General features: G+C 45.6%; 11 protein-coding genes across 13 annotated transcripts; all 11 read left to right on the top strand.

The window, feature by feature from the left end:
* Positions 1-3,515: 3,515 nt before the first annotated feature.
* On the top strand, positions 3,516-5,598 carry cox6a1 (cytochrome c oxidase subunit 6A1). Its single transcript, XM_083672806.1, has 3 exons — positions 3,516-3,635; positions 4,215-4,360; positions 5,288-5,598. Exons 1-3 carry the CDS (start codon positions 3,539-3,541, stop codon positions 5,378-5,380), a joined length of 336 nt encoding a protein of 111 aa, XP_083528932.1. The 5' UTR covers positions 3,516-3,538; the 3' UTR covers positions 5,381-5,598.
* A 188-nt stretch (positions 5,599-5,786) lies between these two features.
* hps4 (HPS4 biogenesis of lysosomal organelles complex 3 subunit 2) lies at positions 5,787-11,895 on the top strand. Its single transcript, XM_083672773.1, has 13 exons — positions 5,787-5,925; positions 6,266-6,370; positions 6,592-6,682; positions 6,822-6,965; positions 7,589-7,696; positions 7,995-8,111; positions 8,277-8,371; positions 8,482-8,554; positions 8,687-8,826; positions 9,000-9,765; positions 9,977-10,103; positions 10,489-10,600; positions 10,773-11,895. Exons 2-13 carry the CDS (start codon positions 6,339-6,341, stop codon positions 10,942-10,944), a joined length of 1,977 nt encoding a protein of 658 aa, XP_083528899.1. The 5' UTR covers positions 5,787-5,925; positions 6,266-6,338; the 3' UTR covers positions 10,945-11,895.
* A 3,075-nt stretch (positions 11,896-14,970) lies between these two features.
* Positions 14,971-17,434, top strand: pop5 (POP5 homolog, ribonuclease P/MRP subunit). The gene is made up of 5 exons (XM_083672803.1): positions 14,971-15,015; positions 15,110-15,252; positions 15,870-16,019; positions 16,232-16,315; positions 16,939-17,434. The coding sequence occupies exons 1-5, from the start codon at positions 14,996-14,998 to the stop codon at positions 17,049-17,051; spliced, it is 510 nt and encodes a 169-aa protein (XP_083528929.1). The 5' UTR covers positions 14,971-14,995; the 3' UTR covers positions 17,052-17,434.
* Positions 17,435-17,630: 196 nt separating this feature from the next.
* On the top strand, positions 17,631-25,293 carry rnf10 (ring finger protein 10). The gene is made up of 17 exons (XM_083672767.1): positions 17,631-18,149; positions 19,046-19,233; positions 19,963-20,168; positions 20,263-20,353; positions 20,476-20,660; positions 20,773-20,909; positions 21,000-21,154; positions 21,285-21,413; positions 21,505-21,757; positions 22,048-22,181; positions 22,280-22,397; positions 22,531-22,632; positions 22,934-23,071; positions 23,379-23,470; positions 23,586-23,643; positions 23,791-23,955; positions 24,112-25,293. The coding sequence occupies exons 1-17, from the start codon at positions 18,008-18,010 to the stop codon at positions 24,183-24,185; spliced, it is 2,367 nt and encodes a 788-aa protein (XP_083528893.1). The 5' UTR covers positions 17,631-18,007; the 3' UTR covers positions 24,186-25,293.
* A 293-nt stretch (positions 25,294-25,586) lies between these two features.
* On the top strand, positions 25,587-49,163 carry LOC310806599 (uncharacterized protein). Of its 3 annotated transcripts, none has more exons than XM_083672761.1 (13): positions 25,587-25,809; positions 27,772-27,865; positions 28,814-30,174; positions 30,292-30,382; positions 31,699-34,608; positions 34,712-34,837; positions 43,925-44,034; positions 45,158-45,323; positions 45,518-45,689; positions 46,325-46,458; positions 46,601-46,743; positions 46,931-47,017; positions 47,101-49,163. In XM_083672761.1, the coding sequence occupies exons 3-12, from the start codon at positions 28,829-28,831 to the stop codon at positions 47,004-47,006; spliced, it is 5,274 nt and encodes a 1,757-aa protein (XP_083528887.1). In that variant the 5' UTR covers positions 25,587-25,809; positions 27,772-27,865; positions 28,814-28,828; the 3' UTR covers positions 47,007-47,017; positions 47,101-49,163. The 3 variants fall into 3 exon arrangements, with proteins under 3 accessions (XP_083528887.1, XP_083528885.1, XP_083528886.1); XM_083672759.1 differs by having other exon boundaries at positions 43,919-44,034; XM_083672760.1 differs by having other exon boundaries at positions 25,587-25,813; positions 43,919-44,034.
* A 1,364-nt stretch (positions 49,164-50,527) lies between these two features.
* On the top strand, positions 50,528-52,339 carry LOC310806628 (beta-crystallin B3-like; the record flags this gene model as incomplete). Its single annotated transcript, XM_083672797.1, has 5 exons — positions 50,528-50,602; positions 50,866-50,984; positions 51,199-51,331; positions 51,709-51,851; positions 52,096-52,339. The coding sequence occupies 5 exons, from the start codon at positions 50,528-50,530 to the stop codon at positions 52,337-52,339; spliced, it is 714 nt and encodes a 237-aa protein (XP_083528923.1).
* A 4,042-nt stretch (positions 52,340-56,381) lies between these two features.
* crybb2 (crystallin, beta B2) lies at positions 56,382-58,062 on the top strand (the record flags this gene model as incomplete). The annotated part of the gene is made up of 5 exons (XM_083672802.1): positions 56,382-56,444; positions 56,692-56,810; positions 57,200-57,332; positions 57,450-57,592; positions 57,894-58,062. 5 exons carry the CDS (start codon positions 56,382-56,384, stop codon positions 58,060-58,062), a joined length of 627 nt encoding a protein of 208 aa, XP_083528928.1.
* Positions 58,063-58,726: 664 nt separating this feature from the next.
* ctu1 (cytosolic thiouridylase subunit 1 homolog (S. pombe)) lies at positions 58,727-60,893 on the top strand. Its single transcript, XM_083672786.1, has 3 exons — positions 58,727-58,883; positions 59,370-59,870; positions 60,078-60,893. Exons 2-3 carry the CDS (start codon positions 59,375-59,377, stop codon positions 60,611-60,613), a joined length of 1,032 nt encoding a protein of 343 aa, XP_083528912.1. The 5' UTR covers positions 58,727-58,883; positions 59,370-59,374; the 3' UTR covers positions 60,614-60,893.
* Positions 60,894-62,088: 1,195 nt separating this feature from the next.
* pxnb (paxillin b) lies at positions 62,089-78,214 on the top strand. Its single transcript, XM_083672779.1, has 11 exons — positions 62,089-62,216; positions 70,240-70,448; positions 70,537-70,622; positions 70,727-70,866; positions 71,070-71,262; positions 71,417-71,537; positions 74,815-74,976; positions 75,103-75,276; positions 75,382-75,463; positions 75,662-75,810; positions 75,941-78,214. Exons 1-11 carry the CDS (start codon positions 62,204-62,206, stop codon positions 76,205-76,207), a joined length of 1,596 nt encoding a protein of 531 aa, XP_083528905.1. The 5' UTR covers positions 62,089-62,203; the 3' UTR covers positions 76,208-78,214.
* Positions 78,215-78,730: 516 nt separating this feature from the next.
* Positions 78,731-96,972, top strand: gcn1 (GCN1 activator of EIF2AK4; the record flags this gene model as incomplete). Its single annotated transcript, XM_083673282.1, has 58 exons — positions 78,731-78,748; positions 79,436-79,538; positions 79,696-79,759; positions 80,029-80,160; positions 80,352-80,460; positions 80,621-80,719; positions 80,865-80,999; positions 81,099-81,167; positions 81,343-81,451; positions 81,667-81,741; positions 81,828-81,956; positions 82,133-82,183; positions 82,380-82,478; positions 82,578-82,751; positions 82,894-83,046; positions 83,231-83,323; positions 83,430-83,505; positions 83,670-83,829; positions 83,932-84,121; positions 84,272-84,396; positions 84,544-84,722; positions 84,890-84,983; positions 85,076-85,189; positions 85,289-85,487; positions 85,609-85,758; positions 85,881-86,062; positions 86,259-86,339; positions 86,473-86,616; positions 86,706-86,830; positions 87,017-87,206; positions 87,342-87,412; positions 87,610-87,775; positions 87,954-88,148; positions 88,318-88,564; positions 88,678-88,799; positions 88,951-89,065; positions 89,232-89,411; positions 89,555-89,775; positions 89,895-89,963; positions 90,047-90,185; positions 90,356-90,552; positions 90,669-90,811; positions 90,947-91,064; positions 91,211-91,426; positions 91,599-91,763; positions 91,877-92,038; positions 92,209-92,301; positions 92,936-93,079; positions 93,260-93,529; positions 93,668-93,781; positions 93,884-94,114; positions 94,229-94,422; positions 94,520-94,634; positions 94,989-95,085; positions 95,273-95,421; positions 95,575-95,685; positions 95,884-96,105; positions 96,232-96,972. 58 exons carry the CDS (start codon positions 78,731-78,733, stop codon positions 96,355-96,357), a joined length of 8,013 nt encoding a protein of 2,670 aa, XP_083529408.1. The 3' UTR covers positions 96,358-96,972.
* Positions 96,973-97,301: 329 nt separating this feature from the next.
* Positions 97,302-104,638, top strand: rab35b (RAB35, member RAS oncogene family b). The gene is made up of 6 exons (XM_083672798.1): positions 97,302-97,583; positions 100,146-100,196; positions 100,378-100,501; positions 102,944-103,068; positions 103,199-103,323; positions 103,574-104,638. Exons 1-6 carry the CDS (start codon positions 97,532-97,534, stop codon positions 103,700-103,702), a joined length of 606 nt encoding a protein of 201 aa, XP_083528924.1. The 5' UTR covers positions 97,302-97,531; the 3' UTR covers positions 103,703-104,638.
* The last annotated feature ends 406 nt before the right edge of the window (positions 104,639-105,044 follow it).

The following is a 105,044-nucleotide window of genomic DNA, read 5'->3' as shown; positions in this document are numbered from 1 at the left end:
ATCACTGGCATAGTTTTGAGGGCCAGGTTCATGCATCATTAGCAAAAATGGGTGCACTGTTTATCATTTCCCATTTGCCTCACAAACATAATGGAAGGCCAGAGTACAGTCTGCATCATTCCAAAGCTTGCGTCGACGTTCAACACTTGCATGAAGCTGCCCACAGTCCTCTCCATTAACACGGTAGTCCCAGTTATCTGGCTGCCCTTGATCCCAGAAGCTGAGAGGAAGAAGAGGTAGAAGCTATTATATTAACAGGTTTAAGGATTTCATATCCTACATCCCCACATCCCACAATCATCCCAGTATTCCCTTACTCTGGAGTTGAGTTAAAGTCAGTTCCATCCACCCAGGTCCAATGGTCCTCTTTTTCTCTCTCCACAAGCCCAATCCAGTAGCTTTCGGAGGTTAAGAGCAGGTTTGAGATGTAGTCCTAAACAGCCGAAAAATAGGAGCTCTCTTAGCATCAGCCCACAACCCCTCATGTGAGACCAACAATAACTTCTCCTCTGCCTTACCAGCTCCTCCTCACTGTTAAGAACAAGCAAGTGTGCCTTCAGCGCAATACATTTTTCCTCTGCTCTGGTCCAATGGACCTTGTCTTTGGAAATCATATAGCAGCTGCTGTCAAAGAATGTCCAGCCTTCCTCACACGGCCCTGGGGACAGTGGGATCAAAGTGATCAGGCAGTCATGTTGGGCAAAAGTCAGTGCAAGGGATAGTAATGGTCTACTAATCAGTCAATTACCTTTCACTGGAACCTCAAATTCATTAGAATGTCCATAATTGGCATGAGGGGTGGCTGTCAAAAGGTGGGGGGTTGTGTGTGTGTGTGTGTGTGTGTGTGTGTGGGGGGGGGGGGGGCAAGAAGAAAGAGATTATGAAAAAAGCATAAATATGCAATCAGTACTAGACTTTTTTTGTTAAAACTGAATAACTTTTACAACAAACAGTTATTTGCATATATTGGTATCAGGATGTTCGTCATCACACTCCATCAAGATAAGGTTGATGTTGTCTTTCACTGATAATAGCCATAATTACCTGATGCGGCTTGTGCACTTGTCACAAACTTTTGAAGTGACTTAAGGTTAAGCTGCACATCAGCTATCTCTCTGTTTATTTGAGAGACTTGGGAAAAGGAGGACAGAGTTGTAAGAAAAAGTTATGAAATTATGAAGTGGTAACAACCTAAGTGTATAAAGATGAACACTAAAACACAAATTTTGTATTTACTGTATCTGCCGCCTCCAATGAAAAATGATCTGCACAAAATTTTGTGAGCCTTACATTTAAGTCCAGTAACCAGCAGTAGTATCAACAAGACGAACACCAAGACACTATACAGGAGAAAAGCCACCTTGCCCTGCATCACTAAGAGAACACACAAATGGTGAAAATGACAATGTATGGATTGGTTAGATTAATCCGTGTTGTTCCCTAGAATAACCTATGGTATGATTTACCTCTTTGTAGGATCATTTTCCGCCCACTAGGGTTACTTTCAATATCAGAGCCACCGAATTGATTATAGTTTGTGGATTCCATTTCTGGGGGAGAGATATTGATTTGTTTAGTCCCTTTGTTTAATTATAATCTTATTCTTGGGTCAAAAGAAAAATGTCATTCTACCCAACCAGGGTGGTTTGATTATAGCAGGTCAAACGGTTTGAGGACAGGTGCCCATCTGTTTCAAGGTTAAATATGTTAAGTATTAACCTCTCAATCAATAGTCTATGGAAACCTCCATCATATAATCCCCCAAGTTGTTTGAATGCCGCAATTAAGTTATTTTCCTACCAAAAGCCTCAACTAAGATTTTTGAAAATTATATTTAGATAAATGAAGTTACAATATGATTATTCAGTGAATATCCTGATTGAAAGTTGCTTAATAAACTCCAAATTACCCATAACCTAAAGTAAACGGTGGTAATACAGTCCAACAAAAATCGTGTAACTCTGACATCCCATCCTATGTCATCTTACCTCCCTCTCAGCCGATCTCTCAGTGCGTCTAGTGTTCTCTGCCTAATCTTTGATCACAGGTTCAAAGTTGTGTTTTTGTGGAGTCCTCCCATAGGCCTACATGTGACTGGTTAAAAAGAGCAAACAATTTTGCTGCCAAAACAAGGTTGACATAAAGAAAGAACAGAAGTTAATATATCAGAGGTAAAATAAAGCCTAATTAATAACTAATTAAACAAGAATGTATCTTTACAATAGCCATATTCTTCTCAGACTCAGCAATAGGTCCGCATTTGATGATATGTCTGTATAATCAATGGATATCCAGTACAGTGGTCTGGTCTATTAAAGGGGGAATCTGGGATTCAAACAACAACAAAGCGGTCTCTCACTGTTTGTGGTAAACAGCTAAGAGATGGGGCTGGAGAAATGTAACCACTCTCAAATTCATAGACGGAGCTATGGTTGCAATGACTGTCCCATAAATTAGATCAAAATTATAGTTTTAACCATGTTTTGAAGCTATACAGTGTTTATTGTCCTCCACACTGAAACTGGGGAGGGGACTCTTGATCAGTCTCTGTCCAATCGTATGCCCCATGCTTCATCTCCGACATCACTGGGACAATTTTGTTGAAACTTGGGTGAATGATGCGTCTTGCCGTACAGATGCAGCATTTACAAAATTACACTGATTGGTCCAATTTTTACCAAACTTTGGTGAATGATGCTTCTTGGCATCTGTTGTTAGGAGTTTTGAGATGACATCAATTCATCTTGTGGCGTGGCGGCTAAAGTGATGGGTTGTTATCATTAAAAACATCATAATAGGGTGCAAAGAGGAGAGTAGAACACTTTTGGCCAATTGATCATTTTCAAATCCTTGAAAATCAATCAAATAAGCATTACAAGCTCCAGTAACTTTTGAGCCTACCTCAAATCCGTGGACTGCCTTCAATTAAACACAAAGCTGTGAGAAGCAAGACTGATAATGAATCAAATAAGCCCTACACCTTCTGGTAACGTTTTTGAATAATTGTCATCAATTCACGCAATAAGAGGCACTACATCATTCATGGGGGACAACATGTGTAGTGTACACTTGTTTACAATTACATTGTTTACAAACTGGAGTAAAACAAACTTCTATTTGGGGTTCTGATGGGTAAGACAGTTGAACTAAGTTCATGAGGCATGTATAAATTATATTCTTCAGTAATCAATATATCATTCATTTAAAAGTAAATTAAGTAAATGAATTACTGGTTAATCCAGTGGTGACAGATATGCATTAAAAGGGGGGTAGGACATCTTGTACTATAAACGGTTCTTCAAGGTCATTTTCTCCAACCTTGTGGTCATTTGGTGTATGCCTACTGTCTGGATACTAATAGCTATTGATATCTCATGCCTGACTCATGACTGACGGCGGCTGTAGAAAGCTGCTGTAGAAAGATAGTCTGTTGTGTTTACACTTTAGCCCTGTAGGTGGCGTGGCTCTATAAGAGCCGTCTCCGAAGAAAAGTGCGTCACTTCCGTTCATTAGTGAAACGGTCAGAAAGACAACCAAGATGGCGGCGTTCGGAAGTGTTTGTCGTGCCCTCTTACGGTCCCGCCTGACCCAGACCCGTCAACTCTCCGCTACAGCGAGCCATGGGGAGCAAACCGGTAAGATCACATAAACAAGCCTCAGATTAGAAGCTTTGCAGGACAGTTTCTTTTTAACAGAACCCACAATCTTGTTTGTCAGACATAGTTACGCATACAGTGACCTTGCTAGCTACTCTGCTGGCTAAAATGGCTGTTGTTATTAAGTCGCCACCACATAGCTAATGACATGTCTAGTCCTTTGCGTTGGCAGTTGCTTTACAGTACTAACGTCCCTAGCTTACCCCTAACCCAGGCTGACTCTTTTTAATTGAATGCTACCTATGTTATACTATAAATGGTATGCTAGATAGCGACCCAGCTAACCTCGAGACTCATCAATTCCTCCGTCCTATCGGTTCTATGCGTCTCGTTTACAGGGCTAGACTGATCTAGATGTCATCGCCTACACCGGCACTCACCCACCTTAATCACATAAATCACATGTCACATTGCAATGTGTTTGGTAATGGCCCCAGTGATCAAATCTATATCTAGACATATACCACGTCTGAATCTAATGTAATCAAAGCCATGGTGCATTGTCACTCATTAGACAAGAGAGCTAATTCATTTGATCTTTCTTTGTTTCTCTTCCAGCTAAGACATGGAAGATCCTCACCTTCGTGGTTGCCCTTCCTGGGGTTGCAGTGTGCATGTTGAACATGTTCCTGAAAATGCAGCAGCACCACGGCCACCCACCTCCTGAGTTTATCCCCTACAGCCACCTTCGCATTCGCACCAAGGTCTGGTTCAACTGTGAAAGGAGCAAGTTGATGCATATGATACTCTAGCTGGAGAACTTGCTCTGACATGACACTCTGTATCATTTCATTAATGATGGAGTATCGTCTCCATGGCTTGCAGGAGCGTTCAACTTTTTCATCCATGAGTGCCCGTACCTGGTTCTACATCTCACATCCCAGTTTTGAAAGTATCCGCATATGATATCCATCATCTTGAGATTTTCATCGGCACCACGAAATAAACAATCAGAAGCTCAGTATCCATACAAATAAACTTTATACCCTTAGTCACGGTGGAAAACTACAAATATGGCACTCTACATCACAATCGATTTCCACTGCTTTGTTTTCCACTTCTTTGTTTTCAACCCTATGATTTAGCTGCACACGATGCGGAAATGCAATTGTGATGCAGATGGAGACTGTGCATACTTTCAAAACTGGGAACCAGCTCCATATATCTATGTATATGAAGTCTGAGTTGGATAGACTCCAAATTATTGGGGCTTCACTTGTCCGTACTTCTCTTATACCCGGTTTCAATAAATCCACTGCAAGTTATATCAACACCTTCTTGCTTGTGACACTTTGACTGTCCTAAAATGCTCCATGCTTTATGAATATGCTTTTGAGCTCATACCCTGTCACCATCACTTAACTGAGAGCCAAATTCCCAAAGTCTTTCATTCATTCGTATCACAAGCAGACCGGTAAGGTAACAGCAGTTGATTTATTGAATCCAGCAAGAAGAGAAGTATGGACCAGTGAAGCTCAGTAACGCATCTCCCCAACTCTGACTCCATATGCATATATAGAGTTCAGTTCTCCAGCGTTTGATACTCGAGATCTCTGTTGCAGTCTGTCTGATTGTGTGTCCCACTTTTATTTGAATTTGTTTGAATTAACTTGACTCATGTCTCTCAACAGCGTTTCCCTTGGGGAGATGGAACCCACTCCCTGTTCCACAACCCAGAATATAATGCCCTCCCTGATGGCTATGAGGGACATGACGACGAATGAACACCCTCCAGACCTCATCACTGGCACTGGGACCACTCTTCCTTCATTGCCTCGTTCTGTTACCGGACCACACTCCCTCATACAGTTTACTCTCCTCATTTCCATTATGTTTACCTCTGTGCTCTTGATACAAGGCACCCAAAATGTTAGCCGCAATTTTCTGGACCATTTAACACATGTCTGCTTAACTTAACAGAAATAAAGAACTATTACCGTAATTACGTTGTTATTTGTTTCATGTGTTTCTTGGATTTAATTATTTTGCAGTTGTGTTAGTACCAATAACATAATTAAAGGGTATGGATCTGTGGTGAGTGCATTTAGAAATGGCGTTTGAAATTCGTTATAACGGCGCACTGTTTGACCCTATTTGCTATCCTTACTTTGAAGAAAGTTTCACATGACCAACTTCTTGTGACTCGCATTCTTCTATTGAGCTAAATCGAGTCGTCAACTAAAAAGATGATTTAAGTTAGTTTGGTTTTATCCATAGAACCCAACAATAACGAAGACAATGGAATTAATCAAAGTTGCTAATACTGTCGGTATGGTGTCATGATTGTCAACTTTTTAGCCATGTCACAAGTGTATTTCCTTGACCGATACAGGACTAACTAGTAGTATTACGCTGGTTAGCTACATAATAGCAGTAACATGTTATTATGTTTTGCAAAACATATTACTAGCGAGCTACATTCTCAATAATAGTCAACCTGAAAGTCAAATAACTTTGAATTGTGGCAATTTGTTCGCCAGGTTTATTATAAGAAATATGAACATACTATTGATTGCACGTTCATATTACAATTATAGCTATGATAGTTTTACAGTCTGGTAGCATGTTTATTGTGAATATATGTCAATATATCTATTGACCTTTCGAAGCAACTGGATTACTGGGACAGTGAGAGAGCGAGCGCTGCCCCCGGAAGAACCAAAAGCAACCTGTGTGACAGAGATGGCAGAGATCACGCTGCTTGAGTCAAGACGGTAAAACCACATTGTTGGTCTTCTGACAGCATGCATGATTATGCAGATTTCTTCCTTCACTGGTTATGCCATTGTTTTCCGTGCTCTTGTTTTCTTCATTTCATGTGTATGATCTCAGCTAGGCTATGCACCGATGACATTAAGTGGTTTTATGTTAATTAATTCCATCGAAAATGAATTGCCCTACTAGTATGTTCCACTCCACTTATTGGGATTCACAGGTGCAATTACTTCTTCCTGTATGATGGATCAAAGGTCAGGGGGGAGGGTGACCCTACAAGAGCTGGCGTCTGCTACTTTTATCCTGAAGAGGTAGGGCCTTCAGAGAAGAAGTCGTCATGATTATTGATGAAAAGTTTTGAATTAATAATGTATTTTTGTTATTGTTGATCCTTGTCCAATTGGATGAGGAGACCCTTTTGGCTTACTTTAGCCCTTTTATTTCATCCAGACACCTTTGGATAAGCAAGAGCTCCTGTGTGGACAGCTGGCAGGTGTGAGCCGCTGTGTCTCTGAGCTCTCCTCCTCCCCTGTGCGTCTGCTCAGGCTGCGCCGGAGCAAGTTTGCCATCCGCATGAAGGATGACTTTTTGTGGGTGAGTTCCTCAAGGCCTAGAACTGAACCACATGCACTTGCCATTATCAAGTTCTATATCATACAACAAAGGTCCATGAGACATTATCAAGTTCTATATCATACAACAAAGGTCCATGAGACATTATCAAGTTCTATATCATACAACAAAGGTCCATGAGACATTATCAAGTTCTATATCATACAACAAAGGTCCATGAGACATTATCAAGTTCTATATCATACCACAAAGGTCCATGAGACATTATCAAGTTCTATATCATACCACAAAGGTCCATGAGACATTGTCAAGTTCTGTATCATACCACAAAGGTCTATGAGACATTGCTCACTTAACTGTGTTGTTTTCTAGTGGGTGTTGTTTGAGTCAATTGTCACATTAATATGTAACATCTAATCTCACTCTTTCACATTAATTGTTGTGATGTGAATGTATATCATATAAAGCATTACAAATACAAGTTGTCTAGGTTTAAGAGAAAATTAATTGCTTCGTGAATCCACCGGCTTGTAAACAACACTTTCTAGGTAAATGCATTAGCATCACCCTGAAGATGCTTTTTCTCTTTGTCCCCCAATTGTTTTTCTCAGCTTGTCTCGTTGATCTCTCTCCCTTTCTCTCAGGCCTTAGGCTGTTCAGTGGATATCCCAGATGTCAGCATCTCTGACTTTCTTGATCAGATGATAAATCTCTTCAGTTTCTACAACGGCCCCATCCGCCAAAGCTATCAGGTAAAGTCTTCTAAAGCATGCTTTTTTGTTGTTGTTGTGCAGTCATGTTAAATATCACAATACACATGATATCTGAAAATAATTGTTGTTTTTAAGATGGGGGGGGGGGGGGGGGGTATGTTTTCACTGTAGTTATGATAAGCAGTGTTCAGATGTGATTGCTAAAATGTAATAAACTTGTCTTTTCCCTGTGCTGAAGTACTGAATACTGAGTATTGTAAACTCAAGTGATTCTCTTCATTTTGGATAGTGATTTTTGTTTGTCTGACATTTGTTGTTTTGTCTCTGCCATATGTAGATCAACAGTCAGGAAGATTTAGCGGCTCGATGGGCCCAGTACCTCTCTCATTTGCAAGGAGGATCCACAGAGCTTCATCACATCTTTAGCTGCTTGAGCACAATTGACTCTACACATGTATGTATCAGGGTGTATGTACTTGAAAAAGGCACGTTATTGGTCGTGTTCCCAGTTAACCTTTACAATTAACCCTCAATCCAAGTCGTTCACCATTTAAGTTGATTTACTTAACCCACTTACCCAAGTTTCCTTGTCCTAATTGCATCACTTTGTGTTTCTCAGATTGACCCACTTCTCTTACTCAAGGCTGCCCTCATTCTTCAGGCCTGTCAACGCTGCCCCCTAGTGTTAGCCGGTTGCATACTCTACCGTGGCAGGTAAGTTGTCTTGTTTACCTTTGCAGCACCCAAGGACTGTAATGGAAATAAGCTGTGTATAAGCTACTAACTTGTCATGCTCTGTCTCTCAACTTGTGTTTGTTTCACAGGGTTGTCAGCACACAGATGCCCCCTGATCTCACTGTGAAGGTCATGGTTCACGAGACTGAAACGTATAACCAGGTATGAGAATTGGATTGTTTCACAATTGAGAATTTTGAGATTCTGATCATCTTACATTTTCTGTGCTTAAAGTTCGGTATTTATGTATTAATATCAGCTACTTTAAAAATAAATGTTACAAATTTGATTTAGGATCAGAGACCCAATGGACTGAGCTCGTCAAGCTCCTCGGACGCCACTCCTCTATCCACCACAGTGACGACCACCACTGTATTCCTTACCTCTGTCGAGCTACAGTGTCTGCGCTGCTCTCCTGTGGACAGAGCATTCAGGTACTTTCTCCCCTTCGGACAGAGACCCATCGCCTTTCACTGTAGAAATACTGTGTAGAAATACTACCTGATTAAGAGAACAGGAGTACGATGTAGGAGAGTGTGAGGGGGAATTGTTGCAGCCCTGAAGTAGGGGAAAATTGAACTTCTGACACTTTATTTGTCTGCACCAGGCCCCACTCTACACCAAAGGAGGCTGTTCGCCCAAGGAAGACCCGCCTGTCAAGGACCCTGTCTGACACACCCTCTACAGATACTGATCTCTCTGATCCTGACCCTCCAACAGCCTATCAGACTATGCTGTCCACTCCACGGTCATCCATATCAGATGAATTATTGTTTAGACCAAGCCCGTCATTAGACACTGCTGACGCTTTCAGCCCTTCACCTCTCAAGACCCCTCTACAGTCCCCTAAACACACAATTTCAAATGGAAAGCAGTCATGTGAGGTAGAAGAAGGTTCATTATATTACAGTTTTATTAGCAATGACGGTGAGAGCAGTGAGTCAAATATAAAGGATCTTACAGGAGGAGGTTTTATAGAAGGCAGCTCAATGCAAGAGGACGTGTCTCACCTCAATGGACAGACCAGTGGTAATATTGCAATCGGTGGAGAGAAGGTTGGAGAACACGGAGACAAAGGGCAAGTGTCCCGGGAGCTGTTTGGCAAGAGCAAACATGAGCCTGGCAGTCAGAGAATGGGGGATGTGGACAGACAGAGAGACGAGGAGGTGTTGAGTGTGAGGGAAGGCAACATGGATGGAGGTGCAAGCAAAGGTGTCCAGCAGGCTGATGTGGGTGTCCCTTCTCACTGTGAGAAATCTGCAGAGACCTCCCTGCTCCCCATGGCATTGTACCAGCACAGGATCAGAGGGCTGGTACTGGCCCTTTTGGTGGAGCCCCACTTCCACAGTGACACCGCTGCCATGGAGGAAGTGGTGAGAATTATTGGGGAATATTCTCAAATATACTCGTGTGAATGTTCTTTTTTCTTTTTACCCCATTTGGAAAACCTGCTCTGTTAATTAGCAATTAGATAATGAAACTCTATCTGTACTTTTGCTCTAGGCTTAATGTAACTGTAAGTATGAACTGCTTTAAATGTGGTCACGCCATTTTGTCGACTCCCAACGTGTGCTTTATCTCCAGTATCACAGCAGCCTTGCATCTCTGAATGGACTAGAGGCACATCTGAGGACCACCACTCCAGGGGCCCCGGGGCCTCAGGGGCCCTACACCTTTGCACACTATGATTGTATACAGAACACACTCACAAGTGAGGCTCTACTATCGTCAGATCACTCTCTACATGTGCTGCATCTTTTCTTCACCTGGCTGCCTCTGTTTAACGTTCTCTCTCTTTCTCTTTCCCTCTGTTAACCTGTCTGTTGTCTGATGTTTTTGGAACCCCATTTCTCTCACTTTCCCACTGTTCACCTTGCTGCTAGAGTGAGTATTAAGCGCAGTGCTTTTCGGAAGTTAATTGGAGTATCTTGTGGTACTTTGCGATTACTGACTGGGATATTAGGTGCATTTTGTGGTTTCATAGTAGTTTGAGGTAATTAGTAGGAGCGTGTGTTCATCATCTCTTTGTGTTTTGCTAGCATTGTAAATTGTTGTCCATATTTGTGTGGTATTTGTTGTGCTGTGTGTCCCTGTAGCCAACCTGTCTGGCCGGCCAGGGGAACCCCAGGAGCGTTCCTTTGTGAGAGCCACATCACTGCTTCACTCGCATTTCTTTCACACTGACGCCCTGCAGGAGGCTATTGTCAGGTCAGTGTGACAGTGACAGAGGGGGCTCTCTTGCCTTTCATTACTCCTCAGTCAGATGATTGGGGGGGGGGGAGGGGAACGGGGGCCATCATTATGATGTGTCTGTCTGTTATCTTAAATCATTGTCCCTGAGTGTTGGCACTGAGTTGTATGTGTAACATTCCTACCACAGGAACGCGGGTGCAGCTGTGTATGGGATCCGCAGTGTTGCCCAGGAGACTTACTTCCTGCAGCAAGGGGGAGCGATGAGAAACTCTGGCGTCCCCAACCATCAGGACAGTGCTTTCTCCCTGCCAACCAAGGCCCGACACAGGTTACTGAAACACGGGGTCAACCTCCTCTGACTGAGACTGGCGCGGCGAGATCGACCAGCAGCCGCTCTCTGCTCTAAATATGCATGTCTGAATTTGCACTGAACAGATTTTGTAGGTGACGTTGAATGTGGTCCTCTGTGGCCCAGTTGGTAGAGCATGGCGCTAACAACGCTTAGGTTGTGGGTTCGTTTCCCGCAGGGACCACATATACTGAAAAATGTATGCACTCACTGCAATGTAAGTCAGCTAAATGGCATATATATATTATATATATTATTATATATATTTGTTCATTTTATATATATATATATAATGAACAAATAGTGCATAGAAGTACAAGAAGCTGGCCAAATGATTTGTGGTAGTGGTGGTCAAGTTCTGTGAGAGAACTGTGGTCTCGGTCACTGCAAAGCAATTTTGGCGCATAATAAGATACAGACACTTCCCAAATACTACAGTATTAACTTAAATAGACCAATTTTGTAACCAAGTTGTATAGTGTAGTTGGTATTCAGAGTATAAACATTAATATATGTCTCCTGTATTTCTTAATCAGTTTAATCCTCTTCATTTGGATAAAGAAATTCAGTCCTAACTGAAGGCTACTTCACATATTGTATGTAGATAGTTTTATTTGTTTCGAATTACAGCTGTCAATGTCCATGTTATTCTTTTTGTATGTTAAGTGTAATATTCTATTGCTCAGAGAGGTCTCTTTAATATGGTTGATTTTTAGCCCCATGAAGTCAAGTAAAAGCCTAATGTTGACACTGTGATACAGTACTGTCTGTAAGTAAACTAATTTCAATAATATTAGATGGCAGTTTGTAAAAATTTACTGCAGATTGCTGAAATATGTTGTTCTTTCCTCTACCTGTGTCATTTGCAACACTTCTCTTACAAGTAATCACATTGGAAATGCATTTATTCAAATGTGGTTATTTACAACAGATCCATAGATAAATAAAGTAGCCTATCTAATCTTTAAGCTGTGTCTAAATAAGTGACATCGTCCCCGAAACGCATGTTTAAATAGGGGTCACAGAGGTCCTACCGGCCATATTCCATATACAGAAGTAAATAATACAGCCTAACGTAAACAGATGGGGCACCCACAGCAAACTTTTGCAAACACTGAAAAGCACGACCTGACCCCAGGTGTTAGCATGGAAATTGTATCGCTTTGGGTGAAGTGAACAAAGAGCAAGTTTAAGTGAAATTTAAGATAATTTGAAACTGTGGATAGCATAGATCTACAGCTTCTTGCGTACATTCACATAGAGAAAGTTGTATTCACCGTTGGTTTCTGTGCCTCGTGTCTTGCAAATGAGTTCATTCTTGATGGTCCAAATATAGTGTAATTAGGGTCATTAGATACTTAGCTGAATTTGAATGGCTGAAGTCGCCGTTCTTGGGGCGCCTTATTATGCAAGCGCATTTAAAGAGCCGCGGGGTGCAAATGGGTGGTTAAGGACACGAACAAAACAGAGGGGGTGGAGAGTAAGTAGGGACAGAATTCAAATTCTAAGTGGCAGAACGTCCCCATTGTCAGTGGAGGGGTATAGAGCTACCCCTAAAACCACGCAGATAAGCTGTCCATTTCAGGATAATCAGGTCACTGAACGGAGTTGGCACCGTAACCTGTAACAACCATTTTTACCAGTGAAGCTCTCCAGCCAGCCACGGACGCATCACACCATGGCATCTACCTCGTGCTCTTGGATTGCATTATTTTTCCTCACTAGTGTTGTTGGAGTCCATTGTCGCGCAGTGCAGGAGTTACTGTCAAAGTCATCTGCTTTTCAGGATGGACACAAGACTTTACGCACAAATATTTTGAGACGATGGCGACGAGAGAGCGTGGATACGCAACTGGAACATTGCGCAGTATTGGCGGCACCTTGGAAGGAAACCAACGAGCCTCCGAGGGATTTGGCACAGTTACATCGTCTTCGGGTTCTCTCATTGCCCCAAGGAGGCTCACGGCGCGCTGTCTTCCCAGAACAACCGCTTTTCCGTTTTGTCAGACGGGTTTATCGTTGTTGTCAGAAAGGTTTCCACTGCAGGAGCGTCAAAGGAATTCAGGGTCACTTGAGTGGAGGTAAGGGAATGTTTCTTACTGTAATTATAGGCCATGGTCAAGAACATTTGAGACCTCACGTGTACTTTATTCATGTACCTTTTTGGTATCACATTCTTAGAGTTTTGCCTTATGTTTTCCCACTATTCCCCCCCACCCCCCTAGATACAGATGTGGAATTCCTCCTCAGTCAGGATGTGTTGTCAGTTGCAATCATGAGAGCTGAGATACATCTCCAAGTCTTGAATCCTCAACACCTGAACATTGAGCCTGTGCTTCCATACATGGCAAAACGCAAGCTTCCCACACGGTAAGAGCTCAGTCTTCACTATGAACACTGTCTGTCATGATGGTACATTTACCAAGCTAACCAGCCTGTCATGTTTCCTGTTTTTCTTCTTCTTCTGGTAATTCACAACTATACACAAATTGATAACCTGCTGATATCTAATGTGGATTGTGAAAGTTGTGTTTCTGTTGCTGATATACTATACACAGGGTCCTTATAATTCATTTTCTTGTTCTTCTACAGGTACAGTTTGTGGTCAAAGGATAACATATTGGAGCTGCGAGTGGATTTGCTGTTTCTCTTCCAAGGTCTTCAGGAGGCAGCTGGTGGTGCCAGAGGGGGGCCAAGCCTGGTGGACATGCGGAGGGTGGGGGGGCTTTCCAGGGGGGGTCAACGAGATTGGCCAGGAGCTCTACTATCTCTGCAGGACACTGCTACTGATCAGTTGGGGGAGGGGCTGGGCCCCCTGCTGAATGCTGTGGATCTGGGCCTGGCCCTGAACTGCAAGATGGGGGGAGTTGGAGTGTCCTGTGAGCACAATGGAGTCCACCTACTACACACTCCATTCATTGCTCTCTCCTATAGATAAAGACTGCACAAACCAAGATTGTACAGAAAGCGTCACATTTTACTTTAACTTAATCCCAGACACATTTCTCTAAATGTCCACCTGTTGTGTTTAATGCCCTCAAATCTATGAAACTGCATTTATCCTGAGGAGACAACATTTCAACTATTGTATTTGTTATGTATTGGAGTCTACACCACAAAGTTTTGCTGTGACTCTTTGTGAAAACAAAAACAATTGATATACATAACTCAATCTGGGGTTCTGTGCACTTCAGCAAATCTTTTGAATATGTTAACTTATCAGTGTTGTTGTGTTTTGTAAAAATGTATTGATTTGTTAAGATGTAAATAGTGTATATAAACACATATGTTTATTGTTTTTTTCTTTGAAACTCAATTTTATTAAATGTGTGATACTGATGTGATGCCAGAGGTCTTGAATTTCATTAACCAAGAGTGGTTCATCAAACTGGTACACTGGGCTTGGTTTAATCCACAACCCCGTCTTCACCAAGGTGCTGAGAGCTCTTTTTCTGTTGTTTTACAAGTAGCCTACCATGCCCTGGTGCTTTTGTGAGTAACAGTTGTCTGTTCTCTCAGTCAACCTGACATATGTTTTTCAGATCCTAAAGTTATACCCTTTTTTGGCTTTTACACAAGTTTTGACAGTTGGTGTGAAAAAGAAAGGTGGAAAAGACAGCACCCGGACCTCTCAATCCAACTGCTTGTTTTAAACAAAGCTATTGTATGCCTATATTGGATATGATAGTGTTCATGTATAAGATAACATCATGACTTTATTATCCCCTTAGGGACATTTGTTACATTAAATCAATCACAGGACATCGCCAAAGACACAAATATGTGTAGCTAGTGTAAAGTGCAGTGCACTGTTTAGCCTAATGATATAACTGTTTCACAATAGGATTTATGTATTCGGATATTTAGTTGTGCAATAAAAAGTAGCTCATCGATCTCAATCGATCTCTCGTGTCGGACTGAGTGAGATGCAAAGCAGATAACTCGGGCGGGCATCTGCGCAGTAAGTTCCTGTAAACGACAGCGATTGGTTGCCAATCAAGCCCGACTCCACCCACCACGGAAGTGAACAGTAAACGGTTGCATGTGTTGAATGTGTTGAGATGGTGCGAATTAAAAACAGGTGAATAGTTATTGTACCTATTTGAGACATTGAGTATAGGACTGCAAGTATTGGTATCCCACTTGATTGCTTATCCATCACTCTGTGTTCACAGATATCTGCTGTGTGAAGTTTGCGTATCAGATCGAAGCAATCTGCTAATGCTAGATGACCGAGCCATCTACACGGCAGTTAGATCAGCAGTGTGTCGGGCGCACGGTGACTATGGAGCAGCGCTCTGCAGCCTTGGATTCGCAGGTAGTTATGAGAAATCATTGAATAGATATAGTATATTACTGTACCCTATTGGCGATTTTACGGCATATGTTTGGTAAACAAACTGAATTCCGCATGAATTCGTCCACGTTGAAAAGAACTGGATGATTACATGCGCACTGTATAGCCTATGATTTATGGAATGCATTCTGGAAATCCACTAGTCATACTCAGCGGGGCTAATAAGAGTATATCAAAAAAGTAAAATCTATATATTTGATATATTTGATTTGAAAAAACATTGTATTTGCGTATAATTTGGCTACTCTGCTGCATTGTTGAATCCTTGCAGTCTTGTGATGGATAAATTCCACTTAAGTTTAGAAGCCTATCAGAAGGCAAGGTGAAGCAATGGTCAAGAATGCAATACGCTTCACACAAAGATAAAACCAGTTAAAATAAAGCACATATGGCAAAACATAACTCTTATATAGACACACAAATACAGAGTAGATGGTGGACTGAGAGACTAATGATAAAATGGATAGACTATTTGCTGGGACCTTTGCAATTCCTCTCCTCTGCCTATGGGCTAGGGCTGACAGGAACTCTAATTAACTAACCTGTAACATGATTTGCAATTGTGTGTCTCTTCTCAGTGAAGTATCTGAATGCTCACACTGGAATTGTGTTCCTGCGTTGTCGGAAGAGCCACTATCAACTCATCTGGTCTGCTTTACCATTCATCACCAGTCTAGAGAATAGAGGTCAAAAACTGCCATGTTTCCTGAACTGTTTGCATGTTGGAGGTAAGAGAGACCAACTTCCTTTTGGCACTATGTTGCCATCTTAGTAATTGCAATGCAATAATGCTACATAGACACAGACTTGACTATTTGTAACTCTGCTGTATTCCTCTCATTAATATCACCAGATGTAGGCCCATCAATGGCCCTGCATAGATTTAGATGACATGTCTCTATTTAACATGCATATTTAAGCATATTGGGACCTGTTGCAGGAACGATCAGAACATGTCAGAAGTTTCTCGTCCAATACAATACTCAGCAGCTCCATCGGATGCTTCCCAACTGCCAGAGTGAGGGTAAGTGATTTAAAGTGATTTTTTCTTTAAATTAATGCATAGATCATTGAGATGTACAACCCTTGAACAAGCCCATTCAAACTCAAACTTCAAACATGGGTCTTGTTTTAGAGTTCAGTTATTGTCATTGCAGTCAATGTGCCCAGTCATTTTCCCATTTGTCAAGTATCTTTAAAGAAAAAAGGAAATTATATCAGTCAATATTTTGCATTCAGATGGATAGAAAGATGATCTGATTTACTTTATATTAATTGTATTTAGCATTTATGTATCCAGATTAGCCTAATTGAGATACCATCTATTTTTCAAAAGAGACCTGGTTCAAGATAGCAGCAGGGGGACCAATGTTGGAGACAAATGACAAACAAACATACACGCATACATTACAAACAAATTACTGATATAAACACACATACATTACAAACAAATTACTGATATAAACACACACATACATTTAAAACAAATTACAGACATACACTATGAACAAATTACAGACAGACACACATACATTACAATTAATACACATACCTGTGTGGTCTATTGGTAATAGTAACATGATGTTCTGTTGATCAAATCTCTAAGTGTATTAAATGTAGTTTGGTTTCCCTTCTCTCCATGTGTAGCAGAAAGACAAGAGGTCCGCAGAGCAGTACTGAGCTGCACCTTGAATAAAGGAAAAGGTCATGGCTATGAGGATGAAGCAGAGAGTGGGGGAGAGGAAGATGAAGATGAGTGACCTCAACCCAAACTGATTTTGTTGCTGCAATGAAACTCATTTGTGAGCCCCAGGACAGTAGAAGAAGAGCTGTAGATGGAGTTACATCTACTGTAACTAAGGCTCTTAGTAAAAGTACTTCTGTCACAGGACTGAGGGAATTAGTGACAGAAAATAGCCCAGTGCTTAAATGCAACTGTTGAGAGTCTGTTTCCTCTAATCTTACTGCATTCTCAGTTGGTAACTAATTAAAACCATGTTGATTAGAAATATGGCATATGTGATTGTCGAAGTATGACAGATGGTTTACATATTGTACATAAATGTTTTTCTGTTTCTGTTATGTTATTGAACACTTTATTATTTCCTATATTCTTCGAAGATAAATGATTAAAGATATCTACCAGCCAACCATTTTATTGTCAGCTTTTTAATAAAAAAGTATTTAGGGATTTTTAGTGAAAACCTTTACCTCACATCACGTATGGGACTTCTTTCTTTGTCATGTGGTCTCTAAACATAACATGCAAACTACATTTCCCAGAATACCCATTTTTTACAAAACAGTTTGCACGGATTGTTCCATCCGGGTCTGTCAGGTTCCTGTTTGGCGACCCGTCGCCATTAGCACTAGCTCGTACTTACGAACATATTTTTTAGGGAAAAAACCTTGTCAACTGCACGTTTTCCATATTTTGGAGAACGGGCAACGCCTTGTTGAGGCGAAGTGTTTACCACAGCAAGAAAAAGCTAAGATTTTCGGGGTCTTGGCCCCGCGGTGTGAGCATTTGCTCTCCTTTTTTGACAGCCACCCCATTATTTGAGACGCCTGAATTGTGTCTCTATTTTTCTCGGTTTGTTTTGTTGTCAAGATGTCGCCGTGATGGAGTCTCCGTGTTTGACCGAAATGAACCAGGGCCTTCGCTGCCTGACCCGCATTCGCTACAACCCGCTCACTTCACCCTTTTCCCCGTTTGATGCGAGAGAGCTCGGACGCTCTCTCACCGGAGCTTGGCCTCAAAACCTTTCACAGCAAGGAGACAAACATGGAGAAAAATCCAAACAGCAACGCCAACAGCAACAAGGGTCCAACACCCGGCGAATCTAAACCGAAAACAGGTGAAAATACCCCCATGATATGCTATTTAAACCCAATTCTAATCGTGTCATGACAGAACTAATGTAGGTCGAGTTAGACCAGTCCTGCCGAGCACATTTTCTGGGGCCTACTGTACAGGCCTTTCAGTAGGTAGAGCATGTTTTGTTTACTTGATATGGGTGACGTAACTGACTATCGCCTTTTGACACATGCATGGCTTGGATATCAGAGTGCAGTTTGACCTAACGGTTACTTATCTAACGGTTACTTACACCGAAATTAAAAGGAAGGTATTTCATAACTGCAATGTGGCCTTTCCTTGTTGCAGGCATTGCCGAGTGAGTTAGACAATCCCGCCAGTATTTCTAGCCTATATCTTGCTCTTTACGGACCAATTTCGTGTCCTCGGCATTTGACCACCTTTGAGGTCTGAATACATGAGTTTCCTGTCCCTGTTTTGTGCTGATAAGTGTGCGTGGCCCACCCCATGCTAATCATGTGGGTACATCAGTCCAGAGCTGTTCTTCAAAGTGGTGTGACAAAAACAACTTGGCTATTTTTAGAACCAAGATTGCTGAAAAATAGAGAATGGTATGCTTAATTCAAGGAGGATTTACTGTCATCTACTGATTACCTCGATCACTGCATTGTTGTCTTTGAAATAGTCATAGGCCAATAGCACAACAGTTATAGAATAAAGACTCAAATGTTTTAGCAAGATCTTCAGTATCATGTTTTAGGCCTACATGTTGTCTTGCTCTACATTAGTAAGTGACAATGCAAATATGCTGTTTCATGCTGTTTCATCTGATAATCCCACTCAAACATGCATCAACTCTCATTATCTCTCCACTGTGCCCATAATGGCACTAAGATATAAAATGACACTCCTCCTTTTCCTTTCCAATCTCCCCAGATGGAAAGAATAATGGAGGCTCTAAACGCTACAGCCGCAAGCGAGAGCCCGCCATTCCCAAGAGTGACAGCTTCCCAGGTCCTCGTCGCACCAATTCACAGAAAAGCAAGAATTATGACAAGAGACCCCCCCAGAGAGGTGGAGGTGGAAGGCAATATGGGGTTGCAGGAGGAGGAAGACGTGAAGAGGTGTGCATTGTCCAGAGGACGATTTAAATAACGTTGATTATGTTGACTATGGATCTGTCTTCTGTCTGTTCGTATGTCACACAGTTGATCTCCGACACCACTGGACAATGTTTACGAAACTTGGGTGAATAATGTGTCTTGCCATACAGATGCAGCATTTACAAAATTACACTGATTGGCCCAATTCGAATGACGAAGCTTGAATGAATGGTGATGTTGCATGTCTTGCCATCGAGATTGTTTAGGCGTTTCCAGGTGACGGATCTTGTGATGGTGTGGCAAAAGTGATGGGTTGTTAGAATTAGAATAACAGGGTGCAAAGAGGAGAGTGCACGTCAGACCGTACCTTTAGGCCAATTTTTCGAATAATACCATCAGATCCTTGGAAATTAATCAAATAAGCACAACAAGCTCCGGGAACTTTTCAGCCTACCTCCAATCCGGGGACTACCTTCAAATAAAGACAAAGCTGTAAGAAGCAACACTGATAATGAATCAAATAAGCACTACACGATCCAGTAACTTTTCAGTCCTACATTTGAATAATTGTCACTAATTCACACAAGGAGGGGTGCTTCATACTTTGTGCTGGACACAAAGTATGTACACTTGTTTATTTTGCATCACCTGTAGAGTTATGGACTCCTGCAAATTTCTATCTTCTGATTTAGGCTCACAATATTAAGTACATTTATCGTCCCCATTTGATTCTTCTCTCCCTCTCCTTAGGTAGCAGAGACCTGCCGGGCTGAATTCAGCTCGGCTCAGTTCGCTGGACCCAAAAAGATCAGCCTGAACCACCTTCTCAACTTCACCTTTGAACCCCGTGGGGGCCATGGTGGCCAAGGAGGAGAGGGTCACTCTGGCTGGGGTCGCCGCAACAAGTGGGGCCATAAGCACAAGCCCTTCAACAAGGAGCTTTTCCTGCAGGCCAAGTAAGCTCCATTTCAATCGAAGTACTGTGTATTTTTATGAAAAAGCAGCAAAGTAATTGTTGAAAATTCACCGGCTGGTGTCATTTTGCCTTAGCTGCCAGTTCGTGGTGACTGATGACCAGGACTACAAGGCTCACTTCACTGACCCAGACACACTGGTTAACTGGGACTGTGTTCAGCAAGTAGTGAGTATATCAGCCCCGTCTCTGTTGTGTTTCACCTGTACTCAATCTCGTTTGCATGAGCCTCTACCAAGGCGCCCTCAATTTGAATTCTAAGTCTAAGAACAGTGAACTTTCCCCCCCAGCGCATCTACAGCCATGAGGTGCCCTCCTGCCCCATCTGCCTGTACCCTCCGGTGGCGGCCCGCATCACACGCTGTGGCCACATCTTCTGCTGGCCGTGTATGCTGCACTACCTGTCGCTCAGCGACAAGAGTTGGTCCAAGTGCCCAATCTGCTATGAATCTGTGCACTCGGCTGACCTCAAAAGGTTAGAGAGATGTTAAGAGCTGCGTGACAACATGTTGTGTCGCCACATCTAGAAAATCAATTGTGGTTGAATGTGGCGAATAATACACCCTCCCGTTGTCTCTCACTTGCAGTGTGGTTGCCATGGAGACCAGGCAGTATGCAGCCGGTGACCTCATCACCATGTGCTTGATGCGAAGGGAGAAGGGGGCTCTGGTGGCGATGCCAAGCTCCCAGTGGGTGAAGGTGGAGGAGCCTATTCGCTTTGGAGGTGAGACGACGAAGGATGAACATTCCCCAATGTAAACCCAGCGAGTGTGTGTTTGAGTCGATATAACATGGTTCAACCTTTGTCGTCTAGATGTGCGTCTGAGCCCATACTCCAAGCTGCTGCTGGCCTCTCTGGAGCAGGTGCTGGGCCTGGTTGCTGAGGAGAAGGCTGCCCTGCAGGCTCAGCTCACCCAAGAAGAGGATGCCCAATCCTGCTTTGTCGAGAGCGCCCTGTGCCATCTGCAGGTAATGCTGACGATCTGAAACACTGGCATCCTCTTCCATATGAACCATTATGAATGAAGTTGAAATGAAATGTTGACCACCAGTCGTATGAACTAATCCTCCCTTTTTCTTCTGTCATGCTGTGGTCCAGGAGCAAGAGGAGACTCTGCTAAAACACCAGAAGGTGTATGCTGAGGACAACCTTGAACTGTCAAACCTCACCCTGGCAGATCCCCCCTCTCCTGTGGAGGAAGTGGTGACCACCTTCAGCAGTACTAAAGTGAGTGTTGATCCCCCCCCCCCCCCCCCGCCTTGTGCAATCCCCAAAATGTTCTGGCTTTGAGACCATCTCCATGTTTCACTCCTTCCAGCCGGTGATGCAGTACTCCTCTGCATTTGATGATGAGGTGGCAGAGATTACGGAGGAGGTCCCTGAGCAAGCCCCCGATAAGCACCCGGAGCTCCCTGAAGGGGTCCTCGAGGGAGTGCTGGAGGAGTCCCCCGAGGCCTCGATGGACGCACCCCCAGGGACCCAGCCGGCCGAGGGAAACCTTCCCAGCCAGGCTGAAACGGGGCGTCCCCAAAATGCAGCTGAACATGGACCCTACTACTATTTCTACCAAGGTAGGATACACCTCGACAGTCTAGTGACTCCACTACATAAGTAGTCCTACCCTACTCATCAACATTTTCCATTCTACAATCAAAGTTCCTGTCTTGATATATGGTATTAGAAATCTTGTTATGCTTGCCTCCCATCTTAAATCACTGCATACATTATTAGGATAAAAAAAAGACAAACTGGAAAAAAGGTCCTATGAACAGAGGTGTACATTCCATGGTTAAAAGACAGGACATCACAGGATGTCGGAGTAGTGAGATGAGTTTCACTGTATCCCTCTCCCCCTCTCCAGCGGAGGACTGCCAGCAGATGTTCCTGCACCCGGTGAACGTGCGCTGTCTGCAGCGTGAATATGGCAGCCTAGAGACCAGCCCTCACCACATCACTGCCACTGTGGTGGAGATCGAGGGACAGACCGTGACTGAGGTCTGAGATCACACCGCACTTCAGAGATGATTGCTGCTAATGTTTTACATACACCACGAATGTTTATCAATGAATTGTCATGTTTTGCTTGGCTACAGGAGATTCGCCGTCGACACCGCTACCTGGCTCACCTGCCACTCACCTGTGAGTTCAGCATCTGTGAGCTGACCCTGCAGTCCCCCATCCTGTCCAAAGAGACACTGGACAGCTTTGCAGGTTAGGTACCCCAACACACACACGAGCAATCTGTGTGAACTGCGTATGCTTGGTACATGGCCTAACATTCAAATCCTTTTTTGGGGGGGGTTTTAAATCTCTTTTCTCTCCTCCACTGTTCCCCAAATCTTAGATGACCTGGATAAACGAAAGCGCCTTAGACAAAAGAAAGCAAGGGATGAGAAGCGGAGGGAGAAGCGTATTGAGATGGAAGAGAACAAAAAGCAGGGCAAATGTAAGTGATTTTCTTTTGGTGCTTTCTCAGCGTATAGTACGCAACTGAAAACTATCCCCGGGATTGATTCGTTTCCCACCTCTTAATCAAGTTTGCTTGTGATGTTTGCTTTTATCTTGTTGCTAAAACAGAATTAGAATTATATTTCCATGGCTGCTAAGGTTCTGGATTGTGTGCGCTCACTGTGCACCGAGGTAGAGTCACTCTGTAAAGGAGAAAAATCCTATGTGCCTATATCCGATTTGTCATCCAGGGCCTTATTCCACACACAACTCTCATGTGACTGTGTTCTCGCCCTCAGACCCAGAAGTACATATTGGCCTAGAGAATCTGCAGCAGTTTCCGGCATTTGGGTTACTGTCTGATAACGGCAGTCCACCTGTGTACCCAGAGTTCCTGTTGGCTCCCCCTTCACCTCTCAGGAGCAGCCCTGCCTCTGGTGAGACCAGCTCTCCCAACTCTCCTTTGTTCTTTTGTGGATTTCTCATTCTCAAGAGTCATACCTCAATGGGAGGTCGACACAAGCCTTAATGTCAAAACGCGTCATCAAATCACTTTTTTCTTGGAGTAAATATAAGCTTGACTGATGAGAAATATACTTGAAAATGATTTTGGAGGAAAGACTTCCATGAACACTCACTGAAAGGAGGTGCTTCACAACTATAGTCTTATAGTATAGTATTTATGACATACTTTTCTTATCAATTTTGTGTTGTGTGTGACATGGGCCCTTTGTGCGGTTGCAGATGGAATGATGTTTCCCAGTCTGACTGGGCAAAGCCCTGCGCCCAGTGTGGGTAGTGTGGAGGATGACTCTCACTGCATGTCCTTCGCCCAGGTCTGTATGCCAAACTTATTCTGCCTTTGACTTCAGGGAGTTTCATCAAATTTTGCATATTAAAAATACACAAGAGAAGCACCTGACTAATGTCATCCTCCTTCGCTATCCCTAGATGCTGAGAGATGGCAAAGCTAGAAATGATGTTGGGTCCAAAATCACCCCAAAGAAAGGTGAGAACTGGGTCTAAATCCTTTGTTTCTCCCCAGAGTCGGTTAGTGTTTTAAGTCAGACTGAAATGTAAATGACTGATGGTCAGACAAACAAACAAACAGTGTTGGACTATGATTCACTTCATTTCCTCTGTGCTGATTCCTCAGATGTGCTGCTGGTTCCCCCAGTGGCAGACAGCGATGGAGAGAGTGATGGGTCTGACCGGGTCCCAGTGCCCAGCTTCCAGAACTCTTTCAGCCAGGCCTTTGAGGCGGCACTCCTGCAGCTGGACCATGGTCCAACTGCCCCACCACAACCAGTGGTCATCCCTGGTCAGTCTCTGTCTGTCTGTCTGTCTGTCTGTCTGGGAAGCAGTATCAGTGACACTGTGCATGAATTAAATTGCTGATGCCTGTTTTGCAACGTTATAAGAGTTCGTGAATATCGATTGACTGACTGCATACTCATCCCACGCCTCTCTTTTTCAGTGGAGAACGGGGGAAAGAAGAAGAAGAAAAAACAGAAGCTTCTGTTCAGCACCTCCATGGTTCACACAAAGTAGAAAACACTGAATTTGATTATCCTCACCGAACCCCCCCAGCTTTTTGTTAAATGAATATCCTGCTCTCTCACTCTCTAGTTTTAGCAACAGGTTTAGTATGCAGGCAAAGTAAGTGCTGTGCTACCCACTGTCCCTTCAAGGGGATATCATGCAATAGGTTTGTGTTATGCAGACTCCAGTACATCAAGGGGGGCACGGGTTGGTCGGCTTTCCTGTCATACGGAAAAATGATGATAGAAGAAAGAGGAATATCAGTCACGGGACACATACTGGGGTTAGACAGATCAGTCTAACATTAGGATCTACCTAGGGTTAAGTGTAATGGAATAGGTTAAGGGGTGCATTATATTTGAGGTAGCAGTTAGCCAGCTGCAGGTACGTCACACCCTCTGAACCCTTCCTAGATGTTCACTCCCAGGTATCATTTCATTCTTCTCTCCCTTGTTTGTTTTTTTCCATTCAAAAAATATATATATATCTCACGCAATGCAGACTTTTTTTGTTGTTGTTGTTGCAGAAGTCCAATTTGACTGTGGTTTGAATTGAGCAGATATGGTGGTTTTAAAACTCCCTCAACTCCACGACAGACAAAACGGGTGACAGTTTATTTGGGGAGCTTCACTCTGAGGTGTCCTGAACATTATTTTCTAGCACAACCTCTAAGCATGAGCTCAAAATTATCTCATGTATTGAGGACATGCTTATAATACAGTGTAGTATTAAATACTTGTGTTTTGGTGGAAGATGTAACTCAAGTACACTGTAGACCAAGGATATGCAGATCAATGTTCATCTCTTCTATTGTACCATACCACATTCATGTATGTCCCGTCCCCCCCAGAACCAGTTTGCGGTCTCATTTACAACATGGCACTTTACCCCCCAGTTTCAATTCAGTGTTGCAAATATATTGTGTGAAGCTAGAGATTTTGCTGACTGTTGATTGCTTACTATACAAGGTGTGAAAAGGTGAGATGTAAAGATACTATAACATATTTTTTGTTTGAGGGTTCATTGATTCACTTTTAATTTTGAGGAAGTTTATAGTGAACACAAAAGGTGAAAATGGCAATGGCCTGGCATTGGAATGAATAAAGGATTATGCACAAAGTAATTATCTGGTTATTTGTGGTAAGACACAGCACTGAACATGCAACATTAACAGCACTGAACATGCAACATGGATTTCTAACAGGATGAATCTAGAATTAATGATTATGGAATGAAAATGGATATGGCCATTGGAAATTTCCACTAATGTGTGTGTCACCTGACAGCCTATGTAATGATTAAGATTCCCCACATGGGGGCACACCATACCGACATCCCAGCTAGTTACTCACTGACTACGGTACGGATCAAAACAAAACAAATCCCCCACCTCTAGTAGCAATAGCAAGATCAGCTAGTAAGAGCAAAGATGGTGAATGGTTAGGTCAGTGATCCTGGGAAGTGCGAAAGAAAAGTCAACTTTAAGTTAATCTCGTCCGAACAACTCTTGTCTAGCAACAGGTTGGCTTGCTGTTGACTGACACAGAGAGTCCAGTAAATACAACACAACACACCGCGACTGATTCGGATTTGGCTGAACTTAAGGAAAATAATAGATGCAAGGAGGCAGAAGGTAGGTGAGGATAAACACGACACAGCAGGTGGATGGATTTCTCAGTGTGTTAGCTAGCTTAATAGCAACCAGTTGCTATACTAACAAGCTAGCAATTATTTTGTCAACAACTACTGGAATCTGTGAGAAGGTCTAAAAAGCCATTGGCTGTACAGTATTACTTAGCTAGCTAGCTAGTAGTAATGTTGTAATGGCTCAATTCTACTAATGTATCCTGGTGCTCAGCTAGCTAAGTTAGCTCGCTACCAGTGCTGTTTGACGCAGCATGCATTAATACGCAAGACGAACATGATTCCAACTTGATTTGTCAACGAACACGACCAATGTTTTTTAACATATCCCCTCATCTGCTTAAATCAGTCAACTATTGTGATGGTTTCACGTGTTTAAACACTAACTACTATGGCTAGCTAGCTAAGCAGGTGTCAATGGCTAGCTAGTCTTTTTGCGAACTCAGCAGCGTCTTCGAAATCAATACTACTTCGTAACACATTGGTACGCCAACAATATATATTTTTTCTCTGTAGGCGCTATTTTCCTGACTAGTTAGATCCAAGTTAGTTTTAGTTAAATAATTGCTTTTGGTGTTCATGTTTACGGTGAGATTCATTTACATCAAAAACAATTGTTTAAAACTCCGCAACCGTGGTCTGGTGGTAGGTAGTAGGTCAAGATTACTCAAGATGGAATAAGCCGTTTTCTTTACCAGCTAGTATGATCTAGGCCTATTCATACGGATTTGGGGAAGTTTCTACCATTGTACCAGTGCCAGCGAGCTGAAATTGATCAGCCATACCATCATCTAGCCAGTATTGTTTTAGCAGTGCTTTCATCTTTGTTCTCCGGTTTAGGAGTGGGGTAGTTTTCCTCTGCTAAACTGGCTAAACCAGACTGTCATTGACATGACACTTGAGTGTCACCAACACACTCACAAAGCCACAACTTACAGGAAACGAGGTTATGTTTAACCCATTCCAGATGGGTTTTTTCTAGTGTGTGTTGTCACCCATGAATAACTATTTGAGTTGAATGAAGTCTAAAGAATCAAATGTCACACGATACTACAATGTGATAGTGGAAATTGTGGTGTGTGGTTTGTATGCACTCACTGGCATTACACATTCTCTCATGCATTAATCCCTCTTCCTCTGTGCCATTTTATCAGTCCCCTTCAACCTAATCTCTCTCCTTCGTCATTCCTCAAGGACTTTTGCTCTCTAGTTCTTGTGTGCAGTCTAATATCCAAGTTATGTTTTGTGTCTGTTTACATATACATAGTATTGTTGTGAATGTGTGGATTGCTCTCATCTATAGGCACAGTTGGCGGTAGGCAAATATTTGTAGCTAGCAAAATCAAAGGTGGTGTTTGCATGAGGTAGAGTTGCAGTTGAGCAATGCAATCCCAGCTGCTAGTTTCTCCCTCAATCCCTGCTGCTACTTTCTCCCTCAATCCCTGCTGTGTTGCTGGACCTTCCATCTACAGTGAATGTTTAGCATTCCAGCTTTGCAAAGGCGTTTCCTGTCAACAACCACTGCCTCAAGTTATCAAACCCTACTAGAACACACTTTCTCTTCCCTCTCTCATCCAGTTTCCCCCTTCTCATCCAGTTTCTCCCTCTCGTTTAAATTTTACATACCTTTTTATGTGAGGAATTTTATTTTCCATAATGTGTTTCCCTTTTTGTTTGTGCTTCAATATGGATGTTTGAGTGTGTCTCTGTTTGTTCTTTTCTGCCTGTCAATGTAAACATGCTCAATGAGTTTCCTGAGGGAGTACAGTAATGAAGCAGAGGATATAGCCTACACTGTAGGCTATGTCCTCTGCCTATAATGCTGCAAGTAGCATATATCCCAGTGTATTGTAGAGTATGCTACACTGTGATTTAGGCTACATGCAGCCTTAGGCTGTAGGAAGCTGAAAGGAGAGCTCCTTGTGATGACAGAATTGTCCACTTTCCTCAGGCTTTACCAACTCCTTACTCCTGTGTGATATGACATCACTGCATGGTTACCACAGGAACCAGGGCTCCACTGCAGTCGGTTGACAGCCAGTCAGGTGAGTTATGATGGGATTGCCCACAGCAACTTAAAGAAACTGCAGTCAAAGCAGTATTAGATAATTGCACCGACAAGCAGTTCCGTGCACCCCCCTCTTATACTGAGGTAGAGCAGTCAATCTGTTGAAGTGTAGTTGGGCCTATCTCAAGAAGAGAACATGTGGAATACATTATCAAATCTGACGCACAAGCCTCTTAAAGAGCAGACAACCAATGTTGTTGCTCTTCATCATGATAGGAACATCCTTCACTTTCATTATTATATGGTACCTACCCCTTCATACTGTATAGGCCTACAACCACGACATATCATCCAGGTGAACACATGACTCTGTTACCATCACCATTCACACTTATTGGGCTATTAAGATCAGGAAATGTGAAGGGTTTGGTGATGCTTGGTATAGTTAAGTACTGGTAGGAGTTTTCAATGGAATTCCCCTTTAACTGCCGTAGGCCTGAGCTTCCCTGTATTACGACACTATGGAAAAAAAACAATGCACCTCCTAGGACAGGTAGCATTCTCTCAGATCTAGTCATAGCAGAGAGACAGTAGATTCTCTGTTGACCAAGTGAGTATAACTAGAGAACTGAACCCTCCAGAGGGGATGGATATCTCCATCTAGCTTAGGTCATTGATAAATTGCCTTTGTTTAACAGCCTGCTTATAGAGCTGCATTTCTGGAGTTCTTGACACTCCTAAGGCAAAGTCCAGAGTAATGCCCAGATAGAGGAAGTACTGTAAAGCTAGTCTTGATTCTCCCATGTTCCTGATGTAGGCTAATGCAGCTAACCCTATAGTCAGTGCATTGCGTCAGAGATGGGAGTGGCAGAATAGGACCCAGTAAAGTGATTCATATAGATAATTTATTGGATGTAGTTGAGGGTTATATTGGTATCCAGAACAAGGTCAAGGGTGCTGATAATGATTTGTACTTCCTTCCTAGGTGCTACTCAAGGGGATGGCTGCGCAGGTGGAGGTTCAACCTGGGGAGGTTGGAAGGACAAGTGTAGGGGGACGACTGCACCTCAGCCCCCTGGCAGACTCCAGCAACAAGAGCCTCATAGAGGGCTCCTCCAACACCCAGGGGTCCCTCATTATCACTCCAGAACCCAGTAAGCCACTCCCTGGACCCAAACCACGCCTCACTCCCAAACCTTACACTGTGGAGAAAAACCCCACCATCCGGCCCATACTTGCCCCTAAGCCTCACACCAAGCCCCGGCCAGAGCCCACTCGCCCTACTGGCTACAAGCCTGACCCTCCCAGTGCCCCAAAACCACAGCAACCGAATGTGACCAACACCAGCAAACACAGGCCAGTGTCGACCAACCCCAGCCGTCCTGCTCCTACCTCCTACAAGCCCTCCCCGAAACTGAGCACCGGACAAACCACCAAGCCTGTAGTCCAGCCTTTTAAACCAGCTCCTCCCCTAACCCTTGGTGATCCCGGCAAATCAACTCCCTCCCAACCAGTGGGGCGGCAGAATTCTGGTGCAACAGGGTGGTCCCAATCACGAGGCCCCAGGAAACCCCCGGCAGCAGAGTGGTCTGGGAGCACCAACCAGGAGGTAGTGTGGGACAAAACAGCATCCAGTCACAGGACTGGAGGAGCCTCTATGACCAGAGCCAAGTCCATGGGCTTCCTTAGTCAGATAGGACAAGAGGAGGAGAAGGAGGAGGAAGAAAGGCCAGAGGGGACTGTCACACTCCGAGCCCAGTCTAGAGGCTCGAGACCAAGGCCTGTGTCAGCCATTTTCGTGCCCTCTCCGACTCAGGCAGAGTCTCCCACCCTTGCCTCTCGCTGGGCAGGGAGAAGGCCCCTCTCAGCTGACCTCACCTCCAAGTTTGAGTCCATCGGCCTGTCACTGCACCGCCGACCTGCCAAGGCTGACAGCAAAGAAAACACACCAGAGGAGGGGGTTCCGCTGCGGAGGAAAGAGAGGGAGAAAGGCCCAGAGGGGGCCTTAGCAACTCCACAGGATCCAGACAGCAAGCCCTTACTCCCAGCAAGAGGGATTGAGAAGAAAAAGGAGGAGGAGAAAGATGAAGAGAAGGATGAGGAAAAAGGTGGAGGCAGCATTAAGAGACGGATCAGTCTCCTGCTTGATTCCTCCTCCTCTCCTGCCGGGCGTGTCGCTGCTCAAGGGCCAGAGCCTCGCTCTCCAGTGCAGCCAATCCCAGAGACAGATTTGCTGGGTGTTAAACAGCGAATCAAGAAGCTAACCGAAGACACGCCCCCTGCTCAGACCCCATCTGTGAAACAATCATTCAAGCCCCGCCCCTTGCCCCCTGACCTGACCAAAAGGTAAGCACTGTTCACCAGCCTCCATCTGTCCTTGTCTTTGTCTTTGTCCAAGTCCCTTTATGACTCTCATTGTCGTGAATTGTCTTGTCTTGTGTGATGTGTGTTTCTCTTCATCAGGTTTGCACCTGAGGGGTCCACAGACCTCAGCAGTCCCTCCCCCAATGAGGCAACAGACCATCATGAGAGTGACATTGATCCTCAAAGGAGGGTAAGAGAGGTTAGGGCTTTGCTTAAGATTAATGTGGGTGATTAGGTCTTGAATTGCAGAGGACCCGTATGTGAGAATTTTCTCTAGTAACGTAGTCACAACCCATACCTATCAGAAAACCTATATTAAATACTGGTGTCATTTGGCTGGCAAGGGTTTGTGGTTAGTTCTTCTGTCACTGTAGACTAAGATATTTTTGTAAAAACAAAAGGGAATAGAAAAATATGAGCGGCTTTCTAATGTCCATCCAGTTCTTTACTGCCTAGAAAGGAAATTACTGAGATGACATTTTTAACCGATTAAATTGAATAAATTAGAGTTAAGAGGAGGTGCCTCATAACACACAGGGATTGGTGAGTTCTTTTATGTGTCCCCTCTTGTCTTGTTCTGCGATCATTATTTGTTTGGTGAGGTTGTAAGAAGATTGTACTTTTTGTCTTTTTTTTTTATTTATTTTTTTACTTCTTTTTATATTTTTGCATATTCTGAACATACAAGTACAGGGGATGATAATAATTTAGAAAAAGATATTACTAGTTTTGAAAACATCACCATTAACCATGAATGTCGTTATTCACTCTAAGCCCACAAAATAACTGAATCTTAGGGCACAATTGGAACTAGATATTACCTAAGCACTGTATTCATAGGAAAATATGGAGTTGTGTTTCACCAACCAAAACACCCTGCGCACAAAGCATTTGCTCTGAATCATCTCTCAGGCAAACCTCTCCCAGAGGAAATGAGGGCATAGAAGTGAAGGGAACACCACTGACATGCAGTTACAAAGCTCTGAAACCTAAGAGGGGGCATTAAGTCATCTCTGGTGGCTGTGATGGTTATGAAACATTCCCAGTACAGCACTGGGAAAAGGTCAACATGGGGAGGCTTTGATTACCACATCAGCACCACACCCACTTTTATGAGTCCAACAAAGAGGAGTTGGATCTCCTTTCTACGCAGGCACAGTTGTCTCCCTCAGTCACTTTTCTTTGTGTGCTCTCTCTTTTGATCCCATTCAGAAATACTCACACCAGACAAGACTATTTGTTTATAGACACTTACTTGCTGGCCTAGTACTGAGTTTCTTAAACTAGATTTTTCACTTTGTTGTCCCATTCGTTCAATAAAATATACACAGAGTTTATTACAGTATGCACATGTGAGTAAATTAAAGACTATGGTGAAGTTTATAGCTGGGTTTATGAACTTGTCCAAGCTATGATGAGTATTATAGACAGATGTCCTCTGCGTCCATCTGAGTGCCAGTCTCAGAGTTTAAATGAACTTGGTTTTGTTTTATCTATATCTATAAGGTGGAGGAGGACAGCAGAGGCCTCCAAGAGCAGCCCACACAGCCACCCTCTGGCCCTTCAATTGGAAGGACTGAGGCAGGGAGGTTGATGGAGAGTGAGGCCCTGGAGAGCTCCCCCAGCATTGGCGTGCAGACAGTGCGAGCAGCCCTGTTTGAGAATGTGGTGGAGAGGCACAGCGTGCTGGTGATGGAAGACGACCGCGCGCAGGACGTGAGCAAGGCCATGACCAGGAGGAGCCTCTCTCTCAGGCGGGGGGATGGGGAAGATGACGCCAACCTGGTCACTGCCACTTACCATCCGCCTGTGTCCCCTTCCAGTCCACTGCGTGTAGAGCACTCATTCGACACTGTGCAGGCGGTAGGGGAGTGCAGGGCAGTGAGTGAGAGTGTGCCCTCTGCTCAGCTTGAGGACAAGGCCATGACTCTTCGCTCACGACGATCAGACTGGAACAAGCCAGCCAGGATGGAGCCAGTAGAAGGGAGACCCACTCAGGTAGAAGGAGAGTTCCGTTTGGCTCATAGGGAAGCACCAGCCACGCAGCAAGAACATGGACCACGGTACCTGAGGGTTGGGGCACTACAGAAGTGGAATACTACAGACCCGGAGAGGGTGGCAGATGTGGAGAAAGGAAGGCAAAGGGAAATGGAAAAGGAGAGACAGGTGGTGGTGGAGAGAGCGAAGGAAATAAAGGAAGAGGAGAAGGAGAGGCAGAAAGAAGCAGAAAGGAGAATGCAAATGGATGTGGACAGGGAGAAGCATCGAGAGCCAGAGCGGGAGAGAGAGGAAGTGGCAGCACCCAAACGCTTGAAAATGCTAGAGGCAGATGAGCAGCCACCCAAACCCAGGGCCACCTACTTTGCTCTGACTGGTCAGATCCAGGAGCCAACATCCCATGGAGAGGAGGGGGCAGAGAGAGGCAACATGGAAGTCCCATTTGATGATTTCTCTGTGAAGTCTGGACAATGGGGCTCTCAAGGGAAGGTCTTGCCACTACGAAGGAATCCCTCTCTCGATGAAGCTTTTGGAAAACGTCCCCAGGGTCGAGAACAAGGCAACGAAATGATGGAGAGGAGCCAAGTACCAGAAAGGGAGAGAGGTATGGCATGGGGAAAACAGGCAGGGATAGAAGAGATGGAAATTGAAAAACGGAAACAAATGGACTTTGAGAAACTCAGAGGACTGGAGATAGAGAGAGAACAACAGAGAGAGAGAAATAGAGAGTTGGAGAGAGAGAAACAGAGACAGCTTGAATTGGAGAGACATAAACAGTTAGAATTTGCAAGAATGAGAGAAAGGGAGAAGCAGAGAGAGTTAGAAAGAGAGCGACAAAAGGAGTTGGAGAAGGAGAGACTGAGGGAGCTGGAAAGGGAGAGACAGAAAGAGTTGGAAAGAGAGCGACAACGAGAAGTGGAGAGGGAGAGAAAGCAAGAGTTGGAGAGAGAAAGACAGCGAGAGCTGGAGATAAAGCGACAGAGAGAGCTGGAAAGAGCAAGACAGCAAGAGCTGGAGAGGGAGAGACTGCGGGAGCTGGAGATACAGAATGAGGAGAGACTGAGACAGAAGTTGGAACTCCAGAGAGAGAGACAGAGAGTAGAAGAGTTAGAGAGAATCAAGGAGATGGAGAGAAGACAGCTTTATGAGTTTGAAAAACAAAAGCAGATTGAGAGAGAGAGGCAGCAGCGTCTGGAGCATGAGAAACAGAGACTGAGGGAGAAGATGGAGAGAGATGAGCAGGAGAAAATGAGACGAATAGCCATACAACAGGAGGTAGACAGACAGAGAGAGTTGGAGAGGGAGAGAGAAAAACAAAGAGAATTGGAAAAGGAGAGAGTTAAAGAGTTGGAGAGAGAACGACAGTGGGACTTGGAGAGACAGAGGGACTTGGAGAGACAGAGACAAAGAGATCTAGAGAGGGAGAGACAGAAACAGTTAGACTTTGAAAGACAAGAGTTGGAAAACCAGAGGGTGAGGCAAAGGGAGTCAGAGAACGAAAGACAGAGGGCAGAGGAGCTAGACAAGATAAAGGAGATGGAGAGAAGGCAACTCTTTGAGTTTGAAAAACAAAAGCAGGTTGAGCGAGAGAAACAGCAGATTCTGGAGCTTGATAAACATAGACTGATGGAGAAAGATGAGCAGGAGAAAATGAGACAGATAGCCCGACAGCAGGAGCTAGAGAGGCAGAGACTAAAGGAAAAGCAGAGGCGAGAGGACCAGGAAAGGGGAGCGCTGGACTCTTCACCCCTCAGACCAAAAGTGCTCGATCTGGACTCTGTGTCCCGGGGTGACCAGTTCTCCAGAGGCACCCCCCACTCCAGTGCCCGGTGGAAACAGCCATCTCCCAGGGCAGAGGAGCACTACAGGCCTGCCATCCTGGACATAGACTCATTCAGGTCACAGACACAGCCCTCGCCCACTAGGGAGGTGTTTCCCAACGCTGGTATCCAGGGCGTAAATCCAGGGAGTGGGATGAGATCCCACCCTCACACCCCAGAGAGGGAAGGCGGCCGCAGGATGGTGCCTGAGGGACGTCCAAGCCTAGTGTGGGCTTCCTCTCAGCAAGAGCTCTGGGATCAGAGGCAAGGCGAGGCAGCAGTGGAGAGACCCTTGGCTGGACCAGAGCCACCCAGGAAGCCTGCCAATAAACCCAGCTTGGAGCAGCTCCTCTTCAGGATGGAGGAGAGGGCCACAGCCCCTAGCCTGATCCCAGAGAGACGCTGGTCTGGTGTGCCTAATGAACCATCACCCTCTGGCCCCTTACATCGGAGAGAGCCCAATGCCCCTGGTTCTCCAGTCCGAGTCCCCACCACCACCACCACCACTCCTATGGAGCTCACCTGGTTCTCCCAGGACTCGGAGCCTCTGGGCCCCAGGGTAGAGGCCAGAGGACAGAGGAGATCTCAGGGCTCCCAGGTGAGTGAAAGCCCCACAGCCTGTGAGAGTGAGTGGCATCTACAAATCCCAAGATTATGGACTTTTGAACATGGATATTCATTCTATGATCCCTGTGTCTTAGGATCTGAACCGTATGCGGTCCCGCAGTGTGTCCCGTAGATCGACCCCGTCTGAGAGTTCCGTGGATGGGAGCCTCTCTAGGATGAGGAGTCGAAGTGCACATAGAGAGAGGGACCATCAGAGCTGGGTGAGTCATACTGCTCTGTTTTTATGCACAAACGCTGACACAATTTCTTAAACTCACAACTGAACATGTTTAAGAAATTAGCTACTGCAACAGTGTTATTAGACTGCTTCAACATTGTAATGATTTGCATTAAGCCCCTTGATTCTATGTTCCATCACTGTTTGGGCTGTTTCTAACAGAGCACCCTGGTGATATAGAGAAGATGAGGTGTGTGTGTGTGTGTGTGTTACAGTTGGGTGGAGGAGGAATGCAGTTAGTTCACTGGGAGAGGAGAGTTGACTGCAGAGTACTGGGAGTAATGAGTTGATGAGTAATGTGAAAGGCATGGTCTCACTCACTTCACTTACTTCAATCATTATCCACCCATTCTAACGTCACAAAGCAGGGACCTCAACCCAATCTGGTTCTCAGGCCTGTAATTTAGTATTATATAAGCAAAATAGTTTACAAGTACATGTGCTCACTTCGACTGCACCCTGTTTGCATAACTGAACAATGTCTCGTGTGAAATGGCCCATAATGGTATTGGCATTCCTGTAGCCAAGCACCTGTCTAATTATAGTTTGTAATCCTTACACTGGAGAGATCATCCATTTACAGTACCATAGAAGGACGGACCAGTTTATGTAAAAGAAACATGCCAGAGACTAAGAAATTGTATATGTGAGCACTGATAACCAAGTAAATCCACTTACTTGGCCAGGGCTCAAAAGAGATGAACATGTCAATGTGACTTCTCTGGTTAAATAAAGGATAACAACAGAATAAACTTACATTCATGTGTGAGGAAATTGATTGCAGCTTTGAATTGTGGTGATAAAGCATGGCTGTGGGCAGGTCCCCATGGTAATATGTCTCTGTCTCCACCTCTTGGCCAATGTGTTGTAATACATTTCTTGACCTGAGCCCTGTCCTTCTAATGAGGATTCTAGTGAGGCTAAAGGCCTGTTTTAGTCATGCTGAGTCACTGGAGACATCAGTGTAAAATGCCCTGTGTAGGGTGAATTAACAACATTATTCACACCTACACCTTTCCTCAGATTGTGGTCCTCTGTGGCTCAGTTGGTAGAGCATAGCGCAAACAGGTTAGGTTAGGTTGTGGGTTCGATTCCCGCTGGGACCATATATACTGAAAAATGTATGCACTCACTGCAATGTAAGTCGCTTTGGATAAAAGCGTCAGCTAAATGGCGTATATTATCATCTCAAAGTGCTTTATAGATTCATTACAGTTTACAACCATTTGTTTTCTTTTGGTCCATGGTGATGCTGCTTGCTGTTGTTGAACTATGGGAAGTGCTTGTCTATGTTCTCTCTCTCTCTCTCTCGTATGACATCACACTGGTATGACCACATCATTAGTAATGCTATAGTACGAGAAGGCAGAGAAGATCAGGGCCAGAGGTAAAGAAAGACAAAGATGATCGTCTGGCTCAGGGTTATGAAGTCCTACATATGGCTGTGCTGTGTGAGGCAATGGCAGTGGCTGTGGGTAAGTCAGGGAAACAAGGGAGGGGGCAGATGCAACTACAGTCATTATCCCAGTGTGGACACTTTAGAAAGTGACATGATGGCTGATACAGCATGAATGGTTTGCTAGCTATGTGTATGTTTGTTTTTGCTTTGTCACTGCTACTGGTTGTGCTTCAACTGTGACTTCAAGCCCAAGACTTAAGAATTTCATTGCCAGCGACTGCTCTGTAATTGTTGTGCATATGACAATAAAACCATCTTGAATCTTGAATCTTGAATCTTGAATCATTAGAATAGAGTGATGTGTAACAGTTTAGTAGTTTCCCAGTGAACTATAGCTAGAGATGGGTCCCTGAAGATGGATTTACTGCATTTCCTTACCATTAGTATTGTAAGAGGTTTGGTCCCTGTGTACCATGTCTATTGAGACAGCTGGGTGGGATTGCCTGACCGAGGCTTTTAACTTCAGACTGCTTGGTTTTTGTCCCCAAGTTCACAAGGAGACCACCAGGGGGCACCAGTAGTCAGCGTTGCAGTTTTTAGATTCTGTCCCACTTTACTCTAAGAGTGGTTTTCTGTTTTATTAATGCCTCTGAGATGCTATTGTTTGTCTTTTAGAGTAGTCTTTTTTTCTAAGCTCAGTGGGACGTTGGCTCTTGTGAGGCTCAGAAAGGGAAAGGAGAGGGGTTCTTGGTTTGACATGTTGTTTGCATGAGTCAGGGCGACATTTGTTAAGCAAACTCAACTCCGTTGACAGTGTCGTGATTCCTCATTTTAGCTATGTGCTCACCATGCTGACAGACCTGCTGACAGCCACACGATCCTAGCTCTCTCTCTCGAAGCCACACCTGTCTCTTCCTCTCCTCCCTCCCTCTCTCTCGTTCGCACACACTCGTACACCTCTCTCCTCTCACTCAGTCGCTGTTGTATATTCTCTGTCAATTTTACGGTAACACCCAGATTACAAACATTCTCCCATGATCTTACACTCATTCCTATCTCACGACACATCATCCCCCCCCCCCCCATCCCATCCCTCCTGTCCCCCCCACCCTGTGCTGACTATGTCTGTGAGAATCCTCTGTCCCTCACACTGCAAGCAGAAACAGGCAGGAGAGACGGAGCACCGCAGAACATATATCACCCTCCCCTCCTGCACTGCAAACCAGGGCCCTCCCCCTCTCCCTCTCTCTGCCTCCACTCTCCCCTCCCTCACTCCGCTCTGTTTCTCCTTGAGCGTAAGTCCTATAGCGCTGGGGACAAGGATCAGAGGACTGACGCATTTCTCCTCTACCTGCCCCTACCTGCAGGGAAGGAGAGATCGCTGCGCTCCCTCCACCTCATGGGTTTGACCTTACCAACGCGATCTCCTCTTGTTTCTGCGGCGCTGCTCTGCTTTTGATGTGCTTGGTTCTCTTGGGGAATAGGAATGAGTGCAGTTCTCTGTCTGCCACCAGCTGGACTGTTCATTCTTTAAAGTTTTCCTCCAGGGGGACGGCAGCAAAGTGGGCACCATGGAGAGGTAGATTTATTGGATGCTGTTCCTCAGTCATTCTGGAAGTGTTAGAGCGACCGCAGCAGCGACAGCTTTGGAAGCCTGCTGTCAGGTTTGATGTGTGAGGGGGTGTGTGTGTCTGAGGGTGTGTGTGTGTGAGAGCAATTTGGGACAGTCAAACAGACAGACTGGGGAATCAGTTTTGTTACTGTAGCTCAAAAAACAGTAGGGAAACGCCTGGAGACTGAATCTGAGAATGTTGCACTGCATGTCGATGTCGTGACATTGCTTGCCACTTCATCTGTGGATTTATTGCTGGTACTTTGTGTGCTCTGTGTGGTGCCAAGTGTGTAGATCTGAAGAACCTGTTTGCTGTCACATACTGTAGTCTCTTGAATGCTCAACAGTTGTGGCTGTCTGTAGTAGAGCAGCCTCATTGATACCCTTTTGGTCCCCAGGCAGTTCCATATTGCTGAGCGTGTTAAGCATATCCTTGCCCTTGTATGTCTGGGAACAGACATCTCTGAAAGCAACAGAAAGCTTAAATAGAGTTCACCTTAGATCTTGGGCCAGGCTGCCGATGATGGACTGAAATGGAGCCATGATGAAGGCTCCAGTGGGACTGGACTGCAGAAAGCCTCACTGAGAAGCACTGAGAGACCGTGAAGCTGGACAGAGAGCCTGTGGCTGGGGCCTGAGTGCTGCAGTGCTGCATATGTGAGGAGACACCACTGCATCTGAGTGACTGGCCTGTGTTTTCCCTTATATGCTGCTGCATTGACCCAGCAACGCACCTCAGCAATATCCAGGACACAAGCTCTGAACGGCTACCTGCTCAAGCACTCGTTCTAGACCAAGTTATCACTCTGGACTGATAGCGGACTAAAGGCATAATCTGGACAACAGCTTGACTGAGAGCTCTGTCCAGACTCTATTCAGACACTTTGGTTCTTTCTGGGTGCTGAACAGTGATGGAGTACCTTGGGGACAAACTGTCAGTGGCCCAGTCGCAGGTGACTGGGTGGATGGGAAATGTGCGGCGCTCCCTGCAGGGGGCGCTCAGTTTTGTGTCTAATGCGGTGGAGCGCGGGGGCCGGCCCGAGGACGGGGTCGGGGACTTTAAGAGGACAAACTCTCTGCGCTCTATGGCCTCTCGCAGCCGGGATTCTTTCCGCAGGTTCTCCCTGCGCAGCCAGCAGCGCCTGTCTCTGCGCAGACGCCCCGCTGAGCCAAGGACCCCCACCGCTGTAAGACTGATATATATACACACACACACACACACGCACGCACCACACGACTGCCCAACCACCTAAACTTGTCATTGTCAAGGCCTTCTCTATTTGTGTTTGAATGTCTGTCTATTTGTGCTGTTATGTGAGGTCTCTGATGCTGATAGTTGCTGACTCTTCTGCTTTTGTTAGCCTGCTGCGCGTACTCCCCACTGCGTCTCATCTGTCTCTCTCATATCTTCTAGTCCCTCCCTTTTATCTTCTATCCCTCTCATATCATCTTTGACATAACGCTGCCCTTTACTTGTTCTGGCACCATAGCCCCAGCTCCAGCTCCAACGACACTGTCATTGGCTCCTCTTGTCACACTATAGGGCTGGCGTTGGGTTTCTCTCCCCCTGTCCTCCCTCTAAGCTCTGGCATGTTTTAATCTGCCTCTATGTAAAGAACAGTCAACAACAGGATTGGACTCAGTGTATGGATATACAGTGCCTTCGGGAAAGTATTCAGACCCCTTCACTTTTTCCATATTTTGTTGTGTTATAGACTCAATTTAAAATGAATTTAAAAGAATACCCCAGAATGACAAAGCGAAAACAGGATTTTAGAAATGTCAGTAAATTTATTAAAATTGAAATACAGAGATAACCCTAACCCTCATGTACATAAGTATTCTGACCCTTTGCTATGACACATGCAAAAATGCCATCAACAAATCACTCAATAAGTTGAATTGAGTCCATCTTAATGCAAGTATAATAGTTCATGTAATTTTGGAATTAATATCTTTGTTTTGATAGGGTCTCTGATTTGCATAGGAAACAATTACACACTGTGTGGATCAGGTTGTCATTACAAACTGAGCAAATGGAGAGGAACAAAACTGCTCAGGAATGTGACCCTGAGGCCTGGGGAGACTTACAAAAATCTCCAAAGTTGAATGGTGGAGAGGAAAAAGCACAGTCGATGGGACAACATCATCTCAGTCACTCTACAGAATTGTCTATAACCAAGTGGCCAAAAAAAAGTGAGTTGGTCGTGACATCCTAATCTACACAGTGTGTAATTGATTCCTATGCAAATCAGAGATGGACTCAGTTCAACTTATTGAGTGATTTGTTGATGACATGTCATCGCAAAGGGTCTGAATACTTATGTACATGAGGTATTTCTTTATTTCAATTTTAATAAAGTTACTGAAATGTTTAAGCTTTGTCATTCTGGGGTATTGTGTGTGGATTGATGCCAAATTCTTTTAATTTAATCCGTTTTAAATGTAATCTATAACACAACAAAATGTGGAAAAAGTGAAGGGGTCTGAATACTTTCCGAAGGCACTGTATGTGGATACACTGCAGTGGATGTATCTTTAGTTATGCCCTTCATGGTGTGACCTCATGGTGTGACTTTATTTCTGCAACTCAGGGTCACAGTGGGATGGGGACTCTGGGGAGATTTCTTTCTTTAGAGGGTGACTGATACATTGATGGAAGTATATTAGTTTGAACACTGAGGCTAGCAAGGAGGATTCAGTCATAACAGTTGGCCTTGTTTGTTTATATGCTGTTGACCATCAGCATGCTGCGTGCTGTGCTCTCATGAGAGCTGTTTAGTTGATGATGATGTGTTGAATGGTCAGAGTTCTGAGGCCAGTAAGACGGGGGAGAATGAGGTGGACTGGGGCCAGCCAACTAATGGAGCGGTAGAGAGAGAGGAGGGTGGGAAATGGGACCGCTCTCCTCATTGTCTCCGAAAAGGGACATGATGTGTTTCACCTGGTTTCTGTTGTGTTGGTCTCTGTTTTACCGATGTATTTGTGTCCATTTGGGCTATGATAGTACTATTATTTGCTGAGGAATATGTTTTATGGTAAATGGAAGAGGCTGCGTGCGTGCGTGCGTGCGTGCGTGCGTGTGTGTGTGTTGGCTTAGAGCCAGCTGGTGGAGCCTCCCTGTGTTAATCCAGGTGCCTTCTAATGGGCACTTTGCCCCCTCAGGCTGACAGCAGCCTCTCTCTCTGCTAGACCACCTCAGGACTCAGTGGTTCATATCATAGGCAGCTTGTCTCAGGCCCGGTGGTCTTAAGTTCTTAAGCCGAGTCAGGATTTGACTGACTTTCTGTTCTGCTCCACATTCTTAGCAAGCACATTGTACATGGCTGAGCCCTGTCTGGACGCTACTCTTATGTAATGAAAGCAAAATAACAATGTCCTTTTCAGTTTTACGTCAGAGGGTCAGTGTTTTTGTAACCGTTTCACATGTAGCCTAGCTGGAGTGGTTTGTTATTGCAGGGAGATTAATGCAGTGCTCATGGGAACTGGAGTTTGGGTAGAATATCTGCAGGATGGCATCATTGGCCCGGTCTGTTTTATAGCATGCTTTCCCATTAAGAAAGACTCCACTTAGATGGGTCAGAGCAGACGCTAGAGACATACTGGGTGTGATGTTTGTTCCCTTGTTCATTGTACCTGCACTAACACCCTGCTCTGTGTTTTCTGCTTCCAGGCAGATGTGTGTTAAATGTGTTAGAGCAGAGCAGAGCACAGCACTTCCTCATTCACAGAGCTCGTGACAGGCTGGGAACGAAGCAAGGCGGTGATTCACTTTTCAGTAAGGGATTGCTTAGAGCTTCACAGCTATAAAAAGGGGGTGTTGATAGCGGTATGTCCTCTGTAGCGAGTAAACATCTGCGGGCTTGTTCACGTCTGTGATTGTGTCACCGGGCGAGCTCATGTTCAGAGATGGGCCTATCTCTGGGAGAACTTTCCAAGGCTTGGGCTCCTCCACTTCCTCATGCATGTGTCAGTCAATCTCCCCCGGTGATCGGCCCTTTCTCTCCTCCCTCCCTCCTTCCATTCATCCGCTCATTGTTCTGTCGTTTCCCTTGACGCACCCTTCCTGTCCATTAAGGGGGGGGGGGGCCTGCCTGCCTGCCTGCCTAAGTCTAATGTTATTAAGGAAAAGTCTGCCTCACTACGGCTCTGATTCACAATCACAGTGACTGGAAACCTATCGGCTTGATTAGGTGCCGTCTGCATCCATATCCCTGCGCATTGTTGATAGAAGGCCTACACCCTCACATTGTCAACAAAGGCTTCTCAGCACTAATAGTCAGCCCCTGTTATTATGTTTAAGCTCTCTCTGTCTTACTGCTGCTGCTTGTTTGGCAGGTAACATGGTAGCCTCAGGAGTGGCAAACACTCAGGGAGGGTGTGTAGGGGTGTGCTGAAGTTCAACCACGTACACTGGGGAAAGGTGTTGTTCAGGGAATTCAGATTATCAGAGATTTGAAGGGCCTGCTTCTTCAGTCGTACATGCTAAGTCTTGTAAATTAGCTTATTTTTTTGTGCTGTACATTTCTAGCTTCAGGGCTACATTTACAATCCATGAAATTATAGAGGGATTAAGATGAGGGGAGGGAGAGGTCTAGGATCTCGACCAATCAGAAATGCCGTCCCTGCCCTGGACGAGAAATCGCAGTGGACCTGTTGTTCCCTAACTTATTTTCTCAACTTATTGCACTCAGTCAGTCTCACTTTGTTACTGTTGCTAGCCTGCTGCTCTGTGTTTGTAAGTAAAGCTTTCACGTCCATACTTTAAATGTTGCGGTGCTCTCGCACTGACTTTAATCAAATCAAAGTGTATTTATCATGTGCACAAGGCACAGATATAAACAGTACAATGACATCCTTGTTCTGAGCTGCCTCTCTACAGTGCAGAGAAATATAAAGGATAGTAATAAAATCGAGAACAATAACAAGACGCAACAGGCAATAAAGTACTAAAGGCACAGTAAAGCACCTAGCCTAGTGTCTTTGGAAGGCCTATGCATGTAGCTGGCCTGATAGCACGCGTGTTTAATCGACCACCAAGCCCACCAGTTTGCCTGAGGCCTCAGTCATGTGACCAGCACAATAAAGCCCATAGTTTCAACTGTAAGGCTCGATTCACGGCTGAAGCCTGATTTTGGTTCAGATCACAATCTGGATCTGAAAGCAACAAACAAGTTTATGGACCTGTGATGTAAATCACTTGATTAATGTTAGGCTTGGAAAGCCTTGAAAGGAGGATGTACTTTGGGTCAAGTGCTTTCTCGGATGTAGGGGGATTGATTTGAATGCCCTTCAGACTGTTCTTCTTTATTTTATTTTTTTCCTGACAGGAAAGGCATTGATGATGAATGACATCCTGTACTGTTGTTCTCTCTCTCGCCCTCACTCTGTCTTCCTGGCGCACACACACACACACACACACACACACGATCCAAACACGTACTGGAGGCCTATTACATTTCCCTCAGTCATTCCCTCCAATGCATCTGTACCTCACAATATCAACAAAGTCATTAAGAGGTGTGTGTGTGTGTGTGTGTGTGTGGGCGTGGGCGTGCACGCTACCCTTCCGTGCGTGTGTACCCTTGCGTGAGCTTGAATGCAAGCACAGGAGCAGTGTGCGTTTTTTTTTTAGGACAGTGTGCCCTCTGTAGCAGCCTCATTAAAAGAGACACGGTTCAGTAGAGCGCAAACACGCACTCAACTCACCAGTCTCGGTCCCTGTCCCTATGAGCTCATCCCATTACTTCTCATTATCCATCTTGCTATCACTGCTATCCACTCAACCTCCACACAATGCTGCGCTATCAGCAGCTCTCTCTGTTGGCCAACGGTCTGTAGGGAAACACTGTCTCTGGGCGCTGGTTCACTGTTCAGGCGTGGCCGTAGAGAAGATGGATTGAACTGAAAGCCAATAGGAAGCCTTGATATAGTCTGGGCCAGTAAAATATTGGACTGCATTCTCTCTGGCCTTCCAGTGATACCCTCCAATGGCACTTTTACTCCTGTTATGTTTTTTCCCTCATCCCTCTCTCCCTCTCTCTCTCTCCCAGGAGCAGTTGAAGCAGAGTGTCGATGGTGAGGACGAGGGAAGGGACATAGACACACTGGTCCACGAGACAGACAGTCAGTACGGGACCTGGGAGACTGGACTGCGCACAGACGATAGGTGAACATATAAACACACACACATACATATACACACAGACACTCCTGTGAAAAAGGCCATCCTCCTGTTATAGCATTGGTTGAGGTAGGGCTGCACCCTGCTTTCTATAAACCAACCCTATAGACATCCCTGCTGAATGACTCATCCCTGCCTCCTAGTGCTGAATCATCCCTGCCTCCTAAAATATACAATCATCCCTGCAATTTAATACTGGCAGGATCGATAATTGGTGTCGCATGGATGCAGCAAAAGCAAAGAGATGTACTCGGTCATGTCTTTTCCTGGAGCAGCAGTGACCTTTGGACAGAGTCACTGAGCTGCATCAGATCCTGCCTTGTGGAGCGGGTAGATCAGTGAGGTAGCCTCAGGCAGTGATTCTCTGGTCTCCTGCTCAAGAGCTTATAATAGCCATCTCACTAGATTCACCTTAAAGTTAGAGACACAGTACCCGATGTTGAGTTGGGTAAACAGATACAGGATCCCTCAGTGCTTTATGTACTTATGAGCTTCATAGCGCTCCTGACACCTTGTGGCCACAAAGCAGCACAAAGCCCTGCTTATCACAGACACCCTGTGGCCAGGATGGAGTACTACAGCGACAGAAATCTCACACAGTTGGAAAATATGTGCAGTATTTTGTCGATGAAATACAACTTGTCACAAGAGTTGTGAAATGAGATGATATATTTCTTCGAATATTTGTATTTCATGGGTCGTATCATTGTCTTATGGTTCAAATGAATCCATAACTCAACTATCAATAAACAATCCCCAACTAGTATGGTGTTCATGTATGTGACTCTCCCATTGTTTACCTCCCCTCTCATGGTGAAATGAGGAGCGTAAGTCTGTCAGGTCCTTCATTGTGTTGTCTCACACAACACATCCTGTATGAAATCTGATGCCCTCACAGTAAACACACCAACAGGACCAAACAGGAGAATGACTCAGCCAGACTCGGCGTCTTTGTGTTCCGATGTCTGTGTGCAAGGAAGACTTAATGTAGCTGAACACACAACGAGACAACAGACACCCTACCAAAATGGCTTTTACAAGGAGTGTTTCCTCAGAATAGAACTCTTCTCTAAATATGTTTGATCCTGTCTGCCTTGCCCTGCTGTAGCTTGACTCCTGCCACGCCCACTTCAGACAGCAACCTCAGCCCATCGCCTAGGAAACTCACCCCGCCCCACACGCCAGGGGAACATGCCCCACCCGGCAACCTGGACACTCCAGACGGCCTCTCTCCAATGGCCCAGTCTGAGATCCAGCCGCTACCCTTCCCTGAGGTAAGAGTGACCCTACCTGTAAAAGGACTTGTCAATGTGATGATGTGCTTATTATACACATGATGTTCAAGTCCCCCCCCCCAGATCAGTTTACAAGATTGTTAGGAAACTGCTTTTTTTTTAATCCCTGTGTATGTTTCTCGGTTTGTTTTGTGTGTTGATGCACTGTATTTGTCTGTGTGTGGTTGAACCAGGTCTCCGCCGTGCGGCTGGACTCCAGTGCTCTGCGCTCTAGGGTGCAGCTGAGTAAGCAGCGGGCCCCGCGGTCACGCCCCTCCAGGGCTGTCCGTCAGAGTGCTGCTCTGTCTGTGCACCCAGAGGGACAGGCCGAGCCTGCAGAGGACTGGCGCTCCAGAGACTCCACAGGTCAGACTAGGCCTTAGCCCATATACACTCACTGAGAACTTTATTAGGAACACTAATATTGGGTAGGGCCTCCCTTTGCTCTCAAAACAGCCTCAATTCTTTGTGGCATTGATTCCACAAAATGGTGGAAACATTCCTTTGAGATTCTGGTCCATGACGACATGATTCCAATTCCTGCAGATTTTTCAGGTGCAATTTCAAGCTGTGAATCTCCCGTTCTACCACATCCCAAAGGTGTTCTATTGGATTCAGATCCGGTGTCTGGGAAGGCCACAAAAGAACACTGAACTCATTGTCATTTTCATGAAACCAGTTTGAGACGACTTTTGCTTTGTGACATGGTCAGCAACAATACTCAAATAGGCTGTGGCATTCAAGCGATGATTGATTGGTATTAACGGGCCCAAAGTGTGTCAAGAAAACATTCCCCACACCATTACACCACCTCCACCATGAGAAGGTGTACAGGTGTTCCTAATAAAGTGGTCAGTGAGTGTACATCTTATCTTTAAATGACTATGATTAGACCAGTAAGACTTGGGGTGTGCTGAGATGGCCAATGAGCTGCTCCTCTGAATCAATCACTCAAGTGAGGTGGACATGTTACTCAGAAGGGTTTGTTCTTACTTCCACAGAGGACAAGGTGGATTCACCTAAACAAGAGGACTCTGACTCTGAGGAGCAGTATAGAGGAGGAGACCCCCGCTCTGCTGCCTCCCAGCCCCAGAGAGTGCCCCTCTTTCCAGGCATGGACCCCTCTGCTCTCAAGGTGAGCCTCAACAGGAGAGATGGTGTCTGGAAGGCTGGCTGTCAAAGTGTGCTATCTTGTCAAGGGTGTCATGTGTAGTTGTCAGTCACACTGATGGGGATGTTTGTAGCAATATCTTAGTTTTTTTGTGTTTGTTTCACAGGCTCAGCTCAGGAAGCGAGGTGACTCTGACAATCAGACAGACGGACCTGTCCCCTCTCCCTCTCAGCTGTCTCGCTCTCCCAAATCACCCTTCCTCCCTCGGGCGTCCCGCGTGCTGCCGCCCACTGGTGGGAAAGAAAACGGGTAAGACCCCTTGAGGAGGGTACCACTCCAGCTCATTTCCCACCAGAGTTCAACCTGCATCTAGCAGTTAGAACCCAAACCAGTCATTGTTGTTTGTTGGAAGCAATGCACCAGCTCTAGTAATCTACCACTGACTGATATGCTTCACTGTCTGTCTGTCTGTCTGTCTGTCTGTCTGTCTCCTCAGGGAGGAGGCCTCACCACAGTGGCTGAGAGAGCTGAAGTCCAAGAAGCGCTTTAGTCAGTATGAAAATGACAGCTAAATGCAAAAGAGGTGAGCTCTCGCTCCACTTTCCCTTGCATGAGTTTAAAATGTTGATGATTGTCTGATTGTCTGTTTTACAATTCCCTCTCTAGGTTGCCTTAAAAATGAAGAATCTGTTGGAGAATTGGAGACAGAAGCCTTAACCTTTGACCCTGAGATGGTGGGAATTCTGCTGCTGCTGACATTTGTATTTTGTCATCTGTTTGTTGATTTTCTCTATTTTCTTCCTGCCTGGGTTGCATACATGTGCATGGTGCCTTTTTTTCAGAAAACCTGGGTCTAATGGATTAAACAAGCAAGGGAAAACATCTGGCTGCTCTGCTTGTCCATTTCACTGCTAGCCCCTCGAGATCCTCTGTGTGAGGGGTATCTTTGCATAGAGACACTTTACACTCTTGCGTGACAGGGACACTATGGAAGGGGAGGAACCTATTATTTCCTGTCACGGTTGCATTTCAGGAAATGTTAGACTGTGGGACCACACGCCTCTTAACCTGGAAGTGCTTCAATAAGCTGGAGGACACTCAAGCACCTCCACCAGATACTTTTAATTTAGTTTTCTCTTTTTTAATATTCTTTTCAGGTTAGTGTCTGTGTTCAATGTGTATCCGTGTATCGCTGTCAGTGGAAGGGTATTGGTAGTAGTCACACAAGCATTGCCATAGGATAACATTTCTGATTTATTTTTTTCATTGATCATAGAGAACAAAACACTGCTGAACTAATTGTCAGTCAGCTTGTATATTATGTGTTAGTCGTAAAGATGGTAGTAATCATGATGAAATGATGTATTTGTATTTTTGCGAATATGAAAGAGTAAATGGTCATCATGACAGGATAAATAAAACATGTTTAGTTTTGTACTAAGAGCGTTAAAGCATCACTACAGCAGAGGCTCCTATGCCCACTACTTTGATACACTAAGTGAGTAACGTCACAAACCAAGAGAATCTATTATGAAGACTATGCAGTCACTGTCAACTGAGCGGTAAAGATGAATGCTTTGTTTCGGTGTCTTTTCAATCATAATGTCTGAATATCGGTTTCCATTTTCGGAAGAAGGGAAGAGGAAGGGTTGAATTACAATGGCGAGTTACCTCTCAATCACAATCACACTACTTTACTGCACATTAGTGCGCGCGCACACACCCACACTCACACTCCTTAAACTTGCATGGAAACACTAATCAGCCTGTTTCTTCCTCCCTTTTGACTTCCTCTTACGTCTACAGTGTAAGATCAAACTATTGAGTGTGTAATAATGATGATGAATGAGTGAGTGAGGATTGCAAGGACAATGTTCTAACTGTATGTGTTACCAATGAGCCATACATTCAATGTGTACCCCCTGGCTTCTGTTGTTGTCAGGACGTCCGCAAACAGATATCCCATTTTATTACTGCACACGTGCAATTTCCCTGCATTATTTTTGCAAAGATGTGCATGCACAATCTCACAACCATACAGTGTGGATACCAGTTGGGATGTTTTGTTATCAGAGATGGAGATGGAGATGTTCGGTGTTTGGTATTCTGTGTTGGCCAGTCTTGGACAGTTCTACAGGCACTTACCACCGAAGACATTAGATGGGTTCATCCACAGAGCTGTTATGGTCCTATACTGCACATGGTCAGTACAGCAGTGTGGATGTCTAGTGGAGTGGTAGGGGGTATGGCTTACACTACTCCAGTGGGGAATGTGAGTTTACTATATCGTTTGACACGAGGGGTTTCATTTTGCCCTCCATTTTGCCACACATGATTTTGACTATTTGCACCCGTTGTTTTAGAGCTCAGAGCCGACTTAGGCCCATTCCTCTGACCACGTCCGCCATGCTCCCACTCTCTCACTGCTTCCATTAAGCACTTTGTCACTTGATGCACTACAGCACTGACCTGTGGCTGTTCTGGCTGTTCTGTTGTCCGTCATGCTCCCCTTCCCACATTTTGGTAGACTGAATTTGGAATGTTAACTCTGTTGTTCCTATGGTGTGTGCGTCCATGACGTTTTACTTTGTCATGACTTGAGGGTTTATTTTATCTCTTTCTTTTGTTTGTTTGTTTTTTTGTAACTTGAAAGTCAAATATGTATATTGCACTGTGTTGTAAGGCCAGTGTCCAAAAGTGTAAATTCTTAATAAAATTAACTGAGTTGAGTTCCTGTGTTTGGTGTATTTTTTGCTCCATACCTTCTGTTTCAGCACTGACCACACGTCCCCTCTCTAGTTAGCTGTGGGGTGTTATGATCACCAAGTGATCCCTGGGAATGTTTGGTCTAGGGGTATAAGAGAGGTGGAAGGTCAGCGTTTGGTCACAAGAACCACAGGATGTGGTCAAAAGGGGTCAGCGGTTAGTTTTTGGTGAACGAATTGGTGGTGATGTTGTTGGTGAGAGGGTTGTGAGGAGGTTAGGTGATGTCTAGACTTGGTGTGGTTAGAGTGTGTGTGTGGATGGAAGAGGTGTGTGTGTGCCCGTTTGTGCTGAGTGGGGCTGTTTTCTGAATCCTCTTGGCTCCCTCTCCGTGTGCCCGCACACACCACGCACTGGTAGCCAGGCGGACGGGCAGGGTAGAGTGTGCCAACACAGCTGCCTATTGAGAGGCAGCGTTATGGACACAATGTGAGCGACAGACTTGCTGTATCAACAGCTCCCCCTTTTCTGCTGTTGTGGCCAGAAATAAACCATAAATACCCCCCTGTCCCTGCCCTCCAATGGCTCATCCCACCAAACACCAAGTGGCACCGAAAGAGAGGGAAGCTACCAATATACAGCAGGCATATCCAGGTAAAAACACAGTACGGTTCTACACAGCAGGTTCGACAGGCTTTCTGCATCTGAATTATTACATTCGTTGATGGATTTCAAAAAGATAGAAGGAAATCCCGAAAAGTTACCCGGAGAGAGAGGTTTGATGGGAAGGAAAGAGAGCCCTGTTTGAAAGAGTGAGACTTTTGGGTAAGAGAGACAGTGGGCATTGTAGCAGAGATCACACACTCGTGAAAAGTGGCACCAAGGAGTTTGTGATTTGGTATGCTCTACAGTGAAGCAGTTTAACTTAAAAGTGTGAAGTTTGTAGAATTGAACCGAACGAGAGTGAGAGGTTTATAAGACTTGAAAGAAGAAAATAGAAAATGTGAGGGTTGTTGTAGATTTGGGTATTATGATAGAGTGTGAGGGGTTTGCAGGGTTGGATATGATCAATAAGGAGAGACGGCGTGAAAGGGGGAAGAGGTTTGTTTTCATTAGAGTGGGTTTAGGGGATTGACAGCGATGTGCTGGGAATGACAAACAGTGACAGTGGCTTCCTGGGGCAAGATGAATCATAGAACAGTGATCGCAGGCCACAGGAAATTTTTCCCTCAGAGTATTGTATTGTGTACAGTGTTGTTCAGCAGTGGTGGTCAGTGTGGTAACATTAAGACTCTCTGTTTCTCCTTTGTGTGCATGTGTGTGCGTGCGTGTGTGTGTGTGTGTGTGTGTGTGTGTGTTGCTCCAGAGAGAGGACCAGTGGACCAGGAGGATGTCGGAGCAGCAGAGTGCCCCTGAGCAGCTAGCTGCTGGGAAGAGCCAGGGTGGGGCAGGAGCCACATATAAGGTACTGTATCCTCCCCTCCCGTTCTCTCCTCTCCTCTCTGCTGTAGTCTCTCTCTATCTCTCTCTATCTTCTTATGTGATCATTCGCTTCATTCGTTTGTCCCTTTCTTTGCCCACAACTGTTTCCTCTGTCTTCTATATGTAGCTTTTTCCTCTCCTTCTTTTCTCTCTTCCCTGTCTCTCCTCTCTCCTGTCTTTTCTGTACATGTGTCGCTTTGTTGATCTAAACGTGTCTCTCCTTCCCTTCCCTTCTCTCTGGGCCAGGTGGTGCTGTTTGAGTTTGAAAACTTCCAGGGCCGGAAGGCTGAGTTTTCTGCAGAGTGTAAAGATGTATCAGAGAAGGGCCTTGAGAAGGTGGGCTCTGTGCTGGTTGAGTCTGGGCCGTGAGTACTGGTGCATTGGCGCGCACACACACACACACACACACACACACACACACACACACACACACACACACATTCATACACTGATAGTCAGTATCCTTTTCTGTGTTTTTATTTGATTATAAGTGATACCTTGTGTTAACCTAGTTTTGCCAACATGACATGCTAAAGAGAGGTACCGTTCCTCAGCCTTATGACTGCCTTCTCCTTCCAGATGGGTGGGGTATGACCGCCAGGGGTTTGCAGGTGAGCAGTTTGTCTTGGAGAAAGGCGAGTATCCACGCTGGGACACCTGGACCAACAGTCAGTACAGCTACTCCTTCTGGTCCCTGCGACCTCTCAAAGTGGTGGGTGGCACGCACACAATGTCATTATCCTCACTGACTAGAACTTATTTAACACTACAACACTTGAGTCTCAACATCTGACCCTCAAACATAGATCATTTCAACACTCTGCACTGACTGTCCATCTCTACATTGACTGATCATTTCAACAGTTGTTTATTATCTCAGCTGAGACTATCCATCCCCACACTCAGGCCATTTCAACAGCTTGCTATCATCTGAATACTTACAGACTATCGCAACAGTCAACACTTACTATCTCAGCATTCACTGATCACGTCTGTGTGTGTTTGTGTGTGTGTGCATGTGTGTGTGTGTGTTCTTGTGTGTGCGTGCGCGTGTGTGTTTGGGTCTTATTTTTCATGTCCCGTCTTTAGGACAGTGCCGATCACAAGCTCCATCTGTTTGAGAGCCCAGGATTCACTGGTAGAAAGATGGAGATTGTGGATGATGACGTTCCCAGTTTGTGGGGTCATGGTTTTCAAGATCGCGTAGCAAGTGTCAAGGCTCTGAACGGAACGTAAGAGCTCTTTTTTCTCTCTCAACGCCTCAACCGCTTTCTGTCCCTTGGTCTTTTGCTGTTTCTCTCTCTGCTTACTGTCATACATTCTCTCTTGTCTTTCTCCTTAAACCCCTTTCAAAGATTGTCCAGAAATATGCTATCTGTCAAATCTATCTATGCTATCTATCAGTCTCTTCTGAGCATGTTTTACTCATTTACTGGTGCTGTGTTTTAAGACTCTGTCTCTCTTCCCTTGCTCCAGATGGGTTGGCTACATGTACCCAGGCTACAGGGGGCGCCAGTTCGTGTTTGAGCGAGGAGATTTCAAGCACTGGAATGATTGGGAGGCCGCAGCACCTCAGATCCAGTCAGTGCGACGTGTGCGGGACATGCAGTGGCACAAGAGGGGTTGCTTCACTGCCCCAGCTCCTGTCCCAGTCCCAGCCCCAGCCCCTGCCCCTGCCCCCGCGCCCCCTGCCCCCCCTGCTGCCGCCGGGGCCAGCTGAAGAGGATCCTGATCCACCTTCCCCCCCAGAGCTTCTCCAATGCTACCATCAGTGCCTGCCCTCTGCCTCACCCTAACCATGGCAAATGCTGCTCCTGCTTAGTGAGAAGTGCTATGTATGTTTCAGTGGCGAATAAAGTTTGTTTGACATGGAATTGATTGGAATGGTTTGTTTCACATGGGAATTGGTGTTTTTGTTACTGTTACTGTTGTTTGGAGTCCCAGGAGTTGTCAGGTGAGGAGTTTGATAATGCATCAACAAGAACAGGCCAGAGCCAATACAGATTTAGTATAATAACATATCAGAAATATCGTACAGCACCGATTACACTCCATTTCAAGGTCAAAAGTGTAGAATTCTGTCAGCTACAGCTTTTGTTGCCTTAGAGAGGCAGTTTATGTAAGTCTTAATGACAAGGGGAATTCCAGCATTAGGAACACATGGTATGTTTGGTAAACGCTTTAATCCACATATGCAGCTCATCACTGGAGCTGATGATGTCATCTGGACCAATTATCTCCCTGTAGTGCATGGTATTGCTCTTGATCAAAAAGATCAATGTGTAAACTATTAGTAACTTGATTAAAGACCAGTTGGAGGACACTAAAAGTCATGTAACAATTAATCTCTGTCGATGTTTACCCTAAGGGCTAGTTGTTTTGTTTTTGTCTTCAAGCAATTCAGCATCATTCAAGCGATTCAGCATTATTCAATCTTTTGAACAACGATTGAAACAGGACGGTTTGGAAGTAGTGCATGCACTAAAGTTATAGTGCATATTGTTTGGGTTATGAAAAACAAATCCACCCACTTAATGACTCAAACAAACTCCTTTTATGTATTCTAATTAGGTCAAACACTTGGTTTCAATGACATCCCTTAAGATGTCTTAAGATTTCCATTATCTTAAGTATGTAAGTGTAGATCTAAGGCCAGATGTGTTAATGCAGATGTGTTATGTGGTCATTTGTAGAGGTATCCCTAAGTGTATCCTTCAAGTCATTTACATGTACATTATATTATATTCTACATCTATGCCCACTCCTATCTACTTTGGTTTTCCCTCCATATCTTAAACTCAGTGCAGAGTTGAGATGAAAGTAGAAGTCTGCCACAGCTCTATTTTAGAGTACTGCACCACATTTCCTGTAGGCGCTAGGATCAACTTACTCCCTTAGTTGGATGGTGCCTCCAGTCTGCACCCCCCCCACACCTGATTCCTCATTCTGAGAGGTGGCCACTATATTGGGTGTGAGCCAATCCCTTAACTTTGCCTGAAGTACCTGCCTTTGGAGAGCATGAAGCACCCTCTGAGGTTTTTCTTCTGATCACCCTTTGGATTTCTTCAGCGGAGTTAAACTGTATCAGTAACTGACTGGCTAAAGGGACAGATGACACGAGAGACAATACATAATGAACAGTGATGTATGTACTGAATATGTGTTATGTAGGTGTGCAACACATTCTGTGCCATTCTAGAACGAACCTGACGAAGCAGATGCGACGTGTCCAATTTGCACAATGAAATAAAAAAAATCAAGATATACAGCTTAAGGCCTTTTTTTGGTTGAAATATTTTTTATTTAATGCTTTTAACATTTTCATTTAATGCTCTTAAATAAAAACATTTTACGGAAACAAAAGAACAAAAAAACAGAAATAAAACAGGGTAACAATCAGCATCTTAAAAAGCAATGTAGTTGCTGACGTAGGGCTGACGAAGGTACCAAACATATTAAAAAGCAATGCAGTTAGAATGATGTGACAGGACTTATATAAGGTCTTGTATATAAGGTCGGTCGTGGCCATTCAAGTGTGTGATTGCTCTGTGCTATTTTTGGATACTGTGTTATTCCGGCTGGAATCATCACCTTGAAGAAGTTGCACTGCTGTGCACAGGCGCTTTCACCTTTTTCTTTTGCACATTCTGTGCAATGTTGTGAATATCTCAGCTCTGTAACAAGTGTGTCTGCTGAATATTTCCATGGACTTTATAGACTATAAATTAACTATGAACTAGAAATATTGTATCGTGAAGTAGTTAGTTGATTAAAGATCAAAGATTTAAAGGAGTGTGTGTGTGTGTGTGTGTGTGTGTGTGTGTGTGTGTGTGTGTGTGTCGGGCAATGATTTAGGTGGGTATTCATTGTTTGGGATCTCCACCCACACAGGTCCATACAGGCTAATATAATATGATTTGTCTGTCAATTACTGTATTACTCTTTAATAAACAAAATCTTTACCAAAAGCATACAGTATCTTGTCCTGCTCTAATAATTTCCCCATTCTCACATGTGCATCTTGTCTCACTACACTAAAGAGAGGAAAATATTCAGCAACTCTTTGAGGACAGTGGATGTGGAAACATAATCCTTAACCCTGTTTTATAACCCTTTTAACAATAAACAAGCACAAGCTACTTCCAAGTCAACTTCCTCCACCAGTTGCTAAATATTTTCCTCTTTCCTGTTTGCTGTTTTGTTATTGTTGGAGAGTGAGGTAGCCACAGTGTCCTTTATCTGTCTCACACCGCTAACCCTAACCCACTGTTATCCACTGCACTGCAATGAATCACATTCTAGTAACAGCACTGCATGTGTTCTATGACCTTAGAAGAAGTGTCCTCCCTCTGTTTCCTACAACCACTGGACAACTCTACTCCATCTCTCACCACTGGACTAAATTCATTACCTCCAACCAGCACAGCACTTTGTATTCACTTCTATCAACTTACAGCATTATCTACACTGAACAGGTATAATGTCCTTCTATCCTTGCATCCAGCCAGTGAAATGAAAATCTATGCCCTCTTGTTTCCAACACAAAATGGTGTGCAACTCTGCTCTTCTCCTGCCAACAAGAGAAAGTTGGCATGTCCAGTCAACATTTTTGGTCTGCTTGCTTGGTACAGCTGACCTCTGGAATTAATATTCTCCGTCTTTGGCAGTGATGGGGAAACTTCCATATTACAGCATATACTTACACTAAATGCCCTCTGATGGAGAGCATTGCCAATAACGACCAAACAACTATCTGATGATATCTCAACCATTATTCCTAACTGAGTAAACTGAAATATACGACATTTTGTGAGTTAAATCAATCGCTTTTTCTCTGGCACTCTCCCTCTTCTATCTCTCATCCTCTCCCTCTCTCCCTCTCTCCCTCTCTAATGTACCAGGCATACAGGCAGCTCTCATTGTAAGTGTGGGACTCTTGGCACTGGTTGTGCTGAATCATGTGGATATCGAACAATGACCGGCTGGACGAAATTGACAACTAATGAAATAACTTTGAGGGGGCATGAGAAGGGGGGCCAGGCAGAGCGGTGACCCCCCAGTCCTGCCTGTTCGGCCTATTGCAGGCTGATCTGGAGGGTGGCTTGGACACAGAGGACTGTTGGCAGAGTTTCCACCCCTGAGCGTGCCGTATATATTGAGCTCGGCATGCCATCACAAACACACTGGCACAGACAGGTACTGGTAAGGGATTCACGTCCGTCGCTCTCCTAATCATTCTGATTTTTATTTAATTTAATTTAAAAAAATTTAAAACATACTCCCAACCCTTTTGGGTTAATGTTCTTGCCATTTCCGGATACAAAGCTTTTGTTTTTTGCATTATAGCTCCAAAATCTATTTCACTTGCAAACAAAAATATCAACATTTGGACAAATTATCTTTTTGCATTTTGGTGGCTTCAGTCAGATTTCTGCAGGGACTTGCATAAACCAATATATTACTGTTGGTTTGTAACACCAAACCAAATGTTTGAACAAGCTGGAGTACTTTTGTGGAGGGAAAGGTGCAGCGGCCATTGTTTGTTTACTGTACATGAGAGAAAACATTTTTGTACAGATTTTAACTTCAGTGGTCTTTTTTGTCAAACCTTTTACCTCAACTCCATGAAGCTGTAAATTACCATTTGGAATGTAAACATTTTCAGTTAACAGTTACTGGATCCTAAAATGTATGTCTTTCTGGTATCATAATTTCTCAACTATCCTTTCTGTGCAGTTTCATCATAACCCATCCGGTTCACTATGGCCACAGACCACCAGAACCCTGCATCCAAGCAGCAGCAGCCAGGGACCAGTGCTTTCAAGGTGAGGGGGAAAGGAGAACAAAGGCAGGGGAGTGGGGTATGGTGGGTAGTGGTGAGGAATAGCAGGGTGAAGCAAGGACAAGGAGACCCTATGGGATATCTCAAAGCTTTTTCATGGCTTTTTCAGAGTAAAGCTACAGACAACATCCTATTCCTACATAATTTGAAGTACCCTCAAACCATGCAGTGCTAATTCAGAAGCAACTATGACATCTAAACTCCTTTGTCTCTCCCTCTCTCGTCTACAGTTGATCATCTATGAACAGGAGAACTTCCAGGGACGTTGCCATGAGCTGACTGGTCCCTGTAACAACCTCCAGGAAGCAGGCGTGGAGAAAGTGGGCTCCATACTGGTGCTGTGTGGACCGTGAGTGTGCCTCAGAGAGAGATAATATGAGAGAGAGAGGGAGAGAGAGAGTTAGTGAATGAATGAGTGAATGAGTGAGCGAGCAGGTGAGTGAGTGAGTGCATGATTGAGCGAGCAAGTGAGGAAAGTAGAGAGGTAACTGTAAGAGAAAGAAACAGAAAGTTAGGCTTTTGGGGGTCTCACCTACAACAGATCCCACCAGAGGCTTATGGAAAAATCCACTTTGTTGTAGACAGAAAAAAACAAAGCCATTGATTATACAATTCCTGAGTGTAAATAACACATTTGTGCACAAGGCACTCACCCATAATCCTTTCTCTCTCATCCTTTACTTCCCCCCTTCAACACCTGATGCCCTCCTCACTCTGTCTCTCCTTGTGCCTTCTCAGATGGGTGGGATACGAGCAGGCTAACTGCAAGGGGGAGCAGTATGTGTTTGAGAAGGGGGAGTATCCTCGCTGGGATTCCTGGACCAACAGCAGGCGCAGCGAAAACATCTTTGCATTCCGCCCCATTAAAGTGGTAAAACAGCACACACCTCCATCTCTACACCAAAACCAGTCAGCCATTTTGTCTGTCGATTCTCTGTCACTGTTTCTAGGTATTCATAGTCTGGCCCCATGGTTATTCCCCTCACAGGACAGCCAGGAGCACAAGATTGTCCTTTATGAAAACCCCAGCTTCGCGGGGAAGAAGATCGAGATCATAGATGATGATGTCCCCAGCTTCCACGCTCATGGTTACCAGGAGAAGGTCTCCTCTGTTAGAGTTCAGAGTGGCACGTGAGTCTGCAAGAGCAATTTCTGCCTCAATATTCCTGTATATTTCTAGGGCCAGATTCCTGGACACAGATTAAGCCTACTTCTAAACTAAAAAGGATCTTCAGTGGAAATCCTTCATTGAAAGTGCATTTTAATCCATGACTTGATTTGGCTAAGTCTGTGTCCGGGAAACCGCCCCATAATGATTCACATATATTGCCATTTCTCATATCCAATCCAAACAGCATTCTTATCTAAATGCATTTCTCTTTTTTCTCTCCCTCATTCCTTGACCCTCACACCTCTGCTCCTTGGGTACCAGCTGGGTGGGTTACCAATATCCTGGCTACAGAGGCTATCAGTACCTGTTTGAGAAAGGAGAGTACAAGGACAGCTCTGAGTTCGGGGCCCAGTTCCCTCAGATCCAGTCCGTTCGACGCATCAGAGACATGCAGTGGCACCAGAGGGGAGCTTTCCATCCCGCCAACTAAGCTTATGACTCATTGCTGCACCGAACCTTGACCCCTGCGACCTCACTCCTCCCCATATGCCCTACTCGCTCCCTCACCTACTCAAAATTGCATTTTGATGCCTATTGCCATTGTTATAGTAGCACCATCCTCTAAAGCAAACTAATAAATCCTTGTTGCTTACATTTCAAGTGGTTTTGTCAGTTGTGTTTTTACTCTTAACTCTTGGTGGGGGGGTTATCTTGATTAAAGGTCACTGTGAGCCAAGACAGCAAACAGTTTGCTATTGTAATTTGGGACTTAACTTTACTTTCATGGCAATTGTACATAAATGATAGAGTGATTGGATGAGAAGAACCATTAGAATGTTATGGAATATACATCTGTATATGACTCCCAGTTAAATCTTCAGGGATCAGGGATCGACTGATTTGGCCTCATGATAGGCTATGAAACAATATATTTCAGCGGTATCCAGAAGCTAATAAATTAGGGAAAATATTAATACAGTTAAAAGGTAATATTGAAATAATAGGGCATGATTGACATGCATTGACAACATAGACAGAAGTATAGGACTTTCTTATGACGCGGTTACTTCAGAGCCCGACATACACACACCATTTTCTGGTTTATTGACATTCGACGTCATTTCCTGCAGTGAGCAAAGTCGGAAGAAGAAGAATTAGACATGAGGTTGACTGGTTAGCAAACGTAAACGCTTATATTATGTTATGTTTTATTATATAAATTTAGTTATGACATAAATAAAGACTTTTGAGTGCTGCCGGACACTCCGAGGCGAGATTTTATACACTTTACTGCGAAATTTGGTGACGCTTGTAAGTACTTTAAGCTTTTGCCAGCAAGCTAGCTAGCTTGTGAGCTAGCTAACGGTAGAAATTTCAATGAGGATCTATGGGACTGTTGTGCTAGATAGCTACTAGCTAACCTGACAAATTGCTGCAGTACTAGAACTATAATATAGATTCCCCTAATTGATATGCTACTTGGCTATTATTACATTCATGTATATTTAGTTGCCATTTTAGCTGTGCTATCAATACAGTAATTAGCTAATTTACAGCTACATAATAGTATTACCAAAGAGATTATACTATACTCTAGATAATTTAAACTCTGCTATTACGAATTTATGAAATAGGAATTTCGGTTGTTTAAGTGAATGTTCTAATGCTTATGCCTGCCGATTATTAAAATTGTTATCTTACCATAATCTCTTTGACACACTGTAATTTGTAGGCGTAGCTATTAGACATTGATACTGTACTAATAGGCCTATGTTTATTCATATTTTATCCACACAGACAAGATGCCTATTCTCTGCAGCAGCTGTGCTGAGAAGCGTGCAGTGCTGAAACGTCCAAAGACTGGCCATTCACTTTGCAAAGAGTGCTTCTTCTGGGCCTTTGAAGAGGAGGTGCATCAGACAATAGTGTCAGCACGGCTCTTTAAACATGGAGAGACTGTGGGGATTGGTGCCTCAGGTGGGAAGGACTCCACTGTGCTTGCGCACCTCATGAAGGTCCTCAACGAGCGCTTTGGCTATGGCCTTACACTCTTGCTACTGTCAGTGGATGAGGGCATCACAGGTTACCGGGACGATTCCTTGGAGACAGTAAAGAGGAACCAGCAGCAGTATGACCTGCCTCTGAAGATTGTGTCCTACGAGGAGCTGTATGGCTGGACAATGGATGCCATAGTCAAGCAAGTCGGACTAAAGAATAATTGCACTTTCTGTGGAGTGTTCCGAAGGCAGGCACTGGACAGGGGAGCTATGATGCTGAAGGTTGATAAGATATGCACAGGTATTTTTCATATCAATCAAGCTTGTTTTACGATCATATTTGAGGTGCCATCTGTGTAGAGCTACTCTGAAACATAAATGGGTCGATACAAGTGTTATTTGTGGTAATCTTTTATTATTATTATTATTATTATTAGTATTAGTATTATTATTATAACAGAGGGTCACTCACTAATATATCACTGTATGTGTCTGGCTCGGTTCTCAGGTCACAATGCTGATGATGTGGCAGAGACAGTTCTGATGAACGTCCTCCGAGGGGACATCGCCCGCCTGCGTCGCTGCACTGCCATCAGCACAGCTAGCGAGGGTGAAGGGGTTGTGCCACGCTGCAAGCCCCTGAAATACGCCTACGAGAAAGAGATTGTGCTCTATGCCTATTTCAAGAAGCTGGACTACTTCTCTACAGAGTGCATCTACTCCCCCAATGCTTACCGTGGTCACGCTCGCGCCTTCCTGAAAGACCTGGAGGCAGTGCGGCCCAGCGCCATCATGGACGTGGTCCACTCTGGGGAGAACCTGTCTGTGCGGGACGATGTGCGGATGCCCGTGCAGGGGACCTGCAGCCGCTGTGGTTACATCTCCAGCCAGGCACTATGCAAGTCCTGTGTGCTGCTGGAGGGCCTGAACCGCGGCCTGCCCAGGCTGGGCATTGGGAAACACCACCGCCTGCATGGGAAGATCCTCTCTAAGACGCCTCTGACCAAAGAAGAGGAGAGGAAACTCAAGGCTGTAGATTTCTGAAAATCAGCAAAAATCTCAGGTTCACTGTTTCTGTGAAGTGACACTTATGTGAGAGATCACAAATGACACAAAAACAATTGTGAAGTTGTTTTAAAGATTCAGCTTGGAATTGGAATGAACTAGCTCCCTACCCATGTCAGCCACAAAACACTGAGGAGAGAAAAACTAAAATATCCCTCTCCCAAAGAGTTGTGGTTGCTGAATCCAAATGCTAGTGCCATTCCATTTTGAAACCAGTATACTAGCTTATTATTTAAATGCAAAACGAATCAATTTGATGGCATCTGTTTAATAAAGTTATATAATATGTCTATTGCCTCCTGATTTATACCCTCATGTTCACTCCCTGGTTTTATAATAAATGCCATTTAGCTGACGCTTTTATCCAAAGCGACTTACATTGCAGTGACTGCATACACTTCAGTATATATGGTCCCAGCAGGAATCAAACCCACAACCTAAGCGTTGTTACCGCCATGCTCTACCAACTGAGCCACAGAGGACCACAAAGGATGGAGCGCTTCATGAATTTGCGTATCATCCTTTCGCAGGGACCATGCTAATCTTCTCTGTATCGATCCAATTTTAGTGTATGTGCCGCCGTGTTGGTTTTAGGAACCTGGGTGTTTGTTCATTCATTCAAAGGTGATTTAGTAGGGTTGTTTTCTGCCGCACATTAAACACGTCATTTTTAAGCCTGATGACCAATGACCAATCATTCAGAAGACAGAGGTGCTTAGTTGACCCTGAGACAATTGCTAACACAGCCCTGATATGCCCTAGAGAAAATTGCATATACTCTAGGCCATACAACAGTCGAGCCCAAGAAATCACAAACTAAAAGCTCTCTCGAGCTGATATCTTACTATATTTTACTATAACTCACCAACCTGATGACCTTTTTGGACTGCTGCTTGCATTCTCAACACGAGCACGTTTTGTCGACCGCCTCTCCAAGTAGACCACCCAACAAAACGTTTGAAAAGTTGTACATTTAAGACTATATTCCACGATACGATTTGAGAGAGCACTTGGTGATTTCTTGGCGGCTCGATAGACCGTTGCATATCCTAGTATGCAATTTTCTCTAGGGCATATCAGGGCTATGGCTAACTATATAATGCTAACTATAATGCTATAATTTAATTATCACAGTTCATTTATCCACGTTTTTGTTATCTAGAGAAACTGATGAATTTAAGTTTCACTAATTCTGCCTGATAATGCAGGGGAGCAATTTCTGAATTATATGTCAGATAATGTAGCGTGCTGAATTGTTCTTGTAACAGTTTATTTTTTCAGTCGCTGAAGAGGTAATTGTTTTCATATAACAATGCATCACTTTGGTTATGGTCGCTAGAGGTCACTCTTCATCAAAGTCTGACATTGTGCTCTTTACGGGTTCTCTCACTTTGGGACGCGCGTGCTCGTGAACAAGGCATGCACATCACGGCGCGGTCCCTAACTTATGACCGACCAACTCCTTCGGTAGGAGCTGGAATCCACGGACACTGAAAAATAATCAAAGCATTGCAGAGTCAACTTACAAGTAACAACTTTACACAGCTAAAGTCAGGACCGAAGTACAATATGGACGACTTAGGTAAGTTATGGAGTAATTTACTCAGCTGTTTTTCTGTTCAGCATAGCGGAACGTATGGGTTCGGGTACGACTACGACGAGGCTGCATAGATTTCCAAAATCTTGGAATAATACACGGCCTTCCTTGATCAACCCCTGTCTAGTTTAGAATACTGAAATCATTAGGAAAGCCACCCAATTTAACCCTGTTTTTATCCACTTTCCATTAGTTGTTTTTGCCACTCCTCGATCGGAACAATACTATTATACTAACTATTGTAAAATCTTATTCTGTTGAATGAAGCCCTCTTAGGCAAACCTCTTCATTGTTCAAGTCTCTTCTTTTTTTTGTTCCAACTTTTGACTTACCTATCGTATAGGCCCATAAGTGGAGGACATTTAACTTCACCTCTCGGCTTATTACAATTCTTTCTGACGCATGTCCAAAGAAGGCTAACTCTTTGTACAATATATTTTGTCTGTCATTTCACAGGCTTACGGTTTTCCCAATCATTCGCGTAACATGGTGATCATAGCAATTCAATTGCATGCCTGATCTGCCCCACATCAAACCCAAATGTTTGCTGTGATTTTGTCTGTGAAAAAGATGCTACTGAGTTGAGACAATAGTATATTTATTGTTTTGTGTATCTACTATTTATCTGGTACGATGGAAGTTCCCCTATGCTTAACTGATCAGCATTCCAAGAATACCACCAACTATTCGATTACTGTTTGAAACAAATGTTACTAGGAATGAATTGCACTATGATGAACCCTGATTAGTAGAAGTACTTTTCAGTAATCATTCTGCAGTGCCAGCTTTCTGCCTGTTCTGTTTATTTATGGCTTTTATGACCTTTGACCCCCTGCCCAAGGCTTAGTCTTACTAGGAGTAGCCTACATACTCAGACATTACAGATCTACTGCAGTATGGGTCTGCCAAAGACCTTGAGTGCCTATTCACATACAGACATGCATCACAGGTCTTCACACAAAGGAACACCTGGAACAGGGAATAGGCCTATTCAAACAGTGCAACATGTTGTACGGCATGCCGATGTGTGTGCATTAATACACAGCAGAACAAACTGTGGTTACATAGGTCAGTGTGAATTGAGGATTTTGCTGTTACTGATTGCCACTCTGCATAGGTACTTGGTAGAGAATGGTTTAATCGCCAATCGTCCTACCATTTAGCCATCAGTCTATTTTCTGTGTCATGCTGACTGTCACAGTTCAGTAGCCCTTGACCTTTGGCACTGGACTCCGAACTCCTAATTCTGTTTTTAACAGTTTTCATCAGGTGGTCCTTTTGCTATCTGTCTAGGAAGGTTGTTATTGAATGTATAGGCCTAGATGTTGCTGCAGTTTTTGTTAGCCTATGTCAAGCACTGTATTCAATGTCCCTAAATGGCCGGTCATTGCAATCTTTCAATTGTTTAAGTGGAAGGACGAGGAACCACATTTTGAGCTTGGCCTGATCTGAGAATACCTCTATAGCACATTAGATGCTAAAGCTGCCCTGGGCCAGTGAAAGGGCTGATTGTTAACTGAGAGGGAGCCTGCAGTCTCACTTAAGTCGGGGGAATGGCAGGCCGAGGGAGGGGGAGAGGCTGCTGTGGAATGTCTAACATCACTGTTTGTCAGGGTCCAAGGCCAAATACTCACTGGGTCACGGCTCACCTCCTCCCACTACTCACAGTTCCACACACACTACCCCTGAAGAGAGGACTCTTGAGTTAGGCTACCCCCTCTCTCCTGCCAGTAAACCCCTCCTGGTCTCTGCTTCTTGATGACTGTGAAGATTATATGTAGTGTTGTTGCGTAACCTGATCAACCCCCATCACTGACCCCTTCTGCTCCTCTTTCTCTTTGGCCCAGAGTGTGTAGAGATGTCTCCATTTCTACCCAAGAGCAAGTGGAGTTCTTTAGTCCAGTGTGAGTAACTGTTATGTAATAGTACTATTAGTAACGCTGAACGTTCTGGAGAAGGGACTCTTCACTGAGAGTGGTCTCACACAGTGCTGACCAGGTGGCGTCCAGGCCCAGCCTGCACCATTATTGATGTGGCTCCAGGCTAAGCCCATTCCCAGATGTGACTAACCACATGTGACACACAGTGTCAGTGTCAGATGGCCCGTCTCACTGATGCGTTTGATGTGTGCAGTGTGAAGTCACCACTCCTCTCTGTGTGAAATCTTCAAGTTACTGTGAGATTCAGACTCAAGTGTTGAGAAACACTGTTTCCCAATCCCAAATTGACCCCTATCCCCTACCCTGCCCTATGCACTTGTTGAGATCTGAGAGGATTTGATAAGGGTAGGTCTAAACAATGTGGTCATAGCTCCTTCTTGCCCTCTGGTAGGTCAGGTGGAATTTTAACTATATTGCTTACTCTTGTTAAATGTCCTCAGATCTTCACAAGTGCATAGGAGTAAGGTCTAGGGGTTGTTTTGGGATTGGGTACGTGACTGACCCAGGTGAGCTGTAGCACATCCACAGGTTAAGAGAGCAGAGTATGGGATGATGGGTAGTGGTTACATGTAGGTGGGGAGCTTAGCTAGTTGAGAGGACTGCATTGGAGGAGAGCACAGCTGCCATTTGTTAAACAGGCCCTTCATACACACACGCACACACACAGTCATCTTTTTTTCAGGAGATGTGGACTGCATTAGTTAATTATCTTGTGGAAAAATCCCCTGGATACTCCAGGGCAGCAGATCACTTTTTGAGATCTAAGGAGGGTGGTCTCAAATGTTTATGGTGATCACCGACCACTTTCTGCAACATAGCTGTGCTCACAGCCTTGGCAGAAGGTCCTTAGTGAGTTCTGTATTTCAGTATGTCAGCAGTGAGCAAGTGTTACCAGACTAGTCATCACCTCTTGGGACCGGTAGGGTTGGTGTATGCATACCCCTCTCACAGTATGTTTGAGTGGGCCAGCCTTCTTGACTAATGGGAGGGATCTTGACTGTAAATCAGTCGAGGTCCTGTGTCTGTGCTCCACACCCATCCTGCTCTGAGTCTGGGGAGGGGAGCTGCATGGCTGACCTCATCGCTTAGGCAACAGACCCTGCCTCACATCCTGAGGAAACAGAAGAGAAAACAATGAGTAGAATCAGCGTTCAGGGCCAGGAAACACAAGGGTGGGTGGGGGGGGACTTCAGTCTGTGCTACTGCTGTCGTGGGGGTGTTTTTGACTAACCTAATAAAAGTCTCACACACATTTTCCGACAATAGTCATCTCTCTCCTCCCCTTCAGTGTCTCTGTCCTTTATCTCTCTGGCTGACCATGTCCCATTTCCCACTCTCTTGCCCTGCTTTCTCTCTCTCTCTCTGGCGTTGTTTCTTGGCCCAGAGAACAGTGCTGATTATTTTCCTGACTGGTCAGAGTAATGGTGCAGGAATCTGCGTTCCTGCTGGATTCTTCCCACATTACTCAAACTGAGACACCCCAGGGCATGTTGTTCAAAGAGCTCAGTGTGGCTCTCCGCTGTGTGTGAACTCCAAGGGCAGGGTTTGGAAGATGGCTGGTTGTTTTTGGAGGTTAGTGTGTTTTCAGTGTTGTTGCACAAGCAGGAAAGAGACAAGACTGTCTTTCTTTGTGGTTTCCATTGCCCTTCCAATTACACTTGCAGTACTCAATCACCATAGACCAGGCCTACTCACCCATTTACCCGCTCTCTCAAACAGTAGCCGATGTATTGGTGTGAGGTTGTCCTCAATTTCTTTAAGTGTGACTGTGTGTTAGAATGGTCTTTCAGACTTCCCCTGTCATCTGATTTACTGGCCTGTGGGGAAGTACTTTTATTTTTGGTCCAGCGCTCTCTTCAGGGGAGTGTCATCTTTCCAATATGGGTTCTGCTTGGTGGGTATTTTTAGTTATGTTTATTTTAAAGCCATTGACCCCATCTTGCTTCAAGATCCTTCTGTCTTTCTCTGACGCCTCACCCACTCCCTTTCTCTGTCCCTGTATCCCTCCCTGCAGAATATCTTCATACTCCCTGTTCACTCTCCTCTGTCGCTGCCTCTCCACCCTCCCTCACTCCCTGCTATTCTCTCTGGTATCTCTCTCCCTCCACCCCTCTCCCTGGCCCCCGTACCTCTTGATTGGTATAAATATCATATTGGGGTAGGCCTGATGGATAGTATTTCTGCATGGGGTTCTTCAGGCCAGCTCTACTCTTTGCTCCCCAGCTATAAACAGGTGAGCTCTGGACCTTGGTGGCCCTACACTGGATCCTACAGTGTGTGTTAATATGAAAGATTAGCCTGCCCTCCTATCTGCCTGTCTGGTCTGTTTCCCTCTTTCCCTGGAATTTCAAGCATGCTGTACCAGGACATGGTCCTGTAATTCTGTAATTAGCATAGCATTTCCCTTCTTTAACGGACAGATTATTATTTTTTTCTTCATACATTCCTCTCCTCTCTCTTCTACCTCAGAGCCATGTCGTAGTAGAATTGAAAAAACAAGGCTTCTGATTCACAGATTGTATTACATAACATTGTTTTGCATTTCAAGTGAGTCAGTGTCACCTAGGGCACATTTTTCTGATGTGGACTCCTGGGTAAGCCCAAGCCATCCCATTCTCTTCCACTCTTGCCCTCCATCTCATGCCTCCTTCCCCCTTCTCATCTGCCACCCTCTCTCTCACTCTGTCCCTGCTTTCTTCTTCTGAGGCCGTCAGTGGAATGTGTGGAATTCTCCATGCACCTTCCCGCCCATCAGATAAAGACTGCAGGACTATGGTAGGGACTAGTGGAGGGGACTACCGAGACAAGAATGCACACGTACCCACAACCCAAAGAATGCACATACAGTACTATGCACACACTCAAAAGCTGTTTGTTTGAACGTCATACTCATTAGTTTTGTGAGAATGCTTTCAGTGAAAGTGAATCAGCATAATAATGTATGGTGCGCATATATTGGGACATCTTGGGAGGGGGCTGGATGTGAGCTGGAGGGTTGGAGGGTTGCTGGCATCATATCTAAGGTATTCTACCACCATTGCTGTTGTGCCCATGAGCAAGGCACTTAACCCCTAACAGCTCCATGGGCGCCTGTCTGGGGCTCACCCTGTGCAATAGCGCCCAGAGCTTGGTTCTCCCTAAGAGTGTGGTGTGCTGTGTGTGTGCTGTAATATTATTATTATTATTATTATTATTATTATTATTATTATTATTGTAGGTCTTTGACAGTTGTGTTGTGTTCAACAAAATAATTTTGTTGATAGCCCCAATAACATAAACATGTGTTGTCTGTAGAACTTAACATTCTTGTATAATGAAATCTTAGTAGGTATTTTTGTCTGGAAGGGATTGGACTTTACCCATCATGGCCCTTACCCCCCTTTGGTAAGGAAAAGATTAGTCTGATACTTGGCTTACAGTACTTTTGCATTCTGCTCCTAGGCTAATTCCCCACAGCCCCTACAATCAATCCCCATATCAGACTCAACGCTGCCCCCCTCAGGAGGTCCCCAATCATGCCAAACAAAATTGTGGGCACATTCCAGCCATGAAGCCATTATGTTTACTAAAGGCAGGTGTGTGGTAAAGTTATGGCTCTAAGATTGGCCTAGATATACCCTCTGCTCATTGTGACTCTAGTTGAATAATACCTTTGCTGGGTACCATTTTTGCTATTAGAAACCCAGAAGTTACGCCTCTTCAGAGTAGTCAATATAGATACCTTACACACTTCCATTTAAGGCTTGATTTAGCCTAAACACTTAATCTGATTTAGATTGAAATCTCTCCCAGATTTGGCAGTCTAGGTTTCTTGGTTTTGCCCGAGTGACAGATGTAGCAGCAGTGGGGGGTGGGAGGGGTAGAGGGACCCCACTCTGGCAGCATACTGAGGGACTTGGCTGCGTCTATAACTCCCTTCAAAGGGAAGAGATGGTTAGGGCTGCCTTTACTGCCAGGAGTAAGGTCATGAAGTTTCTCAAGGCATATCACACCTAGATAGTTATGAGGATCATTTGTTTGATTATAATGACAAGAACCACAGCATTGAATAATAGCGATAATAATACTGCAACTAAAGAGCAGTTTGGGAAACAATTGTGAATTCTGTCAGGCTTTATTGTATGAGTGATGAAGTCAACTTTAGTAAGACCTTGTTCAGCATGTCAGCACCAGGTGCAGATTATTTTGAGCTGGTAGTTATATTTCAGCACGTTTGCGCAGACTTACTTGCTGAGCTTACATCTTTAAATAGGTTTTGCTCCCATGTGGTTGAACTGCATGTCTTAAACATTTAGCTACTGTCAGTCAGGATCTCTGTGGTCTGAGTAAACATCCCATAAACAGTGGAGGTTTTGTGGGAGGAAGTTGTGGTAGAGATGGAGTTAGTGAAGGCTCTGTTACCAAAGATCGAAGTACTGTATTGAAATAAAGCTGTTATGGAATGTAGCCTTAGCTAGTGTTGTTGTCCAACACATTATCTAGACCTAGTTGACAGCAATTTTGAAATGAACGCTTCTTTTTTGTTGCTCTGCCTTCAAAAGCAATAGTCTAGTCAGTTGATATACAGAATAGGACACAGTAGACAATACTGATGGACAAGGACAGTTTCTTATTAGACCAAGAGGAAGCCCCATAGTGAATTTGAAGGAGGTAGGAAGAGTTTAGGGTTAAGGAAGAATCAAATAAATAAGCCTACACTTTGTCTGGTGACCCTCCTAGACCACGCCCTCATCAGACTGATACATTATTCCTCCCTGCGCCCTCCTTCACTCACTGTCCTGCTGCCTGCTACTCATACACGCACACACTCATTGGTACGGAACGCATCAGGTGGAATATTGTGAGTATGGGGCATCAGCAGAGGTTGAATACTATTTGAGTTTACTTTTAAAACCTGATGCTTGGATAATATTCTGCATGTAGCCAAGAATATTTTTTTATCTTACTGGTTGCAAATGGGTTTTGTGTAACATCTGGAGAGACTGTCTGCCTGTGGCCTTAAGAGTAAGAAAAAGGCAATCTATAACTAAAGGAACTATTTGACTATCAGGTTGTTTACCCCACAATGGCACCCTAACGTATAGACTTGCTAACTGGCCATTTGCTGGATAGTTCATCCATGTTATTGTTCTGCTGGTTGGTTTCTCATTCACATATAGCCTGGCTACTTGCTCATATGGTGGAACAGAATTGATTTGATTGGCTTGGAATAGAGTTGGTTCTGTTCCATAAAGCAGACTATGAGGATTCCCTTTGCCACTACCGTACAGCACAGGCACATATTTTACAGTCTATTCTTGACTGACTGAGGATGGATGGAGTGGGTGATGTAAGTGCCTATTTTGTTCTGGCGTTCCAGTGAACACTCAACTGTAATAATGTACCCTCCATAGCCCTGGACTGAATACAGTACATGCCTTGTGTCTGTCTTTCTGCCTGAAGCCTCTTGGTAAGAGAGTTAAGTTCAGCAATGATATTTTTAGAGCCCCACAGAATGATTGATGGGCATAGAGAAAGTTTGGGGTTTTAGAGAGAAAGGTTAACCAGACTTAGTAGGTTTCGAGATGACAGTGGAGCTTTGTGTGCCGTGCTGTGCAGTGATGATGACAGGGCCTAACCTTGGCTCCTGGTGTTCAGACAGTGCTGCAGAGGTGCACTGGGGAGCAGGCCTTTTTTGGAGTGAGGTGACAGTTTGGAATGAGAGACTGACTCATACACAGGCATTGTCGGTTTACAGACACCTGCTCAGTTGACACCAGATGGAGAGCCCAATAAGCTGGCTGAAGAATTTATAGGTTTCCACACTTGTCCTGTTTTCAATTCTTAGGCAAATCAAAAATATTTTCATGAATGTAAAGGATGCACTTTTATGTTTAAGTCACAGGAACATGTTCAGGACTGCCCCTGAGGAGTCTTTACCTTGCAAATACAATGTTGTATTGATGTGATGTTGTGATAGGAGTGGTTTGGAGTGGTTTGTTTCTGTGCAATATGTGATGGAGTATACTATAGCTTTTTAAGTGTTAAATCATGAGTAACCATGCTAAATTCATATTTTTCCTTTTCAGACGCTTTGTTGGCGGACCTGGAGTCTACAACGTCTCACATCTCAAAGCGGCCTGTATTCCTGTCTGAGGAGACCCCCTACTCCTTCCCCACTGGAGGAAACTCCTACCAGGATGTGTCAGTCCCACCCCCGGTGCCTCCCCCTCCCTCTGCTGAGGCTCTGAATGGCTCTGTGATGGACCCCCTAGACTCTCACCACTCCTCCCTACAGGTGAGTTACGGAGATAGACCCAAGGACCTTACATTCATTAAGTGGTGTTCCAGGGATATACCGAGTGTTGTTGTCCTCTTCTCTGCAGTCCTTAAGCTCCGCTCAGAAGAGCTCATGGTCCAGGGACAGTAGCAGCCCACCCCCGTCCCACATCGAAGAGGACCACGTCTACAGGTATGTATGAGGGACCCTACAGTATGAACAGATTACCATCCAGTCAGACTGAGCCGTCTGTCAACTGCTTGTTTTACACCACATTTGACACTCTCTCTCTCAAGTTTTCCAAACAAGCAGAAGTCTGCTGACCCCTCTGCGGCTGCCATGACCTCTGCACTGGGCAGTAACCTGTCAGAGTTGGACAGGCTGCTCCTGGAACTCAATGCTGTCCAGCAGAACTCTCCCTCCTTCCCCACCACAGGTACACAGCAGCATCTCCACCTACAATAACCATCAATCTGAGCCTTTTTTTAATCTGTTATACTATCTGTGATTGTGTTGTCAATGGAGGGCTTGCTTTATCGTTGTGTGCAAGGTTAGGTGTCAATTGATCTTGTAGTGTGTTTCTTTGCACTGTATGTTAATTTGAGAGATGTTTCCAATCAACCACTGTTATCTCTTCAGAGGAAGCAGCCCCACCCCTGCCATCCTGCAGCATTACCCACTATGTCCAAGAGAATGGGGGTGCCCCTGACATCATGGTGAGCCCTCCCCCTCAGGAGAAGCCCAAGCGGAACGGGACCCGGCTGCTGGACGAGGGCCGGCCCACTGTCGAGAGCCTGCTAGATGAGCTGGAGGGCTCTGTGCCCACTCCCAGGTAATGCCACCTCTGGGCTGCCATAGCTGCCATATTCCCATTCAGATGTCCTGTAGACATTGACAGCAGTTTGTTCCATCACTTTGTTAGGAGGGCCAGTGGATTTTTGTGTGATGATGCAATTTGTTTTGTCTTTGCTTTGTGTCTGCTGCAGCCCCAGCCCCTCTGTCCTCCACAGTGAGTTAGACACGCCCTCTCAGCAGCAGGCCAGAATCTCTGCATCCTGTGCCACACGAGAGCTTGATGAGCTCATGGCCTCCCTGTCCGACTTCAAGGTGCACACTTGTGTGTGTCTGTGTTGTGTCTGTGTTTTGCCTGTGTCTGCGTATGTTGACGAGTTTAGCCTGTCCTCTTATCTCATGAGAAATACCGTTGTTAGGATTTTTCTCTATTTTCAAATTCCCTTTCAATGTCACATTCTGCTCTAATCTTCTCTTTCATATCTTCTTTTTCTGGTTTTCCTTTCCTCTTTCCTATCTCTCCGCCTGTCCTCTCCTCTCCTCTAGCCCAGTTCTTTGGGATCAATGAACTCTGATCCCATGCTTGATCAGGCAGGAAACTCCCACAATTCTCACAGCACTCTGGAGTTCCATCCTCCACTCACCCCGTCCTTCCCTGCTGCAGCTGCCCCTTCCTCCCCCAGCCTCCCCCCTCAGCCTTCCTGTGACTCCCCTCTCTTCTCCATGCCTGCGGGTTTTGAGCTGCACATAGAGGAGGAGGGTGGGGACAGGATAGCGGTGTCCCCTCCAAACCTCTCGTCATCAGCCCGACTGACCTCCCAGAGCCCTGCGTCCTCGCTCTCTGCAGCTAGTGACCCAGACCCAGATGCAGTCATCGACGTCTCTGCCTCGTTGCTCTCCTCTCAAATGAAGTCTCTGGTAGTCCTGTCTCATTCCTCCACTACCATCTCCAACCCCTCTCCTCCCAATGCTGCTAAACCCTCACTGACCTCAACCAGCGCCACCCTGGACCAGAACCCTTTTAACAGAAACAGTCCCACTGTAGAAGTCATTACACCTCCCCCTACTGTAGGTAAACTCTCCTGTTCTCCTGAGACCACTGTCAAGAGCCCCAGTCCCCTAACTGATCTCGATCTATGTTTCTCCACTCCAACCAATACAACGAGCTTCACTCCTCCCCCTGTTTCTACCTCCAAGTCCCCTACTCCGCTCCTCTCTCCTGCTTCTGTCACCAAGTCCCCCACCCCTCCTCACACTTTTTCCAAAGCACCCTCGCCATCGCTGGCCACAGCTGCAAAGTCCCCCTCTCCACCATCTCTGACCAGCCCAAGGATCTCCAGGAGAGAGCAGCTGGAGCCAGCTCCTCTAGCCCAGAGTGGCAGCCCCCTGGCAGGGCAGGGCTCCTCAGGGATTGAGCCCTCTCTGGATGAAGCCTTGGATAAGCTGCTGGCCATGAGTTTCACTAAGCTTGAGAATGACACAGCAGCACAGCAGAAGGAGGCGCCACAGCTGAAGGGGGAGGTATCCCATCTGAATAGAGAGTTAGTGCATGAGGAGCCCATCCTGCTGTCAGACAGAAGGGACATACAGCCTGACACAGGCACACAGGATGGGTCTGTCGATGGGGGCCCAGATGGGAACATGGATGGTCAGAGTGAGCTCATGGACTGGGCCGACGTGGAGCTGAACATGTCTCTCCACGATGGAATGGACAGTAGCATGACCTCTTATACTGAGAGGCCTTATACAGATGGGAGCATGACCCCAATGACAGAGGCCAGCTGGATGGATGAGTCCATGACCCCGTCCTCCTGCCCAGGGACTCCTGATGTCCTGGACCTGCCTCTGCTGCAGCCCTCCACCATTGACAGGGTCTCAGCATCTGGACATGTATGGCACTGCCCCCCATGGCTCATCGCTGTCCTAGACCGCACAAACAAACATAACATAGTCAATGCTTTTAAAAATCTTAGTCATACAAGAGTGTGTAATTGTAGCCATTGCCACCTTGATAGATTGATACAAATCTGATACAGGAAAAATCGATTATTGACCTTGTGCTATGCTATGCAATTAATCTGCATATTTGCTGCTGCTAAAGACCATAGATCATTTCAGACTGCCTGTATTATTTCTAGGCATGTTATTTTTGACTGCATCCTATGACTATCACACAGGCTGACTCAGGCAATTAGCACCATGCTCCTTGAATCACACACAACCTCTTACTTGTGTAGCATGACGCCCTTATGATGGACCACTATGGGGGACCTGAGTGTATGTTTGTGTGTTGTTCATATGATGGGTGGGGGGGGGGGGGGGGCTGGGAGGGGATCTGAGCATGTGACAGCAGCATGGAGTGTGACACTGAGCCCACTGACATTCACAGGACTGGCCTTTGCCTGCTATTTGACTTTGAGTTGGAATGGTGCTTTGTCTGACTGGGCTGCCTCCCCTGAACTTACCCACTCACCTGGACTGCAGTTGTGTAACTGGATCCTGGTGGACTCCTGATGGATCACGGTGTCTGATAAGGTTTACCGTCCCCCGTTCTACTCCCAGCTGAAGTCAGTGATTAGACGCACCAAGGAGACCCCCAATGTGCACCCCATGTACCGAGAGGGCCACCCACGGAGGAAGGTGGGTCCCATCATCGTCAACAAGAGCAGTTCACAGGACAGGCTCATTGAGGAGCTGCAAGGGAAGCTGGGTATTGGCCGCACAGAGCGCCGGCGCAAGCAGCCCGACGACTGGCTCACGGAGGGTGTCATCGTCATGTCCAAGCCCCAGCGTTTCCGTGGCGATGGGGGCGGGGTTGAAGTGGATAAGGTTGGCCTGGATATGCTAAAGAAAATCACTCCATCCCAGATACTTTTACACATTTTCCGTCATTTGTAACTTCTCCCAGATTTCCTTTTCAATTCTGTACCTTTCATTTTTTTTCTTTCTCTCTTGCTGTCCCTCTCGTTGTCTCTCTTTTCCTCAGATCATTATCCCCCCTGAGTCGCCTGTCCCACAGAGGAAAGTTCTTCCCTTTCCTCAGTCTCCCCCAACCCCTCGCCATCCCCCTATCATAGAAGAGCCTAAGAGGCTACTCCCTGTTAGACAGGCCCCTCTTCCCATACCACCACCACCACCACCACCACCTCCTCCACCTCCACCCTCTCCCCCTCCCCCTCCACAACCTCCTTGTGTCCAGGTACACATCCCCTCCCCACCTAAACAGACTGTACAACCTCCACCTCCACCTGTCCCAAAACAACAGCCCCCTGCCCCAAAGCCAGAGTCCCCTCCGCCTGTCCCCAAAGCCCCAGTCCTCCCCCCACCAGTGGAGCCTGCACCACCCGATCCCCCCAAAGTCCTGGTGTCCATTGGCTGCCAAACAGAATACGACCCTATCTTCCCTCCAATGCAGGCATGAATCTCTGTCTCCATCTTTCTGTTTCTGATAAACCTGATAAAATGTTGTATTTTTTCATTTCCTCTTGTGATCTCATTAATTGTTCCCTTGAAGGTGTACTGTAAGTGTGTGTGACAGAATGTGCTGCCCTCTTGTGTCTCTCCTCTCCTCTCACCCTCCATCCTTTTACAGATCATGGCCCAGGGAAAGGGTGGGGTGCCCGGAGGACCCCCAACACAGGTCAACAAGCTGGACAACATGCTGGGCAGCCTCCAGTCAGACCTCCACAAACTGGGTGTGCAGACGGTGGCCAAGGGGGTCTGTGGGGCCTGCTGTAAGCCCATTGTGGGACAGGTGAGCTTGGGTGGACCTGGAGTTTGAAGGAGGGGCTCAACCCATATGACTGCCCTAAGATGATGGTCTTGTCCCAGAGTTTAGTTGTTAAATGTACATACTTTGTCCATCTCTCTGTCTGTCCAGGTGGTTACTGCCATGGGACGCACATGGCACCCTGAGCACTTTGTGTGCACACACTGTCAGGAGGAGATAGGCTCTAGAAACTTCTTTGAGCGTGACGGGCAGCCCTACTGTGAGAAGGACTACCACAACCTGTTCTCCCCACGCTGCTACTACTGCAATGGACCTATACTGGACGTATGTAAAACACACACGTTTGTTTGTCTATTGAGTAAAGGGGCTGTCGACCATAGCAATGTCACAGGGAGCAGGGAATGACTTTTTCTTTGTTTATGTTTGCAGAAAGTTGTGACAGCGTTGGACAGGACATGGCATCCTGAGCACTTTTTCTGTGCTCAGTGTGGATCATTCTTTGGCCCAGAGGGTGAGTGCTGTCTCTCCCATCCTCCAAGTCTAAGATAATTCGCTTTTCACTCTCCAATATCCTGACCTTTTGATTACACACACTTTTACAGCAGGTATCATGTTCACATAAAGTGGCTTTACATACACAAAACGTATTCTCGTAGACGTAGACTCCACTTCTAGAACTCATGGGTTCTTTTCATGTGTCTCCTGAAAGGCTTCCATGAGAAGGATGGGAAGGCCTACTGTAGGAAGGACTACTTTGACATGTTTGCGCCAAAATGTGGCGGCTGTGCCCGAGCCATCCTGGAGAACTACATCTCTGCGCTGAACTCCCTTTGGCATCCAGAGTGCTTTGTCTGCAGGGTCTGTACAATCTATTTTCCGCATTTAAAACCTAGTGTGTCTAGATGGTCTCTGTCCAGTGCCTGATTTGCATAACTTACTTACCCATCTCTCTACTCTCCCTCACTCTACCCTCTGTTTGTGTATGTAGGAGTGCTTCACCCCGTTTGTGAATGGGAGTTTCTTTGAGCATGATGGCCAGCCCTACTGTGAGGTGCACTACCACGAGCGCCGCGGCTCCCTCTGCTCCGGCTGCCAGAAGCCCATCACTGGCCGCTGTATCACGGCCATGGCCAAGAAGTTCCACCCTGAGCACTTTGTCTGTGCCTTCTGCCTCAAGCAGCTCAACAAGGGCACCTTCAAGGAGCAGAACGACAAGCCCTACTGCCAGGGCTGCTTTGTGAAACTCTTCAGTTAGGGAAGAGGATGTCTAGTTCAGTGCATGTGATTCATGTATGGGGGGCTCACAAAGAGTGTATGGAGGAGGTGACTGTGTAGCTCAGGTGTAGTGTGTTTGAATCAGATGGAGTGTATATTTCGGAGAGTGCCTAAGGGGGATCTTTGTTTAAATGATTGTGTCTGTGTGTGTGTGTGTGTGTGTGTTGTGTGGGGGTAGTGTGTGGGGGATTCCAGCATTCTCCTATCGACCCCTTGAGTGTAATGGACATTCACATCAGGTCTAGGCCTGTCTGCTCTCTCTGTGATGCTCAGAATAGCGTGTGACTTCAAGCCCAAATAGTTTAGCTTTGCTTTTATAGCCAGGGTAAATGCTGGCTGAACACTGTAGGAACATTGAATATACATGACTAGTGTTTGAGGTTGTTGCTCACTGGTTGAGTTTGTCTCTTGGAATCCATGTTAAATGTGTCATGTTGTTAAAGCAGGGAGCAGTTGACTTGTCAGTTGTTGTTTTTTTAATCATATGAAGCGTTGGTGATATTTTTTGCTTTTCTGTGTGAGTAACCGAGAGCAGAAGGACAGACTGATGTCATTGTTGCCTGGACTGGAAATAGGCCATGTGTTAATAATCAGTTGTATTTTTGAACTTGTGAAGTACACGGTCGTGTCATCCGACCCTTTTGGACTCATTCTCACACGCACCTTGTAGATACACACTCTCCCTCCCTCTGAGTGCACTCATTAACACCCCCACACAAGCATTAGGTGTTTTTGACACAAATACTAATGGTGACATGTTACAATGTATAACAGTATAATAATTTGGACTCAACCATAATGTTTTTGAAATAGGAGTCACATAATGCAATAAGTGAGCAGATCTTCTAGCTGAACTACTGGAGTTGTCTACAGTAAGTTCATGAAACAGTAGTGCAGGATAAAAGAGCATGATAAAATGCTGTTGTTGATGAATATTAGAATATATTCTGCATACCATAGGCAGTTCAATTTTACTGTGAGAAAAGTTTGATAATGAATTTCAATACAAGCTTGACCTCTCAGGTTCCAAACCAGTCTAATCATGTTTCCTTCTGACAATAGCCTGAACTATTTTTGTGAATATATTTGTGTACCACATAGTATATACAAAGCGCTGGTCAGTTACTGTTCATGCACAGGATGCATCTTAATAACCACTCATTTGGAGAGATCCTCTGGTAAGACATGTTGTAGCTGAGATACTTTTCTACTTGTCCATTTCTGTGACATTGCTGTATTGGACAGCAGATGTGAAGTTATCATGCATTGATTTTTTCACTGTCTTTGTTAAAAAAATAAAAAAATAGAAGTATTGCACAAGGCCAACCCCTCATGTAAGTACACATATGTAAAATGTAAACAATACTGAGCTGTAAAAATGACATGGAGAACTTTCAACTCAATAACACCTAGATTATATCTCATTTCAATGGGTGTCTCTCTTGTGCCAATATAGCAATGCAATGTCTTTTACACTGGTGAAGCCAGCAAGATACTGTTTATAGACTGGGAGTCCTGGACTATTTCTTCAGATCTCTGTCAGTGAGTCCACTGGATAATGTGTTGATATTGGTCTGATGGTGGTCTCTGAGGGTGTGACTCTGAAGCCAAGGAGGAAAAAGGCTTATATCCCTCAGCATCTGAGTTGTATCTACTGTACACCGGTCGGGTTTGTGGGCTTGTACTATTGATCTATAATGTGGTTGCATTGCTTAATTTTGGGTCTGCATCTTTTTCAGGGATTTACATCCAGAGCCTTTCTGTAAATCTCTTTGCGTAATGTGTTTTATTTAAGAAATCAAGTAACCGCTGTCTACTCAGAATCATTACAGTAGACTGTTATTTAACCAAAGCGACTATTGTTGTTGAAATTGTGTCCTTTGTCACTTTTTTTCTCCTTTCATTTGAAATGTCAAAGTACTGAATACTGATCCAACTCATTTCATAGAGGCTGATTACTCAAATAAAATCTGTTTTTGGTACCCAAGTGTGTGTCTATTTGCGATATGTTTTTATTTGAGTGAAATGCAGAATGCAACCTAATGTATATTTCTCCAGCAAAATAAATCACAAACAATTTCAAGCTCATTTATTCATTTTTCTTAGACAGGTGATTTTGGAATTGGTTAAAGGTGACTGAGCCGCATAAAATTCCACCTATCAAGTAATGTTGATTTGAATGGGAATACCAGTTTATGAACTGTATTTCAATACTGTCCGTCATCATCTACTTGTGTCATCTTTAAGCAGGAGAAAATAGAGATGAGGGGCAAAGAGGTTTAAGTATTAACGGGAGTCTGAATATCATCAATCAATTGGGAGGACATTAGTATGTAGTACCATCACAAACGTTCGTGCAGCAGTTTCAGATTCAGTAAATGTAAATCCTGAGACACGGCACTAGAGGGATACTGGTCTTTGACTACACTGCACACGTGGTGAACAGGCGTGTCATGACCCGGACGTAGCAGCCTAAAATTCTTCCTAGATCGAGACCGGCAAGATGGCAGCCGACACGCAGGTTTGTTTCGCTGATGTGTAAAATGGTGCTCAACCCTCTTGGATCATTCTGTCTACAAACCATTGTTAATACATAAGTTATTATATGAATGATGATGCTCTGAATATGACTGACTTTATGATTCACTAATAATATCGATAGTAGACACATAGCCAGCTAGCCTGGTAGCTACGATAGCTAGTAACTTTCTCACATCTCAGACGAAGAGAATACCGATAATGTTCGCGTTCGATGGGATAAGAGAGTAGATAACTACGTAAAACCTTTTACATTGCTAGCAGTTGACTTGTTAGTATAGTTTCTCACGCACACATATCGCAACATGCGTTGTCAACAGTAAGATGGCCGAGTTTTTAACAAGCCAAATTTAACTACCTCTATTAGTGCTAGTGATACTAACACCACATGATGTTGGTATTTGTTGGCAAGCCAAGAGGTATTTAACTTGATTGGAAAACGTGCTTGTACCATTTTCTGTTTTGCCATATACCAACTACCTTCCCTTTAAATGTTAGCTATGTACACCGTCCAGCAATCTGCTGTTTGGTTTTCTGTCTCATCAAACTGATGCCATTCAGAGCAGATTTCATGTCTAATCTGGATTAATGTCTAAAAGAGTGATAATGTAATTCACTACAAATATTATGACATGGCTGTCTTTTATTATGGATGTCTGTGTTACACAAGGTTTCAGATTCACTGAAGAAATTTGCTGTGAAAGTGACCACAGCCAGTGTGAAGGAGCGTAAGGAGGTTCTTGGGGAGTTGAAGCAAAGTTTAAATGGCAAAGGTAAGTAGACAGAGGCCTCAACTGTTAGGCTAAGTGTTTTGATCAGATATTAATCAGTGTCAGTCAAGTATATGCAACAATAGCAACTTAACTATTAAAGGTGTATTCAATTTGTCAGTAAAAACGAATTAATGGTACTGAATATGTCTCCTTACAGAACTACCAGAGCCAGCAGTCAAAGGACTGTGCAAGCTCTTCTGCCTCACTCCATACAGATATAGGTAGGTGCCATCTGTTTCTTCCTGCATGACTCATCTCCTCACTTCACTACCCATCTACAGTTACTACACTTTGTACTAATTCAACTAACTCCGACTTTAGCTGCTATTGTTACTATCCATTTTCCTCAGATTATTGTGTCTGCTGGGATACTACTTCATCCCACACTAACTAGCTTGTGGTGTACTGCTTCTCAGCATTCCCCAGGTATGCTTTGGGACATGTTGGTATTGTTGAGAGCTAAGATGAAAGCATACATGCACTCTTTCAGGGATGCTGCCTCTCGACGAGCCCTTATGTCTGTCATTGGCCTGTTGGCCGAGTCTCAGCCTGACATCCTAGCAAGCAGCCTTCTCCACTGCCTGCTCAACAGTGGAGTTATCAGCAAGAATGGGTCGCCCAGGTAGGCCATAGGGATAAGAAGAGAGCAAATATACAGACTGCTGTATATGCACATGTACCGTTTTCTAATATTGTTGGACAACATGTTTGAATTTCAGTTTTTTAAATTGTATACTTAAAAAACCTCATTCATTAAGTACCAAAGATCTGCTTCTCTTCACTTTATGTCCATTTTCTGCTGTATGTTGTCAGTAAGAGCACAGGCTCTGCTGCCTTCACCGGGATGGCCTGGACCTGCCTGCTGGTACGCACTGTGTTCTCTGCTCCAGAGAAAAGAGAGGGTCCTCTCTGGAAGAAACTGGTAAGTGAAAGAAGTCATTCTTTTAATTATGAATGCTTTCTAGTTCCACACCATTGGTGATGTGGTAAACAAAATATTTTTTCCTTTTGTAAATTCCACCCTATTTTCCTTTGTGATTTACTACATTTGCCTGCAATGCCCCTCTCTCTTTATCCAACAGATAGAGGTTCAGAGTCTGTTGCTGTCTGAGGTGGTGGGTGGAGCTCCAGCAACAGCCCTGAAGTCAACCCTGAAGAAATTGTGCCTCCTTTGGAAAGAGGTGAGGTTTTAGAGTAGGGGTCACTTATTTGAGTTTTGCTAAGGGAATAGGTGTGATGGTCTGCTACACTGTGGCACTCTAGTGAAGTGTATCAGCACTTTGTTGTGTGCTGTGATTAAGAATGCTACTTTGTTCTTTTCACTAGAACCCTGGACTGGCAGATCACTTTATCAGCACCCTGTTGAGTCTGGATCAGAACCCCAGCTCAATGGCTCTGCTGGGGGTGTGTCTGGACTTCTGCACAGCCCAGAAAGACATTGCCACCATAGAAAAGCATAAGGTGAGTCTGTCAGTGGATTTCATCCTATCAGATGAATGAATTTGTCTGAATGTTTTTATCATCTATATGATTGTAACCAAGTGTGTATGCTGTTTTCAGAGTGCCCTCCTAGACCTGTATGTGAAGTCAGTCCTTATGAGCAAGAGTAGACCCCATCAACACATACTGGTGAGTAGAGCTGGGGTTGGTTCAATATTGAGAAATTAATGTTAACGAATTAAAGAGAGGGCTTGGGGTTATATTATGTGTATTGTGAAGCAGGGTAGCTTTTGGGTGTTTCCTATTTTTTTGTTGTTGCAGAAGATGTATTCTCTGTGTAAGTTTGTATTTGGCCCCCCTGCAGGACAAGTGTGGTTCCCTGCTACGCCATGTGTCCCACTCTGAGTTCAAAGAGTTGCTGCTGCCGGCCCTGCAGAAGGCCATGCTCCGCAGTCCAGAGAACGCCATGCCAAGTGAGTAGAGGAGCTATTGTATTGGGAGGATTATGGTCTGATTTCACTCTCGGACGCTTTCTGTGTCAAATTGGGGCTCTTGTGTTTGTGTGTAATCACACTCTCTCCATAGTATATACTTGCAAATTCTATACTCACGCAACTCCTGTCCTTGTCTGTATTCAAAGCGGTTGTGTATAAGGTGTACTGACTATGTCCTTTCCTATCTCCCGCAGCCGTTTCCTGCCTACTGTCCTCAGTGACCCTTGACCTTAGTCAATATGCCATGGATATTGGAAAGGGCATTGCAAGTAAGTGACCTTTATAGATGTGGAAAACATTTAGCTGTGTGGGTGTGTGTATGTGTGTGTCATCAGGCTATGCTCTTGCCGTGCAGGCCAGCTGAAGGCCAATAACCCTCAGCTGATGGACCAGGCAGTCCAGGCCATGCAGAACCTGGCCCAGCAGTGCAGTGACCCCAGCGCCGTGCAGGATGTCGTCACCCACCTATTCAGCATCCTGGGAGGTAAGAATAAATAACTTCACCAAAGGAAATGTGTGTTGGACTCAATGTGTTGCTGTATTCAAGAGTATTCAAAAACTAGCCAAGTATAAATATTGCACAAAACCTCAATGTGAATGTAATGTACAGTGCAACATCTCTGCACCCTGTGCTGGACTGACAGAACTTTGTGTTTGCAGGGTCAGAGGGGAAGCTCACAGTGATCGCCCAGAAGATGAGCGTGCTGTCAGGTAACTTGTAATAATAATATAATAAACAACGTCATAAACCACTTGGTAACTTGGTGCTCTCATCACTGTCTTCTCATATTAACGCAGGGGATAGTTTGTGTGGTCAACACTCATGACTCGCAGTGTACAGTCTAGCAGACAGGAAGGTGTTGGCTCGTCTTCCCATTTAGACTTATTTTTGTCTTGACCTATGCAGGGATCGGTAGCTGCAGCCATCACGCCGTGTCAGGCACCTCCAGCCAAAGTCTCAGCTCTGCTGTCGCTGTGCTTTTCATCCCTTACCTGCAGCAAGAAGGTAAGAAAAAAAAAAAAAAAAGTTCTCTCTATCCCTCCTCCTTGCTCATTCCCTTCATCCATGTAGCTACGTTCTCATGTTGGGTTTCTCTTTTGTCAGTCCACGAGGGGACCCTGGTGCATGCCGTGTCAGTGCTGTCTCAGTGGAGTGGCCGGCTCACAGTGGAGGTCCCCACTGCTCTGCTTGACTGGCTGAAGAAGGCCTTCACCCTCAAGATCTCCACCTCCCTTGTCCGCCATGCATACCTGCAGGCCATGCTGGGGGCTTTCAAAGGTCAGTCAGCCATAACGTGTGGGGGTGTTTTTTCTTTTCTTTTTTTCTTTTTTTTTAACTTGAGTAACACACGTACCTGCATATGACTTAAAGAAAGCAGGAGACATAGTGTCATGCCCTGTTCCGTCTCTCCCCTTTCTAGGTGACACTCTGGCACAGGCGTCTGTGCTCGTGCCCCTCCTCCTCCAGACAGTGGAGAAGGCTGCAGCCCAGAACTCCCAGCATGCCCTCCTCACCGAGGGTGTGGCCGCGTCCGTTCTCCTGAGCCGACTGTCTCTGCTGGAGACACAGACAGGTGAGACTGGCGTCATGGTGACCCCACTGTTTTATCAGATGCATTGAGATCCCCTGCCCTGATTGGTCGTTGAATGAAGTTGGTCCTTGCTCCTTAGTTTGGAGACTGTTTGGGGTCAGGACAGGAGAAATGCATGCATAAGGAATGGTGTTGACCCTTGGGGGTGTGTTTGTCTTTGCTGCAGAGGCCAAGTTGGCAGGGTTCTGGAACCTGATCCTGGATGAGAAAAAGCCTTTATTCACCACCGAGAAGTTCCTCTCCCAGGCCACTGAGGATGGTGAGGCTTAACAGTACTTAGACATTTATGTAATACAAGATCAGTGAAACATGTTTGAAGACATGGACAGATCTTTAATATTAAATTCCCTCCTCTCTTACCCCAGCCCTATGCACAGTCCTGCTGCTGTGTGAGAGACTCTTCCTGGACCACTCCCACAGACTCACCAATGGCAAATCACAGTGAGTGGCTCTGCTGTAACACATATTTATTCCTACAGCATGATCTTACTTTATGAGTAAACCTTACTGTGTTAGTAAGTCTGCAAATTCTCATCGCCATTTAGATGTTTTCCTCTCTGTCGTGCTTCTTTAACGGTTGCCTCGTCACTTTTTTCTTCTGTTAGGATGTACCACCGTGCTGCAGTGGCCGTGCTGCTCTCTCGTTGTTGGCGTGTGCGGAAGCGGGCACAGCAGACCATGAAGAAGCTGCTCTCCTCTCTCGGCGGCTCTGGCCTGGCCCACAGCCTTCTGGGAGAACTTAGAGTAGTCATCAACAAACACCAAGTATGAATATTTGACTATGAAGATGATTTGATTGTTTTTTTTTCTTTTTGCATATTTGCAAATTGTTATTGACTATTCTTATATGATGTTGTCTGTCCCTAGGTGTTGCCTCAGGAGGCGCTGCAGACAGAGACAGGGGAGTTGTCAGAAGTGGGTCGTACCTACAGTCCTCCTCGTGTCCTGATGCAGGCGCTGTGTGTGGTGTGCTCTGCGGCAGGCCAGTGGAATGACCCTGCTGAGGCCAACAAAATGGCCATGGAAATCCTCATCGTTACGCACCATCCATCCATAGGTCTGCCTACTACAGCGTGTTTCACACTGCAAGCTGTCATTTTTATACTTGGATCACATATTCTTTCACTGTGCTAACTCTCTCCTCTCTGTCTTCTGTCCTCCCTCTCTTCCCTCTCTTCTCCACCTCCTCCCTTCTCATCCGGTATAGTTGCAGCACGGCCTGGGCTCTGGCCACACCTGCTGTGCGCCATGAAGATCAATGCTGTTGAGTTCATAGACAAGAACATGGAGAGCATTCTGCCACGCCTACTGGAGGCCAATGCTGACAATCAGGTCAGAGAATCAAACACACATGGACATCTTCATATCATAAAATGACACTCTCACACTTGCAAACCTGTGTGATTTAAGATAAGTGGTCTGTCATGTCCTGTACTCTGATTGGTTGTGTGATGGGTTGGTTGTCATGTGCTCTGTCAGGCGGTGAGGAATGCAGTCGGTGCCCTGTCCAGTCTCTCCCCCGCTAAGCTGCTCCCGCAGGTGATGGAGCGTGTGAACCAGTGGCTGTCCAACCCAGGGCTGCGACAGGTCACCCGGGAGGAGTACGCCATCATGCTCACCCCCGACGGAGAGCTCTACGATAAGAGCATCATCCAGAGGTACAGCTCCACCTCACTGTGTATTACAAAGGGGTTTATCACTATAGCTTGAGCAAGTATATACAGCAAGTATATTGATCCACTCCATGTGTATTTCTTGCTCATGTCAGTGTTATTGAGTCATTTCACTAATATCTCCCTTCTTACCATCCGTCCGTCCTGTGCAGTGCCCAGCAGGAGAGCACTAAGAAAGGCAACCTGAAGAGAGAGAACAAGGCCTACTCCTTTAAGGAGCAGATCATTGAGCTGGAGCTTCAAGAGGTGGGTTTATCATGGAATCATGACATAATAAAGTGGAGTTATCATGGTGGTGGTAATCCCTTACCCGTCATCTGTGTTGTCATCGCTTTTAGGAGATCAAAAAGAAGAAAGGCATCAAAGACGAGGTGCAGCTGACCAGCAAGCAGAAGGAGATGATGCAAAGCCAGCTTGAGAAAGAAGCCAGCATTCGCAAGAGACTTCAAGGGGTATGTCAATGGCCAGATTCCCATCTCAAATTCTCAGATTTCTGAAACGTTGAATCGTGTCATTTGACCGGTTATTGACTCTTGACTGATCACTGACAGTTGGACATGGAGCTGCAGTGTGCCATGGGCCTGCTGGAGGCAGTGTTGATCGAGAGATCCCTGCACCTCTCCTGGCAGCTCCCTGAGATCCTCCAGGTCTTACTGCCTCTTCTGCAATCCCCCCTGGCCGCCCCACGTGTGCAATCTGCCTTCCTGGACATAGGCGCCTGCCTGATGCCCAAGGATCTTCAAAACTTGGGTAAAGAGACTGACGCTTACATTCTACCCTCCCCTTTTCCTTCATTCACTGACCGCACCACAGCCATCTGTCATCATCTCCCTGTATCCTCTACTTATACTCTTCTCCCCCTCATCTACAGCTGTGCTGGTGGGTCAGGTGACCCTGCGGCTGCTGAAACCTGAGTGTGATCTGGACAAGGCGTGGGGAGAGGAGGATTTAGACACCGCCACCCAGCGCACTGTTCTGCTGCTGCACACACACACTGTCCCTCAAAGAGACAGCAAGACTGGTAAAGACCCCCATATACAGTACACGCAGTATACATCCTACGCAGAGACCAGACGTACACTGTCACATACAACCCTACAATGAGTAGAATGTTTTGGCCTAATGTTCTCTCCCTTTTTTTAGGCATGGTTCCCTTCTCTGCCCCAGCCTTCTCCTTCTGTTTCCCCCTGCTCAACATCGTGCTCAGGGAGTCCTCCGGCAACGCTGAGGACACAGAGGCCATGCAGGTTCGCGCTCTGCAGGTCATCAATGAGCACGCTGAACTCCGCTCTGCCAGTGACAACCCAGACACACTCATCGATGAGGTAAGGGTGTCCATCTGTCTGTCAGGCAGTCTTTTCACACATGTGCCACTCTGTCCTGAAAGACACTCTGGTGAATGAAATGGGCTCTCCCTTCAATCTATTCTACTGTCCTTCTCTTTCCTCTTTAGCTGATGGCTGTTGTAGAGTTAATAACTTAATGTATTGTATAGCTGATGAGTGTGTCGTTGTCTCTCAGCTTGGCCCTGAGCTGCTCCCACGTGTCACCATGCTGCTGCTCCTGACCAGGGTGATCTCCACTGCAGCCCCCAGACTACAGGTACACAGACTACATGCATACAGTACATTCCTGTACGTTTGTGTCTTCTCAGGGAAATGCTTACCAATAAAACGGACAAATTGTGTCACCTATATGAGTGTTGACCTCTGTGCTTGTGTGTTTTGTGTTTCAGGTGCTGGCGGCTCAGTGTCTGACAGCAGTGTGTGGCAGTGCAGGTGGAGGAAAAGGCTGTGCTCTGGCTGAGCAGGCGGAGATAGACGTCCTTCTGGAAGCTCTGCTTTCCCCTTGCTTCTCCGTGCGCGACGCTGCCCTCAGGGTGAGCACCAAACCTGCCATGTACAACAGACTGTGTGTGCGTGTTCGTGCATGTTTGTGTGTTAATCTACCATCTCACCATCTGCCCAGGGCCTGTTGGAGATGGAGCTGGCCCTGCCTACAGAAAGTTCTGATGCCAGTGGGCTGAGTGTATTACGCCGCCTGTGGGTTTCCAGGTTTGATGTGGAGGAGGAGGGCAGAGCACTGGCTGAGAAGTGAGTAGCTATCTCATGTCCTAGCAAAACATCATATTATACCCTCGCTTCACAAAAGCTTGGCTTGGGGGGTGTAATATCTGGCCTCTTTAGAGTGACTATTATGCACTTACTGTAGCTCTCCTCCCCTGTGGCTTTGCTGCAGTGACTGAGCATATGCCTCTCTCCTCTCCCCTGTGTCCCCAGGCTGTGGGAGTCCTTGTGTCTGGAGCTGGTCCCTGAGCTCTGCTCTCTGCTCATCGGAGATGTCACCCACCATGAGGAGGCTGTGCGCACGGCTGGAGCTGAGGCTCTGTCCAGCGCCGTGTCTGAGTACCGCGACCAGTCCCCCACTGTCCTGGGCCAGCTCACTGAGCTCTATCACGAGAAACTCTACGTGAGTCTCCCTCCCTGGGCCAGCTCAGGAATACCTCTCAATCCCTGCTTGGAATTAGGAGTTGTGTAAAGTTGGAAAAGAGAACCACCACAGTCATTGTAAGATAGTGTTGTGTTTTTTTAATTTTTTTAACAGAGGCCCCCTCCTGTCCTGGACGCTTTAGGACGAGTCATCTCTGAACAGCCACCTGATCAATGGGAGGCCAGGTAAGAGAAGCCACTGCCATTCTCTACTGAAACTGAAAGTTTATTCAATGGTCTATTAAGAGTGTACAGTTAGTAAAATGGAATGTTTGACACTGGATTAGTGTCAACCCTTGCAATATCCAACTCATTCCTATTGGAGATGATTTTTGCCTGTACTTTGGACAAGCTGGTGTGTAATTGTCTGTCTCTCTCTGCAGGTGTGGAATCGCCCTGGCTCTGAACAAGCTCTCCCAGTACCTAGATGAACCCCAGGTCACCCCTCTCTTCTTGTTCTTTGTCCCTGATGCTCTGAATGACCGCCACGCAGAGGTGCGACGCTGCATGCTGGACGCTGCACTCTCCGGCCTCAACACACACGGAAAGGTATGAAACACTGCAGCTCACAACCTCCCACTCCTATGTGTTCATTATTAGCGCCCCCATACAACCAGATTGATCCACCCTCTAGACCTGATTGCTCTTCTCTTGACTGACCTCTTCTAACATTATGCAGTGTATCTTTATTGTGATTGACTGGCCTGTGCTCTGTGTTGTGTTGCAGGACAATGTTACTTCCCTGCTGCCCGTGTTTGAGGAGTTCCTCAAGAACGCCCCCCAGGACGCCAGCTATGACTCTGTACGCCAGAGTGTGGTCATCCTTATGGGGTCTCTGGCCAAACATCTGGACAAAAGTGACCCCAAGGTCAAACCCATTGTGGCCAAGCTCATCACAGCGCTCTCCACACCATCACAACAGGTACTGTACAATCTCCACCAACTCTTCCATTCTATATATCAGTCCTTGAAACCCTTGTATTGTTATTGTCTCTACATTTTAAGTGGTTATCCATGTATCTGTGGCATTAGCCTCAGCCGTGCTGAAGGCGTCACTGAGGTGTTAATATTGTGTTAATATTGTCCTTCAGGTCCAGGAGTCTGTGGCCAGCTGCCTGCCCCCCCTGGTCCCTGCCATCAAGGAGGATGCTGCAGGGATAGTGCGTAACCTTCTGCAGCTGCTGCTGGAGAGTGATAAGTATGCTGAGAGGAAGGGAGCAGCCTATGGCCTGGCTGGCCTGGTCAAAGGCCTGGGCATCCTGGCCCTCAAGCAGCAGGAAATCATGGCCACACTGACTGACGCCATCCAAGATAAGAAGAACTTCAGACGCAGAGAGGGTAAGTGACACCTAGTCAGTTGGTAAACCCTGCTTCAAGGCCATGGTTTTGTTTTTGTTCCTGTGCTAAATGTGGTGCGGCATTTTAACAGCTATTGATCTGCCTCTCCTCAGGTTCCCTGTTTGCCTTTGAGATGCTGTGTAACATGCTGGGGAAGCTGTTTGAGCCCTATGTGGTCCATGTCCTGCCCCACCTCCTGCTCTGCTTCGGGGACGGGAACCAGTATGTCAGAGAGGTACAGTGACATTTCATATCCCTCTATTTTCTCTCATTCCATTCTTATCCCCCCCTCTCACCTCATCCTTCTCTTATATTCCATTCACTCCCATTCTTTGACGTGTAACCACCTGCTGGTCTGTTTAACGTCCCTGCACTCACTTCCCCAGGCAGCAGATGACTGTGCCAAGGCGGTGATGAGGAACCTGAGTGCTCACGGGGTGAAGCTGGTGCTGCCCTCCCTGTTGGTGGCTCTGGAGGAGGAGTCTTGGAGGACCAAAGCAGGTGAGGGACCACTACATCATGGGCCTTTTAGAAAGCTGCCCCACACTGAGGACTTCACCATTCAGGAATCAGCCTTATTTCTGTAGGTTGCTCCCAATATTAATCCACCTCCCCATATCATGTCCTCCCTCCTCTACACTCTCTCTCTCTCTCTCTCTCGCTCCAGGTTCTGTGGAGCTCCTGGGTGCCATGGCTTTCTGTGCCCCTAAGCAGCTGTCGTCCTGCCTACCCAGCATCGTGCCCAAGCTGACAGAGGTGCTGACTGACTCCCACGTTAAAGTGCAGAAGGCTGGCCAGCAGGCCCTCAGGCAGATTGGCTCTGTCATCCGAAATCCTGAGATCCTGGGTAAGATCAGAGATATGGCTGTAGAAATAGGGAATTGGCTTAGAGCAGGAAGCAACCAATTAAGTAAGATGAGACACTTGCAGGATTAAGCACAGATTTGTATTTGTTATAGACTCTTAACAGTGCTTCTTTTCTCCTCTCAGCCATAACCCCCATCTTGCTGGATGCCCTCACTGACCCGTCCCGTAGGACCCACCACTGCCTGCAGACTCTGCTGGACACCAAGTTTGTCCATTTCATCGACGCCCCCTCCCTGGCCCTTATCATGCCCATCGTCCAGAGGGCCTTCCAGGACCGCTCCACCGACACTCGCAAGATGGCCGCCCAGATCATCGGCAACATGTATTCCCTCACCGACCAGAAGGTACGCAGCACCACTGCCACTCAGTTACATTGTTGTCAATGTTGATCTTCTCAAATGCTTGTGTATGTATGATGGACCTGTATGTTTCTCATGGTTTCTTATGTGTCTTTGTGTTCCAGGACCTGTCCCCATACCTTCCCAGTGTCATCCCTGGACTCAAGGCCTCTCTGCTGGACCCAGTGCCGGAGGTGTGTGTCATGATTCAGCTACACAGCAAACATGTCACTGTGGTTTGGTTTCCCCGTGCTAACCCATCCTCTCCTCTCCAAAGGTGCGTACAGTCTCAGCCAAGGCCCTGGGTGCCATGGTGAAGGGGATGGGAGAGTCTGCCTTCGATGACCTGCTGCCCTGGCTCATGGAGACCCTGGCGTCTGAGCAGAGCTCTGTGGACCGCTCTGGAGCTGCCCAAGGTTGGTCCTTCTCCTGCCTGTCCTTCACCCTCCTACCAGCAGAGGGCAGAACACAAAAGCAGTAGAATCTGTAGAAGTTGCACTGATTTTATCAGTGATGGGACTCAGGTCCCCTACATGCCATCATGTATGTAGTAGTGACTGAGCTGCCCCCCCTATCCTCTCCCCAGGTCTGGCTGAGGTGATGGCTGGACTGGGAGTGGAGAAGCTGGACAAGCTGATGCCAGACGTGGTAGCAACGGCCTGCAAGGTGGACATTGCCTCCCACGTCCGAGATGGTTACATCATGATGTTCATCTACCTGCCACTTACCTTCGGAGAAAGGTTCACCCCCTACGTTGGCCCCATCATTCCTTGCATCCTCAAGGTATGGAGCTGTCTTATCCCACACTGTGGTGCTCTCAAATGACTCTTTCTTTCTCACCATCTCTCTCTTTCTGTCGAGTAGTACTGACCAATCTCCTTCTCTCCTGTGTGTTTCAGGCTCTTGCTGATGAGAATGAGTATGTGAGGGACACTGCACTGCGGGCTGGCCAGCGCATCATCAGCATGTACGCTGAGACTGCCATCGCTCTGCTGCTGCCTGAGCTGGAACAGGGCCTGTTTGACGACCTGTGGAGGATCAGGTTAGACATGAACACACAAACACAATGTTATTTAGTCCAGGACTAGGCTTAATCTGTGTCTGGGAAACCGGAGCAGAGTGTGCAATGCTTTACGTCAGTGATAGTCAACCGTGACATGTTTTTGCTGGTCCACAGGTTCAGCTCAGTGCAGCTGTTGGGAGACCTGCTCTTCCACATCTCTGGAGTTACAGGCAAGATGACCACAGAGACCGCCTCCGAGGATGACAACTTTGGAACAGCACAGTCCAACAAGGTATTGTATTTTGCCTGGCCTTTGTATGATATTCACTACTCTATAGGTAATTTAGTTGTCAATGTATTATTATGGCAGATTTCCAAATGATAGATGTAGACTGTTGAATGGATGTAGTGTTGGTGCTAAGCTCTTGTCTCCCACAGGCGATCATTGGGGCCCTGGGTGCGGAACGCCGTAACCGGGTCCTCTCTGGCCTCTACATGGGCCGCTCAGACACCCAGCTGGTGGTGCGACAAGCCTCCCTCCACGTGTGGAAGATCGTGGTGTCCAACACTCCCCGCACCCTGCGAGAGATCCTGCCCACCCTCTTTACCCTGCTCCTGGGCTTCCTGGCCTCCACCTGCCCTGACAAAAGAACGGTACTGCTCCATACGTCTGCTCTCTCACAACCACCCAGCTCTCACACTTGCTTAGTTCAACTCTGTTTACATGGACATTGGTGGCACAATGTCTCAGATAACTCCAATTCTTGTGCAGTGCATATCCATGTGAAATACAACGTTGACTCAATGTATGGGTGTGTGGTTGTAGATCGCTGCCCGGACACTTGGAGACCTGGTGAGGAAGCTGGGAGAGAAGATCCTACCAGAGATCATTCCCATCCTGGAGGAGAGTTTGCGCTCAGAGAAGAGTGACGAGAGACAGGGCGTGTGCATTGGCCTCAGCGAGATCATGAAATCCACCAGCAGGGATGCGGTCAGTCACTAAATGCTGTTGTAATATGTTCACTAATTTCTCCTTCAATGTGTTTGGATTGTGAGCCTGTTATGGTAGAGCATTATGGTGAAGTGTGTGTGTTTTGTGTCCAGGTGCTGGTGTTCTCAGAGTCCTTGGTTCCCACGGTGAGGAAGGCTCTCTGTGACCCTCTGGAAGAGGTACGTGAGGCTGCAGCCAAAACCTTTGAGCAGCTCCACGCCACCATCGGTCACCAAGCATTGGACGACATCCTGCCTGCCCTGCTCAAGCAGCTGGTGAGATATGCGTGTGCACACCCACACACACATACTTGCACTCCCACACAAATCCACTTCACCACTAAAATGTGTTTGTATCCTTACATGCAGTACAGCAATACTAAAGCTATTGTGGAGAGGACTAGCTGTGAAATAGAGTATCAATGTTAATATGACTCTCTTACCAGGATGATGAGGAGACTTCTGAGTTTGCCCTGGATGGCCTGAAACAGGTGATGGCAGTGAAGAGTCGCTCTGTGCTGCCTTACCTGGTGCCCAAGGTGAGCTGTCCATACATGTCTGAACATCTGTTTTGTGTATACACTCACCGAACACTATTAGGAACACCTGTACACCTTCTCATGGTGGAGGTGGTGTAATGGTGTGGGGAATGTTTTCTTGGCACACTTTGGGCCCGTTAATATCAATCATCGCTTGAATGCTACAGCCTATTTGAGTATTGTTGCTGACCATGTGCATCCCTTCATGGCCACAATTTACCCATCATCTAATGGCTACTTCCAACATGATAATGCACCATGTCATAAAGCAAAAGTTGTCTCAAACTGGTTTCATGAACATGACAATGAGTTCAGTGTTCTTCAGTGGCCTTCCCAGTCACTGGATCTGAATCCAATAGAACACATTTGGAATGTGGTAGAACAGGAGATTCACAGCTGGAAAGTGCACCTGAAAAATCTGCAGAATTGTGTGATGCAATCATGTCATCATGGACCAGAATCTCAAAAGAATGTTTCCAACATCTTGTGGAATCAATGGCACGAAGAATTGAGGCTGTTTTGAGAGCAAAGGGAGGCCCTACCCAGTATTAGTATAGTGTTCCTAATAAAGTGTTTGGTGAGTGTAATTCTGTGTGACTGTGTACTGATTGCTGTCCCCCGCTCCTTCTCATAGCTGACGGCCCCTCCAGTGAACACACGTGTGCTGGCCTTCCTGTCTGCTGTGGCTGGAGATGCTCTCACACGCCACCTGGGGGTCATCCTGCCCGCCCTGCTCTCCTCTCTCAAAGACAAGCTGGGCACTGAGGAAGGAACACAGGTAACCACAACATTCTCTATGATGGCTGCAAAGCTTTAGCTTTGCAATCATACTATTACTTTTCATGGGGTTGTGGAATGATACAGCAGAAAATGCAGACCCTTTTAGCAATGCAGACCCTCTTATAAATAAGAGCTCTTATGTGTCAAGGCTCATATAAGCACTGTTGTCCCCCTCCAGGAGCTGTGCAACTGCCAGACAATGATCCTGTCAGTGGAGGATGAGGTGGGCCAGCGCATCATCATAGATGACCTGCTGGATGCCACGCGGGGGACAGACCCTGGCGTCAGACAGGCTTCTGTCACCATCCTCAACGCCTACTTCGCCCGCACGCGCCTGGACTACAGCGTCCACACACGCAACCTGCTGTCCGGCCTCATCCGCCTCCTCAACGACTCCAACCCTGAGGTCCTGGTCCAGAGCTGGGACACCATCAACTCCATCACCAAGGTTAGCACCACCACCACACTGACACAAACTCATTCCCAGTGGCTGTGGTGTAGTGCAGAGGTTATCTATGCCCAGTGGTTATTTACGTCACATTTGTGTGTGAGGGAGTACTGAATGTATCCTTCTTTGTGCGTGTAGAAACTGGACGCTGGCAGCCAGCTGGCTCTGATTGATGACCTGCACAGAGACATCCGCTCAGTCGCTGCAGAGGTCAAGGGTGAGACCCTGCCTGGGTTCTGTCTGCCCAAGAAGGTAAGGCCTGTCCTCCTGAAGCGTTCAGATCTAAAATGTCTACAAGGGTCACGTTCAAACCTCCACTCATCTCCCCCTCTCCATCTCTCTCCTCTTTCTCAGGGTGTGACCTGCATCCTGCCTGTGCTGAGGGAGGGGGTGTTGACAGGCAGCCCGGAGCAGAAGGAGGAGGCCGCACGAGCCCTGGGTGGAGTCATCAAGCTGACCTCGCCCGAGGCTCTCAGACCATCTGTGGTCAACATCACAGGACCGCTCATCCGTATCCTGGGTGACCGCTTTGCATGGACTGTGAAGACCGCTCTGCTGGAGACACTCACCCTGTTGCTGGCCAAGGTCAGTGCTGTTGTTGAGTGGATCCACTGTTGACCGGGCCTCTGTAGGTCCCTGCTAGAGGTTGATGGTTGGTGTCTATCTGTGGCCCTGACCCTGTTCCCCTGTCCCCTCCAGGTGGGCATAGCCCTGAAGCCCTTCCTGCCACAGCTCCAGACCACCTTCCTGAAGGCTCTGCAGGACACCAGCCGGGCGGTGAGGCTGCGGGCTGCAGAGGCTCTGGGTCAGCTGGTCTCCATCCACAGCAAGGTGGACCCCCTCTTCACTGAGCAGCTCTCTGCCATCCGCACTGCTGAGGACTCTGGAGTCAGGTAGGCACAGCTCCATGCCTGTCTAGAATGAGCAGCAACTCCAGCAGTTGGATATATTCTCAAAGAAAACTCTGCTCTGTCCTCTGGCCTTTCTCAGGGAGACCATGCTACAAGCCTTACGGTTCGTCATCCAGGGTGCAGGGTCAAAAGTGGATCCAGCCATCCGCAAGAACATCACCACCACATTGCTAGGCATGCTGGGACATGATGAGGTATGACTTATGAGTATGAGTAGATATACTGCAGCATGTAAAAGCAAGAGATTCTTTGAAGTAGCCTAAGGCTCTGTGATAGTTGCTTCAATGACTAACAATGAAAAATCCCAGTTTTTATTTTGTTAAAAATGTTGACTTATCTGTTATAAGGTCATATTCTGGTTCATTTTTCAGTCATCTTAGAGAGTGCTGTCTTATTAGAGAATGAGTGCTGCACTCCTTTCATCAGACTTAACATCCGGCAGTCTGGGCAGGATGTGGTTTGATGAACAGGTTTTTTGGGGCTTCTTTTTAACCAACTGCATATACAATCTCGTGTGTGTGTGTGTGTGTGTGTGTGTGTGTGTGTAGGATGCTACTCGCATGTCTTCTGCAGGCTGTGTTGGTGAGCTGTGTGCCTTCCTGTCTGAGGAGGAGCTAAGGACTGTGTTACTTCAGCACGTCCTGGGTAAGCACCTAGATACTGTCGCACCATACTATCTCATACACAGTACGTGTTATACAGCACAAGTACTCTTCATTTTAGACTCATGAGAAGCTAATTTGTTCATAGTCTTTCACACTTTACCCTGTCTCCATTTCGACCATGTTAAAGACATTACCTAAGCTATTAAACGTCCCTTTCCTTTCCTTAGCTGACATTTCAGGCGTGGACTGGATGGTGCGTCATGGCCGTTGCCTTGCCCTGGCCATTGCGGTCAAGTCTGCCCCTGAGCAGCTATGTGTGGAGGAGTACAGTGCCACTGTGACAGAAGCCATCTTGGCCAGTGCCACCGCAGACAGGGTAAGAAAATGTATTCGGTCAGATCGGATTGGCTACTGCCAACTACTCTCACTGTTCAATCAAGCTGTGTAAGGATTGGCTCACCAAGCCCCTGCCCCGCCTGCCTCTCCTTCCCCTGTCTGAAATACTGCTGTGTTCTGTCCTCTCCCCCAGATCCCCATAGCCACTAGTGGGATCAGAGCCCTGGGCTACCTCATGAGGCATCAGCTCAGAACAGAAGGAGAAAGTGCCATATCACAGCGCATCATCACACAGTTTGTCAAGGTAACGCAGGAGTGTGTGCTCCTTCAGCTGATATCCTTGGATGGCTTTTTTATCAGCTCTAATTTACACATGCCAGAAATATTGATGTTTTGTTTAACACTTACAAACATAATTTGTTAGAACAATCCTTATGAACAAAAGTTATGTGCGCCACTGAGTATGTCAGTGACTTCACCTCTCTCCCTGCCCCCCCCACAGTCTCTCCAGAACCAGTCCAGTGACATCAGGCTGGTGTCAGAGCGGGTGTTGTGGTGGGTGTTTAAGGAACCAGCTACGCCCTCTCTGGAGCCCGCTATGATCAAGCCTCTGCTGAAGAGTCTGCTAGACAACACCAAGGACAAGAACACTAGCGTGAGAGCCCAGAGCGAACACACCATCGTCAGTCTGCTCCGACTGCGCCAGGGGGAGGAGACCATGCAGGTCAGTGCTCAGACTTGGGACAAACACACACACACACACAGTAATCATCCACACAGTATTATTATGGAGATATACTTAATATTGACTAATATCCCATCATGTGCTGCATTGTTTTTGGGCTTTCAGAGCGTTAGTGCCATCCTTGATTCTGCTAGCAATGACCTGATGTCGGAATGCCACCGCCGATCCCTGAAGAAGATTGCCAGCTCTTCAGACTCCAATGAGGAGATCGACGACACCATCCTCACGTGAGGGACAGGACTGAACCAGACATGATCAATCTATACTGTTGCTCGTATACTCAGAAAAGACCTCCACAGCAATCGAGAGAGAAGATGTTACCAACACCTTTGGAGAGCACTCTTACACACACACACACACACACACACACACATCCCGGTGTACTCAGTGTTACCCATGGACCAAGGAAGAGATGGATAGAGTATGGACTTGCAACCCTGCATATTCCTCCGTGAATTTATTAAATTTTTCTCCTTGTTTTAGTGGCACTATGAACCCCAATTTATAACATTTGTTTTATTTCACACTGTGTGGTCAAAACTCTTGAATGAGCTTGCTGCACAAATAAAGTATTTTGTGCCAATTCTATTTTGACATTTAAATGTGTATTCAATGTCCCTCTGATTTTATTGGATTTATTTGGAGCATAACTGAAATCAGTGTAACAAAGCAACAGTCATAAGTTCTTCCCCTTCTTTTCCTCTTGGTTTTATCACTTTACTTTTGTGTGTGTGTGTGAGAGAGAGTTTTGTGGGGAAAGCAACCAGCTGTTATGATAAGTTGATATTCTTATCTATCATACGGTTGTAAAAAGACAATGCAAATAAAAGATTTGATTTGACCATGGTTTTCACTGTCTGAATAAATCAACCACTGGGAATCATTTGTTCTGGGCAAAGGACAGTAGGTGGGTAATATGTTTGTACGGAGAAATGCCTCTGGCCTGCATGAAACTAAATGAATATTTAAACCATAAACTGAGGTTCTCTGGTTGCAGTCAGTGCAGGTCTATGGTGTAGAGTTATTTAGCTAAGGAACAAATGGAAATGTGCCAATCTGAAGTCAAGTGCACCCTGAATCAATGGGCTCGAGTGGATTTGTGGACCCACGACTTTGTCGTGAGTCTGCGCAGTGAGCTTGGGTCGCGTAGGGTTGGGTGCAGTCACTACCAGAGAAGGAAGCGGAGTTTCCGGCTATTTGCAGCGGAGGGAGAGGATTGCTGACACCGCGAAACCCCGTGAAAAAAGCCGCCGGCTCGGGGGCAAGCAGTTGGGCATCAGTAGATATCATTCTCATTCATACCGGGGGCAGGGCTGGTGAACTACGAGCCAAGGGTTCGGGCAGCAAGTCGAGAGGAAGAGCAGAGTAACGGCAAAAAGGCGGGGGTGACCCACCAACTACCGGCATGGCCAGGGACTACGATTACCTCTTTAAGCTGCTCATCATCGGTGACAGTGGTAAGCGAATGCCGGGGATGCGTGACGGGAAATGGGCCTTATTATGTTTTTGTGTGAAGAGTCGTAGAAATGTAGGTCGAGGTTCAACACCTAATTTTTGACACATTCTCAAATCAACGTTTTTGTTACGGAGTCTTGTTTTCAAGATGCACGTCAATATCTTCGAGCAATAAGAGAGCGATGACAGGGCGGAGGTTGGGGTATCGCAGGGCTGGGCATGTCAGCCGATCAGGCCGGATATCGCTCGCTCACGACCAGGGTAGCTCGCGAATGGTCTGTGCCTTTGAGACCAATTCTATTCTAAGAATTTCAGACATTTGACAGGGCTAGCTAGCGATGGCACAATATTATGATTGTGTAAACATGCGCCTTGTAACTATAGCTAGCTACATTTTTCTTGTAGCTAAGTTGTTAGCTAGCTGGCTGGTGTTTTGAAGTTGATAGCTAGCTAGTTAGCTGTCAGTATCAGGCTATCCTCTCTTGAAGTTGTCAAACAACTGCTCTGGTAGTGGTAATCTGCAGTTTATGGATAACCAAATGTGACCTCCACCTAGTTTATCTGATTTGGCGTGGCAGTGCAGTTTTAAAGTCTATTTTGCATCACTAACAAGTGCTTAGCAAGTAATTGCATGCATGGAGCTATGCGTTCTCCCCTTGGCTGACAGTGTGATGGGATAGATTAGTGTATTCACATTTTGTTACATGCAAATGTAAAGTGCATAGGTACAGGTGTAGGTTCCTATGTTCTGCTGTTCTTCAATCACTTCCATTCAATAAGCCCTGATTGATTAGGCCTACATATTCCTTAGCTATTTGATTCCTTAATAGAAATAAAGAGCCATGAAGACTTTGTACTATTCCAGAATAAAAAGGCATATGCAGAACAGACAGACATGTGATTGGCTTTATGCTGTTATAAAGATGCTTGCGTACAGGCGAAAACATGTTACAGCCTCATAAGTAACTCCACAACCACAATCAATGAGCCATCATTCTTCGGGATCCCTTTGTCGGGAAAGGTCCTTGCATTCATTGACACTCCCGGTCCTGGCACTACCCCATCAGCTGGCTGATCACAATCAAGGCAGCACAGCAGCCCCCTTACTACCACAGATACACAGGGGCCAGTGTCCCCTCAGCTGCAGCCTGGAATCAGTATTGGCACTGCTGCTCTCTGATTATTCAGGAAAGATTTTGCTTATTGTTGACTTGGGCAGGGATAATGGTAGATGTGAGTGAATACCAAAGAGTAGATGTTCACCACAGAATCCCATACAATGGCAATACCTTCAGAAACTGGGCTGCATTGCTACGAGTCAAATGTGCCATTGGACTAAATTGAAGGCTGTTTTACTGGTTAGACCAGAGATGGACAAGCCAGGTACCAGGGCTTTGATAGGTTTCACCTTGATGTGCTTTGTTCGTTATCATTGTCAATATCATTGTATAAAGACTGAATGACCAGACTATCCAGTTGGTCCTCCAAAACAAAAGCTTTTCCCTGGCTTACAAGAGGGCCTTATTAAATGGTAGTCTAATGGTTGATCTGTTATGGAAGTCAGAGACATTGCCCCCCTCATGAGACACCCAAAGGGGGCTATATGCAGTAGTGTCTCGAGCTTCTGCAGACCCAGGGGCTCTCTGTGTGTGATATGCATCAGACAGTGTGAGCATTGCCAATTGCTTAGATTAAAGACAGCCATGTTGTTCTATTGTGCTATTTGCTAAGCAACCTATACATTCACATGATCAGCCTGTGATGTGGTTTTTGATGGCCTGCTAGTTGAATGGATGTTCTACCCACAGAAAGGCCACTTTCTGCTGCTTGTAGCAGTAAGTAGAGCTGTGTCTGTTGGACCTACAAGACAGGGATCAGTGATCAGAGGGATTTGTTTTCTGATTGGCTTTTAAGTCAGGACTAATCAACCATAGGCTAACATGATCACGTTACACATAACTAGCAACTCGTTCCTCTCCCTGGGTCGTTAATTCATCTCTGACATTCAACTCCTCACCTGATAGTTAGAGAACTCTGAGAGGGTGTGAGGCCCAGGTCTATCCCATGGCTGTTTACTAGCCTACTGATGTTATGATCCGCACCAAACCACCACTTTCTAGTCATGATTATTGACCTGCTATAGGCACTGACTAGTTAATCATTTCGCTGTTACTTTCCTAGTGCAGCCATCTATAGCCTATATTTGCCATGTTGTCAAGGACGGGATGGCTCACATGTACAATAGAAGAGACACATCAGCCTAGTTTTTGGCTTCTATTTGTCCACTGTTATTCCTCCTGGCTCCTGGATTTGTGAAAAACAAACCAGAGGAAATCTGATACATCCTTCATGGTTAGTCATATATTTACAAAACATGACCAAACGCAACAGAAATTCAAATGCTTTTGTTCAACCTACTCGAAAAGCCTCTAGCACTCTAGAATCCTCTGTGTGGTTCCTATGGTGGTAAGAAGTGGTGCAGTTGTCTTGATAAATCTGTGGTGTTGCTTGTAGGAAGCCTTCGTAACCTTGGCTCTGAACCTGTCCTTTCCTCTCCATTTTAGGAGTGGGGAAGAGCAGTCTCCTCTTGCGATTTGCAGACAACACATTTTCAGGTAAGAGTTAATTCCACTGCCTTTAACTTACTGTTGGGTCAGCTGTAGCTGGTGCAGATAATTGATAAAGTGGAGCTAGACGCCTTATTTTTTTAATTTTAGATCAGCTGTCTCTGTCAATGTTAAATTTGTTATTGTGTGTGTGTGTGTGTGTGTGTGTGTGTGTGCGTGCACGCTGCAGGTAGCTACATCACCACTATCGGAGTGGACTTCAAGATCCGGACAGTGGAGATAAATGGGGAGAAGGTGAAACTGCAGATCTGGGACACGGCAGGACAGGAGCGCTTCCGCACCATAACCTCCACGTGAGTAGAGACAGGAGACACGCACACCACATACCCCATGATCCTCAATGCATGTATGACTGCCATTTTTACAGTAAGATGCAAGTCAAATAAATTTGATTAATTGCTTTTGAAAGCAGAGCTAGAGTAGATTATAGACCGTCTTTAAAGATTATTTGAGCAAGTCAACCAGAATAACTTTCAGCTCTTTTTTGGAACTGGATGGAATTCCCCACAGAATGCAAATTACAGATGTTGGTCACGGTGGCTCTCAGCCACTGAGTACGACACCACAGCAAAGGTTGCTGTGACATGTCTTTCACTTGGGTTTTGTCGTGCTACCCCTCGGATGTGTAAAATTTGTGCCAACTAGAGTTTTTTTTTCTTCTTTCAACAGTCCCTTGTCCTTGCTCTCATTCTCTCATTTTCTCCTCGACCTGTGTGTACACCAGGATGTTTGACAGCCAATTGCTCATGCAGTGCTGGGAGACAGGCATTGTAAAGTGTGTGTTGGAATATAGGCATTGCCTTTTTATCAGTTGCGTCACTAAGGCAAACGTTCTTGGATATTCTGGTCTGAATTAATACTCGTTTTGTCGAACGATGATGAATATTTCTCTCACGATTGAGGCTGTCTCAAAGCTGTTGCGGATGAGTAATTGTGCTCAGCTTCATCCTGTCGCATCTCTTTAATGAGAAATATGCATCGATGACTAGTCAGTGTTGCTGAGCAAGAATGCTGTCAGGTGGCGTGTGAGCTAGCAACCGTCCAACTCTCAACGCTCAGTATGACATGGATTGGACAAGCACAGCACAGAGAAGGTAGCTCTCACCCATTAGGACCTTGACATGGACTGAACAGCACTCTGAAACTATTTGGCAGCCATTGCTCAGGACTGTTTTGACACAGATAGTGGCTATAACTGAAACCTTGTGGTTTGGCCATTTCACTCAACATTGACGAGACAATTTCTACTTCACTTTAGTGGAACAACAAAGGTGGAGATTGCATGCAAACCTGAGCAATGCAGACGCTTCAAAAGCCTCTGGCAAATAAAGCAAATCCCCCCCCCCCCCCCCCCCCCCAAGAAACAAAGCTCATGGTTACCTCCACAGAACAGAGTCAGCGTGCTAACTGAGGGAACCTGTGAGAGGAGGTAGAGAGTGCTGGCTTGTTTTGGCTGATTGTTAATTCTGCAGAAGTAGAGTGGCATGGTGCCTCATTAGGTCTAACTGAATTTCAGGATAGAGATCACCCCAGAGCCCTGCATGCTGGAGTGGGAAACCCCACCTCCGCTGGTCAACCCCGGGAGGGTGTGGTGTGTCTGTGTGTAACCATATGCCCGTCTGTCTGTCTGTCAGTCACAGTCCAATAGCTGCCATATGTGTGTGTGTGTGTGTCTTTGTTGTGGACAGCTGCCTGTGTATGCAGGGTTGTGAGTCTCTTCACTGACGTGTGTGTGTGTGGAGGGAGTCTGGCCCCCATGCCTGCTGTGCGTTTGTGGTTCTCCATTCATCTGTGCAGAACACCCCCGATGCCTGGCCCATAACTGCTGGGCTGTGTGACAGACTCGGACAACATTGCATCCCCACTCTGTCAGACCAATGAGAATCACTGGACACACACACACACACACACACACACACACACACACACACACACATGCACGCACAATAGGCCTGTCAAAGGGCTCTTTGTGTGTGTTTGGCGCAGTGCAGTTAGACTAGGGATGCTCCCTCTCTGGGGCCTGTCAAACTTTTTCAGACTCTGGGTGCAGGTTTTCATGAATACTGTGGCTGTCTTCATCTCGTCTCTGTTCTCAGGACTCTCCTCCTTTCTACTCATAGGAAAACTGTTATGAGTGTCTGCTCCTGTTTCCTACAAGCTGCTGCCCCTCCCTCTCTCCTTCCCTCCCTCCGACACGCCCCTTCACTTCTCGCTTCCTTACTGGATCACCACAACTATGAGGGATTGTTGAAGGCTGTGAAACATGCCAATTGTATGTTGGATGTACAGATACGTGTGTGTGTGTGTGTGTGTGTGTGTGTGTGTGTGTGTGTGTGTGTGTGTGCACAAAGCCATTCCCTCACTGATCTATATACATTTATATAGATCCTGGCCTTCCCATCCTTCTTTGGATGGTGTTGCAGCAGACAGGAGTTTACTGGACTTCAGTATTTCAGTTGCTTCTGGCCATTAAGGAGTATAGTTTCAGTCTACCAGGTCAACCAATAGGAGGCATTTGTCCTCTAACCAGGCCTTAAATGTCATAGGCAGTCCCTCTTGCTCTTTTGTTCTTTTTCATATTGTTTTCTCTCTTTTTCCCCCATCCCTTGATTGGTCTCCTATCTTAGAGAAGCCCTGATTTCTCTCTCGTTTGAGCTCCCCCTGGTGGACATTATATGTTAATGGTCATGTGTTGAGAAGGCTGACTTGTCCTCTCTCTCTGTCTCCATCTCTAGATACTACAGAGGAACGCATGGGGTCATAGTGGTATATGATGTCACGAGTGCCGAATCCTTCGTCAATGTGAAACGATGGCTACATGAAATCAACCAGAACTGTGATGACGTGTGTCGAATATTAGGTGAGTCCTTCTGTTTTCAGCCACCTGACAAATACGTTGTTGTTGCTTTAACTTAACCCTTTCAGTTGAGCAGAAGAGAATGCCAAATGACCTTTATCTTAAACAACCCCCCCCCCTCCCCCTCCCCCAGTGGGAAATAAGAATGACGACCCCAACTCCAAGGTGGTGGAGACGACTGACGCACAGAAGTTTGCAGAGCAGATGGGCATCAACCTCTTTGAGACGAGTGCGAAAGAGAACATCAACGTTGAAGAGGTACTTCATTGTTCAGGGACATTCTAATTCTAGTAGTGGAATGTAGAGGGTATAATGATGCACTTTCTATGGCATGGGGCTTGTTGTTGTAGCCAAGCGTGATAGACTTAGAATACAGACTTGAATACAGATCTTTTTGTATCTTTTGATTTGTCCTACTGTTTTATACCAGATGGATATTCTTTCAGTGAAAAGCCTTATGGTTGGTTCCTGTCTTTAATCCCTTTGTTGGTCTCTGTCTTCCCTACAGATGTTTAACTGCATCACAGAGTTAGTGCTAAGAGCCAAGAAAGATGTGATGGCCAAGCAGCAGCAGCAGCAACAGAACGACGTGGTCAAACTCACCAAGAACAGTAAACGAAAGAAAAAGTGCTGCTAGCGAACTCAAAGCCACTCACAAAGACCAGCAGCGTCTGCTCCAGAGAACACACACAGGATGGGACTCCAAGCATCTAAATTAAGACAAGCTAAAGATTTAATAAATATACAATGAAAAAAAAAAAATGAAAAGGTCCCCTTTGGACAAACAAATCATGAAGACTTAAAAAAAAAAAAAAAAAATGTACAGATTTTATTAGAAGTCAGATCAAGTTTTATTTGGAATTCAGCAGATGGGCAATATTTAATAGAGGTCCTCCTTTCTTGAAGGATCTGTAAGCTGACAAGCCGCCATAATGCTCAGATTTCTATATACATATACAAATATTCTTACATCAGTATCTATTTTCTCCTTCTCATTCCACCTCACACGGGACATAACAACTCAAGTGAAACTGCACCTGAAGAGGAGGACTCACTTTTTTTGATTTTTCTTTTTTGGGGGGTGGGGGGGTGGCTAAGGGGTTGGTTTTTGGAACAGGGGTCTAATGAAAAGCTGGTATGGGGAAGAGTTCTCAACCTTTGTACATTTTTCTTTTAACTTTTCAGACACCTGTATTTACCATGGCTCATGCCAACAGATCATGAACTTCTAGTTTATTTTTGTCTGTTTGACTTGATCATGATGGGGGGGAAAAAAATCACGAGGATGATGATTGATAGGCGACCTTTAGCAACTAATCCAATGGACAGAACTGGTGACTTCTATCTTTTTTTTTTTTTTTTTTTCTCTTTTCTATTTTTTGCCAAGCATTTTTCTCTCCCCTCTAACCTCCAGTAGTGTTGATGAGCCAACAACCTATTTTTAGAGTGATGGTCAGAGCAGTGAACCACTCCCATGACCCTGGGATACCAAGCTCTTCCATCACCAATCACTGCAGTCTTATTGTGCTTCAAGTTTGCTTTTAAACATTTTCTTCCACTTTAAAAACAAAAACAAATGATACTGCCAATATGTTAGAATTAACAAGTAAGACGCTCTTTGGCTCCCCCTTTTGGACTATTGCCATAGAGGCCCTCTGGATGTAGTAGAGTCTGAGGTAAGGGTAGGGTGCAGGGTCCACTGGAGGTCCTGGTAGTCCTCAGGGAGAGCCCAGTGTAGCTCTCTCTCCAGCCACACTCCAGCCCTGGGCCTCTCTCTGCGCCCATGTACCAAACACCCTCACGTCAGCACCTATCACAGCTATGGACTCAACCCCCCTTATTTTTGGTCACTTGTGGGGCATTTTCTACGATAATGGACTTTTATCATCAGTGCAGTGCCAGGAAGGTGTTGGCAGGAAATAAGAGGTTTATTGTAGTCAGTGCAGTGACCCTGATCCATAGCAAACTGTGATTAGCCT

The sequence above is a fragment of the Argentina silus genome (genome assembly GCF_951799395.1).
Source record: "Argentina silus genome assembly, chromosome: 7".
Taxonomy (NCBI): domain Eukaryota; kingdom Metazoa; phylum Chordata; class Actinopteri; order Argentiniformes; family Argentinidae; genus Argentina; species Argentina silus.
The sequence above is the reverse complement of the archived record's forward strand: the minus strand, read 5'-3'. Positions and strand labels throughout refer to the sequence as shown.

Coding starts and splice junctions, on each gene's coding strand:
- rab35b (XM_083672798.1), top strand. CDS start 97,532: ATGGCCAGGGACTACGATTACCTCTTTAAGCTGCTCATCATCGGTGAC. Junction 100,197..100,377: donor TGCAGACAACACATTTTCAG/GTAAGAGTTAAT, acceptor TGCACGCTGCAG/GTAGCTACATCACCACTATC. Junction 103,324..103,573: donor AGAACATCAACGTTGAAGAG/GTACTTCATTGT, acceptor TCTTCCCTACAG/ATGTTTAACTGCATCACAGA.
- LOC310806599 (XM_083672759.1), top strand. CDS start 28,829: ATGGCTGCGCAGGTGGAGGTTCAACCTGGGGAGGTTGGAAGGACAAGT. Junction 34,609..34,711: donor GGAGATCTCAGGGCTCCCAG/GTGAGTGAAAGC, acceptor CCTGTGTCTTAG/GATCTGAACCGTATGCGGTC. Junction 44,035..45,157: donor GGACTGCGCACAGACGATAG/GTGAACATATAA, acceptor GCCCTGCTGTAG/CTTGACTCCTGCCACGCCCA.
- ctu1 (XM_083672786.1), top strand. CDS start 59,375: ATGCCTATTCTCTGCAGCAGCTGTGCTGAGAAGCGTGCAGTGCTGAAA. Junction 59,871..60,077: donor GGTTGATAAGATATGCACAG/GTATTTTTCATA, acceptor CTCGGTTCTCAG/GTCACAATGCTGATGATGTG.
- hps4 (XM_083672773.1), top strand. CDS start 6,339: ATGGCAGAGATCACGCTGCTTGAGTCAAGACG. Junction 6,966..7,588: donor TGAAGGATGACTTTTTGTGG/GTGAGTTCCTCA, acceptor CCTTTCTCTCAG/GCCTTAGGCTGTTCAGTGGA. Junction 10,104..10,488: donor TATACAGAACACACTCACAA/GTGAGGCTCTAC, acceptor GTGTCCCTGTAG/CCAACCTGTCTGGCCGGCCA.
- rnf10 (XM_083672767.1), top strand. CDS start 18,008: ATGCGAGAGAGCTCGGACGCTCTCTCACCGGAGCTTGGCCTCAAAACC. Junction 20,661..20,772: donor CACTCGGCTGACCTCAAAAG/GTTAGAGAGATG, acceptor TCTCACTTGCAG/TGTGGTTGCCATGGAGACCA. Junction 22,633..22,933: donor GAACAAAAAGCAGGGCAAAT/GTAAGTGATTTT, acceptor TCTCGCCCTCAG/ACCCAGAAGTACATATTGGC.
- cox6a1 (XM_083672806.1), top strand. CDS start 3,539: ATGGCGGCGTTCGGAAGTGTTTGTCGTGCCCTCTTACGGTCCCGCCTG. Junction 3,636..4,214: donor GAGCCATGGGGAGCAAACCG/GTAAGATCACAT, acceptor TTTCTCTTCCAG/CTAAGACATGGAAGATCCTC. Junction 4,361..5,287: donor ACCTTCGCATTCGCACCAAG/GTCTGGTTCAAC, acceptor GTCTCTCAACAG/CGTTTCCCTTGGGGAGATGG.
- pxnb (XM_083672779.1), top strand. Junction 71,538..74,814: donor CCTCCCTGTCCGACTTCAAG/GTGCACACTTGT, acceptor ATCCTTTTACAG/ATCATGGCCCAGGGAAAGGG. Junction 75,277..75,381: donor GCAATGGACCTATACTGGAC/GTATGTAAAACA, acceptor TTATGTTTGCAG/AAAGTTGTGACAGCGTTGGA.
- pop5 (XM_083672803.1), top strand. CDS start 14,996: ATGGTGCGAATTAAAAACAG. Junction 15,253..15,869: donor CTGCAGCCTTGGATTCGCAG/GTAGTTATGAGA, acceptor GTCTCTTCTCAG/TGAAGTATCTGAATGCTCAC. Junction 16,020..16,231: donor GAACTGTTTGCATGTTGGAG/GTAAGAGAGACC, acceptor GACCTGTTGCAG/GAACGATCAGAACATGTCAG.